The sequence below is a fragment of the Chiloscyllium plagiosum genome, unplaced genomic scaffold (assembly GCF_037043375.1).
Source record: "Chiloscyllium plagiosum isolate Xiang-an unplaced genomic scaffold, Cpla_swu_hap1 HiC_scaffold_11, whole genome shotgun sequence".
Taxonomy (NCBI): domain Eukaryota; kingdom Metazoa; phylum Chordata; class Chondrichthyes; order Orectolobiformes; family Hemiscylliidae; genus Chiloscyllium; species Chiloscyllium plagiosum.
Window position 1 is genome coordinate 51,925,410 of NW_028270149.1, and position 128,457 is coordinate 52,053,866.

The 128,457-nt window shown below is 41.8% G+C and overlaps 1 protein-coding gene across 1 annotated transcript; it reads left to right on the top strand.

Annotated features, from left to right (window-relative positions):
* Window positions 1–42,926: 42,926 nt before the first annotated feature.
* xpnpep2 (X-prolyl aminopeptidase (aminopeptidase P) 2, membrane-bound) lies at window positions 42,927–121,461 on the top strand. Its single transcript, XM_043704673.2, has 22 exons — window positions 42,927–43,183; window positions 50,334–50,431; window positions 54,913–54,998; window positions 57,221–57,331; window positions 66,453–66,516; window positions 69,569–69,676; window positions 69,763–69,840; window positions 73,614–73,760; window positions 75,875–75,976; window positions 78,325–78,406; window positions 87,235–87,430; window positions 92,916–93,005; window positions 93,524–93,633; window positions 95,221–95,298; window positions 96,772–96,843; window positions 97,940–98,000; window positions 99,407–99,476; window positions 106,290–106,394; window positions 110,410–110,472; window positions 112,488–112,564; window positions 115,401–115,499; window positions 119,235–121,461. The coding sequence occupies exons 2-22, from the start codon at window positions 50,383–50,385 to the stop codon at window positions 119,433–119,435; spliced, it is 2,049 nt and encodes a 682-aa protein (XP_043560608.2). The 5' UTR covers window positions 42,927–43,183; window positions 50,334–50,382; the 3' UTR covers window positions 119,436–121,461.
* Window positions 121,462–128,457: the final 6,996 nt, after the last annotated feature.

A 128,457-nucleotide genomic window follows, 5' to 3' on the forward strand; every position in this document is an offset into this window, starting at 1 on the left:
ACTGTTTTCTTCTCTATTATCCAAGTAACCAATCTTGATGTCATCTGCAAACTTGTTTAATTCCCCCTACATTTTTGTCCATATCATTTATGTATATAACAAACAACAAGGGTCCCAGTACTGATCCTTGTGGTACACCGCTGGACACCAGTCTCCAGACACTCAAAGTTTTCTACCATGACACTTTGTGACCTATTACTAAGCCAGTCTCTGATCCATCTCACCAGGTTTCCCTGAGTTCTATATGCTTTGACCTTCTCAATCAGTCTCCCTTGTAGGACCTTGTCAAAAGCTTTGCTAAAATCCATATTAACTACATCAAACGAAATTCCCTCTCCAACACACTTGATAACATTTTCAAAAAATTCTAATAAGTTTCTTCAGTATTACCTCCCTGTGACAAAGCCATGCTGATTACCCTCTAATTAACCCAAATGGATTTTCCAAGTGGATACTAATTCCCCCTTTCAGAATTTCCTCCAATGAGAGATAGAGAGAGAGAGAGAGAGAGAAAACCTGCACAGTTACTGCCTTTGCTGTTTGAATTCGTGTATCGCTGGACATCGGAGTGCATCTGGGAAAATTAACAAACAGTGAAATTCACAACTAATCTTGGAGGAACTGTGGGGCGAAGTTCACAACACAGAATCAGATAAGTTAATTGTTGTTTTAAGTCTGTCCAAGAGAAAGGCTGTATTAGTGAATACAGTGGGTTCTTTCTTGATGATATGTTTTTGGAGATAAGTCTCTTGATTAAACTTAAAATATAAGCCATAGCTATTAATTTATCCTGGGGCAGTGTTTGTAGAGGAATAAGACGGTGTTATTTTCTGGGTCTGTAGATTGTGAAGGAGCAAAAATGGCCTTTGCAGTGATATGTACTTCTTGTCAGATGTGGGCGTTTAAAGAGAGTTTAAGGGCGACTGCGGATTATATCTGCCATAAATGCTGTTGGATGCGAATCTTATCAGATCAAGTGGATCGGTTGGAGAGACAGATAGAAGCGATGAGGAATTTGCAACAGCAACAGTATGTGATGGATGGCAGTTATAGGAAGGGGGGAAAGTCTCAGATACAGTCACATAGATGGGTTAACTCCAGGAAGGGTGAGAGAGGTAGGCAGCTAGAGCAGGAGTCTTTTGTGGATATACCCATTTCAAACAGGTATGCTGTTTTGGAAAATGTAGGGGGTGATGGATTCTCCTGGGAACATAGCACAAACAGCCAAGTTTCTGGTATTGAGACTGGCTCTAATGCACCGAGAAGTACGTCGGCTTCCAAAAGATCAATTGTGTTAGGGGATTCTGCAGTCCAAGGTACAGACAGACGTTTCTGTGGCCAGCAACGAAAAAGCAGAATGGTGTGTTGTTTCCCTGGTGCCAGGATCAAGGATGTCTCAGAGAGGGTGCAGAATGTTCTCACGGGGGAGAGGGGCCAGCAAGATGTCATTGTCCACATTGGAACAAACGACATTGGAAGGGAAAAGGTTGAGATTCTGAAGGGAGATTACAGAGAGTTAGGCAGAAATTTAAAAAGGAGGTCCTCAAAGGTAGTAACATCTGGATTACTCCCAGTGCTATGAGCTAGTGAGGGCAGGAATAGAAGGATAGAGCAGATGAATGCATGGCTGAGGAGCTGGTGTATGGGAGAAGGATTCACATTTTTGGATCATTGGAATCTCTTTTGGTGTAGAAGTGACCTGTACAAGAAGGATGGACTGCACCTAAATTGGAAGGGGATTAATATACTGGCAGGGAAATTTGCTCGAACTGCTTGGGAGGATTTAAACGAATAAGGTGGGGGGGGGGGGGGAGGGGGTGGGACCCGGAGAGATAGTGAGGAAAGAGATCGATCTCAGACGGGTACAGCTGAGAACAGAAGTGAGTCAAACAGTCAGGGCAGGCAGGGACAAGGTAGGACTAATAAATTAAACTGCATTTATTTCAATGCAAGGGGCCTAACAGGGAAGGCAGATGAACTCAGGGCATGGTTAGGAACATGGGACTGGGATATCATAGCAATTACAGAAACATGGCTCAGGGATGGGCAGGACTGGCAGCTTAATGTTCCAGGATACAAATGCTACAGGAAGGATAGAAAGGGAAGCAAGAGAGGAGGGGGAGTGGTATTTTTGATAAGGGATAGCATTACAGCTGTGCTGAAGGAGGATATTCCCGGAAATACATCCAGGGAAGCTATTTGGGTGGAACTGAGAAATAAGAAAGGGATGATCACTTTATTGGGATTGTATTATAGACCCCCCCAATAGTGATGAGAAACAAACTTGTAAGGAGATCTCAGCTTTCTGTAAGAATAATAGGGTAGTTATGGTAGGGAATTTTAACTTTCCAAACATCGACTGGGACTGCCATAGTGTTAAAGGTTTAGATGGAGAGGAATTTCTTAAGTGTGTACAAGACAATTTTCTGATTCAGTATGTGGATGTACCTACTAGGGAAGGTGCAAAACTTGACCTACTCTTGGGAAATAAGGCAGGGCAAGTGACTGAGGTGTCAGTGGGGGAGCACTTTGGGGCCAGCGACCATTATTCTATTCGTTTTAAAATAGTGATGGAAAAGGATAGACCAGATCTAAAAGTTGAAGTTCTGAATTGGAGAAAGACCAATTTTGATGGTATTAGGCAAGAACTTTCAAAAACTAATTGGAGGCAGATGTATGCAGGTAAAGGGATGGCTGAAAAATGGGGGAAGTCTTCAGAAAATGAGATAACAAGAATCCAGAGAAAGAATATTCCTTTCAGGGTCAAATGGAAGGCTGGTAGGTATAGGGAATGCTGGATGACTAAAGAAATTGAGGGTTTCATTAAGAAAAAGAAGGAAGCATGTGTCAGGTATAGACAGGATAGATTGAGTGAATCCTTAGAAGAGTATAAAGGAAGTAGGAGTATACTTAAGAGGGAAATCAGGCGGGCAAAACGGGGACATGAGATAGCTTTGGCAAACAGAATTAAGGAGAATCCAAAGGGTTTTTACAAATATGTTAAGGACAAAAGGGTAACTAGGGAGAGAATAGGGCCCCTCAAAGATCAGCAAGGCGGCCTTTGTGTGGAGCCACAGAAAATGGGGGAGATACTAAATGAATATTTTGCGTCAGTATTTACTGTGGAAAAGGATATGGAAGATATAGACTGTAGGGAAATAGATGGTGACATCTTGCAAAATGTCCAGATTACAGAGGAGGAAGTGCTGGATGTCTTGAAACGGGTAAAGGTGGATAAATCCTCAGGACCTGATCAGGTGTGCCCGAGAACTCTGTGGGAAGCTAGAGAAGTGATTGCTGGGCCTCTTGCTGAGATATTTGTCCCATCAATAGTCACAGGTGAGGTGCCGGAAGACTGGAGGTTGGCAAGCGTGGTGCCATTGCTTAAGAAGGGCGGTAAAGACAAGCCAGGGAACTATAGACCAGTGAGCCTGACCTCAGTGGTGGGCAGGTTGTTGGAGGGAATCCTTAGGGACAGGATGTACATGTATTTGGAAAGACAAGGACTGATTAGGGATAATCAACATGGCTTTGTGCGTGGGAAATCATGTCTCACAAACTTGATTGAGTTTTTTGAAGAAGTAACAAAGAAGATTGATGAGGGCAGAGCAGTAGATGTGATCTATATGGACTTCAGTAAGGCGTTCGACAAGGTTCCCCATGGGAGACTGATTAGCAAGGTTAGATCTCATGGAATACAGGGAGAACTAGCCATTTGGATACAGAACTGGCTCAAAGGTAGAAGACAGAGGGTGGTGGTGGAGGGTTGTTTTTATAGACTGGAGGCCTGTGACCACTGGTGTGCCACAAGGATCGGTGCTGGGACCTCTACTTTTTGTCATTTGCATAAATGATTTGGATGGCTGCATAAGAGGTACAATTAGTAAGTTTGCCGATGACACCAAAATTGGAGGTGTAGTGGACAGCGAAGAGGGTTACCTCAGATTACAACAGGATCTGACCAGATGGGCCAATGGGCTGAGAAGTGGCAGATGGAGTTTAATTCAGATAAATGTGAGGTGCTGCATTTTGGGAAAGCAAATCTGAGCAGGACTTATATACTTAATGGTAAGGTCCTAGGGAGTGTTGCTGAACAAAGAGACCTTGGAGTGCAGGTTCATAGATCCTTGAAAGTGGAGTCGCAGGTAGATAGGATAGTGAACAAGGCGTTTGGTATGCTTTCCTTTATTGGTCAGAGTATTGAGTAAAGGAGTTGGGAGGTCAAGTTGCAGCTGTACAGGACCTTGGTTAGGCCACTGTTGGAATATTGCGTGCAATTCTGGTCTCCTTCCTATCGGAAAGATGTTGTGAAACTTGAAAGGGTTCAGAAAAGATTTACAAGGATGTTGCCAGAGTTGGAGGATTTGAGCTACAGGGAGAGGCTGAACAGGCTGGGGCTGTTTTCCCTGGAGCATCAGAGGCTGAGGGGTGACCTTATAGAGGTTTACAAAATTATGAGGGTCATGGATAGGATAAATAGACAAAGTTTTTTCCCTGGGGTCGGGGAATCCAGAACTAGAGGGCATAGGTTTAGGGTGAGAGGGGAAAGATATAAAAGAGACCTAATGGGCAACTTTATCACACAGAGGATGGTACATGTGTGGAATGAGCTGCTAGAGGAAGTGGTGGAGGCTGGTACAATTGCAACATTTAAGAAGCTTTTGGATGGGTATATGAATAGGAAGGGTTTGGAGGGATATAGGCCGGGTGCTGGCAGATGGGACTCAATTGGTTTGGGATATCTGGTCGGCATGGACAGGTTGGATCGAAGGGTCTGTTTCCATGCTGTACATCTCTATGACTATGACTCTATGACTTTCCCTACCACTAACATAAGACTCACTCGTCTATAATTTCCTGGTTCATCTCTAACATCTTTCTTGAAACGTGGAACCATATTAGCTACCATGCAGTCCTCTGGAACTCCGCCTTTGGCCAGAGAGGAATTAAAAATTTCTGTTAGATGCCCTGCAATTTCTCCCTCATCTCCTACAGCAGCCTGGGATGTGATTCATCTGGGTCAGGTGATTTTTTTTTTAAAAATTTGTCAGAGCTTTCAATACCTCCCCATTTCCTATATCAAACTGTACAAATTCCTCACAATCTCTTTTCCTGAATCCCAAACCTTTATTCTCCTTTTCCAGAGTGAAGGCTGAACAGAAGTATCTATTTAACAATCTTTGAATATCCCGTGACTTCAGACAGATTGACCCCTTGGTCCCTTTTTGGCCCTACTCTTTCCCTGGTTAACCTCTTCCCTTTAATGTATTTATCTTAAGGTTCTGCCTATATCCTGTTTGCAAGTCCTTTCTCATGACCTCCAATGCTTTTTTGAATTGAATGTAAAAGGGGTGAACTGTCTACATATTTGTTCCTCTATTTCCCGAGGACTCATTAGAGGCCAATAATACATTACCAGTAATGTGGCTGCCCTCTTGGCATTCCTATGTTCTACCCACAAAACATCATTTAAAGACCTTTCCAAGATATCATCTTTCCTTATTGCTGTAATTAACTCCTTAATTAATAGTGAGACTCCACCACCCCTTTTACATTCTCTTCTAAATTGCCTAAAGATCCTATACCCTGGAATGTTGTGTTGCCAGTTCAGCTCTTCCTTCAACCATGTTTGTGTGATGGCAACACTGGCCTTACTCTCTTGATACTCACATAGCTGAAAGTTGCAGAGGATATTCTAGGGAAAAGCCTCCTGTACAAATAACACCGTATCTTTATTTATTTAGCTGATATCAAAAATACTCTAATGTTGGCTCTAATCTACCAAAAGAGAAGTGATTTCAGTATGTGCTATCTTTTCTACCCAGGAGCTATGCAGTGTGTTCTATTGAAAATTCAAATGGTAGCAAAACTATGATTAGCTTCCCTGGCACTAACTAAACTTCCATTCACATTGAACAAATTTGAATTTCAGAGGCTGTTCTACTCATCTGCGATACTTATATTCCATTTTAACCAGACCACTGAAGACACTACCTAAAATACATTTTTGATGAGGAGGGTCAGGCTAATGAGGATAGAGATTGGTCAAGGGAAGTGGGTGTTGGGCCTGGTAAGGATGGGTGGAAGGTTGTCAGAAGTCAGGGAATTGATCATTCTTTGAGGTGTAGCAGTTCAGTGGACAGCTTGAGGTTTCAGTTTAATAATTACTGATGAATTAGAACAACTATTGCAATCCTCTAACTTGCCCAGCATGACTCTAAATTCAAGTCAAAACTCTCTGAGGTTTCCACCTTTAAAAGATTTTTCCCAGAGGCTTGTAGTGCAGGTGAATTGGTCATTGACAGTTTCAATTCCCCAAGCAATTCCGATGGAGTCAGCTATGACATGGTTTCTGTATGATCCTAATGCACAACTCCAGTCTACACTGTTCCAATGGACTCTCTGGCTGTCAGGGTATCTATGTTTTTGTTTCCATTTAAACATATTACACAGGCAATGATTCAGTGATCTGATGGCAAGGTAGCTTTACTTTTATTTTATTGACTCTTTTTAATTGTATTAGTAATGTTCAATCACAAACATGCAAATGTCCTTTTGCTTAAGTTACATCATTGATTACTACCTTTGGAGACTGGAGCTCACTACCTGAGCACCAGTAATAGCATCTGTAGATATTATGATAAGATGCCTTCACATGAAAATATTAGAGCCTTTGCTACCAAAGGCATACATAAATATATAAAATGAAATAATTCAACAGTTATCTAATACCCCTTATCTAAGGTGACCAATAAGGGCAAAATACCACAAAGTCATTAAAGATGTGCTAAGAAGCAGACTTGATTTATACTGTAAGTAGTAACTTAGTCAGTGAAGGACCATAGCCACCTTTCTCCATTCGAGAGAGGCAGCTGATGTTATAGTTTGAAGGACATTTTGTGAGCATGGTACTCCATTCTCCATTGTTATTCTGTTCCACCCTCTAGCCATCTGATCAACTGCTCTAAGTGACCACCAAACATAACATATTTTAAGTTTTCAGAATTGAGAGAATTATTGCAAATTTTAAATGCAATACAAGTTTCATACAATCACATTACTGTTCTCTTAATCCAAAATACATGATCGCAACAAAGGACAGATGAAGTTACAGTGCTTCGGGTGCAAATCTAGGTCTCATTTAAATTTTAACCATTTTAACCATCAAACTAGGCAGGCAATTCCAGGCCTCCACCGGAGCCCCATCATTTTTTTCTTCATGTCCCCTCAAGTCCTTCTGTCAATCGCCTTCAGTCTGTGCCCCTGGTAATTAATCCTTATTCAGCCCCTCAAGCTTCATCTCTCATTTATTCTTAGTCTCTGGTGTCCACTATATTTATGTTCTTCATCATTTTGTACACCTCAATGAAGTCATCCCTCAGCCTACTCTATTTGAAGAAAAACTACTGTCACTAATCCAATCTTTCCTCATGGCTGCAATTTGTAAGCCCTGACAACATTCTTGTAAATCTTCTCTGTATTTTCTCCAGACCAATTCAACTAGAATAAAAACAAAGAGGCAGGAGCTCCTTCCCTAGGGAATTGCATATTGCACTGTGACCTGATTGAGGATGATGATTCTGAAATAGTTTCATAAGGTAGAGCGAGAAGAATACGTCTTACAATTCTAACCCCTTGGAAATTCAGTAAGAAATTCAGGAACAATTTGCATAACTACTCTGTAGCTGGAATGTAAAACTTATTTCCACAAAGAGTAGTTGAGGGTAACAACAGAAACACAGATAAAATTTAGGGAAACATGAGGGAGAAAGGATTGGGCTAAATGAAGAGGGATGGGAGGAGGTTTGTCTGGAGCATAAACAGGAGCAGGAACCAGTAAGGCCAAATGACCTGCCACAGTGCTGCAGATTTTTCGCAATTCTGTACAATACAAACATCTCCGTTACATTGTTGCATGAATAAAACAACAAATGAACTTAATCGTAGTAGAAGCAGGAACATTTGCTGATTGTGCAATGTTCAGCACCATTCATGATTCTTCAGACATTGAAGCGAATCATGTTTATAAGCAGCAAGACCCGAATAAGATCTAAGTAGATAAGTGGCAAGGAGCATTCATGCCACACAAGTGCCAGGTGATGGCTGCATCAAACAAGACAATCTAACTATTGCTCCTTGACTGTCAATGGGGTCATCACCTCTGAATCCTACATTATTAACATCTTGAGGGCTACAATTGGTCAGAAGCTGTACTGGACCAGCCATATAACTTATTTGATGGCAAAAGCATGCAAACGTCTAGGAATTTTGTGGCAACTAACTCGCTTGCTCACACCCAGTGTCTATTCAGCATCTACAAGGCTGAATGAGTTCACTCAAGAAATGCAACATCAATCAGGACAAAGTATATGGTTTGCACCTCATCCTCCACCTTCAACTTCCACTCACTTCACTACCGATGCATAGTAGCAACTGTGTGTACCATCTAAAAGATGCACTGCAGTAACTCACCTAGGGGCCTCCAACAGCACATATAAACTTCAAACTTTATAACCTTGAAGAACAACAGTACCTGTAGCACGGGAACATCATCACCCACACATTTCCCTCCAAACCTCACACCACCCTCCAAACTGCTTGTGGATGAAAAGCCTGAAACTCCCCCCCAAACAGCACTGTTAGTGTACCTAAACCCCAAGGACTGTATTCCAGGCTCATGCAGTCTTCCCCAGGGCAATCAGTGATGAGCAATAAATACTGGCCTATCCAGTGAGTAAGTGATATCCCAGAAATAAATTGTTTAAAGATGCGCTTGATACGTTGTGTTAAGAAGTTAGTCACAACTCTGAGAAGTTCTGTACTATTCAGTCCTTTCACTGTCCCACTTATAGGTTTTACTTATTTTGCGTACATTTTATTGATCATATATGCTTCACTTAATTTCTATCTCCTTTGTCATCCAGATAAATCTGGATTTGTTTATCGTACTATCCCATTTAAGGGAATATACCTCAACTGTACCCTAGCGATTGGCTAGTCCATTGTTGGTAGCCCATTGCTCAGTTACTGGTTCTCCTGCCAACCTCTTATTCCAGTCAATCTTACCCAGCTCTCGTCTTGCTTCATTGAAGTCAGCTCTCCACAAAGAGATATCACCTAATCTGGATTGTTGCATCTCATTCTCCACCACCATTCTGAACCTTATGATATAATGATCACTGGCTCCTCAATGTTCCACACTGACACTTGATCCAATTAGCCCACTTAGTTTCCAGCGATCAAGTCCAATAATGGACTTTCCTGATGAAGGGCTCTGGCCCAAAATGTCGATTCTCCTGTTCCTCGGATGCTGCCTGACCTGCTGTGTTTTTCCAGCAATACACTCTCGACTCTTTCTCTCCACAGACACTGCTACACCAGCTGAGTTTTTTCAGCAATTTCATTTTTTGTTTCTGATTTCGCACATCCATTGTTCTTTGTTTTTTATTAAGAATGTCCTTGCAATCATCGTCATGGTGAAGCAGTCTGAGAAGGGTGTCCTCACAGTCAGTGTCATGGTGAAGCAGTCTGGGAAAGGTGTCCTCACAGTCAGCATCATGGTGAAGCAGTCTGGGAAAGGTGTCCTCACAGTCAGCATCATGGTGAAGCAGTCTGGGAAAGGTGTCCTCACAGTCAGCATCATGGTGAAGCAGTCTGGGAAGGGTGTCCTCATATTCACCATTACAATGAAGCAATCTGGAAAGGGTGTACCATTTGTTGGGAAGAAACAAACAGTAACACCATAGAAAAACCGGAGGGATCTTACTCAATTGCAGGAGTACAAGGTCTGAGAGAGAGCTAATTGGTGTATAATAGGTAAGGTCAGGTAAATATGTGCAACTTTTATCACTTATAGTTTATAAGGTCCTTTTATTAGATTACTTACAGTGTGGAAACACGCCCTTCGGCCCAACAAGTCCACACCGACATGTAACCCACCCAGACCCATTCCCCTACATTTACCCCTTCACCTAACCTGCACATTTTTCGACTGTGGGAGGAAACCGGAGCACCCGGAGGAAACCCACGCAGACACAGGGAGAATGTGCAAACTCCACACAGTCAGTCGCCTGAGGCAGGAATTGAACCCGGGTCTCTGGCACTGTGAGGCAGCAGTGCTAACCACTGTGCCACCCCAAATGACTTATAGTTTCTAGGGGTTATATTCTGGGACAAGGAGGGCCCTAGAGAAATTGATATTATTTGACATTAAGCATCTTCCAAAAGGTTTAATTTAATGTGGTAAATCATAGTAGGACAGCTCAAAGCTGTGGTATGCTCCTCCTGCTCTACTTCTGAAACTGGTTTCCAAACTTATTTCCAGTGCCTGGGATCACTATGTGTGCAAGAAGTAGCTCCAGCTGCAACTCCTGGAAACTTGGATTTTGGAGATGGAACAGCGGCTGGGGATTCTGTGGAGTATCCGTGAAGCTGAGACATTTGAGGATAGAATGTATTGGGAGCTGGTCACACCACAAGCTGAGTGTACAGGCAGAACAGGAATGGGTGACCACCAGGTAACGTAAAAGGACTAGGCAGGCAGTGCAGGAATCCCCTGTGGCCATTTCCCTGAAAAATGGATATATCACTTTGGATACTATTGAGGGAATTGCCACTGAGGGAAAACAGCAGCAACTAAATTTGTGGTGCCATAGTTGGCTCTACTGCACAGGAGAGGAAAGAAGTCTGGAGAAATTGATTGGATTGAAGGCTGATGAATTCCCAGGGCTTGATAATCTACATACCAAAGAAGAAGTGACCTAGAAATAGTGCATGCATTGGTGGTCATCCTTCAAGATTCTTCAGAGTCTGGGACAGTCCCTACCAATTAGGGGATGGCTAACGTTTCCCTACCATTTCAAAAGGGAGATAGCGATACCATACTTGTGAGAAAAGCCAATGGGATATGCTCCACAACAATCTTCTGCCAATCTGACAGGCTCACGGGATTTTCAGATACTCAACCTGACAAGATATTCTTTCTTTTGCAGAAAGTGAGGATGTTGAAAAGTATTTTCTTATGTGCATTTACAGGGATCACACTGGGCAAGCCAAGAAAAAGAGAAATCGGGTCCTTCTCCACCCTTACACCCAAAATCCCCTCCATTGCATCCACCACAGTGCTCCAGCATGTTTGAAGTCTACCACAGGACCAGAGACAATGGGTAAGAGTGCCCATACCAACCTTGCACTTGGGACATGTTACAGATACCCCTAGTTTAAATTTTGACAAATGATCTGGAGCCACGTGGACCCTGTGGAGAATCTACAACTGTAAAACATAGGTCCTGTTGCAAATTGATATCTTTCTTGCATTTTCCCAAATATCTTGCCATGCCTCTGTAGAGATCTCAATGCCTAGCTCTCTCTCTCCCACACCCTGCAGAGTCGATCAAACTCATCTGAGAGGCGTACCCCAATTGATGATATAAAGTGCTGACAGAAAGTGTACTCTTAGCACTGAGCACCCTCCTCTCTATATCAGATTTGTATGGATCAATCAAAAGTATAGTCTTTTTTTGAATAAAATCCTGAACTTGAAGAAAACGAAAAATGTCTCTGCTAGATAGCTTGAATTTCCGTGCTAACTGATCAAAGGACATCATTGTAGCTCCTTCAAATAAATTGTCCATGCAAGTCACACCCCTAGCTGCCCAATGTTTGAATCCTGAATCTATCATTCCCGGCTAAAACCCCGGCATACATACTATAGGTGTAAAAGAAGACGTTTTTCCAATATTGCCTTCCCTCTGCCGAATTGCCCTCCATGCTTTAACAGTACTGATAACTACTGGGTTATGACAATATTCCCTAACTGTCTTCATTTCGTCCAAAAACAGCAAGCTACTAAGGGGGCACCCAGCCTGAGAGGTTTTGATATCTAACCATATTGAAAGAGGGTTCCCACAACCCCAATCACTTTCGTAAGAGAAAAACAAGCTTAGTTGATAGCTTTTAATGTACAGGAGATTCATTACCCCAATCTGTGAGGTAATTTCAGTTTAGTTCATTTAATAAAGGGCTGCTTACGATGCCAAATAAAGGAGCTGAACCAACCGTTCAGTCTCCTGAACGTTTGCTTATCAAAAATCAGGGGGAGCATCCATACAGAGTACAACAAACAGGGGAGAATATTTATTTTAATAAGCACTGTCCAACCCAACCATGTGACCAGCAGCACTTCCCATCTTTGAAGGTCTTGTTTGATTTTGTCAAATAATTGAACAAACGTAGCTTTGAACAACCGATCCAGAACTGGAGTAATGAATGTGCCCAAATACAAAAAACCCTCCTGTGACCACCTAGATGGGAATTGATATTCGCCATCAAAGCTTAGCACCTTCGTAAGACCCACCCATAGGCATAGAATCTGATTTTGCAAAATTAATCTTGTACTCCGAAAAGGTGCTGAATGCGTAGATGCATTGTATCAGGCGAGGCACCAAAACTGCTGGATTTGACAAAAAAATGAGGACATCGACCATATACAATGAAACCTTATGTAATTTTGACCCCACTTCTGGAGCTGATACATTGGGATCCCTCCAAATGGCCTCCGCCAATGGTTCAAATCACCAACATAAAAAGCAATGGTGAAAGGGGACAGCCCTGCTGGCTGCCCATAAAAATATTAAAATTGCTTGATTGTACCCCATTGGTGATGACCACAGCGAGAGGGTCACTGTAGAGAACCTTTACCCATCTTATATTGGCTTCTTCCAAGCCAAACCGCTCCAGGGTATAAAAAAAGGTACGGTCACTCAACTCAGTCAAATGCCTTCTCTGCATCTAGAGAAATCACTAATCCCTGTATTGACTGTTGTTGACATGCTTGAATTACATTAAGCAGCCTCCTAACATTATTGGAGGACCTGTGGTCCTTTATGAAGCCCGTCTGGTCCTCTTTAACAATAGGAGGTAACACAGTCTCCAGCCTTAGAGTCTTAGAGAGGATTTTTAAGTCCACATTTAAGAGTGAAATGGGTCTGTATGAAGCACAGTCCTCCAGGACCTTCTCTTATTTAAGAATAAGCGAAATATTGACCTCTCTCAAAGATGACGGGAGACGATCGTGAGTGCATGACTCATTGAACATGTTGAGCATCGGCCTGACAATATGTTTATAAATTCCTTGTAGAATTCACTGGGAACTCCATCAGGACCGGGCGCCTTTCCACTCTGAAGCTGCTTCAGAGCCTCCTGCACCTCTTGCTCTGATAAGGGAGTATTGAGAAAAGACTCTTGCTCAGGGATCTCGCCCGGGGAGCTCCAGATCCTTGAAAAAGGACTCCACTTTGGCCCGCCCCTCCTCACGACCCTCAGATTGGTGTATCTTAAAGTAAAATCTCTGGAGTGCCACGTTAATCTTTTTGGAATCACATGTTAGGTTCCCAGACCCTTCTCTAATTGACGTAATGAAGAGGATTCTGGGTAATCAAAATTGGAGAAATTTCAGGCTGTAACAGCTGCTCCTTTTTTAAGGTATTTTAGGTGTTGGAGATGATCTCCTTGAATTCCAGGAGGAGCAATTACTGTTTCATATGCTATTGCATTGTTTTGGATCTTTGGGAGAAAAAAAAGTCAAAACAACCACAGTTTTAAAAAGGGAGAAGAACAGATAAAAGGAAGCACATGGTGAGGTCAGTGCAGAAGAGAGAGTGAGAAGGAAACTGACACCACAGTGAACCTGCACAGTTACTGCCTTTGCTGTTTGAATTCGTGTATCGCTGGACGTCGGAGTGCATCTGGGAAAATTAACAAACAATGAAATTCACAACTAATCTTGGAGGAACTCTTTGGGCGAAGTTCACAGCACAGAATCAGATAAATGAATTGTTGTTTTAAGTGTGGCCTACAGAGAATCGGCAGTAGTGAGTAAAGTGGGTTCTTTTTTGATTATATTTTTTGAGATATGTCTCTTGATTAAACTTAAAATATAAGCCATAACCATTAATTAACCTGGAGCAGTGTTTTGTAGAGGAATAAGACAGTGTTACTTTTTGGATCTGTAGATTGGGAAGGAGCAAAAATGGCGCTTAGTAGAGTGATATGCGCTTCTTGTCAGATGGGGGAGTTTAAGGAGAGTTTATAGGTTACTGCGGATTATATCTGCAATAAATGCTGTTGGATGTGAATCATATCAGATCAAGTGGGTCGTTTGGAGAGACAGTTAGAGGCAATTAGGAATTTGCAACAGCAACGGTATGTGATGGATGGCAGTTATAGGAAGGGGGGAAAGTCACAGATACAGTCACATAGATGGGTTAACTCCAGGAAGGGTAAGGGAGGTAGGCAGTTAGTGCAAGAGTTTTCTGTGGCTATCCCTATTTCAAACAAGTATGCTGTTTTGGAAAATGTAGGGGGAGATCGATTCACAGGGGAACGTAGCACAAACAGCCAGGTTTTTGGTGTTGAGACTGGCTCAAACGCAATGAGGGGTACGTCAGGTTCCAAGAGATCAATTGTGTTAGGGGACTCTCTAGTCCAAGGTACAGACAGACGTTTCTGTACCCAGCAACGAAACAGCAGAATGGTGTGTTGCTTTCCTGGTGCCAGGATCAAGGATGTCTCAGAGAGGGTGCAGAATGTTCCCAAGGAGGAGAGGGGCCAGTGAGAGGTCATTGTCCACATTGGAACCAACAATATAGGAAGGGAAAAGGTTGAGATTCTGACGGGAAATTACAGAGAGTTAGGCAGGAATTTAAAAAGGAGGTCCTCAAGAGTAGTAATGTCTGGGTTAATCCCAATGCTACGAGCTAGTGAGGGCAGGAATAGGAGGATAGACCAGATGAATGCATGGCTAAGGAACTGGTGTATGGGAAAAGGATTCACATTTTTGGATCATTGGAATCTCTTTTGGGGTAGAAGTGACCTGTACAAGAAGGACAGACTGCACTTAAATTGGAAGAGGACTAATGTACTGCGAGGGAAATTTGCTAGAGCTGCTTGGGACGATTTAAACTAGTAAGGTGGGGGGGTGGGACCCGGGGAGATAGTGAGGAAAGAGATCAATCTGAGACTGGTACAGTTGAGAACTGAAGCGAGTCAAAACGTCAGGGCAAGCAGGGACAAGATAGGACCAAAGGGGTAGCCACGGGCACACGTATGGGCCCCAGCTATGCCTGTCTCTTTGTTGGCTACGTAGAGCAGTTGATCTTCCGTAATTACACCGGCACCACTCCCCACCTCTTCCTCCGCTACATTGATGACTGCATTGGCGCCACCTCGTGCTCCCGCGAGGAGGTTGAGCAATTCATCAACTTCACCAACACATTCCACCCTGACCTTAAATTTACCTGGACCATCTCTGACACCTCCCTCCCCTTCCTGGACCTCTCCATCTCCATCAGTGACGACCGACTTGACACTGACATTTTCTACAAACCCATCGACTCCCACAGCTACCTGGATTACACCTCTTCCCACCCTACCTCTTGCAAAAATGCCATCCCGTATTCCCAATTCCTCCGCCTCCGCCATATCTGCTCCCAGGAGGAGCAGTTCCACCATAGAACACACCAGATGGCCTCCTTCTTTAGAGACCGCAATTTCCCTTCCCACGTGGTTAAAGATGCCCTCCAATGCATCTCATCCACATCCCACACCTCCGCCCTCAGACCCAACCCCTCTAACCGCAACAAGGACAGAACGCCCCTGGTGCTCACCTTCCACCCTACCAACCTTCGCATAAACCAAATCATCCACCGACATTTCCGCCACCTCCAAACAGACCCCACCACCAGGGATATATTTCCCTCCCCACCCCTCTCCGCCTTCCGCAAAGACCGTTCCCTCCGTGACTACCTGGTCAGGTCCACGCCCCCCTACGACCCATCCTGGCACTTTCCCCTGCCACCGCAGGAACTGTAAAACCTGTGCCCACACCTCCTCCCTCACCTCCATCCAAGGCCCTAAAGGAGCCTTCCACATCCATCAAAGTTTTACCTGCACATCCACTAATATCATTTATTGTATCCGTTGCTCCCGATGCGGTCTCCTCTACATTGGGGAGACTGGGCGCCTCCTAGCAGAGCGCTTTAGGGAACATCTCCGAGACACCCGCATCAATCAACCAAATCGCCCCGTGGCTCAACATTTCAACTCCCCCTCCCACTCTGCCGAGGATATGGAGGTGCTGGGCCTCCTCCACCGCCGCTCCCTCACCACCAGACGCCTGGAGGAAGAACGCCTCATCTTCCGCCTCGGAACACTTCAACCCCAGAGCATCAATGTGGATTTCAACAGTTTCCTCATTTCCCCTTCCCCCACCTCATCCTACTTTCTAACCTCCAGCAACTCGATCCCCTGACTTGTCCGGACTTGTCCGACCTGCCCAGCTCCTTTTCCACCTATCCACTCCACCCTCTCCTCCCTGACCTATCACCTTCATCTCCTTCCCCACTGACCTATTGTACTCTATGCTACTCTCTCCCCACCCCCACCCTCCTCTAGCTTATCTCTCCACGCTTCAGGCTCTCTGCCTTTATTCCTGATGAAGGGCTTTTGCCCGAAACGTCGATTTTGCCTGTCCTCGGATGCTGCCTGAATTGCTATGCTCTTCCAGCACCACTGATCCAGAACATGTAAGGTATAGACAGGATAGATCGAGTGAATTCTTAGAAGAGTATAAAGGCAGTAAGGGGAATCAGGAGGCCAAAAAGGAGATATGAGATAGCTTTGGCAAATAAAATTAAGGAGAGTCCAAAGCATTTTTGCAAATACATTAAGGACAAAAGGGTAACTAAGGAGAGAATAGGGACCCTCAAAGATCAGCAAGGCAGCCTTTGTGTGGAGCCACAGAAAATGTTGGAGATACTAAATGAGTACTTTGCATCAGTATTTACTGTGGAAAAGGATATGGAAGATGTAAAATGGAGGGAAATAGATGGTGACATCTTGAAAAATGTCCATATTACAGAGGAAGAAGTGCTGGATGTCTTGAAAAGGTAGATAAATCCCAGGATTTGATCAGGTATACCCTTGAACTCTGTGGGAAGCTAGAGAAGTGACTGCTGGGCCTCTTGCTGAGATATTTGTATCATCAATAGTCACAATTGAGGTGCCGGAAGACTGGAGGTTGGCAAACGAGTTGCCACTGTTCAAGAAGGGTGGTAAGGACAAACCAGGGAACTATAGACCAGTGAGCCTGACGTCGGTGGTGGGCAAGTTGTTGGAGGGAATCCTGAGGGACAGGATGTACATGTATTTGGAAAGGCAAGGACTGATTAGAGATAATCAACATGGCTTTGTACGTGGGAAGTCATGTCTCACAAAATTGATTGAGTTTTTTGAAGAAGTAACAAACAGGATTGATGAGAGCAGAGCGCTCGACATGATCTATATGGATTTCAGTAAGGTGTTCGACAAGGTTCCCCATAGGAGTTTGGTTAGAAGGTTAGATCTCACAGAATACAGGGAGAACTAGTCATTCGGATACAGAACTGGCTCAAAGGTGGTGGTGGAAGGTTATTTTTCAGACTGGAGGCCTGTGACCAGTGGAATGCCACAAGGATCGGTGCTGGGTCCACAACTTTTTGTCATTTATATAAATGATTTGGATGTGAGCATAAGAGGTACAGTTAGTAAGTTTACAGATGACACCAAAATTGGAGATGTGGTGGACAATGAAGAACGTTACCTCAGATTACAACAGGATCTTAACCAGATGGGCCAATGGGCTGAGAAGTGACAGATGGAATTTAATTCAGATAAATGCGAGGTGCTACATTTTGGGAAAGCAAATCTTAGCAGGACTTGTACACTTAATGGTAAGGTCCCAGGGAGTGTTGCTGAACAAAGAGACCTTGGAATGCAGGTTCGTAGCTCCTTGAAAGTGGAGTCGCAGGTAGATAAGATAGTGAAGAAGGCGTTTGGTATGCTTTCCTTTATCGGTGAGAGTATTGACTACAGGAGTTGGGAGCTGAAACTGTGTTGCTGGAAAAGCGCAGCAGGTCAGGCAGCATCCAAGGAGCAGGAGAATCGACGTTTCGGGCATGAGCCCTTCTTCAGGATCTCCAGCATCTGCAGTCCTCACTTTCTTCTACAGAAGTTGGGAGGTAATGTTGCGGCTGTACATGACATTGGTTAGGCCACTGTTGGAAGATTGCATGCAATTCTGGTCTCCTTCCTATCGGAAAGATGTTGTGAAACTTAAAAGAGTTCAGCAAAGACTTATCAGGATGTTGCCAGGGTTGGAGGATCTGAGCTACAGGGAGAGGCTGAACAGGCTGGGGCTGTTTTCCCTTTAGCGTCGGAGGCTGAGGGGTGACCTTATCGAGATTTACAAAATTATGAGGGGCATGGATAGGATAACTAGACAAAGTATTTTCCTTGGGGTCGGGGAGCCCAGAACTAGAGGGCATAGGTTTAGGGTGAGAGGAGAAAGATATGAAAGAGACCTAAGGGGCAACCTTTTAACGCAGAGGGTGAATGAGCTGTGTATGGAAGAAGTGGTTGAGGCTAGTATAATTGCAACATTCAAAAGGCATTTGGATGGGTATATGAATAGGAAGGGTTTGGAGGGATATGGGCCGGGTGCTGGCAGGTGGGACTAGATTGGGGTGGGATATCTGGTCGGCATGGACGGGTTGGACTTAAGGGTCTGTTTCCATGCTGTACATCTCTATGACTCTATGACTGTATGGCTTGAGGGGTGCTCCTTTTCCTGGCAAGATATGCTTGGTACGTACCTAGCTTGTCACCATGCTCACATAACTTTGCTTTGCGAAAGTAAGCTCCTTCTTTGCTGTCTACGTGTGCACGGAATTCAATGCAGACTTCAACACCTTAATCCTCTGTAGTTTCACCAATGAGGGCCTGTCAAAGTAAGCCTTCTTGGCTACCTTCAACCATGCTTCGAGGAGATGTTGCTGCTCAACCTTCTGCTGCTTCCTACTGGCAGAGTAGAAAATAACTAATCCCGGCATAGGCTTTGGCAGTTTCCCAAATGATGGACGGGCTACTAACCGAGCCTGAGTTAACATCTAGGAACGCCTGAAATTTCCTGGAGAAGTACTCCATAAACGTATTATCCTTAAGGATAAAGGGATCCATTTGCCAGTGCCTCAGACCTACTGTAAAGCCCTTAATCTTAACCAACAGATACACTGATCGGAGATGGTAATATTACCAATCGTACAAGATGCCACTAAGTCCAGGGTTACCACAGTGGTCAGAAAGAAATCAATCCTGCTGTGACATCTGTGTGAACTGGACAAAAACGTAAAATCCCTGCCTGTAGGGTGGAGACATCTCCAGACGTCCACCAACCCTAACTTCACACACAGATCAAATTATTATTTAGTTTGTACAGAGGATATTGGAGGTCCTTTGGACAGCCTGTCTACTGTGGTTTCCATGAGACTATTAAAATCTCCCCCTGTAATGATATGCTGGGACTCAAGATTGATCAGTTTAGAGAACACATCTACCAGAAATTTGAGAGGATGGGCCAGAGGGCAATAAACATTTAAGCACCATATTCTTCCCTGTTTAGCAGGGCTTTCAGAATTACAAACATTCCGTGTGTGTCTTTAACACACTCCAGTAACTTAAATGGGAGACTCCTCCTAACCAATATAGCCACTCTCCTACTTCTAGTATTAAAAGGTGACCCAATCAAAGCCGTTCTGCTGTAGTTTCAAATGCTCCCGATCATCCATGTGTCTCCTGTAACAAAGCAATATCCACATTTTCCTTTCTAAGACTCGAAAGTACCTTCTTCTTCTTAATTCGTGAGTGAATCCCCTTAATCTTCCAGGTACACCATTTAATCAAGTCATTGGTCATAACCTTCTGCAATAACATTTAGATTCTAGAGGGGCGAAACTGGAATTACAAATCTCCGAGCCTTACTGTCGCAAGATCCATTGAACATAAAACTGCATGGCCTAAAACCACTACAATTAACAAACCTACAAAGCTATCAAAGACTATATACAGCAAAACCCCCAAAAAACAAACCAACATATAAAGCACCAGTGCTGTACAGGAGAACACATCCCCTGCCCAAAGGGGGCAACTACACTTCCCAAAACCCAATTTCCCATCCTGCTGCCAATACTGCAGCCCGGACATTTAAATACCTGAGCCGGGTGTAAACTGCCTGAAAATAGGCAACTAGTTACCCCAACCATTTTCCTTCCTCCTAGCTAGAGCTGCACCGCAAACACAAGCAGAAAAGAAAGAAAATACACCATGGAATAACAATGTGAATAAAGAAATTTTGAAAAAAAAGGGTAGGTACCCCACCTATCTGTTGGTATAACAACTTAGAAACCGTTAGTACATATCTCAACTGCCATCAGACATCATTTAGACCAGATTATTACCAATAAAAAAAGGAAAAGAAAACTCCAACCATACTTCCTCTTCTTTTTAAAACAAAAGACAAAGACATATCCAAACAACGCCAAATACTAAATTGTTCAGATTAAGTTAATTTGTCCACAAAGTCTCTTGACTTCTCCAATGTGTCAAAGAGATGTACAGATCCATCTAAGGTATTCTGAAACTCTGCTGGAATTTTGGCAACCAGTCCTCAATAAATTCCACTGGCCACTCACCTTTGGCAGTGACATTTAAGAATTGCTCTTGAGGAAGTATGTGTGAAAATGAAGTGACTGGAAAGACAAATTGGAAAAGACAAATCCGTAATTCCAGTTTAAATAGAAGAAATTTGATAAGGTACATTATTGTATTCCACTCGAGGCACAGTTTGGTCTGATATCAGAAAATACTTCTGGGAATGATAATTGTGTGAAATAGACTTCAAGATAGCAATTTAAGATGATCACAGCAAAATGGAAGGATAAACATTGTTGTAATGGTATTTTAGGTTATGGATGATTAGAACTATCTAACATTATTCAATGTTTTGTAGGCTGGTATTCCAATAGTATTTTATGGTAACGAGTTAATGGTAAGTAAGTATTCTGAAGTAGTTCTAATGTAACTCAAATAGACTTTATCATGTTTTCTTGTGTTTTGGTAACAGATTGAGTAGCAGTGCAATTAGTTTCGCTTTTCTAGTTTGTGCCTTGACTTTCAATGTCGACAGAATATATAATCACAAGATGACTAGATTCGAGAGAGATTGCCAAAACAGTAAACCATTCAGTTTCAAACCTGTTCCACCATTCAGTAAGTGATAGCTGACAAGCAGCACAATGTCCTTGATAGCCTTACGTAACAAAAATCTATCCATTCAGTCTTGAAAGTTCTAACTGAGATATGTTCCACAGTTTTTTTAAGGATAGAATTCCAGATTTGCACGCCCCTTTGTAAAAGTAAGTGTGCTTTTAAAATTTACTATTTGAAACTGCTTATTTCTAATTATAAAATTAGTTTGCTAAGTAGTTTTATTACATACCTACTGAATCCCTTTCTCATCATAAAGACCTCAAATTGATTACCTTTCAACCTCCTAAATTTAAGGGAATATAAGACAATTTCAATTTCAATTTTTTTGTGATCTGCACTTTTCCTCTCTAAGGCCAATATTACTCGTTTGAAGTTCAATGCTTTAAGTATAATGCAACATTCTCAATAAGGTCTGACCAAGTCTTTGTGCAACTGAAGCATTGCTTCCTCTCTTTTTCATTTCAGCTTTCTTGGTATAAATGTTTGTAGCTGAAAATGTGTTGCTGGAAAAGCGCAGCAGGTCAGGCAGCATCCAAGGAACAGGAGAATCGACGTTTCGGGCATGAGCCCTTCTTCAGGAATGAGGAAAGTGTGTCCAGCAGGCTAAGATAAAAGGTAGGGAGGAGGGATTTGGGGGAGGGGCGTTGGAAATGCGATAGGTGGAGGGAGGTCAAGGTGAGGGTGATAGGTCGGAGTGGGGTGGGGGCGGAGAGGTCAGGAAGAAGATTGCAGGTTAGGAAGGCGGTGCTGAGTTCGAGGGATTTGACTGAGACAAGGTGGGGGGAGGGGAAATGAGGAAACTGGAGAAATCTGAGTTCATCCCTTGTGGTTGGAGGGTTCCCAGACAGAAGATGAGGCTCTCTTCCTCCAACCTTCGTGTTGCCATGGTCTGGCGATGGAGGAGTCCAAGGACCTGCATGCCCTTGGTGGAGTGGAAGGGGGAATTAAAGTGTTGGGCTACGGGGTGGTTGGGTTGGTTGGGTTGGTTGGTCGGGGTGTCCCAGAGGTGTTCTCTGAAACGTTCCACAAGTAGGCAGCCTGTCTCCTCAATATAGAGGAGGCCACATCGGGTGCAGTGGATGCAATAGATGATGTGTGTGGAGGTGCAGGTGAATTTGTGGTGGATATGGAAGTGTCCCTTGGGGCCTTGGAGGGAAGTAAGGGGGGAGGTGTGGGTGCAAGTTTTGCATTTCTTGCGGGTGCAGGGGAAGGTGCCGGGAGTTGAGGTTGGGTTGGTGGGGGGTGTGGACCTGACGAGGGAGTCATGGAGGGAGTGGTCTTTTCGGAACACTGATAGGGGAGGGGAGGGAAATATATCCCTGGTGGTGGGGTCCATTTGGAGGTGGCGGAAATGACAGCGGATGATACGTTATACATGGAGGTTGGTTGGGTGGTAGGTGAGGACCAGTGGGGTTCTGTCCTGGTGGCGGTTGGAGGGGCGGGGCTCAAGGGCGGAGGAGCGGGAAGTGGAAGAGATGCGGTGGAGGGCATCGTCGACTACGTCTGGCAGGAAATTGCGGTCCTTGAAGAAGGAGGCCATCTAGGTTGTACGGTTTTGGAACTGGTCCTCCTGGGAGCAGATGCGGCGGAGATGAAGGAATTGGGAATATGGGATGGCGTTTTTACAGGGGTCAGGGTGGGAGGAGGTGTAGTCTAGGTAGCTGTGGGAGTCGGTCGGTTTATAGTAAATGTCCATGTCGATTCGGTCACCCGAGATAGAAATGGAAAGGTCTAGGAAGGGGAGGGAGGAGTCTGAGACGGTCCAGGTGAATTTGAGATTGGGGTGGAAGGTGTTGGTAAAGTGGATGAACTGTTCAACCTCCTCATGGGAGCACGAGGCAGCGCCAATACAGTCATCAATGTAGCGGAGGAAAAGGTGGGGGGTGGTGCCAGTGTAGCTGCGGAAGATGGACTGTTCCACATATCCTACGAAGAGGAGGCATAGCTGGGGCCCTTGCGGGTGCCGATGGCTACTCCTTTGGTTTGGAAGAAGTGGAAGGATTGGAAAAAGAAGTTGTTCAGGGTGAGGATCAGTTCAGTCAGTCGAAGGAGGGTGTCAGTGGAAGGGTACTGGTTGGTACGGCAGGAAAGGAAGAAGCGGAGGGCTTTAAGTCCTTCGTGATGGGGGATGGAGGTGTACAGGGACTGGATGTCCATGGTGAAGATAAGGCGTTGGGGACCGGGGAAGCGAAAATCATGGAGGAGGTGGAGGGCCTGGGTGGTGTCCCGAACGTAGGTGGGGAGTTCTTGGACTAAGGGGGACAGGACCATGTCGAGGTATGCAGAGATGAGTTTGGTGGGGCAGGAGCAGGCTGAGACAATGGGTCGGCCGGGGCAGTCAGGTTTGTGGATTTTGGGTAGGAGGTATAAACGGGCGGTGCGGGGTTGTGGGGCTATGAGGTTGGAGGCGGTGGATGGGAGATCCCCTGAGGTGATGAGGTTATGGATGGTCTGGGAGATGATGGTTTGGTGGTGGGAGGTGGGGTCATGGTCAAGGGGGCAGTAGGAGGAGGCGTCCGCGAGCTGGCGTTTAGCCTCAGCGGTGTAAAGGTCAGTGCGCCAAACTACTACTGCGCCTCCCTTGTCTGCTGGTTTGATAGTGTGGTTGGGGTTGGAACGGAGGGAGTGGAGGGCTGCACGTTCCGAGGTTGAGAGGTTGGAGTGGGTGAGAGGGGTGGAGAAGTTGAGGCGGTTAATGTCGCGGCGGCAGTTGGCTATGAAGAGATCGAGGGTGGGTAAGAGGCCAGCATGGGGTGTCCAGGTGGATGGGGTGTGTTGGAGGCGGGAGAAGGGGTCGTCAGAGGGTGGGCGAGAATCCTGGTTGAAGAAGTAGGCGCTGAGGCGAAGGCGGCGGAAGAATTGTTCGATGTCACGCCGCATGTTGAACTCGTTGATCCGAGAGCGTAGGGGAATGAAGGTGAGGCCTCTGCTGAGGACTGATCTTTCATCGTGGCAGAGATCGGCGTGGGGGTGGAGTTAAGCGTGGTGACGGAGATCGGTGTGGGAGGGGAGACACATGCGGCATTGTGGTCGTGCAGGTTAGTGACGTCACTGGGGGCGGAAGTGGCTGCAGTGGCGGCAACCCAGGGGGCGAAAGTGGCTGTGGCAACGACCGAGACAGTGTTATTCCCGATAGCCGCGGGGGCCGCGAATCTGTCGGCGATGGTCTTCCTGGCGATCGTGGAGGCGGTTGTCTGGGCGGCGATCGTGGAGGCGGTTGTCTGGGCGGCGATCGTGGAGGCGGTTGTCTGGGCGGCGATCGTGGAGGCGGTTGTCTGGGCGGCGATCGTGGAGGCAGTTGTCTGGGCGGCGATTGCGGAGGCTGCGAGGTCGGTGGGGGCGGAAGTAACGTCATGGTCCGCAGCGGCGGTTGTTGCCGCGGGCGTTGTAGCAGACATGTAGTTAATGGCGCCGGACCGATTTCAGAGGCCGATGGAAGATTCTGGAACAGTTGAGGAACCCAGAGTGTGGGGGTAAGTACATGAAAGGTTTTGGTACTTACTGTCTTTAATTTCCGATATGGCTAGGAAGAACTGTTTGTTTAGTGTATGGATTCTTCTGTGGATGAAGAACAGTAGAGGTCCTTTACAGGTCTGTGAGAGTGTTGCCCTGAGCTGGAGTAGGTCTAATTGCAGGGAATGTAGGTAGCGACACATGGCTGCAAGCGTGGAGCGAAGGATCCGGAGGGAGGTCTTTTGCTGGAGGCTTCGGATTTGTTGTAGGTACTGGTTGTCCTGGTTGGGTCCAAATTTTGTTGGTCTGAACGTAGTCCGGAGTCCGTGCGGGATCAGTCGGTTCCGTAGGCAGGTGCTGAGGAAGGAGATGTGGCTGTGGTAGCGAGTCTGTTTGAGAACATGGCTGAAGAGCTTCTGTGCAGAGGAGATGACCTGGGGTGTGCAGTGAGAGAGGGGCTCACTGAAATCCTTGTAGAGGGAGGAAGAGAGCTTAAATTCCATTTGCCTTTCTAACTGTGGTGATTGAATGGCATTCTTGGTGATTTCTGTACATGGACTTCCATATGTCTTCATTCCCCCACAGCTTCTAGCCTCTCCTTATTAAGAAAATACCTCTGGGGATCCAAGATAGTGGTAATGTGGTTCAAAAGTCCACACCGCAGAGCAATGGGATGAACTTTTAACCTGCCCTACCCGGACCACCACGATATCCTGGGACTCTGGAATGGTCGTAGAGTCTCAGGAAACTGTTAAAATTCAACTTGGTTTTCACTGTCCAGGGATGCTGAAGAAGGGAGGAGGAGCATCTGAGGCCAGGCCAATGGCCCAGCCTGCAGAATCCTTGGACTCGGTTTCTTAACAGGCCCTGGTGAAGGAGCTCACAAAATCTCGCAAGATGTTGGGTCAGCAGATAGAGGAGAAGCTGGCCCCGATCTCTATCATCCTGCAGAAGCATGAACAGCAGCTGGGAGTTCGGGAGAAACGGACGAATGAGGTAGAACACAGAGTCCCAGTGGTGGAAACTGATACCAGCTCCTCCAAGGATAGGATCCAGACGCTGGAGACTCAGGACGGTAATTTGATTTTTTCTTTAGTCAAAAATGTGCAGAACACAGAAAGGCACAATAATTCAGAACATATGAGTAAATTATCCTGAATCAAAAATCTATTCGACTCGTCAATATTATTTTTTTGCTATCAATGATAGCACTCAAAGAAATTGCAGTGCTGTTTAGGCATCTTAGACACTGCATAAGCCCATTGATGTCAAATCATCAAGCCCGCAAAGATATCCAGAAGCTTTCGATTAAGGCCTCAGAAGTTCTCAAAGCTTTCTAAATGAAGCTCTCAAAAGCATCAATAAAGGTTTTAAACACATGAAGTACATTGAAAACAATCAGCGACATGCACAGGTAAAAAGTATTGATAAAGCATGGCAAGGAAATTAACTGCAAGTTAGATCTGGGTGTATCAATGTTTTCATTTAGCACCATAATTCTTTCCAATCTGTATGGTATACAACCTATACATCAATAAAAGTATAAAAACCATACAACTCACAACTAAAAAATATAATAAACTATAACAACAGTGCAGTTCTTAAAAAGCTATGTGATCCATAAAACTGACAGCAACTGAAAAAACAATAAAGACCATAAAATTGAGAAGAACTGTAAAAGCAATCTGAACTCAGATTTCCATGGTTTATAATTAGCTGCTTGCCTTCCACTCCTCGACCCTAATCATCCTAAATCTTGGATGGCCATCTTGCATTTGAGCAGATGGTGATTTGAACACCAACTCACTCATTATTGGCACTTATCTATTTTGTGGCACTGTCTCATGAACCCTACAAAGGTAATGCGCACTGTTTTGGTCAACTCACTTCCTCAGCCTCCTCCTGCTGTTGTGCTGACTTGATCTGTTCCTGCTCCTATTGCTGCCTTGCACCCTCCTATATTACCATAACTCCGAACCACTCGTTTGCCACCTCAACAACCTCCTGTACCATCTTGATCTCCTCTAGCTCCCATGCCACATCAGTTACTTTATCACTTTGAATTCCTCCTGACTCTCTGCTGCCTCAACCTCTTTCTCATCTGTCAACCCAAGCTCCTGTTCTTCACCAGTTCTTCTGTTGTTCCTGCTCGACCTCAAGCTCTTCTGCCTCTGCTACCTTTTACTCTAACACTGTGACCTCGTCCAGCTGGTCCATTGCCACAAGTTCCTCCTTGGCTGCTGTAACCTCCTCCTTGACCCTGACCTCCATCTGCCCTTCTCTGTCAATGACCACCACCCCATCACCTCTGCCTCCTTTGGCATTCCTCTTTACCAGCTGGTGGTTCTGCTGACCATCCCAAGGAATAACATAGACAATGCTTTTTTGGAGTAGTGGTTGGGGGAGGGGGAGATGTATTTAGATACTCTGGCCGAATTTTGTCAAAATCGTCTGTATCAACTTTGAAGAATTTAAGGAAGGGTTTCACTCCATGAATTGTAGAGTAGTTATCTCACTACCATTCACTGTGTTGGGAATTCCAGGTTTCCCACTACTGGCACCATTTTTAAAACTGGGCATCAGGTCAAACATTTTGAACCAGGAATTGCCCTTCAGAGGAGATATAGTGGGAAGGAAACTGTTTGAGGGCACATAGATAGCGCATTGAAAATAAATTATCGCATTTGTTTCTATATTGGCACTTGAAATCAGCTGCAGTTACAAAAATGAAACTCCAGGGCTACACATCCTTTGGACCACTACCCTTTCGCTAATACCCTTCGGGGTATTTCGCTAATACCCTTCGGGGTCATTGAGTATCCCATGTTGGAAAACTACAAACAGTTTTAAAAAATTAACTTTTATTAAACAACAGAAAAGTGAAGAAAGTACAAACAAAGAAATTACATTTGCATCTGAAACTAAAATGGTCTGTTTGCCTTTTGAGCAACAATAAGTTTAAGTTAATGAATGATGTCTTCACCCAACTCAGTTCTATTGGAAGCAGTTGTCAATTGTGTCTGGTTTGTTGTGCCTGACAGTGAATTGCTCTATCACTGTGAAGGTGATATTGTTCCTGCACAATGTTCTGATCTTCCTCCTCAGAAAACTGTTAGCAATCTCCCAGCTCTTCATTCTCCATAACATTTGTTCTTTCCCTGTTCCAGTTGTGCACAGCACAGCATACTGGGATTATACAGCACATTCTGTCTAGGGTGTACCGCAAGGACCCTGTGTCATTCCAAGCAGAAAGCATCTACTTTGTGATGGATCTGGTTGGAGATTGGGCTGTATCATATCTAAGCTTGACCTCAGTTAGGGGTTGCATAACATGGGTTCCATAATGCAGTCATTTGCTTTAGTCTCCCAACCTCCATGAATGGCGTCCGGTTATGTGCAGGGGTCAGTATTGGGGCTTTACTGGTTCACTGTTTATAAAAAAAGACTTGGATGAAGTAACCAAAGGTATGGTTGCTCAATTTGACAATGATTCTTGATAAACAAGGGGTTGAAAATTTATCATAGGTAGGAAGGATCAGCTTTGAGTCTATTGAATGGTGAAGTAAGGTTTGAGGGCCTAGACATAGAGACAACACCATTGCAGGTGTAGTTTCACCAAAGCTGTATACAATTGTAGTAAGACTTTCTTATATTTCTACAACAAACTCATTGCAATAAAACTCAACATACCAGTTGAGTTCCTAATTGCTTGTTGTACCTGCACATTTGATGTTCCTTGTATAAGTGCACTCAAAGCTCTCTGGGCATAAGAAAGTAAGAAATAGGAACAGGAGTAGGCTATTCAGCCTCTCAATCCTGCCTACCCATTATCTAAGAGGCCTACCTCTTGTGCTACCTCCTCATAGCCCTCAACTCCCCACTACTTCAAAAATCTACCTTACCTCCTATTTAAGTACTTTCAATGGCCTCGGCTCCACAACTCTCTGGGCTCGGGAACTGCAGAAATTCACTACTCTCTTGCAGAAGAAATTCCTTTGCATCTACATTTTAAATAAGAATCCCCTTATTCCATAACAATGCCCCATAGTTTAAGATTCCACAGTAATGGAAACATTTTCTTAAGATTTACCCCATCAAGTCCACTCAGAATCTTGTTGGAGAATCTCAGCAGCTTTAGCAGCGTCTGTGTAGGGAAAATAGTAATAACATTTTGAGTGCCATGATACTTGGACTCAAAACATTAACTCTGTTTTCTCTTCACAGAGGCTGCAGAGCTGCTGAGATTTTTCAGCAATTTCTGATTTTTTTTCGGCTCTTTAGCATCTGCAGTTCTTTGTTTCATTTTATTTATCAGGGAATCTTGTTGTATCAATCATAGAAACATAGAAACAAAGAAAATCAGATCATCACTCATTCTTCTAAGTTTTAATGAATAAAAGTCTAACCTGTTCAGTCAATAGCAACTTTATTTCTGTCTCCACAGATGCTGCCAGACCTGCTTAGTTTCTCCAGCACTTTTCCTTTTTATTTCATTTGGAATTTCGAAATTTCTTTAATCACAACACATTTTGGAACGCAGGTTTATAACTGCTCTGTATAAATATAACATTGTTTATCTGTTATATTTACTGATTTATATTTGCCAAGGTTCATCTGTAACAATAACTGCTGCTGAGTTTGGAATACAACATCTGATATTTTATGTTTAACTGGCCTGCTATCAGGCATGACTCAGCCCTATCTGCATGATAGGATCCCTACTTAAATGAATCAAGATCTAGAGATTGACTGACATCTGGGTCATCTCCTTGCAAGTATCACCATTAAACCTAATGAGTGAGTGATGGCAAGGTGAGTATATGGTGGGTGTTATTAACCCTGGATCTTAGGACGCTCAGGGTTAGCAATATTGTATCATTGTTAAAATTCCAAACCAATGTTTTATTTAGTGGTTAGGTCACATCCATAATTAGGGAAGTCAGACTTGCTTATTTTATACACAGTTATGATGAGATGAGATTTTACTCTGATTATGGTATTTCACCATGCTTTAGAAAAAGTGCAACCTTGCAACTTTCCACAAATACGGAGGTGCATCATGAGATTGCTAGCTACTGTCTTCAGTTACCTGTAAAAATAGTTGTCACTTGTAAGTGTGAGCATAGCCGGAGCCATTTATTTGACTTTGCATCTGTGTCATGTATTTTCAATACATTATTATAATTATCAATTTCAATAATTTTCCTTACCAGCCATGACAACGATAACTGCATGACTTCCCTAATTAGGGATGTGACCTAACCACAGAATAAAACATTGGTCTAGAATTTTAATAATCATACAATATGGCTAACCCTGAGTTTCTTAAGTTCATGGTTAATAACATCCACTATATGCTCCTCTTGCCACTACTCACTCACTAGGTTTACTGGTCACACACTTTGGCACAAACAAACATTAACTGGAGGAAAATGGTGACACTTGCAAGGAGATGACTCAGATCTCAGTCAGATCTCTAAATCATGCCTTTTTAAATAGGGATTCTATCATGCAAATAGGGCTGAGACATGCCTGATAGCAGGCAATTCAAATATAAAATGTCATGAGGGGGGTATTCTAGACAGAGCGCAATTATTGCTACAGATGACCTTGGAAAGTACCATAAATCTGTAAATATAACAGATAAACATTATTTTATATTTTTACTGAGCAGTAAACTTAGTGTACGAAGTGTACTTTAGATTGTAAAGTTGCATGTAACCTCATGACAATAGGCCAGCATGAAAAGTCACTGTCATTGTTTGGAAGACAAGAGCTTTGCAGACTGGCACAGTCTAAAGTTGAAAAATGTGGTGCTGGAAAAACACAGCAGGTCAGGCAGCATCCGAGGAGCAGGAGAATTGACGTTTCGGGCCCGAAACGTTGATTCTCCTACTCCTTGGATGCTGCCTGGCCTGCTGTGTTTTTCCAGCACCACATTTTTCAACTCTGGTCTCCAGCATCTGCAGTCCTCAATTTCTCCTGGCACAGTCTAAAGTCCAGGATTGCCTACTGAGGAATATACAGAGACAGCTACCGAAAATGCTAAATTATGAAAAATGATAATTTACGAACCTCCTGGAATGGCATCCTAAAAGCCTTGAACCAATATAAAACCCTTCAGGTGACATATGTCAGAACATGTTTTTTGTAATATAAATGTGTGAGCAATATGCATTATAAGTGGAGTGAAACTGTCTAGAGTAGTGCAGTCTTTTCACAAAAGTAATCTGTGAATTGACACATTGAATTGCACTGTGATGTACCTTTACAAATATAGTACATTTTTACAAAACAAGCAATGTTGTAAATTGATTTTTTTAATCTTCGCTGAACACGCAAATGCAATTTAATGATTAAAACAAAAGGGAATTGTCTTGTACATTTTGTTTAAGATTTCTTTGACACTATGTCTACATGAAGCAGAGAAAATTATTAATAAGAAAGACACCATTTAGAGTCCAGCATGATCATTTATTGCCGACTCTAAGTTAAGTCATAAAGTTATTTAATATTTTGCTGCTGACCATCTGAAGGATAAAAGTTGAAAATCACAGAGTACCTTAGCCTTTCAGTTGGGTGCACAAATGAGAAAGCAGTAAGCTTGCTAATGGATGAGAGGCTGCCTGGATGTGCAAATTTGGGAGTTTCTCAAAAATACTTGTTGCTGCTGGTATCTCTGCTCAACACACTCTGCGATTGGCAATTCCCTTATCTCCACATAACCACCTCCTTCCTGGTTCCAATCATTCCTAGAAAGTCAAAGAGACTCACAAAGCCATTTTGATTTTCAGTGTGTATAGGAAAATTCACCATGGACATGTTAATCAGCCTTCATCTCAGCAAATCTCAGCACTTATTTTTGTCTGTAGATTTCAAACAGTAGAAAAGCCCCAGATTATGTTATGATCCCAGAATACGCTGTCAAATTTATGTTGCAATCTATCCAAGGACAAGTAACCTTTTTATGAAGTGGACAAAGTGCGAAATCCAACGGATTTACTAGACCAAGAAAATAAGACCACAAGATTCCATGATTTTAAATAAACAACAATAATTTTTATCATCCGATGTTACAACAGTAATATAATCTATAAAATATGCACAATTTATTTCTAATGCTCAGAATTGAAATGTGATAAATAGGGTTAATACAATCAAGCACTACAGTACACATCAAATAGCAAAGAGGATCAAGACAGATCTCACAGATTCTCTAGCAAATTGCCCCTAGACTTGGATGGTATAGTGGATCAACAAATCTCACTACACTTCACAATGGATTATAATTCTTCACTTTTGCTGATCTGACCTTGAAATTCCATCTCAACATACCTCAACAATTGCTCCCATTCTGGTCGATCATCTTCTGTCGTAGGTTCCCATAACATGCAGAGCACCTTGCACCTTGATGTGGCAACACGGTGTAACTTCACACAACCACCATAAACAATCCCATCTGTAGCCCCTTAATATTAATTGAGTAACACTTTAGTTGTATTCTTTCACCCACAGGATTAAGAGGCACAGATAATAATTGGAGGTGGGGTCAGAATGGGTGCAATGCGGATCTCCGGGTAGTCTCACACTGCTAGAAGCAGAAGAGAAAAACCAGTCCAGTTATGTGGAGACAGGATGAAAATAATTTATTGCAACAAATTATCCCTTCATCTGGAAATTGCATCTGGCACTGACCATATTCCTCAAACGTGCAAACTCCTGATTTCCCATTATTTTAGCTCATCCTGGTATAAGCTTTGCCTTAACATCCTCCTTCTAACCTATCCCAAGAACTTCAACCCCATTTTACTGCCAATAAGTTATTTGTGCACTGAATGTATGTGAACAGAGGAGCTTCTCATCAAAAGGAAGAAGGCAGCTAGCACAGCTTTAGGGGATTACAGGCTTACTGGAAAGGAGCACAGAAATGGACTGAGGAGAGCCAGAAGGGGGCATGAAAAAGACTTGGCAGAAAGGATTAGGGAGAACCCAAAGGCATTTTACTCATACATGAGGAATAAGAGAATGATCATGGAGAAGGTAGGGCCAATGGATAGAACTAAAAGAAGAGTTAATACTAATCCTGATTTGTGATGATCAGACAAGTTTTAACCCCTAATAATTGACAGGTTGAAAGTACATGGAGGAGTGATGGATATTGTTGGTTCAACTCCAGCATGCCCACATCTGAGTTTACCAGACTGGACGCTGGTGAGAAAGCTACTCACCTACCTTTTTTTTAATTAACCTAATTTTCTTAATCAACCTGTTCAGAGATGTTTTCCCACACCTCTGGATCAGATAGGGCTTGAATCCAGGCCTCCCAATCCAGCCATAGGGGCACTACCACTAAGTGAAAAGAAAGTCCTCAGCTACTCACCTAATTCAGGGATCACTGAACTGGATGCAAGTGGGTCCTTATAAATTAAGTTAAAGCCCCCAAGAAACATTATGGAAGTTTTTTAAATTGATTTTGACTTGGCTCCAAATATTACTGGAGCACAATAATGAAACAACCCCCCAGAGGCCAGTATCCTGTCACCAAGTCACCCTTTATCTACACAGAACAGTCCTTGACTTTAGTACTGCCTCATTCAGAGCCAGGTCCTGGAGTGTCAGTATCTCTGACACGCCCTTTCTATTTGTCAGCCAGGACTCTCTGACTGGACCATGTTAACAGCCCCATCAGGGAACTCATATTCTGTGAGATCCATCTGGCTGACCTCCTTACAGTCACTTCAAACATGATTTCACTGCTCAGAAAACTAACAAGGGAAAGAGAGGCAAGTTTCAGCAGCAATTCAGGTGGGTATTTAAACTTCTCACTGAATAAAAGCTCAGCTATTGCAGTTGTTGTCACAGTTTTATCTAGTTCAGCAGTAAGGTTATGTGTAGTTCTGGAATCCACATTATAGGAGGAATGTGACTGCATGGGGGAGGGTGCAACAATGATTTACCAGGATGTTACCTAGGCTGGAAAGTTTTAAATATGAAGAGAGATTGGCTATAATGTTGTTATTGTCCTTGGAGCAGAGGAGACTGAGAGGGGATATAATTGAGAGGAATAAAATGAAGGATTATAGACAGGGTAGATGAGAAGAAATTTCCACATAGATTGAAAGGAAGGGGCAGGAGGTTTGGAAGGGATGCAAAGAAAAGCTTTTTCACCTAGAGGATGATGGGAACCTGGAACTCACTGCCTGTCAGGGTGGTAGAGGCAGAAACCCTCATAACCTAAGGGTTCATATGTGCATCTGTGATGCCAAAGTGTACAAGGCTATTGGAATAGTTGGGTGGTTGTTTTCAACCAGCGCGACATGGGCCCTTTTCTGTGCTAAAGATCTCGATGATTCTGTCTCTCTAATTCTATGACCATCATCACAACGTCCAGCAATTCTGTCCTTGCCCTCATGTAAGGTACAGTTGTGGGTGCAGGAGGAAGCAGATTTCAGTGAAGTTAACCTTACTGAAGGTTTGACATAAAACTTAGTGTTGTTTGTTTGGCTTTGAGTAGGTCAGTTATTTCCTGAACAGTCCTGGTGGATTTGGCCTTCTGCTGAGAACCCTTCTCTTGCTTTTCTTTCTTGCAGCACTTTTATAAGCTGTGTATTGCCTCTGCTATTCTCCCTGCCATACTATTGTACAAGGAAACACAGCACTCATACCTGGGAGTAAGTGGTCTGTGCATAATGTTTGAGGCCAGGCCAAAGTCCTTCAACATGTAATGCACCAACTTCCTACAGACATTACAATTTTAAACAGCTCCAGGGACCACTAAACACTTCTACAATCTCAGGGCAAACCTGTGGAGTTCAGTTGAACATAGCTGTAAGGAATGATCTCCAAATAATGCTGGAGGTAGAGCTGGATGAGATGTGGGAGCAGCTCGGTAGAGCATTGAAACTGGCAGTGTAGCATTAAATCAGTTAAATAGGGCTGAATCTTCGGTTTTTTGACTTGAGTCTGAGTAGAATTGAATAGTTTGGAGAGTTGTTCGTAACAAGACAGACAGTTCTGTTGCTGTATCTTACTAAATTCACTGCATTAATTACCTACCATGCTCATATGGTGTCTGTCACTTTCAATTCCAGCCCCATATTAACATGTACTATTTCCAGAATAACTTGCCAAATGCTGGGATATTCGCTAAAAGACTGACATTCCTTCTGTCTGCACCATCTTTGAAAGGCTGCTGTGTATCTGAACAAGCACTGACAATCCAGCATTGCCTCAGTCCCAACCCTCGGACTCAGCACCGCCTTCTTGACCTGCAATCTTCTTCCCGACCTCTCCGCCCCCACCCCCTCTCCGGCCTATCACCCTCACCTTAACCTTCTTCCACCTATCACATTCCCAACGCTCCTCCCCCAAGTCCCTCTTCCCTACCTTTTATCTTAGCCTGCTTGGCACACCCTCCTCATTCCTGAAGAAGGGCTTATGCCCGAAACGTCGATTCGCCTTCTCCATTGATGCTGCCTGACCTGCTGCGCTTTTCCAGCAACACATTTTTAAGCTCTGATCCCCAGCATCTGTAGTCCTCATTTTCTCCTTACCAGTAATGTCAAGGCACAGCTACCATGACACCACGCTACCTACGATACATAGCCAGCATAACTGACACTCCCTCGCATATGCAACACTATTCTCTCACTTTTAGGTCAGATACGTTGTCTGCCCATACCTATATCCCCATCTGAACACTCTCTAAGTCAATGCTAACGTGTCCCCAAGACTCACTGTCGACTGTAGCTCATCAACATCCAGTAGAGGCACATGACATACAGGCAAGCAATCAGCCAGTGAAATGCTGACCTTACTACCTGCTGCCTGAGTTCACCTCCACCATCCTGACAGCAGTCTACATATCACCACAGGCAGAAGTGAAGGTTGCTCCAGATGAAATTTACATCACTACAAATTCTCTGGAGATGAAATTCCCTGAAGCCTTACTCATCGTGACTAGCGACTGTAAACAGGTCAACTTTAAGAGGGTGCTGCCAAAATACCACCAACATGTCTCCTGCCCCACTAGAGGACGGAACATCTTTGCCCACTGCTACACAACCATCAAAGATGCATTCCACTCCATACCCCATCCATACTTCAGAAAATCCGATTGCAATGCTATGTTCCTCCTTCCAATTTCCAAGCAGAAGCTGAAACGGGAGGATCCTTCACAGAAAGTAACACAATGCTAGACTGAGGCAGCGGAAGAGTTTCTCCGATACTGCTTAGATTCGGTGGACTGGACCATATTCAAGATCTCACCGGACAACCCAGACAACCTACACCACCACTACCACGGACTTCATTAGCAAATACATGAAGGACTGTGTACCAAAGACATCAATGCATGTGTTCCCCAACCAGAAGCATTTGGATGAACCCAAGAAACCTATTGCCTACTAAAGACCAGGCATGTGGCACGCAAGTCGGACAACCAAGCTTAAATGGAAAATCCAGATATGATCTCCACAAAGCTATCAGAGATGCCAAGAGGCACTACTGGACCAACCATATGGACACCTGCCACCTGTGGCTTGGCCTAAACAACAGAATGGGATACAAAATAAAGCAGAGCAAGATAGCGGACAAAGACACACCCCTCCCTGATGCGCTCAACGCTTTCTATGCTCAGTTTGGGCAGAATGCCAGTGGTGTGGTGCCACCTACCCTGATAGCCCCAGTTCTGGCTATTCCCTCTGCCACTGCTGTAGACATCACATCAGTCTTCCTGAGAGTCAACCCGAGGAGAGTGAGGGCCTGGATGGAGTTCTCGGCCGTGCACTTAGATTCTGTGGGACTCACTGACATTTTCAACCTCTCCTTCCTACAAATCAAAGTCCCCACCTGCTTCAGGAAAACCACTATCATCTTAGTACCAAAGAAACCACATGCAAATTGTCTGAATGACTACCACCAGTGGCTCTGACCTCCATAATCATGAAGTGCTTCAAGAAGTTAGCGATGGCCCTCATCAACTTAAGCTTCCCAGCTTGCCTTGTTCCCTGCAATTTGCCTATCAATGTAAAAGGGCCACAGCGGACACCTTTTCCTGAGCCTTACACTCATAGAACATGGAACATAAAACATTAATGCGCAGTACAGGCCCTTCGGCCCCTGATGTTGCACTGACCTGTGAAATCAATCTGAAGCCCATCTAACCTGTGCTATTCCATTTTCATCCATCTGCCTATCCAATGACCATTTAAATGCCCTTAAAATTGATGAGTCTACTACTGTTGCAGGCAGGCCATTCCATGCCCCTACTACTCTCTAAGTAAAGAAACTACCTCTGACATCTGTCCTATATCTATCACCCCTCAATTTAAATCTACGTCCCCTCGTGCTAGTCATCGCCATCTGAGGAAAAACGCTCTCTTTGTCCAATCTATCTAACCCTCTGATTATCTTATATAATTCAATTAAGTCATCTCTCAACCTTCTTCTCTCTAACAAAAACAGCCTCAAGTCCCTCAGCCTTTCCTTGTAAGATCTTCCCTTCATATCAGGCAACATCCTAGTAAATCTCCTCTGAACCCTTTCCAAAGCTTCCACATTCTTCCTATAATGCCGTGACCAGAACCGCATGCAATACTGCAAATGCTGCTGCACCAGAGTTTTGTACAACTGCAACATGACCTCATGGTTGCAAAGCTCAATCCCTCTACCAATGAAAGCTAACATACCATATGCCATCTTAATAATCCTATTCACCTGAGTAGCAACTTTCAAGGTACCTGGACACCAAGATCTCTCTGCTCATCTACACCACCAAGAATCTTTCCATTCACCCAGTACTCTGCATTCCTGTTGTTCCTTCCCAAATCAATCATCTCACACATTTCCACATCAAACTCCATTTGCCACCTCTCAGCCCAGCTCTGCAGCTAATCTATGTCTCTCTGTAACCTGCAACATCCTTTGGCACTGTCCACAACTCTACTGTTATCCGCAAATTTACTAACCCACCCTTCCATGCCCTCATCCAGGTCATTTATAAAAAATGACAAACAACAGTGGACTCAAAACAGGTTCTTGCTTTACCCCACTAGCAACTGAACTCCACTCTAAATATTTCCCATCAGCCACCACCCTGTCTTCTTTCAGCAAGCCAATTACTGATCCAAACTGCTATATCTCCCACAATCCCATTCCTCTGCATTTTGTACAATAGCCTACTGTGGGGAACCTTATCAAAAACCTTGCTGAAATCCATATACACCACATCAACTGGTTTACTCTCATCTACCTGTTTGGTCACCTTCTCAAAGAACTCAATAAGGTTTATGAGGCACGACCTACCCTTCACAAAACCATGTTGACTATCCCTATTCAACTTATTCCTTTCTAGATGATTATAAATCCTATCTCTTCTAACCCTTTCCAACACTTTTCCCACAACTGAAGTAAGGCTCACAGGTCTATAATTTCCAGGGTTGCCTCTACTCCCCTTCTTCAAGGGAACAAGATTTGCTGTCCTCCAGTCTTCTGGCAACAATTCCTCTCGACAATGATGACATAAAGATCAAAGCCAAAGGCTCAGCAATCTCCTCCCTGGTTTCCCAGAGAATCCTAGGATAAATCTCATCTATTTTTACAGTTTCCAGAATTGCTAACACCTCCTCCTTTTGAACCTCAATCCCATCTAGTCTAGTAGCCTGTATATCAGTATTCTCCTTGACAACATTATCTTTTTCCAGTGTGAATACTGACAAAAAGTATTCATTTAGCGTTTCCCCTATCTCCTCTGACTCCATGCACAACTTCCAACTGCTATCCTTGATTGGCCCTAATCTTACTCTAGTAATTCTTTTATTCCCTAAATACCTATAGAAAGCCTTAGGGGTTTTCCTTGATCCTATCTGCCAACGACCTCTCGTGGCTCCTCCTGGCTCTTCTTAGCTCTCTCTTTGGGTTGTTCCTGGCTAACTTATACTCTCAAGCGTCCTAACTGAGCCATCACATCTCATCTTAACAAAAGCTTTCTTCCTCCTCTTCACAGGAGATTCAACTTCCTTAGTAAACCACAGCTCCCATTCTCAACAACTCATCCATGGAACATCTGGATAACAATCATCAGGCCCCAACTCAACGATTACAGTTCTGCCATCAACACAATTATCCCTTCCAGACTGATCTCAAAACTCCTAGGTCCCAGCCCCACTCTCTGCAACTGGATCCTCAGCTTCCTGACCCAGAGACCACAGTCAGGGAAGATAGACAACAGCACCTCCTCCACGATAATCCTTAACACTGACACCCCGCAAGGATGAGTTCTCAGCCCCCTACTGTACTCCCTGTACATCCCTGACTGAGTAGCTAAATTCCGAATGAACGCCATTTATAAGTTTGCTGACTACATTACTATAATAGAATGGATATCAAATGATGGTGAGTCAGAATACAGGAAGGAAATAGAGTGCTTGGTGTCATGGTGCAAGGACAACAACCTCTCTCTTAATGTCAGCAATACAAAAGAACTGATCATTGACTTCAGGAAAAAAGGAGGAGGGCACGCCCCTATCTACATCAAGGGAACTGAGGTGGACTGGATCAGGAGTGTCAAGTTCCTAGGAGTGAAGACAACTGACAATCTATTCTGGACTTCCCACACAAATAAGATGGTCAAGAAGGCACAACAATGCCTCTTCTTCCTCAGGCAGCTTAACAAATTCAGTATGTCCATAAGGATCCCCACCAACTTTTACAGGTGCACCATAGAAAGCATTCTATCCAGGTGCATAATTGCCTGGTATGGTAACTGCTCTGCCCAGGGCCATAAGAAACTATATTAAATTGTGTTCACAGACCATCACGGAGCCCAACCTCCCATCCATTTATACTTCTCGTTAACGCGGAAGCTGCCAACATTATCAAAGAACCCTCCCATACTGGTAAAGCTTTCTTCCAAACTCTTCTAAGTCAATAGATACTGGAGCTTGAAAACACACACCAACAGGTTCAAGAACCATTTCTTCCCCTCTGTTAGACTGCCGAATGGACTCTCCAATCTCTAACAATGTTGGTCTTACTAATGGTGGCTTTGTTTTGTGCACCTCCTGTGCAGCCATAACCTTGTATTCTTCTATGATCTGCTTGTACTGCTTGTGAAACAAAGCTTTTCACTGTATTTAGGCACTTACTAGTATAATAAATAAATCAAATCAAATCAAATCAGGCAATTCCAAACATAAGCTTTTATTTAAAGAAAGAAATAAAGAATGTAAAAAAAAACAACAGAGGCTGATGTTCACCCTATCAGTGCAAACCAGATTTCAGCATCAAGGCCAAAGGAGATTTTACAATTCACCAATTGTCTGCTGCACCCAGACTCAATGAGGTTTTGTCTAGCTTGTCTGCCTAGCATAGCTGAGTTCCTCCATGGACAACAACAGCTTCCTCCCCCTTGGAAGGCTGCTCCTGTTCCCCCAGTTTCTCAATATACAGCATATTGCCTCATTGCCTGCTTCAATTAAGCAGAGCACAAAATGCCACACTGATGTGGCACCCTCTGTCAGAACTGTGCCAAAAGTTAGAACAAGTCAACATGGATTTAGTAAGGGGAGGTCGTGCCTGACAAACCTGTTGGAATTCTTTGAAGAGGTGACAAGTAGGTTAGACCAGGGAAACCCAGTGGATGTGGTCTATCTAGACTTCCAAAAGGCCTTTGATAAGATGCCACACGGGAGGCTGCTGAGCAAGGTGAGGGCCCATGGTGTTCGAGGTGAGCTACTGGTATGGATTGAGGTTTGGCTGTCTGACAGAAGGCAGAGAGTTGGGATAAAAGGTTCTTTTTCAGAATGGCAGCCGGTGATAAGCGGTGTCCCGCAGTGTTCAGTGTTGGGGCCGCAGCTGTTCACATTATATATTAATGATCTGGATGAAGGGACTGGGGGCATTCTAGCGAAGTTTGCCGATGATACAAAGTTAAGTGGACAGGCAGGTAGTACTGAGGAAGTGGGGAGGCTGCAGAAGGATCTAGACAGTTTGGGAGAGTGGTCCAGAAATGGCTGATGGAATTCAATGTGAGCAAATGCGAAGTCTTGCACATTGGAAAAAAGAATACAAGCATGGACTACTTTCTAAACGGTGAGAAAATTCATAAAGCCAAAGTACAAAGGGATCTGGGAGTGCTAGTCGAGGATTCTCTAAAGGTAAACATGCAGGTTGAGTCCGTGATTAAGAAAGCGAATGCAATGTTGTCATTTATCTCAAGGGGGTAAGAATATAAAAGCACCGTTGTGCTACTGAGACTTTATAAAGCTCTGGTTAGGCCCCATTTGGAGTACTGTGTCCAGTTATGGTCCCCACACCTCAGGAAGGAATACTGGCACTGGACCGTGTCCAGCGGAGATTCACACGGATGATCCCTGGAATGGTAGGTCTAACATACGAGGAACGGCTGAGGATCCTGGGATTGTATTCATTGGAGTTTAGAAGATTAAGGGGAGATCTAATAGAAACTTACAAGATAATACATGGCTTGGAAAGGGTGGACGCTAGGAAATTTTTCCGTTAGGCGAGGAGACTAGGACCCGTGGATACAGCCTTAGAATTAGAGGGGGTAAATTCAGAACAGAAATGCGGAGACATTTCTTCAGCCAGAGAGTGGTGGGCCTGTGGAATTCATTGCCGCAGAGTGCAGTGGAGGCCAGGTTGCTAAATGTCTTCAAGGCAGAAATTGATAAATTCTTGATGTCACAAGGAATTAAGGGCTACGGGGAGAATGCAGGTAAGTGGAGTTGAAATGCCCATCAGCCATGATTGAATGGCAGAGTGGACTCGATGGGCCGAATGGCCTTACTTCCACTCCTATGTCTTATGGTCTTAAAAGGCCCACCGAACCCTGTGTGGTCCAAGTAAAGAAAGCACATCCTCAACGGCCCTTTACTCTGTTGCTCCATGGCCTTGACCAAGGCATGGGCAACATTAAACCTGTGCATTATGTTAGTCAGAGGTTATGCAATGGTGCCATGAGTCATGCTCACATTGGATACACTTGACCCCCAGTAATCCTCAGATGACCTGGGTGAACCCAACAATCTTACCAAATCCAACTGTTCAGGCTGCAGCACTGACCTTGTCTTTGGAGATGTAAATGAACTGCTATGATCTTGTACAGATGGCATTGGTTGCTATTCTGATGCAATTGTAGTACACAAGTGAGAATCTCCTCACAGGTCAACTGGAGACAGTCAGTCACATAGACAGTCAACATCTTAGCGACTCCCACAGCTACCAGGAGAGGATGACCACCCAGACCTGGCCTCCTCACGTCCTGCTTCAGCATCTGCCATAGATCTGTCACACTGTCCTGGGAAATAGAAAGCCTCAGAGGCACAGCAACTCACTCATTCCCAGGTAATGGAATTCGAGCTGGAACACTCTGTGCCATCTGTGTACCCCACACATCTTAATGAGCCCTAAGGCTGCAAACTCTTTCTGAGCTGGGTTCTCCTGCTCCTCAGAAAAGTCATCAGTTGAATACTCTGCAAATGAGGACTGAGCACACTTCTCCATATAATGAGACATGATACACTTGGGCATGTCTCCAACATCAAATCATCTTCAGATTCTATACTAGCATCTGGCCAATGTTTGTAGCTCTCCTGACAGTCTCCACTGCAGGGACAATAGCTGGCATTTAAGCTGCCAATATTCATCAAGCTTTACTTAGTGAGCTTCATTAGGGTGTCAAATGGGTGATTACACCTTGTTGCTCGTGAAATTCAAAGACTAATTTCAGACATCCCCTGACCTGTTTCTTCTGGTGCATACCTTTTTGTGTTGCTAACCGTTTCAGTCACACACACCTCCTTTAATATTATCCTCCTGTTGTGTAAAGACTTTAAAAATTACTTTATCTAATTACTATGTGACCTTTTAGCCATCCAACAACATAATTGGTAAACCTCATTTGGCTTTGAAATAACAGATGGAATTAAACATTAACTGTAAGAACAAACATGACCAAACTTTTATTTTGAACTGTGGCATCTTGATTTATTAAAATCTGAGTCTCCATTTCTTTTTGCAATATTTGTAATGACGGAGTTAACTTGTTGCTACTGCATTCCTTGTTCAAATGAGCTGATGGACTGTGCTATATCCATCCTGCCTCCTGTTCCTTTTTAGGCCTGGCATAATGCAGTATTTCTAGCTATATATAGCAAGTAACTTGTACATTATAAAGTAAGGAATTTGCTGAACAAACAGAAACCATGCATCAGAGGTCAACGTTTAATCCTTCCAGAACCTTCCCGCCCCTTTCTCTCTAGTCCATAATTGCTTCATTGTTCATTGCGCAACTCTTCCTGCATTCTCCCTGTAATCTATGAATAGGAGCAAGAGTGGGCAATGCTTGACATTTAAAACGATCATGGCTGATTTTCTTCTACACCTTGACCTTTCAACATAATCTCCATATCTTTTCATTTCCTCTAGTTACCAATATTGTATTAATTTCCATCTTGAATATATGCAACAACTGAATATCCACAGTTCTCTGGAGTATGGAATATCAAAGAAAAATCCTGTTTTCCTTAAAATAACTAACTGCCAGATTTAATATTTTACATATTGTAAGGTGAGTACACAGATTTAATTTTCAACTTTCTGTTTCGAGGTTAACTTTTAAAAGTTTATCATTTGTATCTTATTCTCAAACTTGTTTTTAATTGAAAGAAACTCAGTAAGCTCTTTTGAAATTATATTAAGTTATAAGTTATATTAATTAAGTTATACATGGCATGCAATGCCGTTCTTTTCTGCATTCTGAAATGCTAATTATAATGATCAGAGAGGGAGGCGTGTGACAGAGATGATCAACCTAGTAAATCACTTATTGCTACTCTATGGAAAGTAATTCAGGCCAGAGTTCTAAGGGAGATAGCTGAAGAGATAGTAGAGGCATCAGTAGTGATCTTTCAGGAAATGTTAGAATCAGGGAGGGTCCCGGAAGACTAGAAAATCATTAATGTGGCACCTCTGTTTAAAAAAGGAGTAAGGCAAAACACAGAAATCTACAGACCAATTAGCCTAACCTCACTCATGGGTAAGATCCTGGAATCCATCATGAAGGATAAGATTTCTGAAATATTTGGAAGTATATGTTAAAATAGGGCAAAGTCAGCATGGTTCCAGCAAGGAGAAGTCAGGACTAATAAATCTGCTAGAATTCTTTGAGGAAGTAACAAGCAGGTTCAACAAAGGACAGCCAATGACGTTATCTACATGGACTTCAAAAAGGCCTTTGACAAGGTGCTGCACAGGAATATTTCAGAGCTCCTGAATCTGCACAATTTTTGCTTTTATTTCACAATGTTAAAGAAGAACCATTACATATCCAATAACTTCAGATTCTGTACTTCTAATCATTTATTATGTGGAAATATTTTCATAATGAATGCATTTTTCAATGGAATACTGTATTCCTGGATTTTATCCAGAGCTGCCCTGCACAGTGAGTGGCATTTGCCCTATATATGGCAGAGGAGGGGATATTGTCACTTCCCATTGTGAACAGGGACCTGCAGGTCGGGGTGAATGAGGTGATACAGAGGAGGGCTCTCCTCCATCCTCTTCCACCAGTACTGGGCTGCCATGTCACCAGACCAAGCCATCATTGGCTAGGTTTGCACCCAGGTCAGGGTGGTTTCAGCTGTCTGGAAGAATTCAAAGTTTGGGAGAAGATTTGTAGCTCGGGTGCTCGTTGTGGTTCTGTTCGCCAAGCTGGGAATTTGTGTTGCAGACGTTTCGTCCCCTGTCTAGGTGACATCCTTAGTGCTTGGGAGCCTCCTGTGAAACACTTCTGTGATGTTTCCTCCGGCATTTATAGTGATTTGTATCTGCCACTTCCGGTTGTCAGTTCCAGCTGTTCGCTGCAGTGGCCAGTATATTGGGTCCAGGTCGATGTGCTTATTAATTGAATCTGTGGATGATTGCCATGCCTCTAGGAATTCCCTGGCTGTTCTCTGTTTGGCTTGTCCTATAATAGTAGTGTTGTCCCAGTCAAACTCATGTTGCTTGTCGTCTGAGTGTGTGGCTACTAAGGATAGCTGGTCATGTCGTTAGCACCAACTAGCCACGAAACGACATGACCAGCTATCCTTAGTAGCCACACACTCAGATGATAAGCAACATGAGTTTCACTGGGACAACACTACTATTATAGGACAAGCCAAACAGAGAACAGCCAGGGAATTCCTAGAGGCATGGCATTCATCCACAGATTCAATCAGTAAGCACATCGACCTGGACCCAATATACCGGCCACTGCAATGGACAGCTGGAACTGACAACCAGAAGTGGCAGATACAAATCACTATAAATGCCGGAGGAAACAACACAGAAGTGGGCGGCACGGTGGCACAGTGGTTAGCACTGCTGCCTCGCAGCGCCAGAGACCCGGGTTCAATTCCCGACTCAGGCGACTGACTGTGTGGAGTTTGCACGTTCTCCCCGTGTCTGCGTGGGTTTCCTCCGGGTGCTCCGGTTTCCTCCCACAGTCCAAAGATGTGCAGGGTCAGGTGAATTGGCCATACTAAATTGCCCGTAGTGTTAGATAAGGGGTAAATGTAGGGGTATGGGTGGGTTTCGCTTCGGCGGGTCGGTGTGGACTTGTTGGGCCGAAGGGCCTGTTTCCACACTGTAATCTAATCTAATCTAAAGTGTTTCACAGGAGGCTCCCAAGCACTGCGGATGTCACCTAGACAGGGGACGAAACGTCTGCAACACAAATTCCCAGCTCAACGAACAAAACCACAACATGTCTGGAAGAATGCATAGTATTGTAGGAAGAAAGTCAATTACCTTCTCCACTCTGCCAAGTTAAGAGCCATCATCTTGTCTCTCCTATCTCACACTCACTCTATCTCTGCTCTTGCATAAATCTTCTATTAAGAGTCATGTTCTACCACTCTATCTCATCAACATTTTCCCTCACTTGCTCTCACCTACCCAATACCACTAACTCAGCATGCTCTCTCTTCTATCTACTCGTTGGAACAGTTCATCACTTTTCCACTTTAGTGCAAGTCACTTTTGTCTCATTCAATCCCTCCCTTTCATTCCAGGTGGAAAACAGCAACAGAAATTTTAAAAAGGAAGGAGACAAAAGTGCTGATAACTGTAGACCAATTGGCTTAACATCTCTTATTGGGAAAACATTAGAGTTTATTATAAATTTAACATAAACTTGAACTGATTCTAGCTTCATAAAAGGGAAATCATGCCAGACAGATTCATTAGAATTCTTTGAGAAAGTATCAAACAGGATAGATAAAGGGGAAGCAGTGAATGTCATATATTTGTATATTCAGAAGGTGTTTGATAATGTACAACATGTTAGGCTACTTGATGAGATAAGAGCCATGGTGTTGGAAATAATAATATATTAGCATGGATAGAGAATTGACTAATACAAGACAGAGAGTTAGAATAAGGATTGGCAGTGTATAACTCATGGAATACCACTGGAATTAGTACTTGGGTCACAATCATTTAAAATCTATGTTATTCATTCAGATAAAGAAGGTGAATGTATTATTGCCATGTTTGTGGATAACACAAAAATTGCTGGGAAAACAAGCATTACACAAAGAGTTTACAGAACGATATTGACTGGTTAAGCAAGTGGGCAAAATCTGGATAGAATGAATATAATATTGAGAAATGTAAAGTTATGAAGAATAAAGGAGCTGAATATTATTTAAGTGGAGAAAGACTACAGAAAACTACAGATGGATTTGGGAATCTTTGTCCATGAAACATAAAAAGCTGGCATCAAGTTCATCAGGTAATAGGGAAGGCAAATGAAATGTTTGCCTTTACTTTAGAGGGAAAGGAGTATGAATGTATTATGGTTTTGCTAAAACTATATAAAACAATAGCCAGACCACTGCTGGAATAATGCCAGCAGTTTGGGGCTGTTTATCGAAGGAAAGATGCACTGGCATTGGCGACAGGCAAGAGAAGGTTCACTAGTTGATACCAGGCATGCAGGAATTGTCTTATGAGGAGAGAATGAGCAGATTGGGCCTGTACACATTGGAGTTTAGAAGAAAGAGGGGCAGCCTTATTGAGGCATACACGATTCTTAGAAGACTTGACAGGGCGAATGCGGAAATAAAACAAAGAAGTGTTTCCCCTTGTGGACAAGTCTAGGTCCAAAGGGTATAATCTAAGAACAAGGGGGTCATACATTAAAACCACAGATGAGGAGGAATTCCTTCTCCCAGAGAATTGTGAATCTGTGGAACTTTTTACCAAAGGAAGTTGTTGAGGCTGGGTCATGAAGTATATTGAAGTCTGAGAGAGACAGCTTCTTAATCAATGAGTGAATCAAGGGTTACAGGGGAAAGTGGAGTTATGTATTACTAGATCAGCCATGATTCTCATTGAGTGGCAGGGATATTATGGGCAATCCAATAAGTACTAAGAGAGCAAGTGAGTTGCCCTAAATTGCAAACTGCTCCATTCCATGAGCTGGGTGTTTTTCCCTGTAAACAAGTGTCTTTGCAGCAGCATTTCAAAAGTTGGGGTTGATCCCTCCTGAGGTGTAGCAGTGAAGTGCAGGATTGTAAGTGGATTGCAGAGGTGCCATGAGGTTTCCGAAGGGTTTCTGATAGGTGATGGATTTCAACCTTTCTATATGGGGATGTGAGCGTGGGTAGGTGACCTGGAACATACCCTGAGATGTTAACACCAGGTGTCTGAGTTGGTGGCCCAGAGGAGCAAGCAGAGAGCTGATGTCACCAAGTATTTGGTCAGACCTTCAAGTCAGGAATAGTAGATGTTTAGATTCCGTGCAATGGGTGGCACACTAGGAAATTTCATATTAACAAAGCAAGATTCTCTATTAAAGAAGCCAATAACAAGCACTTACCTCCATTAATAGGCATCACAACATTGCCTGGTGAGAATCTTGGCTTGAAAATCCAGAAAATGCAGTGAGTGGCTTCTGCCATCCGGGATCTTGGAAATGTGGGATATATTTTATAATAGGCCAGGTCGTCAGTCTATATAAGATCTTGCCCATTGTCTTTAGCTCAGTCTGCTTCCAATATTCCAATAATTGGTATAATGTGTTTTACTAAATTATACTTTTTCTATATCTTCTAACTTTAGATTGCATTTATCTTCTTCAGGATCGCTTACATTGTGTGTTTCTTTATTTATAACTCTGTTATGTTCCTGCCAACTTCCCCTTTCCTACAGTTGCACTGAAATACAGTCCAGAGGAGAGGCTGTAATTTACAACTTTAAAACCCAGGAATTTTGCCACGAAAACATGCCTGTGTAATTCTTCTGTAGTTGATCTTATTCTTTGCAACATTTGAATACCTAAGTTTGCATCCCCCCTTTCATTCCTCTCTGACCTATTTGAATGTAGTGCTGTCAAAAGTTATGATAAAATAACATAGGCAGTAAATTATGCTAATCTGTTAACTGTGTGTGTGAAATGTTAACAGAAGAAAATAAATTCACAAGAATTGCATCTTCATAGACCATTAATCTGTTCTGTATAATTTGAATGAAATCATTCCTTTCACTGATATTTTTACCTGAACACCTGGTACCCAAGAAACATAGCCAGCATTATTTTCTGATAAAATATTTTCAAGATAAATTTTGTGTACCTCTACCTTCCTTGCACTACCTTGACTATGTAATTGTGAAAATAAGACACTTTTATACAGATGTCATTTAGATCACATGACAGGTTAAAGCATGCTGTCATGACAGCCAAAAACTTACACTTATGAAACATCTCTAATACAAGAAACAGATGGTTTCAGAAGGGTGTGGAAAATCCAGTGATGTTGCAGTACTTGTGACTCTGATGTGATGTTTAGATGCCAGGTTGTTGTCATGTGACAGAAATGAACATTTTGATTTGGATGCAGCAGGGTTTCCCAGCTTCACAGATCTGTTTGTCATTTTTAAAATTTAATCTATTTTTCTAATCAACCAGTTCAGAGATGTTATTACATACCTCTGTAACAAGTGTGACTTGAACCTGGACCTCCTGATCCATGGGTTTATCACACCAGATGAGTGAAATAAGACTTTTTTTAAAAAATCATTACAGAATGTGGGTATAGCTGACTGGGCCAGCATTTATTGTCCAACCTTCAATGGTTTTGAGAAGATGGTGCTGAGCTGCCCCTCGAACCCCTGCAGTCCATTTGATGAATATAGACACATATTGTCACTAGGGAGAGAATTCCAGGATTTTGACCAAGTGACAGTGAAGGAATGGTGATATATTTCCAAGTCAGGATGATGAATGGCTTGGAAGGGAACTTGCAGGTGGTGGTGTTCCCATGCATTTGTTACCTTTGTCCTTCTCGATGGATCTCAGCAATTTTCCACATAGTCAAGTAGGTGCCAGAGTTACAGTTGTACTGGAACAGTTTGACCAAGGATGCAGCTGACTCTGGAGCACATCTTCAATCTTACTGTTGGATTGCAGGGTCCATAGCCTTTGCAGTATTCAGTAGCTTCAAATATTTTGATTTCTTGTGGAATGAATTGAAATGCCTGAAGATTGGCATCTGCATTGCTGGGGACTTCAAGAAAAATTTGAGTTGGATTATCCAGTTAGCTATCCTGGCTGAAGATTGTTTCAAATGCTTCAGCCTTGTCATTTGCAGCAATGTGTTGGGCTTTTCCATGTATAAAGATGAGAATATTTGTGAAGCCTCCTCCATTTGTTATTTGTCTAATTATTGACAACCATTTACTTTTGGGTGTGGCAGAACTTGAAAACCTACAGAAGGAAGCAATTAGGATCAAGAGTTTCAAAACTCATGGAGTAAAATATAGCAGAAATTTTCTGTGGATGGGACAGTGCCAGAGGACCAGACTTAGAGGTCTCTCCTTAGCTTCTACTGGTGGGTCAATCAAATTTTACAGCACATGATGTTCGTCTTTCATGCCTGTCTTGACTTTTTGAAAAGGTTATCCAATTAGAATAGAAGACATAATTTAAAAATCAAGGATCACCCATTTGAAACTAAGATTAAGAGGATATTTTTCATATCAAAGGGCAACAGCCTTTGGAATTCTCTTCCAAAGATTGGTGGAGGTGGGGATGTTGAATATTTTTAGAGCAAGGTATATTGACTCCTTTGTTGGTCATGATTCTGTGATTATCAGGGAAGACAGGAATGTGAAGTTGAAATCGGCATCAGATCAGCCATAATCTTATTAAATAGGGTTCAAGTTGAAGGAACTAATTGGTCTACAACCTCACCTAATTTGTCCGTTTGCATGTTTATGTGTCGTCCCATTCCACTGTATTTTCCCATAACCATGCAATATTTTCCATTCAATCTTTATGATATTTATTTTATATTTAATGACATTTTATTTGCAAGTCACTTTAGTTCGGAATGCACGGACCTGCACACATATGTTGTAGTATTAAGTAGAAATAGACATTGGTTTCTCCAATGAAAACATTTGAAGGAACTCAACTCTGACTCCAGTACTAATCCATCCATAAACCTATGATTCACTTAAAGCTACTTCATTTAGAGTTGCAATTTTCAAGACATAGCTACAACTTTAATTGAGGATTAAATGTGCACAGTGGAGAATTTAGGTATAATTGTTGTTGTTCTGAAATGTGGAGCCAATGACAGATTATATTTGTTGCTCATGTGACAACAATATATCCATGTGACTTTGATAAAAATTATTAACATTTGGCCGATCGTAAACTTTCTCAGTTGGCTACGCTGAACACATTGCACCACATAGCAGACTCGCACTAAGAATATGAGACTCACCTGCATTGCTGTCTGGACATGGCTCTTCGTACTAGAAGGTAATTAATTGTTTTGTTTTAAAGATTAATGTGAATATTTTTTCAATCTCAATAGTACTTAGCAAATTTGATTCCTTTGTGCTATTTTAGTTTGGTTAAATTATGAAGAATTAGGAGTAGACAATAATCAACTAAGCTATCTGTTACATTTCACAATTTCCTGAACATTCCACCTGAAGCTAACCACGTTGAACATTGTCATTCTTTAAAATTAAAGAGCTGCAAAATTGCTTATGATGCACTTTCTGAATGTCTCTCATTGAAGAAAGAGAACAGCAAACGGTACTTTAGTAAGCTTTTTCATTTTAAAGCAACTTTTAAACTGCCTGTTAGTACAGTTAGGATTTTTTTATTCACAAATGGGACATGGGCATTATTATTTGTCCATCCCTAGCTGCCCTTAAACTAAATAGCTGACCATTTCAGAGGGCAGTTTTGAGTCAACTTTGGGTGTGGAGTCACATGTATGCCAGACTTGGTGAGGATAGTAGATTTTCTTCTCTCAAGGGAATTAGCGAGCCAAATGGGTTTTTCTGGACAATTGACAATGGTTACATGGTCCTCAGTAGATTTTGAATTCCAGATATTCTTCTTAACATTCAATTCAAATTCAGTCCCATGGAAGGATTCGAACCCAGGTGCCTAGAACATTAGCTGACAGTCTGGATTAATAGTCTAGCAATTATGGCACTAGGGATTGCCTCCCCTTTCCTTTCAGTGTGATTCCATATTGCACAGATATTTGTTGTTTCACATAGGTTTAATTTTCTCCTTATGACGTGTGTAATATTTTTTGTTATTGTGATGTGGGAAACCCAGACAGAACTGTGGGATTAATGCCCATCCTAAGAATATGTTAGTCTTTCCTTGAACCAGCCACTAATCAGTGGTGACTATCATTGTAAGTAGAACATATGCACCGGTCCAAATGGTGTGTGTCTTAAAGGAGAGCCTGAAATTGGAGGTCTTCCATGATCTTTCTGCTGTAGTGCCTCCGTGCCTACTTCTTCAACCAGGATTCTCGCCCACCCTCTGGCGACCCCTTCTCCCGCCTCCAACACACCACATCCACCTGGACACCCTGTGCTGGCCTCTTACTCGCCCTCGATCTCTTCATAGCCAACTGCCGCCGCGACATTAACCGCCTCAACTTCTCCACCCCTCTCACCCACTCCAACCTCTCACCCTCAGAACCATGCAGCCCTCCACTCCCTCCGTTCCAACCCCAACCTCACTATCAAACCGGCAGACAAGGGAGGTGCGGTAGTAGTTTGGCGCACTAACCTTTACACCGCTGAGGCTAAACGCCAGCTCGCGGACACCTCCTCCTACTGCCCCCTTGACCATGACCCCACCTCCCACCACCAAACCATCATCTCCCAGACCATCCATAACCTCATCACCTCAGGGGATCTCCCATCCACCGCCTCCAACCTCATAGTCCCACAACCCCGCACCGCCCGTTTCTACCTCCTCCCCAAAATCCACAAACCTGACTGCCCCGGCCGACCCATTGTCTCAGCCTGCTCCTGCCCCACCAAACTCATCTCTGCATACTTCGACATGGTCCTGTCCCCCTTAGTCCAAGAACTCCCCACCTACGTTCGGGACACCACCCAGGCCCTCCACCTCCTCCATGATTTTCGCTTCCCCGGTCCCCAACGCCTTATCTTCACCATGGACATTCAGTCCCTGTACACCTCCATCCCTCATCACGAAGGACTCAAAGCCCTCCGCTTCTTCCTTTCCCGCCGTACTAACCAGTATGCTTCCACTGACACCCTCCTTCGACTGACTGAACTGATCCTCACCCTGAACAACTTCTCTTTCCAATCCTCCCACTTCCTCCAAACCAAAGGAGTAGCCATGGGCACCTGCATGACCCCCAGCTATGCCTCCTCTTCGTAAGATATGTGGAACAGTCCATCTTCCGCAGCTGCACTGGCACCACCCCCCACCTTTTCCTCCGCTACATTGATGACTGTATCGGCGCTGCCTCATGCTCCCACGAGGAGGTTGAACAATTCATCCACTTTACCAACACTTTCCACCCCGACCTCAAATTCACCTGGCCTGTCTCAGACTCCTCCCTCCCCTTCCTGGACCTTTCCATTTCTATCTCGGGCAACCGAATCAACACGGACATTTACTATAAACCGACCGACTCCCACAGATACTTAGACTACACCTCCTCCCACCCTGCCCCCTGTAAAAACACCATCCCATATTCCCAATTCCTTCGTCTCCACCGCATCTGCTCCCAGGAGGACCAGTTCCAAAAGGACATGCAGGTCCTTGGACTCCTCCATCGCCAGACCATAGCAACACGACAGTTGGAGGAAGAGCGCCTCATCTTCCGCCTAGGAACCCTCAAACCACAAGGGATGAACTCAGATTTCTCCAGTTTCCTCATTTCCCCTCCCCCCACCTTGTCTCAGTCAAAGCCCTCGAACTCAGCACCGCCTTCCTAACCTGCAATCTTTTTCCTGACCTTTCCGCCCCCACCCCACTCTGGCCTATCACCCTCACCTTGACCTCCTTCCACCTATCGCATTTCCAACATCCCTCCCCCAAGTCCCTCCTCCCTACCTTTTATCTTAGCCTGCTGGACACACTTTCCTCATTCCTGAAGAAGGGCTTATGCCCGAAACGTCGATTCTCCTGTTCCTTGGATGCTGCCTGACCTGCTGCGCTTTTCCAGCAACACATTTTCAGCTATTAGGAAAGGCCATCAGACGGAGAAGATCTGTTGAAATAATCTTGTTCATTTGCAGTACTGCTTCTTGCAATATAGAACCATAGCAAAGGAGGGATTTTGCATTTCATATCTTGAGGGGTTTGAATCTCTTTGAATATTAGTTATGTGTTCATAATAATCTTGATAAGAACCTTGCAGATGATGGAAATGTTTTCAGCAATTTGAAGTGAATGACTGTCAATGTCAATGTCTGCGCAGAAGCCCATTACTGTAGTAATGGGTGCTAATCATTCTTCCTGAGAAAGAAGATTACTGCAGCCCTGGCTATTAGCATTTTATATTGAGTCCGTATCAAACAGATAGCATTTCTATCAAAGATGTTGGCTGGACCCAGACACTTCAGCGGGCAGCATACGCTACTCATGTGTATTCTCTCCCACCGGCCTTAAACTAATCAACTAGGTTGTGAGTGCATTGTGCTGACATTTTGGTGGCCCCAGGCAGTATCTGTGTTTGCTCTGCTGTCTCTCTCCATATTGTGGTCCGGTAGCCGTCTCGTGTGTCAAGTGGTCAACTTATGGCTCAGTGGCCATCTTATGTGTCCATGTGCTTAGTGTCACCATGCTCTGTGCCATCTCCCACTTAAGAATATCAAAGGCTTGTGTTTTGTTGCATGGTAATTTACTGGTTCTAATAGGGCACCATTCCTCTCTGAAATTCTTGGTTGTTGCAAAAGTCTAGGTCCAATTGTTCAATATAAGAAATCATTTCAAAACTAATGTTAACTTTTATAATTTTTCTCTTCAAAATAATTTGGAGAGACAAGGAATGATTAAGGATAGTCAGCATGGTTTTATATGAAGGAAATAATATCTCACAAACTTGATTGAGTTTTTTGAGGAAGGGCAGAGCAGTAAATATTGTTTACTTAGACTTTAGTAAAGTCTTTGATAAGATTTCACATGTAAACTGATTAGTAAAGTTAGATCACATGGGATTCAGGGTGAGCTTTGATATTTGGATGCAAAGTGGTGGAGGATTGTTTTACGGTGTGTAACAGTTAAATCACTCAGCATTTAATCAGTTATGCTTTAGAACAGGTCACTTGGCCTCTTTCATTTAAATTTAAAAATATATCCCAAAACATAACAATCTCATCAAAGTTGGAATTGTAACACCTGCTATTTGAAGCACTTAGCCACTCCAGATGTTGTTAAGATTAGATTACTTACAGTGTGGAAACAGGCCCTTCGGCCCAACAAGTCCACACCAACCCACCAAAGCGTAACCCATCCAGATCCATTCTCCTACACTTACCCCTTCACCTAACATTACGGGCAATTTAGCATGGCCAATTCACCTAAACTGCACATTTTTGGATTGTGGGAGGAAACCGGAGCACCCGGAGGAAACCCACGCAGACACGGGGAGAATGTGCAAACTCCACACAGAGAGTCGCCTCAGGCAGGAATTGAACCCGGGTCTCTGGCGCTGTGAGGCAGCAGTGCTAACCACTGTGCTTTTACTGCTCAAACTGTTTAACATTTGCATTACCAGAAGTTTAGACTGACATTTTAACAAACAAGGAATTAGTTTTCTTGCTAGCAGTAGTATCTATTTTTATGCTTTTATCATCATCTTTTCAATTACACATTCAGTCACCAACAGATTTAAGGATTGATGTCCCAATGATCAACTCAATTATTCTAAATTAGTTTGACTCTTGATTCCAGGAGACTGAAACTTATAACTTATAGCTCTACTGTGATTCTTACTATTCTAGGATTATTCCAGCTGGCAAGCTGTCGATCTTTCCAATCGGATCAACGTGATGGAGGTCTGGTGAAAGATTGTGAAAGCATCCCTCCAGTAAGTAGCTGCAATAGGAAAAGAAAAGAACTAACATAGGATTTGCTTAGCAATGAAAGTTGAGGTGAGAGAGAGGTAAAAACTAATACGATCTGAAAGTCTACCTCTAAAAAATGAGACATAGTGATTTTTGTGCTCAAGCAGTACGAAATATTGGCCAGAGTCTAGGGTCTATCAGAGGTTATGTGGGGTTGGAAAAATATGGGGTTTTATATGATTACATTAGACAGTATTTAATAAACTATCCTGATGGACTGAGCTGACTTTTCTGATTCCATATTTCCCTTGTTCTTCTTTGATCACTGAACGCTGAAGGATCCTGATTGAGATCATTCAATTATTAGCTAACATGCCCTTAATGTAAACCCATTAAAATAAATATTTTAAAATGTTACAAGAATTCTTCCAGAAAAATTCCTGAGGAGTTTTCTGTTCCTGAGTCTTATTGACTTGCAGCAATATTAGTGGCATCGCAGGGGATATCCTGTTTTACTATAATGACCAAAGGGGTAAGATCATGGAAGGATAACTATATCTAGTAAGACAAACATATCCCATAAATTTAAATGGAAACAATTTAAAAATTCCGATTATAAACTGAAGATATTTTAATGTAATATTTATGCATCAGTATCCACAAGATGAGATATCTGTCCCCTCAGGTCCTGGTGATATCAATTATTCATGTGCCTCAGCAACAACATTAGTAGCAACAAAAGAAGTATGAGGCATTAAGCAAACTATGTTTTAGCTGGAAGAATTACATACAAATAAATCACTGAGAAAATGTTGGGGAAAAATAAAAACAAAAGCAAATGAAATGAGAATAATGTTTTAATTATTGAGTTATAGCTTTCCTTTAATTCTTATCCTTGTCACTTCTCTGGAAACATACCATAGCAAATGTTCACCTTCTGATTATTTCAATGTAAGATGATGTTCGTAGCAGCTATGATTGAAATGTTGTTATGCGTACAACACAAGCCCAAATGGTGAGTAGAACAGTTGAAGAAATTATCTTCAATGCCAAAATTAGAAATAATATATAAAATAACACGTAAAATACATAAAAGCTAATTTGATCATTGATACAGAACATGGGACTGTAATATATTTCTTTAAATGTATCTTACCTTCCTCTCTCATACACAATGGCTCTTCCTTGGATACAATATCAAAGATACCTTTTTTTACATTCAAGAAAGTGACTCACCACCACCTTCTCAAAAGCAACCAAATATTGGACTTGCCAGCAATGGCCTCATCCCATAAAGAAAATGTTTAAGAGTTAATGTCTATGTTCACACTTCATGTACATGCCATGCTGATAAATATAATTAGGCTTATTCTTCCTGGGTAAACCTTTTTGTGGGACCCACTGGACAATGTCCAAAGCAGAAACCTTGGCATCTGTGATTCAGGAGGCTGGGTTAGTGACAACTGACTGACTTAAGCTACCAAATCACAGACAGATGACCTTTCAACTTGTACAACTTTGTATTATACCTCTGCTTCATATACCCACTAGAGCAGCATTGTCCAATTTCCTCATTCTTTTTTTGGGATATGGGTATCATAGGCACAACCAACATTGGTTGTCCAGTTTAACTTTCCTTTAACAGATTGGTTTATTAGTATTGCAGTTAAAAGTCAACTACATTTAATTGTTATTCTAAATTCCCATGTAGGCAAGACCAGCAAATAAGGATGGTCGAAAGGATATCATTGATCCAGTTGGGTTTCATACTAATCAATTATAGTTATCATGGTCACTTTGATATTCTAGATTAATTAATTGAATTCCTCCAGCTTCCCAAATGAATTTGAGCTTATATTTCCAGTACATCAATATGGGCCTCTAGATTACTATCACCATGTTACTATCTCCCAATTGCGCCCAACACTCACTGCATGTGTTGAATCATCCTATCCCTTGCATATATTTGTAATATGAGGCAAATATGGTCACCAGGCCTTAATGGAGAACACTAGAGCCCTATGAAGTTCCTGAGGAACAGTTAAGAGTGGTGTTTATATTATCAGAGAAGTGTATAATTTGAGAACAGGTAAAAACTTAAAGACTAAAACCTAAACAGATTTTGATGTAAAACTTAAATTTAGTACTTCACTTAAATCTAGTTCTAATTCTGTTCTTGACTCTTTTGCAATAATGAAGATTATTGTTATATACTATTAGATTTACTATCTATTTTTGTATTCAGTATCTGCCTCCCACAGTTACCAACACGTCACTGCGCCTAAGTGATCTCCATTCATTGCTGGATTCACACAATATCAGTGTCTATGTGATTCCTGCCACAGATCCCCATTTGGTGAGTACATGGACTACTATTTAATTATAACTGATTAAGTTAAATGTTATCTATGACGGAACACACTTACCGTCCCTCTGGCAGTACAATTCTTGTATAAATTTCAGTTTCATATCTTCCATAGTCCAAGGCTGTGCAGGTTATGTAATATTGACCATGCTAAATTGCCCAGAGTGTTTAGGGATGTGTGGGTTAGGTGCATTAGTCAGGGGAAATGTAACGTAATATGGTAGGGGATCGGTCTGGGTGGGATACCCTTCGGAGGGTCGGTGTGGACTTGTTGGGCCGAATGGCCTGTTTCCACATTGCAGGGATTTTATGATTCTATGTTATGTACAGAATTGGGCATCAGATTTTGAATTGATGAGTGAGACCAATATCTACTAAACACAAAGGAATTAGAAATAATGAAATAAATATTTAAACAAAGATGTTGTTTTTCAAGTAACACATCAAACTGAGACTTCATCTACTCTTAGGTGGAGGTAAAGATATCATGACATCATTTTGAAGTTGAAAATCACAATCTTCTACTTCCAAATAAATATGTTGGACGATAATTTGGTGTTGTTTGATTTTCAACTTTGTCCACTCCAGTCCAACGCTAACACCTCCACATCATCATTTTGAAGAACAGCAAAGAAGTTATCCCTAGTGTACATTTATTGGTTATTCACTTCATCAATATATTTGGATACATTTGGACAACTTTCCATTTGCCAGTGTTGTGGCATTATACTGCCTTGTTTGTCACTAGGTTCTTGTTCCAGAATCTCAATGGTCTTTGAAACCAAATTTTCTACATATGTGTGCCCAATGTCTTTGGTGTTATATGCTCTGTAGGTGTGAAGAAACTCCAAGCAACTTCTGGGTGGCTGTGACAAACTGTATCTATGCTCGATGTTACTGGTCTGGTCCACTTTGTTGACCATAGCAATTGTGTTGACTGCACTTAAAGCGTATAATTGACTATAGTGTTTTGCTTGTGTCACCTTCCATAAGGCATCAATAACATGACTTTCTTTTTTGTCCAGAGCATCTTTGCTAAAAGCTCTGATTGGAGTAGAGGCTATTAATAATCATTTAGCCTTTAGTCCATCTTCAGAGAAATTACATCATTACCTTTGAGTCATACGGAGTCAAGAAAAAGGCCCTGCAGCCAATCAAGTCTGCACTGATCATAAGCAAGCACCTAATGACTCTAATCCCCTTTTCTAGTAATTGGCTCATAACATTGTATGCCATGAAATTGCAAATGCACTTCTAAATATTTCTTACATCTTTTGAAGGTTTCTGCCTCTATCACCTTTACAGATTCCCATCGCCCTCTGGGTAAAACATAATTCCCTTACCTCCCCTCTGAACCACCTGGACCTTACCTTAAACATATGCCCCTTGGTCATTGATCCCTCCACCAAGGGGAGATGTGTCTTTCTGTACAGCCTATCTATGCCCCTTACAACTTTATACATGTCCCTTCAGTTGCCTCTGCTCCAAAGAAAACCACCCCAGTCTATCCAATCTCTCTGCATTATTAAAACTTCCCAGCCTAGGTAATACCCTCTGCAACCTCTCCAGTGCACTCGCATTGCTCCTATGCTGTGGATTTCAAAACTGCACAGATTATTGTATCTGTAGCCTAACCTATGTTTTATACAGTTCCAGCACAACCTCCCTACTCTTAAACTCTAGGCCTTGACTAATAAAGGCAAGTATCCCACTTACTTTCTTAACCACTTTATCTACCTGAACTGCTACCTTAAGGGATTGGTAAGCAATGACCAAGGTCCCTCTGATGATAGCTCCTTCCCAGTCATCATGTATTTCCATGCCTTTTTTTTAACAAAGTGATGTATGAAAATCATATTATTTTTCAGATTATTCAATCCTAATGTCACTAGCAGCAAATTTATACATATGCTTTCATTGGAATTAAAATTTAATTTCAATTTTTTATTCATATCAGCAATTAAGTGCAACAACAAGCTATTACAGTAAGGGCACATAAATTTCCCCACAAACTGATCCAGATGCTAAGACATATCATGGCTGCAGGCACAATTAGCTGTCCCTGCTCACATTAATCTTCTTTACTTCACGGTTTCAAGTCCATTGAAGAGATTTAGTTTGAATAAGAGTGAACACTTGGACTTTTGGATCACACTTGTTTGTGCACATTGATATAATGAGAAAAGGTATAAATGATAGATAACATTTTCAATCATCTTAGACAAATATGCAAAATAAACTGGAACGTAAAGCGCATTAATTGGTACTACCTCAAAAGCCTTGCTTTTACTGTTCTGACACTTCTGAATTTTGAGTAGTTCTACATAACGGTTATAATTTAGGCAGCCATTGTACATTGCAACGTATAAGTAAACAAATCAAACTGAATACACTTTTTAAAACAGATGAAATTTGAAATTCTAACTATTATGCTAAGATAATAAAGCTAGAAGATTCCATGGTTTTAAACAAACAGAAGAAATGTTGTTGTATAAGAGTCAACAAGACAGTCAATTCTATCTGTCTGATACTCTAAGTTCCAGAATTAACATGAGGTAAACGTTAATTAACAGACAAACTAAATGCAGCACAACTACACATTAGATGGAAGATACAACCAGGAGAGGTCCCATAATATTTTTCAGAAGGCCACACAGATATCAGAGATGACTATAAGTCTCAAAGTCCTTCTAACTCCAACTTTCTCACAAGGAATTTCAACTCTTCCAAATCAAGGATTTTGTCTTTGATTTCCCTTCAACAGCCTATCCAACTCAGCCTGGAAGTCATCCTGTTACTTTGGCTTGCAATGGCTTGTCAAACAATAGGACACTAGCTGAAATTGCCCCAGTGACTGCTCACCTTCCAGTTACTGAATCACTTTTTCTACATCCCACTGATTTTACAAGGCTGCACCCCAGCATTTAAGCACTGGCATTATCCCAGCTCCGTAATTGTGCTCCAACTGCCAGCTTCACAGAGCAGACATCCACTTCAACTTTCCTGACATGGCAAATATGCCCCATGGCTTTCTTCCAGTGCCTCAGCTCTATCTTCACTGCGCTGACATTGTTCACTTTCACTGAGTGGCCAGTGGCCCTGGAATTCTCTGAGCTCTAGCTCCCCAGCAGCTCTGTGATATCAATGACTCCCAAGTTTTTTTCTATACTTCAGCTACTTAGAATAGAATAGAATAGAATAGAATAGAATAGAATAGAATAGAATAGAATAGCCTTTATTGTCACGTGCACTCGAATGAGTGCAATGAAAAGTCTGTAATGTCACTGTTTTGGTGCCATCTTAGGTACAGATACTTCACGTGTTTCTTCAAAAAGAATTCAAAAAGAGTAGTCCAGCACAGGAATATAAAGTTTTAGAAAATATTCAAATTACTCAAAATTCAGAATAAGATTAAAAATTACTGAGTCTGTGCCGACTGGGCCTCAGAACACGAGGCCTCGCTGCCTCCAACTCTGAGCTCCGATCTGCGACTCGTCTCAGACTCTGGCATAGTCCCCAGCTGGCCTCCTATGCTTGCTGGGCTCGGACTCACCTCTATTCTCTCCAGGTAAGTTTAAGAAGTTAAAAGTTGGGGAGTTGTGGAAGAAAGATTGCAGAAAAAAGAGGGAAAAAGATGGAAAAAGAACTGGCAAAACAGAGGAGCTCCACCTGGAGCATTCTACTCTGCAGCTAGCTTGGACCAAGAGCTAATGGGGCTAATGAGCTACATGGAGCTAATGACAACACTTTAGCTACACGGAGCTGGCCCCCTTCTTTTTCTCTGACTAAATGACGACATGGACTTGTTTAAATTTGTACCAATAGCCCAATGATCTTGTCAATCTTTTTTTTTGTACCAACTTGCCAGATCTCTTGAAACAGGAACAGAAATTGCTGGAGAAACTCACCAGACCCAGCAACATCCGTGGAAAAAGAAATAGATATAATGTTTTAAGGCCAGTGACCCTTCTTGTTTGGGTTTTGACACCCACACAGAATGATGACCTGGCCAGTGCAATTGGTGCCCCAATTTCAGGAGAGAAAACATTAATCAGGGCTTACTCTTCTGGGACAGAACTTAATGAAACTGTGACTGATTTGTACACTGATTGTTTCTGAAAGGAGGCCCGACAGGACTAAGTGCTTGTCAGGCACTCAATTGGCCAGCTTTAGGTCTTCCCAGGGATTCCGGACCCTGAGATTTACCAGCCAAACAGTGTCTGTGAACTCTCCATTGTCAGAAACTCAGCTGGAAGTGGGGTGATTCCAGTGGAAATGCACCAGTAAGAGGCCTGGAATAACAGAAAGATCTGTGGATTATTGGAGTAACAGCTTGAGTTGAGATGAACATGATATATTGATGATGTGAGGTCACATGACTAAGGAGAGCGATCTCAAGATTTGCTTCTCTAATAATGTGTAGAAAAATTAATTTAAAACACAATCAAGTTATTAACATCTGAATAAGAATGCAAAACCGGACAGAGAGTGAGAGAGTGGAATGGAGCCCGGGGAATGGGGTTGTTTGCTGGACAATATAGCAGGGGTGTTGGAAGCAAAGACATGGTTGGCCTACAGTGGCCACCCCCGCCCTCTGCAATGCTGAGTCCCTTCAATGAGCACTGTAGCTTGGAAAGAGAGCTCCCCCTCTAAGAGGTTGCAGGCCCAAATCTGATAAGGTTTGGCTTGATGACTTTTAGGAGGCATGAAAAAGCCACACCACCTACAGGTAATCCATGCACCAACAGTAAATGTTGGTGTGTTTCAGGTTAATGAATGTCAATTGTCTCATTGATAGCCTGCTGTGAATGAGTGTGTTTCCTTATGCATCTAAATTGCAGAACATTTTCCTGACTCTGGGTTACTGACAATAGCATTTCCCATGATTAAATGGGCACAGCCACCAAGATTTCTGCCATTGTGTGCTGCACTAAATCCAGCCCCTGATCACAATTTAGTGAGCAAGCTCGCAAATGCTCACTAGTGGATCTAACACCAAGCCATGATTTGCTCTCAGCTCCTACCTTAGTAAATCGCACTCCTCGAGCATACCAATGGGCAGAGTGCACATGGATGGGAGGCAGGGGCAGCCATCAAAGAAGCATATGACTGCATTTTTAGGAGATGGTGCAACAAACAAGGGGAAGATTGTGGGTGAGAACAATACTTCCTCGGGAAGACCTCCTCATCCATCACAGGCAGCACGTTAGCTCAGTGGTCAGTACTGTTGCCTCACAGCACCAGGGACCCAGGTTTGATCCTAGCCTAGGGCAACTGTCTATGTGGAGATTGCACATTGTCTGCTTGGGTTTCCTCCAGGTGCTCTGGTTTCCTCCCACAATCCAAAGATTTGCAGGTTAGATGAATTGGCCATGCTAAATTGCCTGTAGTGTTCAGGAATGTGTGGGTTAGGTCCATTAGTCAGGGAGTTAATACAGATTTGGGGAATGTATCTGGGTGGGTTACTCCTCAGAGGGTTTGTGTAGACTTGTTGGGCCAAAGGGCCTGTTTCCACACTGTTGGGATTTTATAAAGAAAAGCTAAATAAAATGTAGCCTTAGTGAACAGCACCAAGATGATGCAAGAACCGATCCTCTCCATGCAGGCTTCTCCTGTTGATCATATATTTCCTCCTCCCTGACACCTTCTCAAGGTTCTTGTTTGCTTTGATATTTCCATCTGTTAAAATGAATGGCAGGAATGGCAGGCTGCTGATTTGCATACGCAGGGAGCAGCAGCCCTCATTCAGGCAGTGCCACATCAAAATGGGAGAAAATTCCCTCAACGCCACACAGTGACATTGCTGCCATAAACCAGCCGTCAGTGAAACAGTGATGTCCATTAAAAACCAAATCTGTTGGACTAAAATCACATTATTTTTATATCTTCAGTAAATATGAATAGGAAACAGAAGATTTATTTCTCTGTTCCTAATGTTGACTGACTGCTAATGGCAATGATTTCTTAGATCTGCTCACAAGGCATTGGTTCATTGCTTCCAAATACTTTAATAGAAAACTGCATCTTCAAGCAACAAATTGCATGATAAATTTCCTCTGCAGACATTTTTAACATGAGCATGAGCACATGGTATCAAAGGATTTGACCAATTCATGATTGACCTCATTACTGTGAAGTATTTGGTTAACATGGCTGGAAAGTTTTCATGTCACATTGAGGTTTACCTCTCCGTGGTCAGGGATCTTTAAGTTGATAAAATTTGCCTTCCCAGTCCCTGGAGATGGTGAACACATTGCAGTTAATATTGGCTGCCCCACAGCCATTAAACACACGGTATCCAGAGGCAAAGTCATCAATAGACTATGTGACGTGAGTTGTAGTCTGTTAATCCAGAAGTTGATTTCCACCTTCAACTGGTCTTCAAGTAATCTCCAGACCTTCTCTGGATCTTTTTGATCATCCTCAGAAAGACCAGATATATTTATTCTGCGCTAATAGTCAGTAATCTTTTCAGAGATCTCCTCTTTGGAATATTTAGAGTTTGATCTGTGAAGTGAAGCCAAACATGTTGAGCAAATAGCTGTAATTCAATAAAGATATCACTCTCTGCCCAACCCTTAATCAAATATATGTCTTTCTTTGTTAAAAGGATCTTGGTTTTTATTTTACTGAAGCAGAGGATGGGACTTGTTTTTTCCTTTATTTTTATTAGCCTCCACCACTTCCTCTGGCAGCTCATTCCATACAGATACCACTCTCTGCGTGAAAACGTTGCCCTTTAGGTCTCTTTTATATCTTTCCCCTCTCACTCTAAATCTATGCCCTGTAGTTCTGGACTCCCCCATGCCAGGGAAGAGACTTTGTCTATTTATCCAATCCATGCCCCTCATGATTTTATAAACTTCTATAAGGTCACCCCTCAGTCTCCGATGTTCCAGGGAAAACAGCCCCAGCCTGTTCAGCCACTCCCTATAGCTCAAATCCTCCAACCCTGGCAACATCATTGTAAATCTTTTCTGAACCCTTTCAAGTTTCACAACATCCTTCCAATCGGAAGGACGCCAGAATTGCACGCAATATTCCAAAAGTGGCCTAACCAATGTCCTGTATAGCTGTAACATTACCTCCCAACTCCTGTACTCAATACTCTGACCAATAAAGGAAAGCATACCAAACGCCTTCTTCACTATCCTATCTACCTGCAACTCCACTTTCAAGGAGCTATGAACCTGCACTCCAAGGTCACTTTGTTCAACAACACATTAAGTGTATAAATCCTGTTAAGGTTTTCTTCCCCAAAATACAGCACCTCGCATTTTTCTAAATTAAATTTCATCTGCTACTCCTCAGCCTATTGGCCCATCTGATCAAGATCCGGTTTTAATCTGAGGTAATCTTCTTCGCTGTCCACTACACCTCCAATTTTGGTGTCATTTGCAAACTTACTAACTATGCCTCTTATGCTCACATCCAAATCATTTATATAAATGACAAAAAGTAGTGGACTCAGCACAAATCCTTGTTGCACTCCAATGGTCACAGGCCTCCAGTCTGAAAAACAACCCTCCACCACCACCCTCTGTCTTCTATCTTTGAGCCGGTTCTGTATCCAAATGGCTAGTTCTCCCTGTATTCCATGAGATCTAACCTTCTAACCAGTCTCCCATGGGGAACCTTGTCGAACGCCTTATTGAAGTCCATATAGATCACGTCCCCCATGATCTCTGCCCTCATCAATCCTCTAAGTTGCATCTTCTAAAAGCTCAATCAAGTTTGTGAGACATGACTTCCCACACACAAAGCCATGTTAATTATCCCAATCAGTCCTTGCTTTTCCAAATGCATGTACATCCTGTCCCTCAGGATTCCCTCCAACAACGTGCCCACCACTGACGTCAGGCTCTCTGGTCTATAGTTCCCTGATTTGTCCTTACTACTCTTCTTAAACAATGGCACCACGTTAGCCAACCTTCAGACTTCTGGCACCTCACCTGTGACTATCGATGATCCAAATATCTCAGCAAGGGGCCCAGCAATCACTTCTCTCACTTCCCATAGAGTTCTAGGGTACACCTGATCAGGTCCTGCAGATTTTCCATTTTTATGTGTTTCAAGACATCCAGCACTTCCTCCTCTATAATATGGACATTTTTCAAGATGTCACCATCTATTTCCCTACATTCTATATCTTCCACGTCCTTTTCCACAGTAAACACTGATGTAAAGTACTCGTTTATTTTCTCCCCTATCTCGTGCAGCTCCAGATAAAAGCCACCTTTGATCATCAGAATATCCCTTAAAGGTTTATTGTATATCTTCCGAATGACATAATATACAAATTTTCAGATTTATTTTTCAACATAATTAACTACTGCAATGCTTTGCTAATTCTTTCTAACAATAGATCTGCTCTGAATTAGGATGTTGCTAATCATATTTTGTATAATTATTATTAAAGATGGAGGTCAGCACCAATGCATTGCAGCTAACAGCTGATGTTGGCCTGGTACAAGTGAATTGAATTATTAGCAAGGTATCAGGGTGGTTTTAGCCCTCAGGTGGTATGAGCAGTATTACAATTTGCATTTCTTCAGTCTTGTCCATTACAAAAGTAATTTTCTGTACCCTGTGTTTACTAAGAACTTAACAATCTTGTGCTCGAAATCTATGGGATCAGGAATAGTATTCCACAGGGGAAACATAGAAACATAGAAGTTTAACGACTGGCTACCCCAACTTCAGCATCACATTATGTTCAACATCATTCCTTTGTAATTAGCCATAACCTAAAAACTTAACCTTTTACAGGGGAGGTCAGTCTTTTACTAAGAGAAGTTGCAGCACAGAGCTATCACTCAGTTGTTGCATTGTTTATCATGTAGGCTTTCTTTCTGATTGTAACTTCAGTGGAAATCAGATTTATACTGCTCTCCACTGTAATGGCAGAAATTACTTGCAACAACACCTGTGAAGAGCACCATGTAAACATTGACTCTCTTTTCTCTCCATAGATGCTACCAGACCTGAGTTTCTTCAGCAATTTCTGTTTTGTTTCAGTGTGCATAGTTCTTTGTTGTGCTACTGATTGGAAAGAATCATCCAGGAAATTCTTTGTAAGTGGAATTTCAGATTACTCAATGATGTTTTTCAGAGTGAGTACATCAGCCCACAGGATGCAAGAAGGGCGTGGATTACAGGATTCACTGGAACGGCAGGTAACACAGATAGGAAAGAAAATGATTGTGCATACTCAAATCACTGGAGAAGAGGATAACTTTAATGCTTTTCTTTGGGCAGGTGCTGATCAAAATCTAGATACATGCTTCCATCTGCCACAAATAACACCAAATGTAACACAATACAACATCGCACGGCCTCATGACAATGGCTTAGGATACAGAACTGTTTAAAATTCAATAATAGCAAATGATTATAACTATCAGTACAGTTTCAGCACTCAAGTTGTCAGCAGTGCTACAATTTGACTTTCTTTAGTCATGTCCAATGCAAACATCATCTTCTGTAGACAAGCTTGCTTTGAGTAAGAACTACAACAAGCTTTTGCTTGAAACTCACAGGATCAAGGAAAGTATGTTCCCAAAAAAACATAGAAACATAGAAATGTAATGGCAGGCTATTCTAGTTTCAGCATTATGTTGTTGAAAGATAACTCTGTTCATTCCATTGTAATTAGTCATGGCCTAAGATTTGCCCTTTCAAAAGAGACGCATCTGATTAGTTATAATTCATTGGTTATGGGAATCCCAAACCAAACAAGTAAGTTTTCATTTGAAATGCACCCCTCTGCACCCACACAAACTACAGAAACACAAAAACAACACATCTTTCTCTCCAAAACTAATGGAAGCCAGTTTCAACACTATTACAATGGGAAGGTATGATGGAGTTGTGTAGAACTGAAACTGGATGGGTCTTGCATCTGCCTAAAAGAGGTACCTTTATTTCAGTTTCTTTGAATTAATTTCCACATCTTTGGAGGCATATTCTAGCTCTGCTGCAGTAAAAACTACCTTACATAGATTCTTATTCTGCTAATCTATTTTTTTTAAATCATTTTTCATAGCCAGGACTAACTGCTCCTCTCCTCAATGATATACTGAACTTCATTTTGATTCTTTGCACATTGAAGTGGTATAATGTTTTGGCAATTAGACCAGACTATTAAAATGGAAGCACATGAACACTCCTTCAATACTCCTTCCTCAGCTGTCGGCTTTTCATTATCCAGCACATTGTAATGATGTTGAATCTTCTTGCTGGAGTTGAAAGGGCACAAACACTTGGGAATAGAACCAGTTGAAACTGGTTTCTTCATGCTAATCTACATCAACCAAATATTTGAATTAAGGATTATGGGCCAATAGAATAAGATTACAAGACCACATGAGTATAATTTTCTACTTGCCTTGTTCAGAGGGCGTAACACACTGAAAAAACTGACAGAGGTGATCATTCATATGGTCCTTGGAGGAAGCCCACAAACCTCCCGTCTGAAAGATGGAGGAGTCTTATTTAGATAGTGAGATTCTTGCACACAATTTCTGATGTCCCTACCTGAGGGATGCTGAGTCTGAATTACATTCCTGGCACTTCAGTATCCAGATTTACACAGAACTGGTGAATAGATGGAAACTCATTTGATAATTAAAATAATATAGGGATAGATGTTTTTGAAGGCAATATTAGACATTTATACTTTGATTCATCTTTCTGGTATTTGAGTTACCAATTTTTTTAAAAGTCCGAATTGTTTCAATTAGGATTTAAAAAAAAATTGGTAACTCATATACCAGAAAGATGAATCAAAGTATAAATGTCTAATACTGCCTTCAAAAACATCAATTAGGATGTTTCAAAAACATCTATTAGTATCAATTAGGATTGATTGAATTTCCATTGGGAATATTCCTCTCTGAGCTGTTTGGAAAAAGACAAGAAACATTGATAACAGGCAACCTTAGGCTGCATAGGAAGAGTTCAGTTCTCAGTATTCACCTGCTGCAAGCAAGGATGAGCATGCTTCTGTTGAGTAGGTAAATGAATGCACACACAGCCTTCTATTCCCAAAGGATGCTGAGCTATCAGATTGAATGGCACAGCTAGCCCAGTGAATGCTTGATTAGCCAGAATGATGGTTCCTTTCTTGTAATGTCTCCTGCTCTTGTAATACACCCTAAGACAATCAACAGCCAGAATAGATCAGTTGTCTACAAATGGTCAGAATTTGATCAGCATGGTAAATATTTCAGTAAAAGTCCCCTTTTATTCTTCTAAATTTTGGTGAATATAGACCCAATTAACGCAACCTCTCCATATATGACAGGCTTTCCATTCCAGGAATGAATCTGGTGAAAATTCTTTGCATTCCCTCAATTCTTTCTTAGGTACAGAGACTACAACTGAATACAATTTACCAGGCATGATTCTATCAAAGCTCTGTACAGCTGCAATAGTACTTCCTTGTTCTTATATTCACTTCCTCTTACAATGAAGGCCATATCATTTGCCTTCCTAATTACTTACTGATCAGCAACGTTCTAACTGACTAGCCAAGCAAACTCAAATATAGACTATTCCTGCTGCTATTTCCCATGTTCCATTCTTCTTGTTTGTGTGGTATTCTCTGTACAAATTGACAGCTATGCTTCTCACATTATTACAATTACTGCAATTCAGGAATGCATCACAGACTATAAATCATTTGGTGATGCCCTGCAGGAGTAGACAATATGGCCTATCAACAAGGTAAAAACCCGAAACGTCGATTTTGCTGAAGCTCCTCGATGCTGCCTGAACTGCTGTGCTCTTCCAGCACCATTGATCCAGAATATGGCCTATCAAGCCTGCTCCATCATAAAATATGATCATGGCTGATCTTTGACTTCAACTCCAGATGTATTGAGGGAATTATCTAAATGCAAGTTCATTATGTCTCTCAAAGTATGGAAAATCTTGAATCACTCATTTACTCAATCTTTAAAGTTACAATACGATCCATTCACTTGGTCAGGTTTGTCAGTATACCTTTTGATTTCGATCAAATTTAACAATTGTTCATGCTTTATTTTTGTTATTTTGCTCGTTTGCAAAATTTTGCTCTCCATGAAGTAATTCAGAGCTTCTAATCCAAATAAAACAATTCAAAATCCTTCACTATCAATTTGGGAAAAAGCCACTTTTTAGGTGCAATTCAAAGAGAAATAAATAGTATCCCTGGTAAAATGTGGCCACCTAATTGTTCCATAGGTACTGCCGTAGTGAGTAAGATGAAGGCTGCACTCTGGACCGATGGACGTTACTGGATTCAAGCTGAACGCCAAATGGATTGCAACTGGGAGCTCAACAAAGGGGAAAGTGAGTCTTAACAGTAGTGATAGATTTAATGATCCAACTTTATTTTGACTGCATTTACTTTTCTAAACATATGTTGTTTCTCTTAGCAACTATTATAGACTGGATTTTGAATGAAACAAGGGAAGGAGATATAGTCGCTGCTGACCCTTTTGTCTTTTCCATTGGTAAGGAAACAGTATTTACAAGATTTTTCTGGTCTTCTTACTCTGAGAATCAGCACCATAACTACATCACGATTTAGTGCAATCTCAAATTCTAATTCAGTTTTATCCAAAGACCTCCAACCAGAACAATCCTTTAACACTTACAATCTCACCTTCAGTGTTGCCCTTCTGCAATCATCCAGTTTTAGAGCCCAAGGTTTGATACTGAATATATTTTGTTTGGTGGTGAATATATTTTCTTGACTGCTCATTTTACCCAATGGCAAGGAACACAAGTAAGTGTCACATTTTCACTGCCATTGTAATCTTCCTATTATTCTTAATAAATTTAATGTTAATTCAATCTGTGCTTTTTATAAATGCTTGCAGTGAAATTCCAGCATGTGGCACTATTGGTGCATGAGAATTGTTCCCAGATGTGCTAGCAGCAGCATTATTCTGGCACTCTCTCTCTGGCTCACACCTAGCTATTTCACTCACTGTAAATTTCATGGTCCAGATATTTCAAATAGAATTAAAAACACTGGTTAACTTTAAAGTTACCAACTTATCTTCAAGTCAGCTGGGGTTTGGGGACCTGGAAGAGCAAGGCAATGGAGGTGAGTGTTGAGACAGGGGAGGGCCAATTACGATGGTTCTGGATTTGGATTAGTTCAGCAGCATGGTTGTCAAGGGTCAAGTGAGTTGAACAAAACAGGGGTAGTCTAACTTAGTTGGGATAGGTGCAGTGGTTGGTATCAGTGGTGAATTGGGAGTTTGATTTAATATTACTCAGAATTTAGAGCAAGATTTAATCTTCTAACAATGGATCTTATGTGCGTCAAAATCCTCTGAATTTTCTGACTTTAATTGATTCTTTCAGAAAGTTTCAGACAAAGGGTAATTGCCATCAGAAATTTCAATTTCCAAGACAATTCCCTCAGAACCAGTAAAGCTGAGGAATCTGCATAGTCCTAACTCGCAATTCTAATTTGCACAGCTCCAATTACTCTCCCTAGCTATCAGAATGTCTGGGCCAGTCATAATTTACTTGAAGTGCTGGGAATGTTAAGATTGCAATGAATGCACCTTGCTGAAATTTTATCTGGATATGGTTTTTTATATGTATATATATATATATATTTTACAAAAAGGAATAGTTATAAGTCAGAAACTGCCTCTAATAAATTAGATGATACATACAATACTGTGTAGCTTAATAAATGTTACTGTTCTAGGAGAGTGAGAGAGGAGTAAGGGAGGTGGTGAGCCAGAGTCAAAATGTGTGGTACTGGAAAAGCACAGCCGGTTAGGCAGCATCCGAGGAGCAGCAGAGTCGACGTTTCAAGGATAAGCTCTTAATCAGGAATGTGGGGGAGCCCAAGGGGCCTGAGAGATAAATGGGAGGGATTCAGGCAGGGCGGAAGATAGCTGGGAATGCAATAGGTAGCAGAAGATGGGGGGTGATGGTGATAGGTCGGAGTAGAGGGTGATGAGGATAGGTGGGAAAGAAGTGGACAGGTAGGGCAGTTCAAGAGGGCGGTGCTGAGTTGGAGGGTTGGACCTGGGATAGGGTGGGGGGGGGAGGGAAGATGAGGAAACTAGTGAAATCAACATTGATCCCATGTGGTTGTCGTGTCCCAAAGTGGAAGATGAGGCATTCTTCCTCCAGGTGTCCAGTGACTCGAAATGTGGTGGTGGAGGAGGCCCAGGACTTGTGTGTCCTTAAAGGAGTGGGAGGGGGAGTTGAAGTGTTCGGCCAGAGGGCAGTGGGGTTGTTCAGTATGGATGTTCCAGAGATGTTCTCTGAAACCCTCTGTAAATTGGCGTCCTGTCTCCCCAATGTGGAGGAGACCAAATCAGGAGCAATGGATACAGTACATGATGTGTGTGAGGTGCAGGAAAATCTCTGCCTGGTGTGGAAGGATCCTTTGGGGCCTTGGATGGAGGTGAGGGGGTTGGTCTGGGTGCAGGTGTTACACCTCTTGCGGTACCAGGGGAAGATGCATGGAGTAAAGGGTGGATTGGTGGGGACATGGATCTAACAAGGGAGCTGCGGAGGGAATAGTCTCTGCAGAATGCAGATCGCAGTGGGGAGGGAAATATATTTCTGGTGCTGGGGTCTGTTCATAAGTGCCGGAAATGGTGGAGGATGATGCGTTATATCCAGAGGTTGGTGGGGTGGAAGGTAAGGACCAAGGGGCTTCTGTCCTTGTTGCGATTGGAGGGGTGTGGTTCAAGGGCGGAGGTGTGGGAAGGGAGGAGATGCACTGGAGGGTATTATTGACCAAATGGGAGGGGAAAGGCAGTCCTTGAGAAAGAGGCCATCTTGGATGTTCTATGGTGGAATTGGTCCTCCTGGCAGCAGATGAGGAAGAGGCAGAGGAATTGGGAGTAAGGGATAATGTTTTTGCACGAGGCAGGGTGGGAGGAGGTGTAGTGTAGGTAGCCGAGGGAGTCAATGGGTTTGAAGTAGATGTCTGTGTTGAGTCATGTGTTGAGGAAATGGAGATGGAGAGGTCCAGGAGGGGAGGGAGGTGTCTGAGATCGTCCAGGTGAACTTGAGGTCAGGGTGGAAGTTGTTCATGAAGTTAATGAACTGTTTGTATCCTCTTCTGGTGGATAACACAAAAGCAAAATTGCTGCAGATGTGAGAAATCTGAAATAAAGTGCTGGAAATGCTCAGCAGATTTAGAAGCAACTGTGGAAAGAGAAGCAAAGCTAACATTTCAGTTTGAGTATGACTATTTGTCAGAATTGAAGAGGCCGATCTGTCCCATAATGTTAACTGCTTTTCTCTCTCCAAAGATGCTGTCAGACCTGCTGAAGGAAGGTAACAGATGAATAAAAATTGTAAAGGGGAACAGGCAAAGTATTAGAAGTTACGGATGTAATATGGACAGGCATCTAACAGATGGGGCATTTTGGGGTTTTCCAGTAGGAATTACTAAAATATTGGGGTTTGTATGAGAATGGTAGACTTGTGATCAATAAGCATAATGGAGGAGAGGAGGGCATTATCGTCAGGGAAGATTCCCACTCTGTCCCCCAAATTCAAGCAGGAATTTCTTGAAGAATTGTAGGACATTCAGAATATATTGGAATTGCATGATAACTGGCACAGCAAAAAAAAACTGAACATAAGGGAGAAAACGATGATTAACCACAGCTCACCAAACCCAGAAGAGTGAGTGAGGGAATTTCCAACTTATGTAATCATAGTCAATGAGGTAAAAACATCCAAAATTCCTATTATATTTACTATCCAATAATCTTGCTGGAACATGTTATAGAAAATTTAGGGGATAATATCAAATTTGAATATATGAATGTATGATGCAGATCTTTAATTGCTATTGTCTTAAAATGTTACAATTAGGATGAGGATTTTTGTTGAAGTGAATGATGTTGAAATTCAAATAAATTTTTACAATGTGATTTCAACTACTGATTCAGATGGCCATTAAATACTTTATGCAATTCTTCAAAGACTAGCAGTAGGTATTCCTAGTGTCCTGATAAAATTTCTTGCCTTGCAGAATTCCACGAGGAAAGATTAATTTCAATTCTCTTTTTTTGTGGAACACTGCTGACACAGGATGGCTGCGATGTTTGCTTTTGTAAAGACAGTTACTGTGCTGTTACAGTAGCCCAATGCATAAAAGAGTTTTGACCTGACAAGACGCTGTCAAGCATTTACTATTTCTACCAGTAAGACATTGACTGTTCTGCAAATATACCATCTCAATGGGTAAATGCATTCTAATTTCTGCTGTGCTTTTGTTTTTAAATAGTGGAGTGGGAAAGTTACAAAAATCCATTGCTTCAAGGCAATCGACAATTTGTTGCTGAAGAAAAGAATTTAGTGGATATTATCTGGGCAGGGGACCGCCCACCAAACCCTACCGACGATATTTTCAAAGTGCCGGATGAGTTCTTTGGTAAATTAGTTCTCTTAAATTTACAGGAAATTATAGTGTAGCTGGATTTTTTTTCTTGCAAGTTAGTATTTGGGGAGAAATTATACAATTGCTCTTTGCCTTTCTTTTTAAGAAGGCTAACTTTAGCATAACCTGGAGCACCTTAATTATAGAGAAAATCCCACTGCATCCTGCAGTGACTCCAGTACAAAAATCTGAGGGTAAAATTTCAAAATGACCAGAACTGCTGTAACTCAACTTTTAATTTCCTTATAATGAGTAGATTTACTATTTAGTTCACTTACAAAATTTATGACTAGCAAAGTAACTGTGAGAAGGAATCTTTTGGAAGGACATGTAAGGTAACAATTAAGAGGCGCTGTTTTCTTCATTGTGTAGAATAATCATGAGCACAATTTTAATTTAGTTTATTTACTTGATTGAGTTTTTTGAAGAAATGACAAAGAGGTTTAATGAAGGTAGAGCAGTAGACATTGGCTATGTGGACTTGAGTAAGGCATTCAACCGGGTTCTGAATGGTAGACTGCTTAACAATTTAGATCACATGGAATACAGGGAGATCCACCGTTTGGATACAAAATTGGCTTTATGGTAGGAGACAGAGGGTGTTGGTGGAGAGTGCTTTTCAGACTGGAGGCCTGTGACCAGCAGTGTGCTGCGTGGACCGGTGTTGGATCCACTGCTCTTTATCCTTCAGATAAATAATTTGGATGTGAATATAGGATGTATTGTTCATAATTGGAGGTGAAGTGGACAGCAAGGAAGCCTAGCTTACACTACAGTGGGACCTTGATCAGATGGCCAATGGGTTGAGGAGTGGCAGATAGAATTTAATCTAGATAAATGTGAGGTGCTACATTTTGGTAGGGCACATCAGGGCAGGACTTATACACTTAATGGCAAGGCCCTAGAGAGCATTGCCAAACAAAGAGACTTTGGAGTACAGGGTCATAGTTCCTCAAAAGTGGAGTTGCAGGCAACTAGGATAGTGAAGAAAGCATTTGATACGCTTGCCTTTATTGGTCAGTGTACTGAGTATAGGAGTTGGGAGGTCATGTTGCAGCTGTACAAGACATTGGTTAGGCTACTTCTGGAATACTGCATTCAATTCTGGTCTCCCTGCTATAGGAGAGATGTTATAAAACTTGAAAGTGTTCAGAAAAGATTTGCAAGGATGTTGCCAGGTTGGAGGGTTTGAGCAATAGGAGAGGCTGAATAGACTGGGTTTGTCTTTCCCTGGAGCTGAGGAGTGACTTTATAGAAGTTAGTAAAGGCATGCGTTGCATGGATGGGGTGCATAGTCAAGGTCTTTTCTCCAGGGTACTGGAGTCCAGAACTAGAGGGCAGAGGTTTAAGGTGAGAGGGGAAAGATTTAAAAAGGACCTAAGGAGCAACATTTTCATACAGACGGTGGTGTGTGTATGGAATGAGCTGCTAGAGGAAGTGGTGGAGACTGATATAATTACAACATTTAAAAGGCATCTGAATGGGTATATAAATCGGAAGGTTTAGAGGAATATGGGCCAAATGCTGGCAAACGGGACTAGATTAATTTAGAATATCCGGTCGGCATGGACGAGTTGGACCGAAGGCTCTGTTTCTGACCCATGATTAATTTGCAAGTCTTTGATAACATTCCACAACCAAAGTGCCTTCCCGAAAGCAGATAAATCTGTAGCAGTACTGACAATAAACCAGGAGGATATAAGAAGAGCAGAAAATGAAACTGAAGGCAATCAAATTAGGTTTGTGTCAGCAAAGTATCTTCACAGAAAAAGCAATCCACACATGGAACAACTTTTGAAGAAAATGGCTTACAACTTCTTGTATCTATCTGTTATGCTCTAATGACACAAACAGCCTCCCTCGTAAGTGTTTACCGTATGACCTTGTCATTAAAAATAAACTTAAGATGAATCCTTCTAAAGAAAGATGTTTGTTTGAAGAGCTGGTGCAGACAAAATGAACTGAATGGCAGTCTCCTGCGCTGTAAAATTCTGTGATTCTGTCAAGAACAACTGTCCTTCTGCATTTGTAAATTCATCTTAAAAGAAATCTCAATAAATTTACTGTGTCAGAGGATGGCAGTTTTTAGTCTATATGTTGTATTACAGAAAGAACATGGGAAGTGAAGGTAAAAGAAATCCGTGCACAGATGAAGGAAAACCCTTATCAGCCAACTGCAGTATTGATCTCTGCATTGGATGAAACTGCATGTAAGAGCTATTCCTTTTGAAGGATCATTTTAATCTCTGTTTTAGTTAGTAAATCATTAAGATAAAATAGCATACAAAAAGGGAATTAGATATTTATTTAAAGTTAAGATTTTCTTAGCAAAATTGAATAATTGAATTTGGCTGAGGATTGTTTGTTTCCTATGAGATTGGATTATGTAGCATATAGCGTTTCAAAACTACAGATACCTTTCCAGTGTACAAAGCTGGGTCAGCCTGCATGATGGCTATCTTGACAAGAATGTGATCACATGGTGCATTTAGAAAGTGCACCAGAAACATTCAAAGTATGAAATCCATCAATATATAACACTGATTTGAGCTCAGTGATTTAGGTAACATAATCTCTTAAACACGTTCAGCTGAACAGAATGGAGGAAGGAATCCCTTCTATTTATAAAGTAAAATCAACAGCTTGAAGACTTGCTCTGTTTGAGTTTATGGAAGCAGTTGAAGAGTTAAGTTGAGTTGATAAAGTTGGAGGGGACTGGTGGTTCAAATCCAGAAGGCCTTGGTTGGGACTGTAAGGGTTCTAGTCACCTTTGTGCTATGGAACATGAGGGGGATGGAGTAAAGGAAGCAAAGAGCTGGAGAAATGCCAAGTTGATGATTTAGCTCAGCCTCCTCCTGAGGTCCTAAACACCCCGGATGCTAGTCTGCACCAATTTGTTTGAATCAACTATCAAGAAACAGCTGAAAGCTGCTAAAAAGCATTGCATCACATTCGATATAGAAGGGTCACAGGACAAAGATGACACATAACCAGAGCCAACAGCACCCAACTAGTAGGGAAATGTACTCACTCCATTGGACGAGATGTTTCTGGGCATTGTAAGAACAGCTTAGGTGAGGCCATGTTCAGTGGTATTGCTAGAAGCATTGACAATGGCAATATGCTTCAATCTCCTCCTCCATCTCAACTCCTACTTGTCATAATTTCTTCTGATTTATAAGCTGCAGATAGTGTAAGCATCTATTCCTTACTTTGCCTCTATCCATTCCACCAGAACTCTACCCTGGTGCCTTTCTTCTTTCAAATACTCTAGATCAGTCAACTGATCCAGCAGTGGGAGAACTGGAAAACAGTGATGAAAAGGAGCAATCTCACTCATTCTTACAATCTCAGCTTAGATACTGGCATCTTAAAGGCTGGCTTACTAGCAGGATCTGCAGTGGAAGCTCACATTGAAAGCATAAGTGGTTATCTTACCATTACTCAAATTCAAACTATTGCCATCATGGCTACAGATATCAATAATTGAAGAGGTTTACAGGCTGTCCAGCAATCTTCAACAGATGACTAGAGATTTTGAGTAGCAGCCCTGGACGGATGCAGTGACATTGTGGAGCAAGTAACTGCTGTCCTCACTGACCATTTGCACTCCCACCTTTCTGGCTATTGCCTTTTAGCCAATCAGTCAGACTGCTGCTACCCATGTCAATGTGGTGCAATCTGAGGTGGACCATTCTAGGAGTAAAACTGCTGGACAGCATCCTGCAAGACTACTTCCAGTCTTCCTCTTTGAAATGAGAAACCTTTCACCAGTCCTGCCTTGGCCAATATGTGGCACCATGTTGGAGCACTAAGGCATGTAAAGGTTTTGAGAAAACAGGCAGCATCCAAATGCACAAGGATGATGAGTTGAGGTTTGCATGCAATATGACATTAATTTTTAAATATAGTTTGGAGTGTCCATTTTGTAGTGACTTCTATTTTTGCTTTTTCACCAAATGGATGACCAGAGACACAAGTGACATTTACTGTCATTGAAGTCAGAAGAAGTGATTGTTGATGTTCCAACCAGAAAGGACCTGGGTGGTTACCACTACCCTTCCCCTAGTCCTTCTGCCTATCAGCCTATATACCTGATAGAAGGGCTATGCATTCATAATGGTAAGGTTGTGCAGCAGAGAGCTACAAATCTCAATGCACACTCAGGATTACTCCAGAGATTCCTCTGCAATGGATTTGTCAATTAAATACCACAACAGACCACTCCATGACATTCCTTGTGGCTGTATTTAATGCTACTGCCCATGTGTAGGCAGTGCTCAGGAATTATCATTCGGAAACCAGCCGTAGTTGCTCAAATGCGTGTCATATAGTGGACTGCAGCAGAATGAAGACATGACGTCTGTCACCAGGATGTCAGGAAGTGACCTGCATGATATATTGTTGGTTTGTAAATTTGCAGGGCAATGAAGAAGTAATATCTTTTTCTGGGAGTATTCCTGACAGAAATCAATATGTACCAACTTTTTTAAATACGGTTTTAATAATTGTGCAAATTATATTGATTAAAATAAACTTGTCTGAATTTTTTATCTAGGGCTGTTCAACCTGCGAGGGAATGATATTCCATACAATCCATTTTTCAAGTCTTACACGCTGTTGGCTACAAATTTCATCAGGTTTGTTCTTTATTGAGGACAATGAAGTTTAAATTGAACTAAACATATCAAGAATGTGAAATTATATTAGGAAACTCACCTACACTCTAATCAAAACATGTTTGATTTTGTATTACTGATCATTTAAAAGTTAGAAAAAACACTAGAGATGTTTGTCAAGGATGAAATTATTTTTCAGCTGGAGAAACACAGGTTAGAGATCAAGAAACAGCCAGCATGTATGTAAGGCAAATCATATCCAGTTAACCTGTTTGAGTTCTTTGTAGGAAATGCAGTAGATACTTCACATCTGTATTTTCAAAAGGTATTGATAAGGAACCATGTTACAGAGTTACTGAGAAAATAGAAACATGATAAGTGGGGCACAAAAATGGTTATGAAATAAGAGGCAGGGAGTAGAGGCAAATGTTGTTTCTTCATTTGCAGTGGGATTCCTGGGGATATTATTAGAACAATTGCTTTCTTTGCTATATATGTGACCCGGGCTTGGTTGTAGGGAACACAATACAGAGGAACCTCGATTATCCAGCATTCAGATCATCCAAACAAGATCGCAAGGCCCTGACGCCTGGCTAACTTTGTTATCCAGCATCAAATATCCAGCATTCGATTAACCGAACACAATACTCCCCCCCCCTGTCCTATGGATAATCGAGGTTCCTCTGTAGTGAGGTTTTGTGCATGACACCTCTCCATCCACCTGGTTCAATTCTTTGCATTCTCATTGTAGTTAGTCTATTTCTTGTAATGTGTATTCTTGCAGCTACAGCACCTGAGTTCTGGTGGCTGCCAAAGATATTTCGAGTCCTCTCCTATTTCTTACCTACATACTGCCTCCCAAACACATCATCCAAAAACACAGGATTAGTTTTCACATGAACACTATGAAATGTAGCTCATTGTCACCACCGTCTTTTAAGACTCTTCCACAACCACTAAATTATCGTACTGGTTATCAACATTCAGTCCAAGATGATTAGATATTTCCTCCTATTAAATATTGGAAGAACTGAGTCCATAATGTTTATCCAGACTCTAATCTTTTCCTTAAGAACAGTCAAAAGTTAAGCTATCATTCACACCCCAGAAGTTATATGTGATTTCAAGATGGGTTTCCAATCACACATCTGCATTATCACAAAAAACATCAATTTCCATTCCATAGCATTACACAATGGCACATCATCTGAGCTTACCTACTCATGAAATATTTATCCGTGTCTTTGTTATTTTTATCATTGACTCTTCCAACACGCTATTGAATAACTTCCTACATTATACCAACCATAAGCTTGATGGCAATTCAAAAAAATACATTTTTGCTTTGAATTGAAATCCCTATTTGGTCTCTCCCTATTTCTGTACACTTTTCCAGACACATACGGTTCAAGATATGGCCTTAAGGTATGGTACCATTGCTCCATCATGGTAGGTGTACATCCAGTTACTGAGGACCGACATTCTTCAAATTCCTCCTGAAACCTCTCTGTATCTCTTTCCTCCTCCAAGATTCTACAATTCTGCCTTGTGTGGTTTACTTGCCAAATATCACATTATAAGACTGGTGCGATATGTCTTAGGATGTTTTATAATTTCCTAGGCACGACGTAAATACAGGTTTTGTTGCTGCAATTTGGCAGTTCTTTCAAGCAGCCAGCATTGATCAAATGGATTGAATGGCCTGTAAAGATTCTGAGCGAATTGGGACACATTAAGGGTGTCAGCCACTCAGTTTTCAAAGAGCAGCTGAATTCTAAAGATGGCAAGCTTTCAGACTAATAAGTCAGTGATCACTGCAGCTAGCTGATCTCATTCTCAGCTGAAGCACGATAACGGGAAAGCAGCTAAGGTTTCTGCGCTTGCTTGCTGCTGGAAAGTATGTGTGTATGAATATTGAGTGAGGTTGGGTTCAGGCTCAGCTGTAGTGCCAACTGTAGATAAATAGTCCATCAAAGCTCATATACGTTTACTTAGACAAGAAGTTGTTTGGTGTCTCAGGGAATATATTTCAGCAAATCTCAATATTTTTAGGAAGGGAACACAGATAAGTGGAGGGGGAGAGTAGAAGTTTAAACAATAAGGATTATGTTATATCTCTGTGAAACTTGCTCATCAAAAATAATCAAAGATTGTCTTTGAGTCTAATATTCACAGTATTTTAACAATATTGAATCTTGATCATTTTACCTGAAGTAGCATTTTTCAGTTAACCCAGACTTTATCACAGTCAGCAAATTCAACCCATTTACTCCAATCACATAACTACTGTCAGCTGAATAGGCAAACATAAGCAGTACAAATAGTCTCATTGGTACCTTAATCTGACATTATGAAGCTATGCCAGCTGCTGCAAGCTGACTAACCAGCAAACTCAATAACTGACACATCTCTTCCCATAGCTGTGAAAGTCGCAACAGGATTCTCATTTTAAACAGCAGGAACCTTCCCTACAGTTAAAGTGGGTATCTGGCAGATAGGCTACTCTGCAGTTCGTACTTGGAGAAAGCAAATGACTGATTGGCGAAGGTAACATCTTTATCCCTTGGAGTGGAAAGAAATCAAGGAAGGCTTCTGAGAGATCAGGGTGTTAGAAGTATAGAACCCATAAGGTAATCAGGGCACCATCTATCCAGGCAAATACAAAGATTAATTGAAAGTAATGCCACAGTCAGTTCATGTATTCAGGTAATTTGTGACCACAGGTATATGACCCTGAAAATCAATGTCCATTATTCAGCAAGTCCCATGGTGTCATAAATGCATATAAATTCACAATACATTTCAAGCTGCAGGAGAATGAATATATTGAGCTTCATCATTGGCTATTGATCCCAAATAACATAAACTCTCCATAGCAGAAGAATGTAAATCTATTTAGACCCCACCCAAGTTACTGTTGTATTCAAATTGAGATGCTGAACTTGTATTCAATCACTTTTTCAAAAATAGATTAGTTGGTCATTTATCTCATTGCTGCTTGCATAATTTAGATGCCACATTTGATAGACTAACAATTACTGTGTTTCAGAAGTATATGAAATGCATTGGGATACCCTGGAGACATGAAGAGTGCTTTATAAACATAAGTTTTCTTTTAATTCTACCATACAATATGAACCAACAAAATATTGTCCACACTGTGACAATATTCTGGCTTTAAGAAATATATTTTGTCCTTTTATTTCTGAAGAAAAGTTGCAACAGAGATACCGAGTGGCTTGCTCAAAGCCAATAAAGTGAACAGTTTGCGAGATCTTGGACTTTATTTTAAGTTGGAACAATAGAAGCAGTCTGAATGGTCAAGCTCCCACAGAACCATGGGTTTACATTTCTTTAGTTATTGGGATCTTGAAGCAGGATGTGGAAGCTTCTATTTCTCCCTCTGTTACAGCTAAAAGCTGGTGTTCTCTTCCTGTTGCTAGAATTGCATGTGAGACAAATCTATTTTACTGAATCTGCCTTTGCCAAGAGTGTGTTTAGGGATATTACTATATTGGAACAATTAATTAGAAATAGTTAATACATTATTTTGTTAAGCATTTTGATGGAGGTACTGTTAGATGAGCTATGATCTTATTGAATAGCAGAGCAGGCTCCTAGTTCTTATGTTCTTATGATCCAGCCAATTCTTTGCATTTATTTTTATTTTGACTGCATTTTAATGGTACTGAAAAGATAAAGTGTGTTTTGCTTAAAGTTCAGTAGTTTGACCAATCCAATTGCATCTGGAATGCAACGCCTTACACTTTCATTTAAAATAAGAAGAAGTTAGGGTCTCGCCTATTTCCTTAATGTATTTTGAGGGGGTTTGGTCTGGTCCATATCAATACTTATCAATTAATCTTTAGGTTTTTTTCTCTATTTTATGGTCTTTTCAACAATTAGATATATAAGGTGACATGAAAATGACTGACTGTTTACAACCTGAAGGCTGCATTTGATCACATGATGAAGCAGGGAGCCCTAGACAATTGGAGTCATTGGGAATCAGGAGATTCCCTGCAATTAGAGTCATAGCTGGCTCAAAGGATGATGATTATGTTTGTTGTTGGTCAAACATCTCAGCTTTAGGACATGTCAGAGTTGTGATTCAGGCCCAACCATTTTGAACTGTTTCATCAACGACCTTTTCTCCACTATTAGGTCAGGGGTGGGGATGTGTATGTAGTTCTGGAAAAATCCAGGCTTAGGCTGATAACTGGCAATTGACATTCACAACTGCCAGGCAATAACAAAAACAGAAATTGCTGGAAAAGCTCAGCAGGTCTGGCAGCACCTGTGAAGAGAAATCAGAGTTAATATTTCAGGTCCGGTGACCCTTACTCAGAACAGGCAATGATCATCTCCAATTAAAGAAAATGTAACCATCACCCCTTGATATTCCTGGGGAGTTGGGAGGAGGTGGAAATGTGTTGCTGGAAAAGCGCAGCAGGTCAGGCAGCATCTAGGGAACAGGAGAATCGACGTTTCGGGCATTAGCCCTTCTTCAGGAATGAGGAAAGTTGGTCCAGCAGGCTAAGATAAAAGATAGGGAGGAGGGACTTGGGGGAGGGGCGTCGGAAATGTGATAGGTGGAAAGAGGTCAAGGTGAGGGTGATAGGTCAGACTGGGATGGGGGCGGAGAGGTTTGGAAGAAGATTGCAGGTTAGGAAGGAGGTGCTGAATTTGATGGATTTGACTGAGACAGGGTGGGGGGAGGGGAAATGAGGAAACTGGTGAAATCCGAGTTCATCCCTTGTGGTTGGAGGGTTCCTAGCCGGAAGATGAGGCGTTCTTCCTCCAATCGTCGTTTTGCTGTGGTCTGACGATGGAGGAGTCCAAAGACCTGCATATCCTTGGTGGAGTGGGAGGGGGAATTGAAATGTTGAACTACAGGGTGGTTGGGTTGGTTGGTCCGGGTGTCCCAGAGGTGTTCTCTGAAACGCTCCGCAAGTAGGCGGCCTGTCTCCCCAATATAGAGGAGGCCACATCGGATGCAAAGGATGCAATAGATGATATGTGTGGAGGTACAGGTGAATCTGTGGCGGATATGGAAGTTTCCTTTGGGGCCTTGGAGAGAAGTGAGGGGGGAGGTGTGGGCGCAAGTGTTGCACCTCCTGCGGTTGCAGGGGAAGGTGCCGGGAGTGGAGGTTGGGTTGGTGGGGGGTGTGGATCTGACGAGGGAGTCACGGAGGGAGTGGTCTTTACGGAATGCTGATAGGGGAGGGGAGGGAAATATATCCTTGGTGGTGGGGTCCGTTTGGAGGTGGCGGAAATGGCGGCGGATGATGCGCTGTACATGGAGGTTAGTGGGGTGGTAGGTGAGGACCAGTGGGGTTCTGTCCTGGTGGCGGTTGGAGGGGCGGGGTTCAAGGGCGGAGGATCGGGAAGTGGAAGAGATGCAGTGGAGGGCATCGTCGACCACGTCGGGGGGGAAATTGCGGTCCTTGAAGAAGGAGGCCATCTGGGATGTGCGTTTTTGGAACTGGTCCTCCTGGGAGCAGATGCGGCGGAGTCGAAGGAATTGGGAGAATGGGATGGCGTTTTTACAGCGGGCAGGATGGGAGGAGATGTAGTCCAGGTAGCTGTGGGAGTCGGTTGGTTTGTAGTAGATGTCCGTGTTGATTCGGTCGCCTGAGATAGAAATAGAAAGGTCGAGGAAGGGGAGGGAGGAATCTGAGACTGTCCAGGTGAATTTGAGGTCAGGGTGGAAGGTGTTGGTGAAGTGGATGAACTGTTCAACCTCTTCGTGGGAGCACGAGGCGGCGCCAATACAGTCATCGATGTAGCGGAGGAAAAGGTGGGGGGTGGGGCCAGTGCAGTTGCGGAAGATGGATTGTTCCACATATCCTACGAAGAGGCAGGCATAGCTGGGGCCCATGAGGGTGCCCATGGCTACTCCTTTCGTTTGGAGGAAGTGGGAGGATTGGAAAGAGAAGTTGTTCAGGGTGAGGACCAGTTCAGTCAGTCGAAGGAGGGTGTCTGTGGAAGGGTACTGGTCGGTACGGCGGGAAAGAAAGAAGGGAGGGCTTTGAGTCCTTCGTGATGGGGGATGGAGGTGTACAGGGACTGGATGTCCATGGTGAAAATAAGGCGTTGGGGACCGGGGAAGCGAAAATCATGGAGCAGGTGGAGGGCATGGGTGGTGTCCCGAACGTAGGTGGGGAGTTCTTAGACTAAGGGGGACAGGACGGTGTCAAGGTATGCGGAGATGAGTTCGGTGGGGCAGGAGCAGGCGGAGACAATGAGTCGGCTGGGGCAGTCAGGTTTGTGGATTTTGGGCAGGAGGTAGAAGCGGGAGGTGCGGGGTTGTGGGACTATGAGGTTGGAGGCGGTGGATGGGAGATCCCCCGAGGTGATGAGGTTATGGACGGTCTGGGAGATGATGGTTTGGTGGTGGGGGGTGGGGTCATGGTCAAGGGGACGGTAGGAGGAGGTATCTGCGAGCTGGCGTTTGGCCTCAGCGGTGTAGAGGTCGGTGCGCCAAACTACTACCGCACCTCCCTTGTCTGCTGGTTTGATAGTGAGGTTGGGGTTGCAACGGAGTGAGTGGAGGGCTGCGCGTTCCGAGGGTGAGAGGTTGGAGTGGGTGAGAGGGGTGGGGGAGTTCAGGTGGCGGTTAATATCGCGGCGGCAGTTGGCTATGCAGAGGTCGAGGGCAGGTAGGAGGCCAGCACTGGGTGTCCAGGTGGATGGGGTGTGTTGGAGGCGGGAGAAGGGGTCGTCAGAGGGTGGGCGGGAGTCTTGGCTAAAGAAGTAGGCACGGAGGCGAAGGCGGCGGAAGAATTGTTCGATGTCACGCCGCGAGTTGGGAGGAGGGGGGAGTTGGTGGTGGCGGCGGGGTGCATACCATTGACCAGAATCTGAACTGGACTAGCTGCACAAAAGTATTGTGGATAAAAGAGCAGGTTAGAGATGATGGATTCTATGGCTGGTAACCTGCCTCCTTTCTCCTTTCTCCCTGCCCACAGTCCAGGAGTATGATGGAATATGCTCCACTTGGCTGGATTAATCTAGCTCCAAGAACATAAAAAAAACTCAATACCATTCAGGACAAAACAGTCCACTTGATTGCTTATCCATCTGCTTCAACATTCACTCCCATCACCACTGATACATAGTTAGAGCAGTATGCACTGCCTACAAGATGCATTGTGGTCTCTCATGAAGGCTCCTACGATAGCAAACTTCCAAACTAGTAACCTTTATCACCTAGAACTAAAAGGGCAGCAGTTACGTGGGGACACCATCATGAACAAAATCCCTTTCAAGCCTCACACCATCTTGACATGGAACTATATTGATATTTCTTCACTGTTTCAAAGTCCTAGAACTCCTTTCTCTAACTGTGAGTGTACCCATAGCCAAATACTAGAGTGGTTCAAGAAGTCAGCTCACTACCATCTTCTTCAGGGCAATTATGGATGGAAACATATACTGGCATAGCCAGGAATACACACATCCCAGGAATGTGTATAAACACTATCGCTACCTCGCCTTTGGTGATAGAATATGAACTGTGACTAATTGCCCTCTGAATGTTCTAGCCACATGTATGACAGATTGAGATTGCATTGTGTAACTGTGCTGGGCTGTTTATGGCCTGAAAACAAAGTATTTTTCCAATAACAGCTACTGCATTACTTCCGGTAAGGCCCAATCCCTAACTATGCTCCATCTCTTCATTAACCACTTGAGTGCAAGGCGAGAGTTAGTCTACAGGCAAAACACTGAGAGGAAACACCAGACCTGACATTCCACCCCCTTGAAATACCCACTGATCTAGTTAGATCATCTGTGATCCATCTGATAGCAGTTCATCTGATCTTTCCCACAAGGACGAAACCTAAAATAACTGCTGCTTTCAAAATCAATCCCTAATCTGGCAGCAACAGACTCCTGGAAATGAGTTTGATGAACTATAGCACACCATGCTTGAGAAATAAAGTTATTCTACATTTGTTTCTCTCTGTGTAAAAGAAAACTATCAAAAAAGAATACTGTCTCAGACTCTTTTTAAGATATATCTGCTAGTCATCTGGAAACTGGGAAAATCAGTTTGCTTGATACAATTTAAAACTGGAAACATTCACCTACTGAATTTTTCACATTTTCTTCTCATTCTGGATCAGTCTGTGAGCTTGCCTCCAACCTGCGGATGCTGCAAATGCAGATATACTTTGTCAGAAGTCACATGACATCAAGTTATAGTCCAACAGGTTTATTTGAAAGCACAAGATTTTGGAACGCTGCTCCTTGGTCAGGTACAGTCAGAAATTCACCTGACAAAGGAGCAGTGCTCTGAAAGCTTGTGATTTCAAATAAACCTGTTGGACTATAACTTGGTGTCATGTGACTTCTGACCTTGTCCACCCCAGTCCAACATGTGCACCTTCACATCACCGATATACTTAGACAGTTGTAGGCTCAAAACCAATCCGGCTCTCCCATTCCTGCCTGTGCCAGGGGAAACAGCCTCTTATTGTTCATCTGCCACACAGTTAGTACAGAGAGTATTAGGTCAGCTTCAATCAACCTCTCCCTTATGAGCTTATATCATGTACTAAAAGGAGGGCCAACATTGCAGTAAAATAAGCTAATGACTAATTTGACCTTTGAAACAGCAACTTTTTATGTCCCTGAACAGCTGTAAATTATCTCTTTGTGAACATTTCTTGAAGAATATCAAATGTGTGTATATATATACATACATGTGACTTGTCAATGTTGGAGCTCAGATATCATAATTATCAGTTATATATAAAATAAATGAGATATTTATAAACTACATAGATGCCATAATTCTGTCAGATTATAACTAATATCTCTATGTGTACTTTAATGACCAGGTTATTTGTGAATGAATCACGACTGCCTCAACACATTAAAGAATACTTGAGTACAACTTGTACAACAGACATGTGTGTTCAACTGAAACCTTACACAGATATCCGGAAAGACCTGCAGGAATATGTTAAAGGAAATGTCAAAATCTGGATTGGTCAGGAATACACAAACTATGGTGTCTATGAAGTCATTCCTGAGGTAAATTTTGAGGAGTTTTGTAACAGACCCAAAAAATATCATCTGTTGCAATCTCTCTATTTCTGGTCGCCTCAGTATATTAAAAGTCCAAAATGCTCCAATCTTTCTCTTACTCATAGCCCAACATTCCATTCCTTCCCTTCCTCCAAACATCTTCTTGATTTTAAATGCAAAATTGTTATTGCATTTTGAATTGGTCACAATTAAAATGTGCTACTCAACCTGCCTTGGCCAATATTTCCCATGAGTGTCAATCTTAGTGAAAAGTATTAAGTGCAGAACATTTTTTTCATTTATTTTGTTACAATAAAGAAAAGGAGAAATGCTCTGCAATCACTATTCTGAGCTACACTTCTTCAACCTTTTTCAACTTTGACACCATCTCGCAGAAAGGATCCCATAAGTAGTAGAAGCAGGAGTTAGCCATTTGATCCCTCAAGCTTGCTCTGTTATTCAATAATGGCAACGTTAATCTAATGTGATCTTAACTTCAATTTCTTGCCCGTGCACCATAATATTTGATTCCCTCATTAACCAAAAGTCTACTTAACTCAGCCTTGAATACATTCAATGATCACATTTCACGTTTCTCTTGGATAATGAATCCCAAAGAATATATTGTTACAGCTACAGAGCAGGAGCAAAGAAAGATCAATTCTAATATATGGGAGATCCATTCATTAAGTCTATTAACAGCAGGGAAGAAGCTTTTCTTAAATCTGTTGATATGTGTTTTCAAACTTATTTATCTTCTGCCCATTGGAAGAGTTCATAAGTGAGGTGGGAGGGGCTTTGATTATGTTGGCTACGTTCCCAAGTCAGTGAGAAGAGTAGAAGAAGTCAATGTAAGGAAGGTAGGTTTTTGTGATGGACTGGGCTGAAATCACAACTCTCTGTAATTTCTCACGGTCTTGGCCAGAGCAGTTGCCATTTCCAAGGACACTCTATAACGCATCTATCATCCCACCACACCACACTACAATCCCCTCATACCACAGCACATTATATCACAATCCCACTTCACCACACCAATGTTCCACACCAGTCACAACACTGTCCCACCACACCACATTATATCACAATCCCACCACACTACAACACTGTCCCACCATGCTACATCAAAGTCCCACATCATACTGCAGTCCCACCACACTATACCACACCACTCCACAGTCCCACCACATCAGACATGGCAGCACAGTGGCTCTATGGTTAGCACTGCTGCCTCACAGTGCCAGGGACCTGAGTTCGATTCCAGCCTCAGGCGACTGTCTGTGTGGAGTTTGCACATTCTCCCACTGTCTCTATGGGTTTCCTCCAGGTACTCTGTTTTCCTCCCATAGTCCGAAGATGTGCAGGTTAAGTGGATTGGCCATGCTAAATTGCCCATAATATCAAGGGATGCGTAGTTTAGATGGATTAGCCATGAGAAATGCAGGATTACAGAGATGGGTTTGGGAGGCTGGGTCTGGATAGGATACTGTTCAGAGATTTGATGTGGACCCAATGGGCTGAATGGCCTGCTTAACTTTGTAGGGATTCTATGATTCTGTCATTACACACTACAACAAATCTCATCATAGTCCCACCACACCAAGGAACTCAGTTAAGTCTGGAGTCAGGGCTTTCTGGAAGAGAAGGGGGACTGTGAAATGATGGTTTTGGTTCAGTGCTTCAGAAAGAGGGTGAAATTTGGATGGTGAACTTTTTGGGTCAATCTAGGGAACCCACACAAGAGGTCCAGTGCCATGAAACACTGGTTGTATGCAATGATGCTACTAAATTACCATTAATTGGTAATTTAAGGGCATCAATAGGGAACAGGCTGTACAGGTCACCCACAGCTTTCACTGCTCCCTAAGAAATTTTAGCCAGGTAGCAGTGGGAAGACTACCTATTGGATTTTATATTCAGACTTGCCTCCAAACAGCCAGCCAAGGAGAGTAAAGCCCCCTCTTAGACCGAATGTAGTTTCTTCACCTGTTGGGTGAGTTGTGCAGTGAATGATCTCTTCCAAATTTCTGTATATTTGATGCATCCCATTATTAACATCAATGTGAGTAGGAAAGCTTAAACAAGCAATTGTTTTTTTTCAGATGATAGGGATCAAAACTGTCATGTGTTAATATAACTCAAAACTAAGTTGTAGGAAATGGATATACATTTGCAGTTCCAGCTGTTTGAGTCTTAGATGCTTTGCAGTCAAGTAACATTTCATGACTGAAACCAAAAAATGTTCGAGACCACAACTGGTCAGGAAGCATATAGAGAAAGAAAGAAAGCTAACTTTTAGTGTCTAATGCTTCAGCTCTGACAAAGAGTCATCTAGATTCAAAACGTTAGCTTGCTTTCCTTCCTTATATGCTGCCTGACCTGCTGTGATCTCCAGCATTTTTATTTTCAGTACAGGTTTTAGCATCTGCAGTAATTTGCTCCTAGTATTTAATGACATTAGTTAGATGGAACTTTGCACTTCAAAACAGAAAATTGTAGTTCTCAGAAAGTGCAACCTTCTATGAGTATATCAATTTGCAAAGTGGAATGAGATGTGAAACAGAGGGCACATTTGAAACTGTGTTTCTTGTATCATCTTAACTTTAATAATTCTCTCCGGAACTGCTGTCTAATTTTTACCCTTCACAACATAAAACTGGGTTAGAATGTTGCAACCAGATCTCCTAAACCATTCTGCATTTCCAAGATCCACTCCTTTTCCAAGTTCACTGACATCAAGTACTTAAGTGAAATGACTTCAAGGCTATTGTCTTTACTTCTGAATTCTAATTGTGTCTTGAATCACTTACCTTGTTGATTTCTTACAGCTATACATGCAAGCTTCCCTTGCCTCCTCTCACTTCTTATCCTTCACTCAGTACATTGCACTATTGATCCTTCAGTCTTCATGCCATGCTCTGTCAAATAGTTGACTTTACTTGCGAACACTTCTTCAAAACCTGTGATTCACTTACTGTGTGTTACCATCAAAATTACAGCTATACAAGCTCCAAGGAAATTGTTCTACATTCCTTAATTTTTCTTTTGGGGTATCCATAATATTATCTTCTCCTCATGTTAAGTGTCTTGAATTATCATCTCATATGAATAAGATAAATCATTATTCTACACATTTATATCTAACGGCTTGGTCAAGAATGTTCAACCTTCCCACTTGTGATCAAACACATGATAAAATAAGTAATGGATTGTTCACTGAACCATAATTTCGATTTAAGATTAGAATGGTGCTGGAAAAGCACGACAGATCAGGCAGCATCCAAGGAGCAGGAAAATCGACCTTTCAGGCAAAAGCCCTTCACCAGGAGCCCTTCTTCAGGAATGAGGAATTACTGGTGAAGGGCTTTTGTCTGAAACAACGATTTTCCTGCTCCTCGCATGCTGCCTGACCTGCTGTGCTTTACCAGCACCGCTTTAATTTTGACTCTAGTCTTTAGCATCTGCAGTCCTCATTTTCACCCATAATTTTGACTTGTTTACTGGATTAGTCTAAGCTCATCTCTTCTTCTAGTTTCTCTCTGAGCATCATTGTTGCCTTCTGAAAGCTCAGCTTATCCATGAGACTCATCTTATGTTCTTGTTACCCCATTTTTACTAAACTGCTAACATTCAACTGTCCTGGTGAGAAGACATAACATTTAACTACATCCACTCAAGCATTGCACACCCTGGATTTATAATTCACACATACCAGAGTCCCCCAGGAGACTGAAGCAAACAACTGTGCAATCAGTGCAACCTGACATCCCCAAGAGACGTGTCATTATTTATTGTGCAGTGCTCACAGCCAAGATATCAAGTATCAAGAAAAAAATAAATTATGTTCTCTTTGTTCCAATCCTTTGCCAGATCAGAGATTAAAATCAAAACCAGGAGTTGCTGGAAAAAACTCAGCAAGTGTGGCAGGATCTGTAAAGAGAAACCAAAGTTAATGTTTCAGGTCCAGTGACCTTTCTTCAGAACTGATGGTAGCTAAGAAAATGTCAGTCAAATGCAAACATAGCATGGGGGGAGGAGGAAAGGAGTAAACAATAGAGGGGGAGCCAAAGAGGACAGACAAAGGAATCAACAACAATCTCCATGTTAATGGAGACTGTTAGTGACTAACAATAGGTAGGGTGTACTGGCAGACTATGTGATAACAAAGCCTGGTGTATGTGGTAGGGGGCTAGGACATGGGGGAATTCAGACCCTAAAATTATTGAACTTGATATTGAGTCCAGAGGGCAGCAGGGTTCACCAAGCATAAAATGAGGTGTTATTCTTCCAGCTTGAACTGAGCTTCACTGGAACACAGCAAGCCTGAGGCAGAGATGTTGACCAGGGAGCAGGGTAGTGCATTAAAGTGGAAGGCAATTGGAAGCTCAGGATCTTTTTTGAGGGCAGAAAGTAGCTGTTCTTTGAATCAGTCACCCAGTCTACATTTCCTTCCCCCAATGTAGAAGAGACCACATTGCGAGCAGCGAATGAAATAGACTAGATTATGAGAAGTGCAGGTATGTTTGGGCCCTTGGATACTGAGGAGGGAGGAGGTAAATGGGCAGGTGTTACACTTTTGGCTGTTGCAGGGAAAGGTGCCACGGGACTGTTGGTGGGGGGGGTGGGGGGGCGTCATTGTTGTGGGGGTCGTCATTGGGAGCTGGAAGAACAATACCTCAGTTTCAGCTTGGGGACCTTGCAGCCCTCTGGTCTCAATATCAAGTTCAATAATTTTAGTCTGAACTCCCCCATATCCTAGTCCCCTACCACACACACCAGGCCTTGTTATCACATAACCTGGTAAAAACAATGACTGCAGATGCTGGAAACCAGATTCTGGATCAGTGGTGCTGGAAGAGCACAGCAATTCAGGCAGCATCCGAGGACAGGCAAAATCGACGTTTCGGGCAAAACACATACTCTCTGTTGTTAGCCATTAACCATTTCCATTAACAGCTTTTCACCTCCCCCACCCCCACCCCAGACAGATTGTTATTGACTCCTTTAACTGTTCTACTGTTCCTCTCTCTCTCTGAGCTCTAACTATCCTATCTTTTACTCCTTTTCCCCTCCCCCACCCAAACATTTGCATATAAACTGACATTTTCCTACCTCCGTCAGTTCTGAGGAAGTGTCACTGAACCCAAAATATTAACTTTGATTTCTCTCCACAGATGCTGCCAGAGCTGCTGAGCTTTTCCAGCAATTTTTCTGTTTTTGGATTTGATTTACAGCTTCCTCAGTTCTTTCAGTTTTTATTCAGAGATTAAAATGTTGTACATCACAAGAAAAAGAAAATTGGGATTTCACCTTGCAATGTAATAGTTGTTCCAATTTACAGGGTTCAGAAATAATGACAGAAATATCACAAAGTGATATTTGAGTTCAGACAGCATTGAGCAAATTCATTTCTTGTATAAAATTATGTGCATGTGTTTGTAAAAGGTGAGCCTTGAACATTAATTATTTCTTTATTTTCCCATTCTTGCAGTCAAAATTGCTTGTTAGTAAATATTCTCCAGTACAACTCACCAAATCTGTTAAAGACAGCACAGAACAGAAAGGACTGAAAGCAGCACATGTGAGTATACTGACATAATAGATAGAGACAAATGCACCCATACAGGAAACATATCCAACCAAAGCCATAGGCGGTGTAAGCAACAGCAAAATTGGTAGCAAACTGGTTTGCTAAGCTTCCTACGTGGCATGATTTTCATCCAACAAGAGCAGGATAATTCAAGCTTACCATTATTTTCTAAGAAAAACTAATGAATGTACTTGTGCAAAAATGTCCATTCATAATGCAATATTTTAGTAAGCTCTTTAAAACTGCTTCATAACCTCTTAAAAATACAGCTAAACAAACAAGATGTAAATTGTATGGCAGGAAGGAAGCATTTAAAGCAGTAAGAAAAGACTACATGAAATACTAAATATTTCCATCTTGGAATGAGACCTGCAATAGTGATTATCTCGCTGGTATGAGAAATGATGTAGAGATGATCATGAGAATGCTCATGTAGGGAACAGCGATGGGGTTGTTGGGATCTGGGTATAATAATGTAGTATTTACTTTGAAAGCTGCTGTTTTCTCAGGTGCGTGATGCAGTTGCTGTCATATGCTATTTTGTATGGCTGGAAAAAAGTGTTCCAAAAGGAAATGTGACAGAACTCTCGGGTGCAAACTATGTCAACAAGTTACGCAGGTACAAAATTTGCAGAAAATTTGAATGAAGATGTGTCATGTATACACTGGCTCATGCTTAATTCAAATATGTTACTAAAGCACAATTTACCAACATTCTATACTACATGGACAATATTTTCAAAACTGAAATACATTGAAACAATTACTAAGCTTCAATCTCCAGATGTATTAAATGTTTCATCACTATGTCATGGAATGTAGTATTGAAATTATAGAAGAAATTGGAATGTATGCTTATAAATGCTGAAAACATTCCTATGCAATTAATTTAAGATATTCTAAAATAAACTATTATACCTAGAAATTAGAATTATACTTTATTTTAAGAAATTTGAAATGCACAAATTGAGTAGTCATATATTCATACACTGATTTGTGCATTCATTTTGATGATTTTTCTTTTGTTCAAATTGTCACCAAAGTTTTGATCATCTTCAAATACTTCAGCTGATGCCATTGTTTCATTTGTGGCAAAAGCCCAGCATCAAGTTGAACAGAAATCTCTCTGTGTTTATTTTTCAAAAGGGCATTGTGCTTAGCCACATTGCCATCTAATCCTAAACCTTATAAAGGAACGTCTCTTCAAAATTACTATGTTTTGCTGTATTCCTTGTAGGTTTTAAAATTACCAAGTAGCAGACATACAATGCACATTGATCTTTGGTGCAGAAATACCTACACATAGCATGATGCATTATGTCAACCATCTTGAGGTTTAAGTATATTGAAGTTAGACACCAGGTCTACTTAGTACCAGTAGTTTATAAATGAAGTATGTTGTACTTTGGCTACAGAACTTTATCCTGGCAGAGCTTTATATTGTCTATTTCAAGATAGATTAGCATCACAGTTTGACCTTGAATCATATGCATAGTTTCAACATAGCATCTCCAATATAGAACTTTGAATTAGAAAGAGTTGTTTGTCTCATTTTGACTGCCATCATGAAAAGGATACATGAATCCAAGACTACCTTAAACTTTAACACGTACTGTGGTTGTGAGGGATATATTGAAATAAATGTCCATACACCAATGGTTTTATTGCATTACTATAATAAGTACAACTGTTGTCAGATCATTCCTTGTAGTATTTGCAATGGATAATGTGTGGCTATGAAACTACATCTAAAGAGTGGTGTGATTCATCTATTCATTCAGGGAATCTGACCATCATTGGCTGGGCAAGCATTTATACAACCCTCAGACTGTGACCTTACTGCGACAGAATTTCTATTCTGTGACTGAATCTGTTATGCACAAAAGTAGATTTTTAAATAATGTTTGCATTGTTACAATCAATGCATCTTTCATTAACAGTGTAAGCCCATAAATTAACATTACTAACATTAATGGAAAAATGTTCCTCTGCCTGCTACCTTAGTGCAGACACTAATTAGTTTATTTTAAATCAAGGATCAGTCAAATAAAATCATAGGCTTAGAAAGCCACATCAACAGATGAAACATCCAGCCAATGTTGTTACCAACAATTTCCAAGCCACTGATGCATTTTTTAACTGTATGAGCTAACAATCACCAATGTCATGGACCAGTTGAGGAAAAACTTGTCACATATTTTTACAGCAAGCAAAAGCATTCCAAGGGCATCAGCTTCGAGACGATTTCTGCCAGTGGTTTGAATGCAGCCCTTGCTCACTACAGGTCAGTGTAGAGAAATATGGATCCCATGAGGTAAAGATCAAATAGTTGATTCTGCTAAATCTGTCACTGCATGTAACATAAATCTTCTGTACAGGTGAGTGTGATAATACCATAGAATTATGTTTTTGCACTACTAAATGCAAAGATCAGAATTTATGGTTTGGATTTTGCAGTGAAATTAACAGAGACACATTATATTAGGCCACAGCAAAATAAGTGCCCATCCCTTGTGAGCAATACAGAAAAATGTTTTTTAGTATGACCTTAAATCTCCTCTTCGACTTGTCATAATTTTCTGGAGGTCAATAGCTGAGTTCTAATCATTACCTTAAGAGCAGCTGCTTAGATTTGCTTAATGATGATGAGGCGGATGAGAGCCACTGTGTGGAGATGGATGTATGCAAGAGTAGAGTTGTACACCCATTAGATTGATGATACTGTGCACTGACAGCATTAGAGTGCATGTGAGAAAGAGACAGAATGAACAAGATTAATCTTCAGGCACTGGCAGGCATTTCTCCTGGTGCATGAAGCAGCACTGATTTGGGTTGCTATCTGGGCTCAGACCAGCTGTATCTGGTATAGTAGCCTTTGAAAATCCACTGAAAACAGGATGTCCTTCCACTTGACCTCACTATCCATCAGCATCTCCAAATCCCTTTTCCAGACATGGGGTACAACTTCCCTTTCTGAGACAACTCATTGACAAAAACATTGGAGCAGCAGGTTTATGGCTTGCAGGTTTATGTCTTACACAACTGGAGTTTAAATATTGTGCTTGTGGTGTGAACAGCACAAGACCCAGGCAGTGGTGAGCACTTTTGCCTCTGCTGCTGCATGATTGAATGTGAAGGATGCAATTGAGCTTAGATCCATTAGTGAGGAGAACAGCAGAAGACTGCATGTGAAAAATATTCATGGGCCATGGTGGGAAGCCTTCCATGAAACTACCTGAAAATAATATTAAGCCAAAAATTAGGAAAATTCAGCCCTTCTTTGCAGTTAAAAAAAATCTGGGAGCATATTTCAAAAAGGTAACATAAAGTGCAGTAAAAACAGAGACAAAATTAGGTTTGCAACAATTTTTTGTGCACAGTCCTTCTCAATTGTGCTTTCCCCAATATTTCAAGTAAACGAATCCCCATTTCAGGAAGTAAGTATTTGATTGTCTGAACTTTAAGTTATGAAAGGTTAGTTATTAACAGAAAGAATTGTGAAATTTGAGACCAAAGTAAAGAAGGATGTAGATAAAGGGATGGTTCAATAAATCTTGATTGTGAGGATGTGCAAAAGAGGAAAAACTATTTCTATGCTCTTAGAAATTGAAAACATGTCAAAGCAACTATGCCAATAAAACTTAAAAATTGTCAGCAATCAAAGCTATCAGGCTGAATTACTGACTCAAATTTGAGTCTGTTTTACTGTATCTGAATTGCCAGTGTTATTGACTTTTTTTTTCACTTTTTGACTTAGTCCAAGTCATGAAACCAACAGGAAGCTAAATCCAGATGAGATGTACCTGATAGATTCTGGAGGACAATACTTGTAAGTACATGACACAATCACACAATTATTACAGAAACAGGTCTTGCTGGTGAAGACTTATTCCATCTACAGTGCAGGGTAGATTTAGTAACAATGGGCCCACAGTGGGCAACATGTCGAGCTAATTCTATAATTACCTAAATATGATTCTCCCATATTATTGACAGTTTCCTTTAGATTTCAATTGTGACATCACTTTCAAGCATTAATGCTAAAATTTGGATTTAAAAGACCACAAAAATGAGGGAGAATAAACTAAAGGAGATAAAAGGACCCCAGTTTTGATTTAGGAATGATTTTAAAGTAATGGGATAATTTTTTATTTTAACACAGAACAAATACAAGCAAAAAGTAAACTGGGTGTGTTAGCAGGCAAATTAACAATAATCAATGCACTTTTTACTTCCCTTTTGCTTCTGAGAATTCTTCAATGTAATCGACTACTAAGCCTCTTCCATCTACTGATGGACACATGGTGGTCCTTTGGCCATCAGACATAAGAAAGAGAAAATCCATGCAAGAGAAATTGCACCATCTTTGTTGGGTTGAACAAACACCTTCTCTACCTCTTCTAGATCGTCACCTAACAATCATTTTGTATTAGGTAGTTTCCCCTTGTCGTAATATTTTAGTTACATCAGAAATATTGGAGCAAGGTTTTCTATGTTCTGTATTTCTAAATCACAAGACATTATCAAAGTGGAATGTAACGTTTTTCCAATGTGGTTACAACAATCCTTCCCTCAATTAGCTCTGCCTAAAAATACAACAATTGATAATTCACTTCATTGCTGAATGTGCTAAATATCTCAGACAAAATATAAATACAAAAGCGTTTGCTTACTTAACATAACATTGCAAAGTTACTACACTTCAAAGTACTTTGTAATGTGTAAAATGCTTTCAGATGTTCCTGAAAGATGTGAAAAAGTGTGAAGTGATCATATTTATAAGTTTGCTAAAAGTCGTGATTGATGGAGATTTATTTGTCTATACCATGTTACCCTGAGGAAGTAAAACGATAGTCAGCCATATTTTGCCTTGAACAAATGAATCTTCCTTTTAAAAACTGTTTGACATCATATTGAAATTTTAGGGATGGAACAACTGATATTACCCGCACATTACACTGGGGAACCCCAACCGATTTTCAGAAGGTAAGTAAGTCTGCAAGTCTGTTTCAGTAAGCATCTCATTGTGCAGATTTATGTTGATCATTCAGGCTGGATCCAGAAGTAAAACTATTTACTTTTGAGCTTTCCACTGGCTCAGTTTTGAAATACACTGCAAAAGTAAAGTTAATCATATAGAGGCAGAATACCCTTACTGCATTTCCCAAACTGTAATTGAGTAAGTTAGTCTCTATGCAGAAGCTGGTTACAAAGCTATATTCTACAGACTAGAAAGTTGGCCATGTTTCTGCCATTCCTGATCACCATCTAACTAGGTTCCCACAATGCAGCCCTGAAAAGGTGTAAAAGGACTAGTCTCAGATTGTAAGCTGAACTCCCAATGAAAGGCTGGACCCTTTCTTTAAAAAAAAGTGTAGTTCTTATTAAATGAGATTACTGGGAGCACTGCACTTGGGATGAGATTACCCAATGACTTAACATAGCCCGAGACATTTATGTTGTCTTCCCAGTCTCATTACAGATGGAATAGCTGAGATGCAGCTCGACCTTACCATTGCCTTCTAAAGTACAGGACTTCTGGCAGAATACTTAAAATTTGGCAAAATCAGTTGTAGAGTCAGGGATAGATGCATTGACACTTGTGTCCTGGTAAACTAGCTCTCAAGATTCACTAACTCCCCAAATACATTCTTCCATAATTTTACAAACACCTTTTATTTAATGCTCCTCTTCAATAGTGAATACATTCTTAGTTTTTTTTAAATCTATAATTCAAATAAAGGAATAGATTTTACAAATTTCCGATCCTGGTTAACAGTTTTGCAAATCTTGGGCACACACCAAGAATCTGTGGCATCTCCCCTGGCATTCTCCATTCTCCAGTTAGCATCCTGTCATTATCCATACCTCGAGCATCTCGAGGAGGTTCAAAATGATTTCCAGCCCTCCAACTAAATCTTAGCCAAAGTCATGCACCAATTTGGTTTTTGTCTCTTTTGATTTTGCGTTTCGTTTTGCATATCAATGCCAGAATCTCATTTTCTCCTTAAATTACTCTTTATTCACTTTCGTTCCTTTAATCTTTCCTTTAAAAATTCAGGCAGCTATTGGTTCCTAATCCTCCATTTATTTTAAAGCTGTTTCGTTTGTATCTTCTCTTAAGTTTTAACTTTTAAGAAATCATAATGTATCTATGAATTGTAATAATCTTTAACAATTTTCAAAAAGTTCTAATGTTTTATTTAAAATATTCTCATAGGAAAAACTGTTCAAAAATTACTTTTTGGTGTGTTCCGAAATTGTGTCAAAATATCTAGATCAGTTGCATCTAATTAAAACACAGATTTCTTCAAGTGACATAATTAAAACCTCACTCTAAAACAGAATGATCCTTTCCTTCAAAAAATGATTAATTTTTGCATACTCATCAGGAAGCTTACACTCGAGTGCTGATGGGAAACATTGATTTGGCTCGATCTATCTTCCCTACAATGACAATTGGTAAGTCAGCAATGGAATGAATAAGAACAATTTTCTGAATGTATGCTATCATCTGGGAAGCTACATACTGTATTTGAAGATGTTTGGCCCACTGCCCAAAACATAGCCTCACAGGAGGCTCCCAAGCACTGAGGATGTCACTTAGACAGGAGATGAAACGTCTGCAACACAAATTCCCAGCTCGGCGAACAGAACCACAACAACGAGCACCCAAGCTACAAATCTTCTCACAATCTTTGATTTCAATCACTCTTACATTGCAGGCATAAAATTGTGCCTATAAATTGCCAACAGATAGTGACACCACCGTTCCTGGTAAGTACCATAGAAATCTACAGCACATGAAGAAGCTACAAGTCATGGTGTATTTCCAGCTACCAATTAACCATCTGGGTTAATCCCACATTCCCATCTTTTTGTCAGTAACTCTGTTTAGCACATACAAAGTTTTGTTACGTGTAAGACCTTCACAACTGCTCATCATGTTGGACTCTTGGTTACCATTCCCTTTTAGACAGGGGTCTACAGGGCTGATTACTCCAGCTTAAAAGTAGAAAACTGCTAGGTAATCAAATGAGAAGAGAGTTACTTATCTTAAACAAGTTTTAGTTTATAGCATGATAGCAATCAGGCACATGATACATCAGTATGATAGACATTGTCACTAAGACCATGAGGAGTCTTAGATGGTAGGTCTGGCTACAAAATTAGCTGTTCTAACCATGCAAGTCCAAAGACATCATCATATTGGATAGAGTTTAATGTATTCCTCACCATTAACCCTTTCAAAACCAGAAAAAAAAGAAGTTTCTATCTCTGCCTCACATTCTGTAAAGACTAATTTTCCTGTTTAGAAAGAGGAGAGTTCAGGAAAAGGGGATCAGTAAGTTTATGAAGCAGAAGGATTTAGACGCATTGCAGGACGCCTATTTTAGTAATGATACCCAGAGTGCAGCAACAAGGGACACAGTGTAAAAAGGCAACATTGTGGAATTTTGTGAAAAGGTACAGCGTGGAATCAGGCCAATTGGCCCAACAATTTCACACCAACCCTCCGATGAGCAACCCACCCAGACCAATTTCCCTGATTAATGCACCTAACACGATGGGCAATGTAGCATGACCAATTCACCTGACCTGCACATCTTTGAATCGTGGGAGGAAACTAGAGGAATACTGCTCAGACATGGGGAGAATGTGCAAACTCCCACAGACAGTCGCCCAAGGCGGGAGATGAAACCAGCCCCCTGTCACTGTGAGGTAGCAGTGCTAAACACCCCAAAGCTGCAGTATAGTCTATATGGCTGGAGGGAAGGAGACATTGGTGGAAGTAGTCTATGGGTTCCTTTACTGTAGTTTTCTGCAGGACAGAGAATAAATCAGGAGATAATAAAAGTATATAAAGAAAAACAGTACGTAAATTATGGATGAGATTATTTTTAATAAAGATTGGGATAATTAAATTAACAAAGGTAGCCACAAGGAAGAATTCATAAATATTATTTGGGGCATTTTCTTAGAGCAATAAATTGTGGATCTTACCAGTGATCAAGCTGTATTGATTTTAGTAATATGTAATAAGGCAGGTTTAATAAATGAACTTAGGGTGAGGGATCGCCCATTTAAGGCAGATGAGATGGAATTTCTTCTCTCAAAGAATAATGAATCTGTCAAATTCTTTACCTCAGAGGGCTGTCAAGGCTGGGTCATTAAATATATTAGGTTAGTCCAAAAGCAATTCCAGCCTATTTTGTTTTAATATTATATTGGGATCTATTGCATTACTTGTGCAAGAGTTACTAAACAGAAGTGCTACTGTGTACTAGCCATTGGCACATAGGATTTCTTGTTGAGGATCTCATTTATGAGTAATAGCTACCTTGAAGTACGCTCTCTCTCAAACTCATTATTAAGCAACACTACATGTGCCATTTCTTTTTTAAAACTTAGTTTTTGGGGAACATTTTCTGAGTTTCAAGTGAGCCTTTTCTTATCTGTTGTGTCATTTCCCACTTCACCACATAGGCTTTATTTCACCAATATAATAGTTCATGCAACAAAAATGGCTTGATTTTATTTGAGTTTACAAACAGGTCATTGAGTTTTGAGGTCTTTTGCTGCATGCACTCATTTTTCTGATTTGATCAGTAAATCTCTTTCACAAACTGGAGTGATTAATAAGACTCATTTAGAGATGATATTATTGCTCTCAAACCAGATTCCTTATCTGTGCCAGTGCTGTGCTCTATTCTGCAAAAACAGTCATAGAGTCATGGAGATGTACAGCATGGAAACAGACCCTTCGGTCCAACCCGTCCATGCCGACCAGATATCCCAACCCAGTCTAGTCCCACCTGCCAGCACCCAGCCCATATCCCTCCAAAAACTTCCTATTCATATATCCATCCAAATGCCTCTTAAATGTTGCAATTGTACCAGCCTCCACCACATCCTCTGGCAGCTCATTCCATACACGTACCATCCTCTGCATGGAAAAGTTGCCTCTTAGGTCTCTTTTATATCTTTCCCCTCTCACCCTAAACCTATGCCCTCTAGTTCTGGACCCCACAACCCCAGGGAAAAGACTTTGACTATTTATCCTATCCATGCCCCTCATAATTTTGTAAAACTCTATAAGGTCACCCCTCAGCCTCCGACGCTCCAGGGAAAACAGCACCAGCCTGTTCAGCCTCTCCCTGTAGCTCAGATTCTCCAAACCTGGCAACATCCTTGTAAATCTTTTCTGAACCCTTTCAAGTTTCACAACATCTTTCCAATAGGAAGGAGACCAGAATTGCACGCAATATTCCAACTGTGGCCAAACCAATGTCCTGTACAGCCGCACCATGACCTCCCAACTCCTGTACTCAATACTCTGACCAATAAAGGAAAGCATACCAAATGTCTTCTTCACTAACCTATCTACCTGTGACTCCACTTTCAAGGTGCTATGAACCTGCACTCCAAGGTCTCTTTGTTCAGCAACACTCCCTAGGACCTTATCATTAAGTGTATAAGTCCTGCTAAGATTTGCTTTCCCAAAATGCAGCACCTCGCATTTATCTGAATTAAACTCCATCAGCCACTTCTCAACCCATTGGCCCATCTGGTCCAGATCCTGTTGTAATCGGAGGTAACCCTCTTCGCTGTCTACTACACCTCCAATTTTGGGGTCATCTGCAAACTTACTAACTGTACCTCTTATGCTCGCATCCAAATCATTTATGTAAATGACAAAAAGTAGAGGGCCTAGCACCGATCCTTGTGGCACTCCACTGGTCACAGGCCTCCAGTCTGAAAAACAACCCTCCACCACCACCCTCTATCTTCTACCTTTGAGCCAGTTCTGTATTCAAATGGCTAGTTCTCCCTGTATTCCATGAGATCTAACCTTGCTAATCAGTCTCCCATGGGAAACCTTGTCAAACGCCTTACTGAAGTCCATATAGATCACATATACTGCTCTGCCCTCATCAATCTTCTTTGTTACTTCTTCAAAAAACTCAATCAAGTTTGTGAGACATGATTTCCCAAAGCCATGTTGACTATCCCGAATCAGTCCTTGCCTTTCCAAATACATGTACATCCTGTCCCTCAGGTTTCACTCCAACAACTTGCCCACCACCGAGGTATGGCTCACCATTCTATAGTTCCCTGGCTTGTCTTTACCGCCCTTCTTAAACAGTGGCACCACGTTTGCCAACCTCCAGTCTTCCGGCACCTCACCTGTGACTATCGATGATAAAAACTTAGGACATCACACAAGTGATCATTGTACTTTGGAGGACTCATACTAATGACTGATCCTAGCTGATTTTATCATCAGAGCATCTAACCCGAGAATAAAACTGTCTTCAGGCAGCACCTTCAGGGACCCAGCAGGAATGGTTTGGAACTAATTGAGACATAAAGTTCAAAACTGATGTTATCCTCCTCAACCCCAAAGGACACTAAAGTTAATTGTAACACTTCTCATGATCTGACTGAAATCATTTAACTGATTGAAAATCAAATCTGGTAGTTTAATGCTCTCTCTGCTCCTTTTCAGATGCTGTATAAAGTCACATCGTGGCCCAGCTTTAGTTCACCTGTCCTCCTGTCTCCTTATGTCACTGAATGTCAAACTTAATTTGATTATGCTCCTGTGAAGCAACTGGGAATGATTATTTCATCAAAAAACCTTGTATGAGTTCTCTGTAGTTCACTGAGCCACCAAGGAACTAATGTTTTCCCAGTGCCTATTTTTGCTCTTAATAATGGACAGTAAATGCCAGCATTCCACTGCATCTGGGATCCTATGGAGAACTGAACGAGGCCTTTCTCAATGTCAGAACTAACAAGTCTCATTTTTCCAGTTAAGCGCAGGATGTCACGTCAAGATTCTTATTAGTGAATTGCCACTCATTATCACCCTCATACTATCTAATCTGACATTTTTAATATGCAGGTTCCCATTTTACTACTCATCCGATCAAGGTAAATGCTAGGAAATGCCAATGTGAAAGTCAGCAGATACCAACCAACTCCAACAATCTATTTGCTTCTCTGAAACTCCAACTTGGACACGCAGCACCGACATCTCAAGGCACATTCCATGGGCAGTGGCTGTGTGCACCCCATGCTTACAGGCTCTGACATTGAACATGTGCAAACCTCACTGGACTGTCATAGCACTGAGCTTAGAATACACCAGCAACTATCATTGAAATGCTGCTGTAGGATCCCTGTGTATGAGTATGGTTTGGACCATGCTGCATCTCAAAACTGCTCACTCCCTTAGTGCTTTTCCAGTTGCTCACAGCCTCTCTGTATTGTCATGCCTTTTAGTATTTTTGCTCCCTCAGCTATACTGCATAGGCCCACAGAGTTTCTGTGATGAAAGGCTTTTGCCTGATACTGGATAGTAGTAACAGGATAGGTCAGAGTCAGCATGGATTTATGAAGGGGAAATCATGCTTGACTAATCTTCTGGAATGTTTTGAGGATGTAATTCTGAAGATGGTCAAGGGAGATCCAGTGGATGTAGTGTACCTGGACTTTCAGAAAGCCTTTGATAAAGTCCCACATAGGAGGTTAGTGAGCAAAATTAGGGTGCATGGTATTAGGGGCAAAGTACTGACTTGGATTGAAAATTGGTTGGCTGACAGGAAACAAAGAGTAGTGATAAACGGCTCCCTTTCGGAATGGCAGGCGGTGACCAGTGGGGTACCGCAAGGATCAGTGCTGGGACCGCAGCTTTTTACAATATATATTAATGATAAAGAAGATGGTATTAATAGTAACATTAGCAAATTTGCTGCTGATACAAAGCTGGGTGGCAGGGTAAAATGTGAGGAGGATGTTAGGAGATTACAGGTTGACCTGTACAGGTTAGGTCAGTGGACAGATGCATGGCAGATGCAGTTTAATGTGGATAAATGAATGGTTATCCACTTTGGAGGCAAGAACAGGAAGGCAGATTACTACCTAAATGGAGCCAAGTTAGGTAAAGGGGCAGTACAACGAGATCTGGGTGTTCTTGTACACTAGTCAATGAAGGCAAGCATGCAGGTACAGTAGGTAGTGAAGAAAGCTAATAGCATGCTGGCCTTCATAACAAGAGGGATTGAGTATAGAAGCAAAGAGGTTCTTCTGCAGCTGTACAGGGCCCTGGTGAGACCGCACCTGGAATATTGTGTGCAGTTCAGGCCTCCAGATTTGAGGAAAGACATTCTGAATACTGAGGGAGTGCAGCGTAGGTTCACGAGGTCAATTCCTGGAATGGCGGGACTATCTTATGTTGAAAGATTGGAGCGACTGGGCTTGTATACCCTTGAGTTTAGAAGACTGAGAGGGGATCTGATTGAGATGTATAAGATTATTAAAGGATTGGACACTCTGGAGGCAGGAAACATGTTTCCGCTGATGGGTGAGTGCCGAACCAGAGGACACAGCTTAAAAATAAGGGGTAGGCCATTTAGGACAGAGATGAGGTGAAACTTCTTCACCCAGAGAGTGGTGGGTGTGTGGAATGCTCTGCCCCAGAAGGCAGTGGAGGTCCAGTCTCTGGATTCGTTTCAGAAAGAGTTGGAAAGAGCTCTCAAGGATAGTGGAATCAAGGGTTATGGAAATAAGGCAGGAACAGGATATTGATTGAGGATGATCAGCCATGATCATAATGAATGGTGGTGCGGGCTCGAAGGGCAGAATGGCCTACTCCTGCACCTATTGTCTATTGTCTATATTGTCTATAAAATGTCGATTTTCCTGCTCCTCGGATGCTACCTGACCTGCTGTACTTTTCCAGCACCACTCTAATCTAGACTCTGATTTCCAGCATCTGCAGTCCTCATTTTTACACAGTGTTTCTGCCTTAATTTGGCTTTTAGTATGGGCTCAAAGCCAGAAAGCTTGTCATGGTTATCAGCATAGTAAGTCAATGGCAGTTTCCAATACCAGTCCAGGAGCTTGGGGACAGTCATTTGACAAATCAGATGAGTCAGTGTCAGGATCCTGTGCAAGACTACTCTAGACTGACAATGTTTGACTTGTACAACAGACTTTTAAAAATTGTGTCAGCATCAGGAATCCTAGGGTACCCCAGTTGTTATAAATAATTCTGGCTGTGGCAAGTAGAGAAACATGTTAGCATCAAATGAGGGATACCAAATGGACATAGTTAATGAGGCAAATGTGATAAATGTGTTTATAAAATCCACTAGGCTTCATGAAGAGAAATTTTCCATTAATTTGTCAAAAATGAGACTTTGCAAATAAGGTAAGATTCAGCTCACAAAACTGTCTGTCCTATATTAATAATGTTTTTGTTATTAGGAGATGAGCTTGATGTATGGGCTCGACATGCTTTGTGGGAGGCGGGACTCAACTACATGCATGGAACTGGTCATGGAATTGGCACCTTTCTCAGTGTTCATGAATGTGAGTATGATCAAACTGGCAATCATTACATTTCAACTTAGTTAATTATGCAGGGAGATAACAAAACATTTCTACATTACAACAGTGACAACTCTTCAGAAATGTGTCCATGACTGTAAAACACAGTGAACATTCTGCATTTATGAAAAGTGGTACATAAATGTAGACATTTTCCTGCTTTCCAAGGTGGTAAAAAAGAATTTCGTTTTAAAAGCAATTGACTATCAAAAATTTTCAGCATTATGAAGGGAATGACCAAATTAATCCAGGAAATCCTTCAGTCTGGTGGAGGTTTGTAAACAGCAAGTCATAGGAGTGAAAATTAGTATGTTTAGGAATAAGAAATGTATTCAGGTTTGTGTGTTTGCTATCTATGAGCATATCTGTGTGCATCAGTACTCTGATCTATTTGTAACCAACCCAAATCAACAAATACACTCGGATCTATGCATCCTTGCTTATTATGATCTGCTTAGATTGCTCATAAACAAAACTTTCCACGGTACTTTGGGACACATGACAATAAATCAATCAGTATAATAATAGTCAGTTAATAGGCGTATAATTGACAGGTATAAACAAATACTTTTGTATTGTATTGGGTCAAAGACCCAATCTCTTTTGAACCATTTTTGTCTATTTAGTTAAACACATTTCTATAAAAAGAACTAATCTATAATATTTATAAAATTGACCAATGAGAGAGTTTATTATTTCAAATGTCAATTTCTAATATTGCTGAAGACAAGTTATAGTGTCAGAGAGTTACACAGCATAGAAACAGACCCTTCGTCCAACTTGACTGCACCAACCAGATAACCAAAACTGATTTAGTCCCACTTGCCAGCATTTAGCCCATATCCCTCTAAACCCTTCCTATGCATGAAAAGATTGCCTCTCGGATCCCTTTTGAATCTTTCCCCTCTCATCTGAAACTAATGCCATTTAGTTTTTGATTTCCCCACCCTGGGAAAAAAGACCTTGGCTATTCAATTTATCTATGCCCCTCATGATTTTATAATCCTCTATAAGGTCACCCCTCAGTTTCTGACGGTCCAGGGAAAATAGCCCAAGCCTAGTCAGTCTCTCCCTGTAGCTCAAACCCGCCAATCCTGGCAACATCCTTGTAAATCTTTTCTGAACCCACTCCAAGTTTGACAACATCTTTCCTAAATCTGTTACCTGCCCTCAACCTGTTCATCTCCAGCTGCTGCTGTGACAATGACTGTCTCAACCTGTCCACCTCACTCACCCACTCCAACCTCGCACCCTCACAATGCACAGTGCTCCACTCCCTCCATTCCAACTCCAACATCACCATCAAACCAGCTGACAATGGAGCACAGTGATAGTTTGGTGCACTGACCTCTACACCGCTGAACTCACTGACACCTCCTCCTAACACCCCCTCGAACAGGACCTCACCTTCCATCACCAAACCACCATCTCTCAGACCATCCACAATCTCATCACCTCAGGGGATCTCCCATCCACAGCAGCCAACCCCATAGTCCTGGAACTCTATACCACCCAGTTCTACCTCTTACCCAAAATCCACAAATTGGCTGCCGCAGTTGACCTATTGTCTCTGCCTGCTCCTGCCCCACTGAATTTATCTCCTCATATCTTGACATCACCTTGTCCCACGTGGTCCAGGAACTCCGCACATACATTTGAGACACCTTCCATATCACCCACACCCTCCACCTCCTCCATGACTTTCATTTTCTCGATTCCCAATGCCTCATTTTCACCATAGACATCCAGTCCCTATACACATCCGTCCACCATGACATTCCTCTAATGCTGACCAAACCAGAAGCCCTTCACCCAACCCACTCATTCAATTGGAAGAACTGGTCCTCACCTTCAATAACCTCTCCCTCGAATCCTCCCACTTCCTCCAGACCAAAGGGGCAGCCATGGTCACTCACATGGGCTCCAGCTATGCTTGCTTCTTCATCGGGTATGTGGACCAGTCCATCTTCTGCAGTTACACTTGCGCCATCCCCCATCATTTCCTCTGCTACATTGATATCGGCGCCACCTTGTACTCCCACGAGGAGGTTGAACACTTCATCAACTTCACTAACACCTTCCACCCTGACCTTAAGTTCACCTTGCCATCTTGGACACCTCCCTCCCCTTCCTGGATACGTCCGTTTCCATCTCTGGCAACCGACTCAACATGGACATGTATTTTAAAACCATCAATTCCCACAGCTACCTGGACTACACCTCCTCTCACCCCTATCTCCTGTATAAACATTGATTCCTTACTTCTAATTCCAAATTCCTCCACCGTATCTGCTCCCAGGAGGAGCAATTCCACTCCAGGACATTCCAGATGGCCACCTATTTCATGGACTGCAATTTCCATTTCCACATTATCAACAATGTTCTCCAATGCATCTCCTCCACTTCCTGCACCTCTGCTCTTGAACCTCACTCCTCCAACTGTAAAAAGGACAGAACCCCCTTGGTCCTCACCTTCCACCCCATGCTGCACATCATCCTCCACCATTTTCACCACCTACAGTCAGAACCCCACCAGCAGAGATATATTTCCCTTCCAACCCCATCTGCGTTCCACAGAGATCATTCCCTCTATGACTCCCTATGGGCGGCATGGTGGCACAGTGGTTAGCACTGCTGCCTCACAGCGCCAGAGACCCGGATTTAATTCCCGCCTCAGGCGACTGACTGTGTGGAGTTTGCACGTCCTCCCCGTGTCTGCGTGGGTTTCCTCCGGGTGCTCCGGTTTCCTCCCACAGTCCAAAGATGTGCAGGTCAGGTGAATTGGCCGTGCTAAATTGCCCCTAGTGTTAGGTAAGGGGTAAATGTAGGGGTATGGGTGGGTTGCGCTTCGGTGGGTCAGTGTGGATTTGTTGGGCCGAAGGGCCTGTTTCCACAGTGTAATGTAATCTAATCCCTCGTTAGTCCCCCCCACCAACCCACCCTCCACACCTGCACCTTCCCTTGTCTAAAGCCTCTGCCCGCATCTCCCCCCTCACCCACCCAAGACCCCAAAGCATCTTTCTACACTAGCAGAGATTTTCCTGCACATCCAAGCACCTCATCAACCGTGTCAGTTGCTCTCAATGTGATCTCCTCTACATTGGAGAGACAGGACGCCAATTCATGGAATGTTTTAGGGAACATCTCTGGGACACACACATCAAACAACCCCTCCACCCTGTGGCCACCAACCTCAACTCTCCCTCCCATTTCACCAAGAACATGCAAGTCTTGGGCCTCCTCCACAGCCAAATTCAACAACTCAACAACTGGAGGAAGAATGCCTCATCTTCTGCTTTAGGGCCCTTCAACCACACAGCATCCACAGCAAATTCACTAGTTTCCAAATCTCCCCTTCCCCCCACTTCATCCCAGATCCAACCTTCCAACGTGACACCACACTCTTGAACTGTTTTACCTGTCCATCTTCCTTCCCACCCATCCACTCCACCCTCCCCACTGACCTATCATCATCACCCCAACATGCACCTACCTATCACCTTCCCAGCTACCTTTCCCCATCCCCAGTCACCTATTTGTCTCTCAGCCCCTTCCCACCCCCACCTTCCTGATGGAGGGCTTATATCTGAAACTTCGACTCTCCTGCTCCTCAGATGCTGCCTGACTTGCTGCGCTTTTTCAGTGCCACACTTGTTGACTCTGACTGTCCAGCATCTGTACCCCTCACTTTCTCCAACATCTTTCCTGAAGTAGGACAACTGGAATTGAATGGAGTATTCTAAAAGAGGTTCCACAGTGTCGTGTACAGCTGCAACTCCTATGATGTTCCAATTTCTGTACTCAATGCACTGACTAATGAAGGCAAGTTTGCCAAATGCCGCCTTTACTATCCTGTCGACCTGTGACTCCACGTTCAAGAAAGTTGTTCCATGTATTGGTCATTCAGAACCTTCAGAGTGAATAGGTTAGAAGCATAAAACAAGTTAATTATTTGGAAATGTATTGAATTTTGTTTATGTTTTCGGTTGATGCACAGGGCCAGTTGGCATTGGAAGCCCTCATACGTGCCCACTTCAGGAAGGGATGTTTACATCTATCGGTAAGTTTGCCTGTAAGGAAATTATTTAAACAGTAAATTGTGCCAGAAGAGTTTATGAAGAAAAGCTAGAGCTCAGACATTTCATATTTCTTTGTTAATTTCTTCAATTTCAAAATCATGGAAGTTCTTGGGTGTGGGGTTGGGGGAGGGTGTGAGGGTGTTGTGGCAGTGGCAGTTGGTGGAGAATGGCAGTGGTCATTCTAACACAGCAGAATGCACCGTCAGTGGCAGTGGATGGGTGGATGGGGCATGTGTTGTGAAAGGGATCAAACTAGTAGAAGAGATCAGAAAGGCAAATCTTTTATGATTGAGTTAAACACTTTCAAATTACATCAGAGTGAATTAGAGAACATGCATGGAATTTTATCATACTGACAAGAACTTGATAATTGCTTTTAAAAGTGCACTCACTGTTCTTACCTAGAGAAATTTTGCAGCCAATTTGCACACTGTAAAGGCCAATAAATAACAAAGTGACAAACCTGTTTTATTGAAGTTGTTTGTGTGACCAAAATTGAGTGGGGTGTCAGCAAAGCAGTCTCCTGACAGCAGATGTACACGCCCACGAAATACCCGTGATCCGACAGAAACGTAGTGGATTCCTCCTAGCAGTAGAGAGGAGACTGCTCCTCTTTTACTCATGGAGCCACTGACATGATAGAACCACAGCCACAACCACAAACCATTTTGTGAAGGGACTTCCCCTCCATACTGATGATCCCTGATATCTGTGACCCTGAATGATCCTGACATTTTCAAAATGCTACAGAGCGGTCTCCATTTTGAAGGGCCCTTGTAGTCTTCTACCTGTCTCATAGCCATCAGGACAGGCAGGTGCTATCAGCCATTCAGTAGTGTGGGTCCTCACAAGGGACAATCCACCTTGTGGACCTGCTAGACATGCTTAACTGGATGGCAAGTACAGACACTCTCCCTTCATTGCTGACTGCTGCAAAAATGACACTGTGCTATCAGACGTACCCTTGCAGCCAAATGCCAAATTTGACAGTAAGATTCTGATTGATACTTCTAAATAGGAATGAATTGCTCAGTTATTTGGAGGCCAAATTGGTAGCCTTAGTCTTCTTCATCATTCTGCCTTATCTTCTGATGAGTACACAGTGAGGCCAAAGAAATGCCATCCCTTCTCCTCATGAACTTAGAACCCCCTGACAAATGTGTCGAGACACAGCAGATCAACAATCATTTCCCAAAATTCTTCCCCTGTCTATACAGATAATGAGAAATTAATATAAACAGAGGGCAAGATTTTCCAGCTCAATTTTCTTTGACCACAGGTCATTCCATTTATGGCCCTGTTATCTTCACATTAAATTGATGTATTTACAGAGCTTATGCGCTTTACTACCTATTGATAGTTTAGTACTAAAGGGCAGAGTCTCTGAATAAAGGGGCACCAAATTAAAACTGAAATGAGGTGGGTTGAGAGTCTTTGGGTTGCCTTGTCACAGTGACCTGTGGGGCAGCGTCCTTGTGTATGTTAAAGTCTGAGATAGTTGATTTTTGATCAGTTAGAAAATCGAGATTTACAGGGAAAACACAAGGAATATCAGATCAGTCATGAACCTTTTGAGTAGTGGATCAACTCTAGGGGTAGAACGGTCTACTCCTGTTCCTATTTCTTATGGTCCTGTGGTCTTAGGTGCTACAGACACTGACGCAAAGTGCAAACTGTACATCTGAAAACAATTAAATATTTTACTGTTGGTAGATAAATTTCACACAGTCTAAAAGTGAATACAGATGTGGAAGGCCTATATTCACCAATTAACCTGAACTAAAAATATCAAGCTACAACCCACCGTCACAGTATTGAGCTGTGTTAACAGCACAGTGTTAACAGATTTTAAGTTTCTCATGTACCCCACCCTACTGTATGCATTGATCATCTTTGTGTGAAAAAAATGATCATCAGGCCGACAATTACACCTGTTGCTTCTTCTCCGAAAGTACTTTTTAATGTTGTATCTGATATGTTAATTTTTCCCTTCCAGAGCCTGGTTATTATCAAGATAATGAATTTGGAATTCGAATTGAAGATGTTTCTGTTGTAGTAAAGGCAGAAACTAAGGTAACATTTGTCCATTTGTCTGCATTATGTCTCATGTACCCCAGATAAAGTTTTCCATTTGGTTAGCAGCAATTGTTTTATAAAAACAATAACCTTATTATTTAAATCTAAAATTCAAATTCTATCCTACCAACAATGCCAATGTCAACCTTTGAGTTTGCAACCATGGCCAGAATCTTCATCCCTCTTAATGGCAAGCTTGGAGACAAAAAGGATATTTAATTAGTCAGGATGGTGATGAACCTGAATGTCTCCATCACCGCCTATCAGTGCTTGATTGAGGGACTTGACATCAATAAGCTTGGTCCTGTTGAGAACCACCCACATGCTCATTTCCTTACTGCCAACTCCCTTATACCCCCTCCTAGCGATCCCATCTTACAAATGCCTTCCAAACATTACCTGCCTGTAGCCTGGATCATTCGTGCCTGTCCTTGCTGCAGCAAAAGCAGCCTTCCCTGTGCTGCTGCTGAACAATCAGCTGCTGCCCTCTGACGTGCCAGCAATGTCAGAGGGCGGCACGGTGGCACAGTGGTTAGCACTGCTGCCTCACAGTGCCAGAAACCCGGGTTCAATTCCCGCCTCAGGCGACTGACTGTGTGGAGTTTGCACGTTCTCCCCCTGTCTGCGTGGGTTTCCTCTGGGTGCTCCGGTTTCCTCCCACAGTCCAAAGATGTGCAGGTCAGGTGAATTGGCCATGCTAAATTGCCCGTAGTGTTAGGTAAGGGGTAAATGTAGGGGTATGGGTGGGTTGCGCTTCGGCGGGTCAGTGTGGACTTGTTGGGCCGAAGGGCCTGTTTCCACACTGTAAGTAATCTAATCTAATCTAATCAACTATTAGTAGGCAAGCATCCATGCCTGGAGTACTGATTCTGATGGAAGACTGACTGACTGACCAACTACTACCTGGCTGGCTCATGGTTTGACAACCTTCCTGAAATGATGTGGAGGTGCCAGTGTTGGACTGGGGTGGACAAAGTTACAAATCAACACAGCACCAGGTTATAGTCCAACAGGTTTATTTGGAGGCTATAGCTTTTGGAATGCTGCTCCTTCATCAGGTGGTTGTGCTGATGAAGAAACAATGCTTCAAAATCTCGTGCCTCCAAATAATCCTGTGGACTACAACCTGGTGTTGTGTGATTTTTAATTTCCTGAAATGCGGTAACATGAGTCTCTCCAGCAAGCTGGTAAGATCCTGATGTTTCACCATGCTGCAGAACCTCAGCCTGTCTACACGTCTGCATGTAGAATTCCCAAATGAACTTTATCATCACTTCCTGGAAGATGTATGGAGTGCTGATTCCCAACATGACACCACCTATCTATCCAGAGATGAAATCAAAAGAGACACAAACCTACTCCTCTTACTTGAATGTCCGTATGATAAGGCTGAGCCAATTTTTATGAACACATTAGGTTTTGCTTATCATTTTACGTGCATCATTTAAAGAGGTTAAAAAGATGGTCAGAAACACAGCAACTTTGTTGTAATCTTTGTTGAAATAAATGGATCAACATTGTGGTTTCTGACCTTATACTGGGTTCAAATGAAAATTTGAATTTGTAATTGTAAACAGGTATTGCAATTTATTGTAAAAGTTATGTCATATTTTTAAGACAATTTATATGTTGTGTGGACAGCGACTCTTATTTAGCTGCATGCCAATGAATTCAGTGCTTTGCTATATTAGATGACTTTATTAATTACAAATGGTACAATCTGATCTGAAGCAGGAAACCAATTCTTTCTGTTCTTTGCAAAACAAACATTTTTTGAAAATGCTCCAGTACATGCTGCCAATTGCTTTCTTACTCCTTCTACCAATGATTCTCTGATGACCCCTGATCCTGAGATGACAATCTCTGGTCCCTGACAGGGCAAACAACATTCCCATGTTTACCCTGTCAAGCCTTCTAAAAATGTTGTCTCTGCAAGATTGTTTCCCATTATTCTATATTCCAATGCATACTGGTCCATTTTACTCAACCTCTTCCTATAAGAAAAGTCTCTCCATACTCAAATCAATCTAATAAGTCTTCTCTGGACTGTCTCCAATGACAATATATCCATTGTTACAGAGGGGCCCAAAACTGTTCACAGTGAAGAAGGGCTCATGCCCGAAATGTTGATTCTCCTGCTCCTTGGATGCTGCCTGACCTGCTGCGCTTTTCCAGCAATACATTTTCAGCTCTGATCTCCAGCATCTGCAGTCCTCACTTTCTCCTAGTGGTCAGACTAAAGCCTTATATGGTTTTAACAAACCTTCCCGACTTTAATACACTGTTTTCCTTGAAATAAGGCCAACATTCTATGTCCTGCCAAACCTGGATGCCAGCTTTTTGTGATTTATACACAAAGACTCTGAAATCCCTTTGTGGTAACTTTCTGCTGTCATTCTCTATGTAAATAATATTCAGCTCCTCTGTTCTTCCTGACAAAGTACATAACCTCACATTTTCCATCTGCCGCGTTTTGCCAATTTACCTAACCTGCCTATATTCCTCTGCAAATTCTTTGCACCATCCTCACCACTTGCTTTCCCTCCTCAAAACACAATGATGTTTTGTCATCCATAAACTTGGCTATATGTTCGCTTTCCTCATCTAAGCCTTTTATTTTGTAAATAATTGTGTATTGCTCTTTGTGACTGCAACAATTTCTGCCAACAATATTTTGTTGAAATGTTGGGTTAAGCCTAGTCAAACAGATGAGGTTAATGCTTAAATACGTTATGCCAGATTAAAGAATCACAAACAGTCATAACAAAAGGTACAAGTGATATTTATGTAAATTAAAGTTGTACGAAATAACATTTTTTTTTTCTTTATATAGCACACATTTGGAGGCGTTCCCTACCTGACATTTGAGCATATTTCTCTTGTTCCATATGAACGAAAACTGATCGATGTGTCCATCATGAACAAGGAACAGGTGTGTTGTTTTTGTATGACCAATCTGTGAGACTTCAGTGTTGAATTTGCCTTGATCCTGTAATTCTAGAATTCCTTCTATAAACTACTCCACCTCTCTCTCTCCTTAAAATCTACCCCTTTGGACAAGCTTTTCACCCCTTGTCTTGATATACCCCTATGTGGCTTGGTATCAAATGTTTATTTGGTAATATTTCTGTGGAATGTCATTGGCTACTTTACCACAGTAAAAGCGCAATATAAATAAAAGTTGTTCGAGGTTTGTGATTGTGCAGCTCAGCAAGCTTCTTTATCAGAGCACAATGCGTGTGCTGTAAGTGGATAAAACAACATCTGAAGAAGTCAGTTCTGAAGAAGGTTCAGTGGCCCCGAAATATTTCCTCTGCTTTCTCTCCACAAATGCTGCCAGACTGTCTTAAGATTTTCCAACAATTCAACTATATTCCATTCCTCCAATTCCTTTGTCTCTGTTGCATTTGGTCCAATGGTACCAACTTTGACAAAGGAGCCTCCATAATGTTGAACTTCTTCCTTAACAAAACATTCCCCAGCATTGTTGTTGACAAAACCCTCATCTGGATCCAAGCCATCTCCCACACTTCAGCCCTCACCCCCTCTCCCCCCCTTGTCCTTACCTCTCATCCCAATAGCGTCCATATCCAGAGGATCATTAGCCACCACTTCCGCCACCTCCAGTGAGATGCACCATTAGACACATATTCACCTCACCTCCCTTATCAGCCTTCCACAGGGACTGTTCCATCTGGGATACCCGGGTCCATTCTTCCTTCACTCCCAACACCCCCAGAAGCCTCATAGCATCTTCTGCTGTGACTGCAGAAGGTGTAACACCTGTTTACTTTCTCCCTCTTCAGTATCCATGGGCCCAAACACATCTTCCAGGTGAAGCAGCATTTACCTGCACTTCACACAATCTAGTCGACCACATTTGCTGCTCACATGTGATCTCCTCTACACTAGGGAAACAAAGTGTAGACTGGGTGACCGCTTCGCAGAGCACATGTGTTCCATCTGCAAAAACATCCCTGAATTTCCAGTTGCCTGCTACTCCTCCAACACACAGCCATGTTCCAAGCCAACACCTCTGTCTCAGGCTTGCTGCAGTGCACCTCATTTTTCACTTGGGTACCTAGCAGCCTTCCGGATTCCATACTGAGTTTAATAACTTGAGCTGTCCCATGTCCTTACCCCAACCCCCCACACACTGGGCCTTGTTATCACATTGTCTGCTATTACACGTAACCCATTGTTAGCCAATAATAGCTATTCATGCTCCTAGCCAGATAATTGGCTGTCCAATTGTTCCTCTCTCTCTCTCTTTGGGCTCTATCCCCACTTGTCATTTACTCCTTACCCCCTCACCCTACCCTATCTTCTGCATGTAAACCAACATTTTCCTAGCTACCATCAGTTCTGAGGAAGAGTCACAGGACCTGAAATATTAATTCTGATTTCTCTCCACAGATGCTGCCAGACCTGCTGAGCTTTTCTATTAACTTCTATTTTTGTTCTTTTTTTCCAACAATTTCTGTTGTTGTCACTTTTATATATTTTATGATGATTTATCATCACCATCTTGTAGCACACTAAAGCCTTGATTTTTCAATCAGGAATATTTATTCGACACTTTTCATTCACTTATTTTTAAACTCGGGATGAGGGCTATCAAATCAGCTGCAATTTCATTGAATGGTGGCGCAGACTGGATGGGCTGAATGGTCTATTTCTGCTCTTATGCTGAACCTCTGTTTGCACTTCTACCGTAAAAGCTTCGGGGCAGAGATATCTAACGCACAGAGAAAATGCGCTACACCTGAGGAACACTGCATTCACCCAGATTAACCTCAACTAAATTGGTCAGACACCTTTCTGCCAAAGTCCACGTTCCAACATCTGTAAAGAGGAAGACATATGAGCATGCACAGCATGTCTAGTCATTGTCCAGAAACAACATTTTGAACTCCTGCAGCCTAACGCTGGTATTGGTGGGGCTAAGGAAAGCAGCACTTGCATTCAACCTGGCTCTGAGATTTGGTGCTCAGGTTCTCTGCAATTCCTCTCACCAATGCATCACTGGACCAAGAGCCTACCTCCTTCTTGTCCATCCAAATGTGCACTAATCCATGCAGAATCAGGGAAATTAGGTGAAAGGCATGTGTACACCCATTCACCTCATTTAAAACTATTTTACTGCTTGACTTTGCTGCATATAAAAATTCTGTATCATTCTTCAATGAAAGTACCGCAAAGCTCAGGCCATGAGAGATATAACCTAGCATAATGTTTCCATTTCCACAACTTCTATTTTGTGACTAGGAGCTGAAAATTCCCTGGGTGTAATGCAAAAGAGAATCAAAATCTTTGTATAGAAAATATTTATGACACTATTATGCAAAACACTTAGGTGAAATTTACATTTCTTTTATTTATATTGCTCTTTGATATCACTGATATCTTCTTAGCTCCAATTTTGATTTAAATGCTGTTGTAGTCCAACATCAACATTTTGTTTCAGCAATTATGTATCCAAGGTGACCATTTTAATGCTGCTGATCAATTGCAAGTTAGGAACAGCATATTTTGCTGCAGAGTAAGGTTTTCTGTAGACAGTCCTATACTTAGAGAATTGGCCTCTTCTTCACTATGATGTTTTTCAGTTTCCCACTGCGCCCACCCTGCGTAGGACACTGGGAATGTGTTTGTCAATTTAATGGCAAATAAGTTGCAGTTTGACATAATGGCTCCAGTGATTTTTATGCTATAGCAGTAGTATCTCTACGTCTGGACCAGGAGGCCTGGGTTCAAGTCCCACCTGCTCCATAGGGGGGGCATAACATCTCTGAGCAGTGTGACTTTTTGTTTATAATGTACCTCCATTCAGACTCTTCCGGTGCAGTGGTAGTGTCCTTACTACTGAGCTAAAAAGTCTAGGTTCAAATCCCACCTACCCCACACATATTGCAATGGTGTATAAAAATATCTATTATAGATCCATGCAAATCAAGAATGGAAGTGTGCGACTATGATGATAAACCTTATCATAAAATAGGCTATATTGAGGCAGACAAATGGTTTTAAATCACCTTCGATTTTATAGTGCCATTTTCTCTGCCTGTATTGTCCTTTAGAAGTCCCTCATAAATATATACATTTGAAGTTCGTCTGGAGAGCAAATATTGATCTAGCGATTGCGTGAAATGAAAGTATAAATATAGTCAAAACAAAGAAAGTTTACAAATATCACTGGGGCAAATTATTACCATTAGCACTTTACTCCAATAAATTAATTATCATTACAAGTCACAAGGCAAAAGGCCTTGACTGAGATGAACATTGCTGTTGGGTATTCTATTTTCAGAACACAAGTCCAACAATGAATTAGGAAGCAGTTCTTACTGAAATCTATGGACATAATTCTATAGTATGATAATTCATCTGGATGGTTTGTTTCCCCAGTATGATAAAGTATTTTAATTCGACTCTAGACTTCATCTTAACAAGATACCAATAATCAGCACATCATTTTGTTTTCGGATTTGTGGTCAGTTTTATTGTCTAAGTAGACATGGCATTTCACATTAGAACAGAAGCACAAGTCAATTATTAATGTGCATTTGCAAAGAATTTTAGTTATGATAATATTCTGTTATTTCCCATAATGTTACTATACATAGTATATAAAAACTTAATTTGTCTTCTCAATGCTGTTTTCTAGATTGACTGGCTTAACAATTACTATGAGAGGATTTGGAGGACTGTGTCCCCTGAACTGCAAGCACAACAGTTGACAGAAGAGTACGATTGGCTTCAGAAACACACACAGCCGTTTTCACACGGTGTCATCATAACATACTCATTTATCAGTCTGGCCGCAGCCTTGCTGGGAAGCTTTCTATTACAAGGAAAGATTTTCTAAAAATACCCAAAATCTTTGGATCTGATCTTTTTCACAATTTACATACAAGACACTTCCTTAAAAGAAACAGAATATTGATCAGTATAGCACAGGAACAGCCTTGCAGGCCATTGAGTCAGTGCCGAACATGTGGCCATTCTAAACCAATCCCAGCTGTCTGCACTTGATCCATATCCCTCCATTCCCTGCCTGTTCAAGTGTCTGTCTAAAAGTTGATATCATATCTGCTTCTACCAGCTCCCCAGTATCTATTACCCTCTGTATAAATAATTGCCTTGCAGAACCCCTTTAAACTTTTCCCCTCTTACCTTAAACCTATGCCCCCAAGTACCTGACATTTTTACCCCAGGTAAAGGACTCCCACCATCCACCTTATCCAGGCTTCTCATCATTTTATATACTTCTTTCTCATAGATAATACACTCCAATCCAGGCAACATCTTAGTAAACCCCTTCTGCACCCTCTCCAAAGTCTCCACATCCTTCCTATGGTGTGGCAGTCAGAACTGCACACAATGTGGCCTAACTAAAATTTTATACAGTTGCAAAATGACTTGCCACTCAATGAAGGCAGGTATGCTATATGCCTCTTTACCACCTTATCCAATTGTGTTGCCACTTTCAGGGAGCTATGGACTTGCTCCGCAAGATCCCTCTGATTATTGATGCTCCTAAAGGTCCTGCCATTTACTGTATACTTTCTTCTTGCATTTGATCTCCCACTTGTACAAATTAAAATCCTTCTGTCATATCTCAGCCCACCTTCTAACTATACCTGCTGTATCCTTTCACAATCTTCCTCACTATCCACTAACTTCTGTGTCATCTGTAAACTTACTAATCAGACCACCTACGTTGTCATCCAAATAATTTATATAAATTACAAACAACAGAGGTCCCACACTGATCCTTGCAGAACGCCACTGGTTATAGACCTTCAGTCAGAAAAATAACCCTGTTCAACTACGCCAGCCCAATTTTGTATCCAATTTACCAATTCACCATGGGTCCCATGTAAGGTAACCATCTGCACCAGACTACCATGAGGGACCATGTCAAATGCTTTATTAAAGTCCTTGTAGACAATATTCACAACCCTACCCTTATATTCCCTCTTTGCCACTTCCTCAAAACACTTGATAAAATTTGTGAGAAAAGACCTCCCCTGCACAAAGCCTGGTGACTTCCTAACGGGTCTGTTCTTTTCCAAATGTGAGTAAAAATCCAGGCAAAGTCAAGTAGAAGAAAAACTTTTGAGTCACTTTCAATATAAATTACAACCCAATGTGTCAAATAAAAAACAATGTCTCTATGACCTACGTTATAGGAAATGGTATCAATTGCCTCCTAAGGAATCTGACATGTTTAATTCTCTCAACCCAGCGCTGCTCCAGTTATGTAGGCTACCAGTTTCTTGGAACAGTTCCAGTGTTTCACAATGACCCAAATATCCTTCATGTTTATGGACAAGCAGGAAATGTTGCCGCATCTGAGGACACAGCCTTTCTCAGCTACAGCACAATCTTTCCCATGGATGAAATTTTGCTGTGAATATCTCTGAATAAATATAATTAATACCCGACTTAAATCAATGAGGGCAGAAATGTGATATTAAGGGATCAAACCAAAATAGCACCTGTGGGAAAATGTCTTTTCTGAGCTTACTTGGCACAGATATCTCCATTTCTGAGCCAAAGAACTTTGACTTTGACGTTATGATGGAATTGGCAACATCAACATTTTATTGCTGCCATTAAGATTTATATGAATCCCGCACATAATTTAAATCATCACAGAACTCTAAGTATGAGGACACTCAGATTGCAGTTATCCGGTGAGAGGGATAACTAGGAGTTACGTAATCAATGTCTTTAGCCAGCGAAAGAATAGATTTGTGCAGATTTATTTGAAAGAAATGTCTTTGTTAACCTGTTTTCTCCTTGATACTCAATGTTGTAGCATCTTTCAAAGGTAATCCAAGGAAGAATGCAAGAAGCAAACAACAAACAAAGCACATTTGATCTTATATACTTTAATTGCCTCAGATTAAGTTGCCTTGCTATTAACATTCTCACACCAATCAATATCCCAAATACAAATTTACTTACAAGGTTTTTTTTCTTCAGCTGACACAGTCAACCATGGCTCACAATGGCAGGATCTGCAGTTAATTTCTATGTTCCGTATCCCAGGGGTATTGTTTTATGGGGTCTAATTACGCTTTGAATCTTCAATGAACATTTTAAATCAGTTTGATCCTGTGAATTTAGCAGAATTCATTCTGAAGTCGCACAGGCTGATGAAATTCTGCCACAACTTACTTCTGACAAAACCTTGCCACAATGGAAACTTGTTCAATGGAAACATAACTTCTTGATATGTGCCCGAGATATTTGGGAGGGAGCAAGGAACACCCAAGCTGACTCAGAAACAGCAATTAACCAAAGCAACGAGGATGTTTCTGCTCTGCACATACCCCTCCCACCCCGCATGGCATGTTTTCAGGGTAGCAGTTGGCTGGAAATGTGTAAAATACATTGATACTTAGCACATTTCCATCCCACTCATCTCTAACTTGTTCCCCATTTTGCTACTGGAGGTTTAGTTGCTCACAAAGTGACCTGCACTAAGACCTATTGATGCCTTATTACCTTCATAAGTGCCTAGATTAGAGTGGTGCTGGAAAAGCACAGCAGGTCAGGCAGCATCCGAGGCGCAAGAAAATCGACGTTTCGGGCAAAAGCCTTTCATCAGGAATCCTTCATTCCTGATGAAAGGCTTTTGCGCGAAACGTCGATTTTCCTGCTCCTCGGATGCTGCCTGACCTGCTGTGCTTTTCCAGTACCACTCTAATCTAGACTCTGATTTCCAGCATCCACTGGACCCACTTCTGCCTACCTACATAAGTGCCTCAATCTGCCTCCACTGCCCATAAGATCCTGAGCAATAGCAGGCTGCCAGAGTGCAAATGTCATTTTTCTACAAGACTTTCTATGCAAAGGTGGAGAGGAAAGGGAAGCACAACAATCAGGGGTGACCTGTGAACTTCAGTGGCACTCTCCTTAAGATGTAACCTCCCTTTTGCTCCTCCCCAATCTTTGTCCCCTTGCCCTAATTTTTCAAATCTCTTGCCACTTTAAAAGCCTGGGCCTTCCCTGTCTCTGTTTGCCATTGTCCTGTTCCTGGACCAGTTTTGGTCCCAATAGCGCACAATACTGAGTTCTGGGGCTGCTGGGATTAGTAGAAATGCCAACTGATCAGGGTGGGACCTCCTGTCCATTGAGGTGTGGAATTCTTCCTTGCAGCCTGTGTCGACTGATCCAGTTTGTTATTATTATGGGCTAGACCTTCAAAAAGGTATCCTTTCCTTCCAGAGGTGAGCACCTTCTCCCCCTCTATAAAATCCAGTCACAAATTTTCAGTTGTTGCTTCAGAAAATCTCACTTTGCCCTCAACTTACCAACTTGGTATTCAGAGTTTTACTTATTTTGAAAGGTGAGCATGAGAAATAGTAAAGTATATCTCTTCTCACTCTTTTTAGATTTTTAAATGTTAAAGTGTACAATAAAATAAACTGCAATCATTGGATTGCTATGAACATTAACCAGTAACTGTGTCTGGATTTCTCCTTGTTTATCATACTCAAACCAAGCCCCATCAACATCATTCTTTGTGATTTACTTCGGCTCATTGGTAAACAGGTCCTTGATTTTTAAATTCTGATTTTTGGTATTTGTTGATTTTCACCCTGTAAAGTTCCTTGGGATGTTTTACTTTGTTAAAAGCGTTTTATTTATATGAAGATGGAGTTCTTCTAAGACTGAAGAACTAACACTTTATTTTATTTTCGTCTTTATGGGAACAGAAGGACTTTGACTTCTACCACTGTGAGAAACAGGGCAGTTTCAGTTTTATAAAAATATATAATGGTTTTGTGGTTTTACATTTCCCTGTGGTACGTTTAGCTGCAAAATCACTTCTCTGTATCATAATGCACGAAGACAGTTTAATTTTCTCACACTATCTGATTCATTATGTTCCATCCATAAATTCTCTTCAGCGTTAGCTCCATTCTAGCACTTTTCCTTGGAAGGTACAAGGTCACGTGTCAAACTTTGGTCCAGAGCTTTGAGCGCTTAATCTTACTTAGTGTTCATACAGCAGTGAAGGAGTACTGTATAGAAACAGAGCAAATAGGAGCAGGAGTAAGCTTGTCTGTCCTTCAAGCTTGCTCCACCACTCATTATGATCACAGCTGAGCAACTCAGTACCTGTACCGCGTTCCTCTTTCTCCCCGTAATCTTTGGTCCCTTTAACACAAAGGACTATATTAACTCCTTGAAAACATCAATGTTTTGGCTTCAACCAATTTCTTAGGCAGAGAATTGCACAGGCTCGCCACTCTCCATCTGAAGAAATTTCTCCTCACCCCAATTCTAAAAGGCCTACCCCATATTCTTAAATAAAGACTGTTACAGCTGCAATATTTTGGATGAAAATATTCCAAACTGCTATTTGTAGTTCTCCCATACCTGACTAGTATTGACACTTTAACATCACCACAAATTGTATGGCCATAAGACCATAAGATATAGGAGCAGAAATTAGGCCATTCGGCCCCTTGAGTCTGCTTTGACATTCAATCATCGTTGATAGGTTTCTCAACCCTATGTTCCGGCTCTCTGTCAAAACCTTTGATCCCCATGGAAATCAAGAATATATCTATCTCTGTTTCAAATATACTTAATGACCTGGCCTGCACAGCCTTCTGTGGCAATGAATTCCATAGATTCACCACTGTCTGGCTAAAGAAGTTTCTCCTTATCTCTGTTCTCAAGGGTCTTCCCTTTACTCTAAGGCTGTGTCTTCAGGTCCTCATCTCTTTTGCCAATGGAAATGTCTTCCCAACATCCGCTCTGTCCGGGCTATTCAGTATTCTGAATGTTTCAATCAGACCACGCCCCCCTCCCCCATCCTTCCAAACTTCATTGAGTATATCCTAGAGTCCTCAAACATTCCTTGTATGTTAAGCTTTTCAATCTTGGGATCATTTCCGTGAACCTCCTCTGGACCCACTCCAGGGCTATTACATCTTTCCTGAGGTACAATACTCTAAATGTGGTCTGATCAGAGCTTTATAAATCCTCAGAAGTATGTCCTTACCTTTGTATTCTAGACCTCTTGCGATAGATGACAACATTGTATTTGCTTTCCTAACTACCAATTTCAAGTTTACCTTGACAGAAACCCATACTGGGACTCCCAAGGCTCTTTGCACTTCAGTCTTCTGAACGTTCTAAAATTTCTCCCCATTTAGAAGATAATTGATGCCTCTATTCTTCCTACCATCTGTCACTGTAGTATATGGCACCACTGAGGCAGTTTAGAAGAAAGAGACAGCTGTTCAATTTAGCCACAAAAATATCTTGGAAATGGATATTAAACAAGCAAGCAATATAGTTCAGAAATAACTCTAAACTTCAGTAATCTTCTGAGTAGACCCACTGTACCGACCTATACAAAATCTATTGCCTGACTGCTTAGTATTTATGGGTTTGATATATCTCAGTATTGTACATGCTTAAATGCCAGTAAATCATATTAAACACACAATAGCATAACTTTCCGCTGCAAATTTTTACAATTAAGCTCCATAACCCCATTTCTTATTGGCAAAAATAAAAGTATGGTGAAAACAGGGAGTAAATCCAACCTAAGAAAACTACATACAGTTTCCAACTTAATTCCACCAAGTTACATCTGTTTGTCAGATGAACGTGATTTGAAAATCTAGTGGTAACATGTTTATATATTCGGGCACAGTTCCCTAGAAACATAGGAACAAGAGTAGGCCAGTCAGCCCATTGATCCTGTCCTGCCATTCAATAATTGCTGATCTTCTAACTATCGTATGACATTAATGGTGTCCAGAAGTCTATCAGTTTCTGTACTCATCCTGCTCAATGATGAATTGTCTGAGCTAGTGAATTCCAAAGATTCATCATGCTCTGAGTGAGAGCATTCTTCCTCATTTCATTTTCAAATGCCTTACTTTTTAAATTAAGATTATGACTCTGGGTTCTAGCCAGGGGAAACATCCTATCTACATTTACACTGTCATGACCTGAATGAACTTTACAAGTTTCAATGAGTTCACCTCATTCTTCAAGACTATAGAGAATAGAAACCCAACTTCCTCAATCTCATAAAACAAGACTGCCATACCAGCGATGAATCTGGTATAGCTTTGCTGAATTCTCTCCATGCTAAAAATATCTTTCCTCAGATAAGGATACTAAAACTTTACACAATAGTCCAGGTGAGGTGTCACCAGGCTTTATACAAGTACAGCAACCATTTTGTTCAGTCAAATTCCCTTGAACCAAATGCTAACATAACTAATCTGATCAGAGATCATTGAAATGAAGCAAAAACTCTGCTTAGAATTTAATGCTCCTCAGGTGTAGCCTTGTCACCTTTCAGATTTCAACCTCCATTCCCTCCAAATCTACAATTTGGTCTGGAGCAGAAATAGTGGAGGATGGATATTCCACACTGTAAGCCAAGCATGGTCCTTCATCTCACCACCTCTGGTATTGAACCCTGGCAAGAATGCTTGCATCTGAATGAGATTTTCTTCCTTCTCAATCATCCTGCTCCCAAAGGAGGGACCAATCATTGACAGGATAGAAATGGAAAGGAGCCCTCTCCATCCTTTACAATGACTTTTTCCTCATTGCAGTCTCCTGATTGACTTTGGTAATCTAATCCCACCCACCTTCACCTCGATGCTTCAATACTGACATTCAGCATTGGGCCTCCTGCAGCACCACCAGTTTCCTTAGATCCCAGCAGCATTGTTGATACTAGAGAGAAAGAGTTGCAGCCTCTGATTATGTGGCAATTGACAAAGGTGGGATATCTGCTCTACATGTGAAATTGTGGACGGAGGGAAGGATTTGCCCCAGCAGAGTTAGCAACCTTAAAGGCATACAGTGGGCTACCTCATTCATATTTAATCCAAATGGGATGACAAGAAATGGCCACAGTGGAGTAGTCACAACCTCCTCATTTAGTGGAAGGGGCACTGGCCTGACTATTAAATTCTACTCTGTTTCTCTCCACAGATTCTATGAGGCCTGCTTTAAATCAGCCACATGATGTTAGCTAGCATATCCCTTTTCACATGTTAAAAAAAGTTTTAAACATGATAACGATCAGTTAAATGCCACAAAACACAATTAGATTTTAAAAAGTGAGATATTGCTGTCACAATAGTGCCCCATCTGACTAACCCTTAGCATATCCTCCAACTGGAAGAAGTGAAGCAATCTTTATAACACCATTTTGGTTTTGCATTATATACCTTTGTAGGACTGAGCACAAGGCAATATACCATATACACGTGAAGAATAGTTGATCTCATGTAAAAGTCAACCCACTATCTTTGGATAAATAATCTGGAATTTTCCACACATCTTGTGTGAAGCTTGACCCTAGTTCTTCACAGATAACAAATCAACATTTATGAGTCAGTGTACCAATTGTTCCGCTCCACTCCCAGTCTTCCAGACCGCTGGCTATTGTGTTCCACTCCAGGTTTTCAGAATTACCATAATTTGTTGTTTATTTTTCTTTATTCGTTTGGAGATCAGTTGGACTTCTGCTACTGATAAGGTATGAATTTTCATGGGCATGAATTTCAACTCCTCAAAAGTAGTGTCCATGTAATAGTCGACTCAATAAATTTAACCTTTAAAAGTAGTCAAAAAAATTGACTATTACTTGAGTATATATGGTAGTAACAATATAATAGGAGGAACCAAACAGATACAAATTGGCACACAATGACTCACAAGTACAGCTGAACTATTAGAATCCTTGGTTAATTGCAATCATTTGATGTGAGTATGAAGCACATTGGAACAGGATTTATTACAGTTGAGTTTTGCAGATCTATTGCAGTGGGATTGTGGCATGACATATAGTGCAGCTGTGACCTGTAGCACTGCACGAGATAATTGGCATTACCACACATAGCTTTAATGGTTAAAGATCTTCACAGATAGCAGGAAAACATTGCAGCTTGGTGTGGTTTATTTGCACTGCTCAATCCTGTGCTAAGAGCTACACCACTTGGACAGTTGTTTTTGATTTTTATCTGTCATGAGGGAAGAGTTTCCCAGCACAAAGACAAGAGAATAGAAATTATTGGTACTAAGGCTAGCACACAAATACACTGTGCTTGTACCAAAATAATCCCTGTTATTTTATCAAAATTGTTCATCTTATTGTCCTAAAATGATATTTTCACATTTATATCAGCATGACTTTAATCAAAAATATATTTGATATCAAGTAAAAATTATGAAAAATAATTAATTTGCATAAATTGTATACCAGAAAAAATATAACTTATCAATAATTCAACACTTGGAAACTCATTTGTCCATTATGAAGAAAATGAAGCAGATGAACTTACAAATATGGAGTATTAATTAAAATCAACTCACCAATTATAATTATAAAATCTCTAAACATATTCTATAGATGTCTTCTGGCAGTGTCAATAGTGTCTCTGTCTCTAATTCAGAAGCTCTTGGTTGAAGTCCCATTGCAGGGCTAGTGACCAAGGAAGGTGTGTTCATTTTGTGGCCTATAAATACTTCCGACTTTCAACAATGGCAGGAATAAAGAGTCCCTGGTCAGCCACATGCTTGAAAGGAGCCCTTACAATCACCATCCATTACTCCAGCCTATATCATGTAAGTAAAGGGGTCTGATGTCATAACAAGTCAGGCAGAGCAGTGGACATGATCTATATGGACTTCAGTAAGGCGTTCGACAAGGTTCCCCATGGGAGGTTGATTAGCAAGGTAAGATCACATGGAATACAGGGAGAACTATCCATTTGGATACAGAACTGGCTCAAAGGTAGAAGATAGAGGGTAGTGGTCGGGGAGTTGCTTTTCAAACTGGAGGCCTGTGACCAGTGGAGTGCCACAAGGATCAGCACTGGGTC

Coding starts and splice junctions, on each gene's coding strand:
- xpnpep2 (XM_043704673.2), top strand. CDS start 50,383: ATGAGACTCACCTGCATTGCTGTCTGGACATGGCTCTTCGTACTAGAA. Junction 69,677..69,762: donor GGAGCTCAACAAAGGGGAAA/GTGAGTCTTAAC, acceptor TGTTTCTCTTAG/CAACTATTATAGACTGGATT. Junction 78,407..87,234: donor TTGGCTACAAATTTCATCAG/GTTTGTTCTTTA, acceptor TTTAATGACCAG/GTTATTTGTGAATGAATCAC.